The sequence below is a fragment of the Pseudophryne corroboree genome, chromosome 11 (genome assembly GCF_028390025.1).
Source record: "Pseudophryne corroboree isolate aPseCor3 chromosome 11, aPseCor3.hap2, whole genome shotgun sequence".
NCBI lineage: Eukaryota > Metazoa > Chordata > Amphibia > Anura > Myobatrachidae > Pseudophryne > Pseudophryne corroboree.
In genome coordinates, this window is record NC_086454.1 from 324,839,248 (window position 1) to 324,983,426 (window position 144,179).

General features: G+C 49.4%; 1 protein-coding gene across 6 annotated transcripts; it reads right to left on the reverse strand.

Moving 5' to 3' along the window:
- Positions 1 to 13,417: 13,417 nt before the first annotated feature.
- USP10 (ubiquitin specific peptidase 10) lies at positions 13,418 to 115,605 on the reverse strand. 6 transcript variants are annotated; one of them, XM_063945701.1, is made up of 15 exons: positions 115,471 to 115,605; positions 98,151 to 98,219; positions 74,082 to 74,142; positions 73,819 to 73,872; positions 70,356 to 71,357; positions 62,764 to 62,855; positions 61,363 to 61,472; positions 61,117 to 61,172; positions 60,531 to 60,655; positions 46,939 to 47,038; positions 39,549 to 39,738; positions 23,731 to 23,896; positions 15,508 to 15,652; positions 14,995 to 15,060; positions 13,418 to 14,871 (listed from the first exon to the last, which is right to left on the reverse strand). In XM_063945701.1, exons 1-15 carry the CDS (start codon positions 115,576 to 115,578, stop codon positions 14,684 to 14,686), a joined length of 2,532 nt encoding a protein of 843 aa, XP_063801771.1. In that variant the 5' UTR covers positions 115,579 to 115,605; the 3' UTR covers positions 13,418 to 14,683. The 6 variants fall into 6 exon arrangements, with proteins under 6 accessions (XP_063801771.1, XP_063801770.1, XP_063801773.1 ...); XM_063945700.1 differs by having other exon boundaries at positions 46,939 to 47,050; XM_063945703.1 differs by having other exon boundaries at positions 60,531 to 60,634; positions 115,471 to 115,604.
- Positions 115,606 to 144,179: the final 28,574 nt, after the last annotated feature.

Genomic DNA, 144,179 nt, shown 5'->3' on the forward strand with positions numbered 1-144,179 from the left:
GCACAGGGAACTTGAGACAGGGGAGCCCTATCTCATTGCTGTGCCTGCTGTGGGTTGGGGGCGTGGCCTAATCGCGGCCCGCGCGGCCACGCCCCCTTATGCAAATTCCGATTTTTATTTTTTTTATGGGATTTTGGCCCCTCAGCTAGGGCTAAATCCAGAGGACGTGGTCGCTCCCCCTACACACCCGCACAGGGAGAAGAAAGCAGGGAGACTGCTGCCTCCCTGCAACACCACAGACCTGCCAATATGCAGCAGCGTGTGCCGACTGTAGCACAATGCTGCCGCTGTTGCTGGCAGGACGGGGGGAGCTTCTGAGCTGGGACAGAGCTACTCCAGCCGGGGGGCCCCCTAAAACTGTGGGACCAACGGTACGTATCCCCTGGCCACCCCCCCCCCCTTAATCCGGCTCTGCTGCTGGAACCCCCCCAGTAATCCGTACCCCCTGATGCCCCCTCTCCCTCTGTCTCCACTATTCACCGCTGCTCTGCTAAGCAGAACAGCGAGTACAGGAGCTTTCCAACTGCCCCCCCCCACCGCCGGACACTGCGACCCGCGGGTGGGACAGCGGGACAGACCCCAAAAAATGGGACTGTCCCGCGAAAATCGGGACATTTGGGAGGTATGGGGGTGTGTGAGGGGTATGTCATACAGACAGACGGGCACCGGCTCACTGTGTGCTTGACCCCCCACATCGGCATACTCAGCAGGGTCTCTCTGGTGCGGAGGAGCGTCACTTTCTGACACACTCCACGCTTCTTAGCTGCAGTTTAGTGGGGCACCTGCCGCTGTGCAGGTTCCATACTGCCTCTGTTATCTCCAGCCCCGGCAACCCCACCGCTAGCTGCAGCGCTGCCACCCGCAGTGGAGTGCGCCCAGCTCATTCACACACTTTAGCTGGCGGGTAGCGCTGCAGAAATCCGAGCTGCTTGCAGGCTCTGACCCACTCCTCCCTCCAGCCGCAGCGTCTCCTGGGAGCTAACCAGTCACTCCCAGTCTCCCCTTACCACAGTGCCCGGAAGCCGTGAGGTCCGCGCCACGTGCATGCTATGACCCCCTCCTCCCTCCAGCCGCAGCATCTCCTGGGGGCTAACCAGTCATTTCCAGTCTCACCTTACCACAGTGCCCGGCAGCTGCGCGAGGTCTGCGGTGTGTGACTGAGGAGGGGGGGAGGGATGCGGACTGGCAGAGAAAGCAGGACTCCAGCCTGAGAGAGTCAGCCATGCCAAGTCTCCAGCAGCAGCAGATCCCAACAGGTTGGAATGGAACAGCAGCAGCCAGCAGCAGTGACTCCGGTAAGACATATCTGTCTGTCACCACTGTTTTGTCCCTAATACCAATCTCTCCCATGCCCTGTGTTCTGTCATGTCCCTGTCACCCCTGGCCTTGCCCTGCCACCCTTATTCTGGCCCTTTCACCCTTATCCTGGCCCTGTCACCCTTATGCTGGCCCTGTTACCCCTATCCTGGCCCTGTTACCCCTGTGCTTGCCCTGTCAACCCTATACTGGCCCCGTCACCCCTGTCCTGGTCCTGCCGCCCCTACCCTGGCCCTGTCACCCCTATCCTGTCCCTATCATTTCTGTCCTGGCCCTGTCACCCCTGTCCTAGCCCCGTCACCCCTGTCCTAGCCCCGTCACCCCTGTCCTAGCCCCGTCACCCCTGTCCTGGCACCGTCACCCCTGTCCTGGCCCCGTCAACCCTGTACTGACCCCGTCAACCCTGTACTGACCCTGTTACTGCATACCCTCCAACTACCTTTTATGGCATGTACAGTACCCGCAGCGCCTCCAGACCTCTCCCCAATGCACTACACCTCCGCACCTTCCCCTCCACCACATGCGGCACTCCACCCCTCCCCCACATGCTGTGCCTCCAGACCCCCTACACCACCCGTGGCTCCCACTCCTCCACCCCTTCACCACCCACAGCACCTCCAGGCCCCTTCCACCATTCACCCCCCTTATACGTCTCCCCCCACACCTGCCCCCCTCCATCTGCAGCATCTGCAGACACCCTCCTCCATCAGCGGTCCCCCCCTCACCCACCCCTCCCCCACCAATGGCACCCCCGCACCTGCCCCTCCACCACCTGCAGCACCTCCGGACCTCCTTTCCCATCCGCCGCAACACCCGTACCTGCCCCTACCCTACCCATGGTGCCTGCGGTCCCCTACCCAACCCCCGGCACACCCATCCCACAGCACCTCTGGAACCCTTCACCCATCCACAACATCCCCACACCTGCCCCTCTCCCACCCGTGGCACCCCTGCCCCTCCCCCACCTGCAGTGCCTCCGGACCCCTCCCCCATCTGCATCCCCCACTCCTCTGCCCCTCCCCCACGCGCAGCACCTCCCGAACCTTCCCCATCCGGGCCCCACCCCCACTTCTGCCTCCCCTCCACCCGCAGCATCTACAGACACCATCCGCAGTCCCCCCCGCACCCGCTACATTCTGTACATCGTGCCCTGCAGGTGCTGTTCACGCCGTCGCAAGGGGCTGCGCCTCCTTCACCATCGCACGCCCTTTCATTGTGCAATATTTAACCACTAACAAAGGAATGCAGGTAATACTCCATATAATACAAATATTAAACCCCAGAAAGGCATGCAAGGGTTAAGGGGGCGTAGCCCCTTGCGACGGTGTGAAGAGCGCCCGTAGGGCGCGATGAAGCACCTAGTATATATATATATATATACATACACACACACACACTTTTGCCAGAAAACGAGGTTTATTGCTGCCCAGGGCGCCCCCCCTGCGCCCTGCACCCTTACAGTGTCTGCCTGTGTGTGCTGTGTGGGAGCAATGGCGCACAGCTTTAGTGCTGTGTGTTACCTCAGTGAAGATCTGAAGTCTTCTGCCGCCTCTGAAGTCTTCTTACTTCTCCTACTCACCCGGCTTCTATCTTCCGGCTCTGCGAGGACGGCGGCGGCGCAGCTCTGGGACGGACGGCGAGACCTGCGTACCGATCCCTCTGGAGCTAATGGTGTCCAGTAGCCTAAGAAGCAGAGCCTTGAAACTCTCAGAAGTAGGTCTGCTTCGCTCTCCTCAGTCCCACGATGCAGGGAGTCTATTGCCAGCAGGCTCCCTGAAAATAAAAAACCTAACAAAATACTTTCTTTCAGGAAACTCAGGAGAGCTCCCTGTAATGCACCCAGTCTCCTCTGGGCACAGTAGTAAACTGAGGTCTGGAGGAGGGGCATAGAGGGAGGAGCCAGTGCACACTCATACCTAAAGTCTTTCTTGAAGTGTCCATGTCTCCTGCGGAGCCCGTCTATCCCCATGGTCCTTACGGAGTCCCCAGCATCCTCTAGGACGTAAGAGAAATCTCACTTTGCATGTAATGAGTCTATATATTAGTTTCACCTTTTACGTTGAATTACTGAAATAAATTAACTTTTGCACGATATTCTAATTTTTTGAGTTTCACCTGTAACCCTTGCACATGTAAATGCATGACAAATAGAAAGACTTAGTCTGTTTTCACACCGAAGATGTGTCTGCTGTAATAGAATAAATGGTGACTGTTCAATTCACAGATATTGTAGCATGTTTGAGACTACATGCAGGGAGCTGAAAAAAATAAGAATTTACTCACCGGTAATTCTATTTCTCATAGTCCGTAGTGGATGCTGAGAACTCCGTAAGGACCATGGGGAATAGACGGGCTCCGCAGGAGACTGGGCACTCTAAGAAAGATTTAGGACTACCTGGTGTGCACTGGCTCCTCCCCCTATGACCCTCCTCCAAGCCTCAGTTAGGACACTGTGCCCGGAAGAGCTGACACAATAAGGAAGGATTTTGAATCCCAGGTAAGACTCATACCAGCCACACCAATCACACCATATAACTCGTGATAGGAACCCCGGTTAACAGTATGATAACAATGGAGCCTCTGAACAGATGGCTCGCCATAACAACCCGATTTTTGTAACAATAACTATGTACAAGTATTGCAGACAATCCGCACTTGGGATGGGCGCCCAGCATCCACTACAGACTACGAGAAATAGAATTACCGGTGAGTAAATTCTTATTTTCTCTAACGTCCTAGTGGATGCTGGGAACTCCGTAAGGACCATGGGGATTATACCAAAGCTCCCAAACGGGCGGGAGAGTGCGGATGACTCTGCAGCACCGAATGAGAGAACTCCAGGTCCTCCTCAGCCAGGGTATCAAATTTATAGAATTTTGCAAACGTGTTTGCCCCTGACCAAGTAGCAGCTCGGCAAAGTTGTAAAGCCGAGACCCCTCGGGCAGCCGCCCAAGATGAGCCCACCTTCCTTGTGGAATGGGCTTTCACATTTTTAGGCTGCGGTAGTCCCACCGTAGAATGCGCCAGCTGAATAGTGCTACAAATCCAGCGCGCGATAGACTGCTTAGAAGCAGGTGCACCCAGCTTGTTGGGTGCATATAGAACAAACAGCGAGTCAGTTTTCCGGACTCCAGCCGTCCTGGAAACATAAATTTTCAGGGCCCTGACTACGTCCAGAAACTTGGAGTCCTCCAAGTCCCTAGTAGCCGCAGGCACCACAATAGGTTGGTTCAAGTGAAAAGCTGACACCACCTTCAGGAGAAACTGAGGAAGAGTCCTCAACTCTGCCCTATTCATATGGAAAATCAGATAGGGGCTTTTACAGGACAAAGCCGCCAATTCTGACACCCGTCTGGCTGAAGCCAGAGCCAACAACATAACCACTTTCCACGTGAGATATTTTAAATCCACAGTCTTAAGTGGCTCAAACCAATGTGATTTTAGAAATTCCAAGACCACATTGAGATCCCAAGATGCCACTGGGGGCACAAAAGGAGGCTGAATATGCAGGACTCCCTTGACAAAAGTCTGAACTTCAGGCAGAGAAGCCAGTTCTTTCTGGAAGAAAATCGACAGGGCCGAGATCTGGACCTTAATGGACCCCAATTTGAGGCCCAAAGTCACACCTGCTTGCAGGAAGTGTAAGAAACGACCCAGTTGAAATTCCTCCGTTGGGGCCTTCTTGGCCTCACACCAAGCAACATATTTCCGCCAAATGCGGTGATAATGCTTTGCGGTGACATCCTTCCTGGCTTTGATCAGGGTAGGGATGACTTCCTCCGGAATACCTTTTTCCTTCAGGATCCGGCGTTCAACCGCCATGCCGTCAAACGCAGCCGCGGTAAGTCTTGGAACAGACAGGGTCCCTGCTGCAGCAGGTCTTGTCTGAGCGGCAGAGGCCAAGGGTCCTCTGCAAGCATCTCTCGAAGTTCCGGGTACCAAGTCCTTCTTGGCCAATCCGGAGCCACGAGAATAGTTCTCACTCGCCTTCTTATTATTCTCAGTACCTTGGGTATGAAGGGCAGAGGAGGAAACGCATAAACCGACTGGTACACCCACAGTGTCACTAGAGCGTCCACAGCGATCGCCTGAGGGTCCCTTGACCTGGCGCAATACCTTTTTAGCTTTTTGTTTAGGCGGGACGCCATCATGTCCACCTGTGGTTTTTCCCAACGGTTGACCAGCATTCGGAAAACTTCTGGATGAAGTCCCCATTCTCCCGGGTGGAGGTTGTGCCTGCTGAGGAAGTCTGCTTCCCAGTTGTCCACTCCCGGAATGAATACTGCTGTCAGTGCTAACACATGATTCTCTGCCCATCTGAGAATCCTTGTGGCTTCTGCCATTGCCCTCCTGCTTCTTGTGCCGCCCTGTCTGTTTACAGGGGCGACCGCCGTGATGTTGTCTGACTGGATCAGCACCGGCCGGTTCTGAAGCAGGGGTCTTGCTTGACTTAGGGCATTGTAAATGGCCCTTAGCTCCAGAATATTTATGTGAAGTGAAATCTCCTGATTTGACCATAGTCCTTGGAAATTTCTTCCCTGTGTGACTGCCCCCCAGCCCCGAAGGCTGACGTCCGTGGTCACCAGGACCCAGTCCTGTATTCCGAATCTGCGGCCCTCTAGTAGATGAGCCGTCTGCAGCCACCACAGCGGCGACACCCTGGTTCTTGCCGATAGGGTTATCCGCTGTTTTATCTGGATATGGGACCCGGACCATTTGTCCAACAGGTCCCACTGGAAAGTCCTTGCGTGGAACCTTCCGAATGGAATTGCCTCGTATGAAGCTACCATCTTTCCCAGGACTCGTGTGCATTGATGTACCGACACCTGTCCCGGTTTTAGGATGTCTCTGACTAGAGATGACAACTCCTCGGCTTTTTCCACTGGAAGAAACACTCTTTTCTGGTCTGTGTCCAGAATCATTCCCAGGAACAGAAGACGTGTCGTTGGGACCAGCTGTGACTTTGGAATATTGAAAATCCAGCCGTGCTGTTGTAGCACCTCCCGAGCAAGTGCTACCCCTACTATCAACTGTTCCTTGGACCTCGCCTTTATCAGGAGATCGTCCAAGTACGGGATAATTGAAACTCCTTTCTTGCGAAGGAGTATCATAATTTCGGCCATTACCTTGGTAAAGACCCTCGGTGCCGTGGATAACCCAAACGGCAGCGTCTGGAACTGATAGTGACAGTCCTGTACCACAAATCTGAGGTACTCCTGGTGAGGAGGGTAAATGGGGACATGTAGGTACGCATCCTTGATGTCCAGGGAGACCATGTAGTCCCCCTCCTCCAGGCTCGCAATAACCGCCCTGAGCGATTCCATCTTGAACTTGAACCTTTTGATATAAGTGTTTAAGGATTTTAAATTTAAGATGGGTCTCACCGAACAGTCCGGTTTCGGTACCACAAACATTGTGGAATAGTAACCCTTTCCTTGCTGAAGGAAGGGTACCTTGACAATCACTTGCTGTGAATACAGTTTTTGAATAGCCACCAACACTGCCTCCCTGGCAGAGGGAGTTGCCGGTAAGGCAGATTTTAGGAAACGGCGGGGGGGGGGTGAGACGTCTCGAATTCCAGTCTGTACCCCTGAAGTACTACTTGAAGGACCCAGGGATCCACCTGTGAGAGAGCCCACTGTGTGCTGAAATTTTTGAGACGGGCCCCCACCGTACCCAGGTCCGCCTGAGCAGCCCCAGCGTCATGCTGTGGACTTACCGGACGCAGGGGAGGACTTCTGCTCTTGGGAACTAGCTGTGTGTTGCAGCTTTTTTCCTCTACCTTTGCCTCTCGGCAGAAAGGATGAGCCTCTAGCCCTCTTGCTTTTCTGGGGCCGAAAGGACTGTACCTGATAATACGGTGCTTTCTTTTGCTGTGGGGCAGCCTGTGGCAAAAAGGTCGATTTCCCAGCAGTAGCTGTGGACACGAGGTCCGAAAGACCATCCCCAAACAGTTCCACCCCCTTATAGGGCAAAACCTCCATGTGCCGCTTTGAGTCGGCATCGCCAGCCCATTGCCGAGTCCATAACCCCCTTCTGGCGGCAATGGACATAGCGCTTATTCTTGATGCCAGCCGGCAAATATCCCTCTGTGCATCACGCATGTATAAGACTGCATCTTTTATATGCTCAATCGTCAGCAAAATATTGTCCCTATCCATGGTATCGATATTATCTGACAGGGCATCTGACCACGCAGCAGCAGCACTGCACATCCAAGCTGATGCAATCGCTGGTCGTAATATAATGCCCATGTGTGTGTAAATAGCTTTTAGGGTAGCCTCCTGCTTTCTATCAGCAGGTTCCTTCAGGGTGGCCGTATCCGGAGACGGTAGTGCCACCTTCTTTGATAAGCGTGTTATCTACCCTAGGGGGTGTTTCCCAACGTGACCTATCCTCTAACGGGAAAGGGTACGCTGCCAATAATCGTTTTGAAATTATCAATTTCTTATCAGGGGAAGTCCACGCTTCCTCACACACCTCATTTAATTCCTCAGATGCAGGAAAAACTACTGGTAGTTTTTTCTCACCAAACATAATACCCTTTTTTGTGGTACCTGGGGTATTATCAGAAATGCGTAAAACATTTTTCATTGCCTCAATCATGTAACAGGTGGACCTATTGGAGGGTACACTTGTATCATCATCGTCGACACTGGAGTCGGTATCCGTGTCGACGTCTGTATCTGTCACCTGAGTTAGCGGGCGTTTTAAAGCCCCTGATGACATTTGAGACGCTGGAACAGGCACAAGCTGTGTAGCCGGCTGTCCTATGTCGTCAAACCTTTTGTGTAAGGAGTTGACACTTTCACGCAATTCCTTCCATAAGTCCAGCCACACAGGTGTCGACCCCGCAGGGGGTGACATCACATTCACAGGCATTTGCTCCGCCTCCACATCATTTTCCTCCTCATACATGTCGAGACAGCAGTACCGACACACAGCAGACACACAGGGAATGCTCTTACAGAGGACAGGACCCCACAAAGCCCTTTGGGGAGACAGAGGGAGAGTATGCCAGAACACACCAGAGCGCTATATATCACAGGGATATCACCTATAGAAGTGTGTTTTCCCTTTATAGCTGCATAAATATAGTTATACTGCGCCTAATTTGTGGCCCCCCCCCCTCTCTTTTTTACCCTTTTCTGTAGTGCAGGACTGCAGGGGAGAGCCAGGGAGCTTCCTTCCAGCGAAGCTGTGAGGGAAAAATGGCGCCAGTGTGCTGAGGGAGATGGCTCCGCCCCTTTTTCGGTGGGCTTTCTCCCGCTAATGTAAAAGTTTTGGCAGGGGTTAAAAAGCACCTATATAGCCCCTGGGGCTATATATGGTGCCAGTTTGCCAGCCAAGGTGTTAGTATTGCTGCTCAGGGCGCCCCCCCCCTGCGCCCTGCACCCATCAGTGAACGCAGTGTGTGGTGTGCATGAGGAGCAATGGCGCACAGCTTCTGGCTCTGTAAGGGGGACGGCGGCGCGGCTCCGGGAACGGACGACGAGGTCGGGTCCTGTGTTCGATCCCTCTGGAGCTAATGGTGTCCAGTAGCCTAAGAAGCCCAAGCTACCACCACTTAGGTAGGTTCGCTTCTTCTCCCCTTAGTCCCTCGCTGCAGTGAGCCTGTTGCCAGCAGGTCTCACTGAAAATAAAAAATCTAAACTATACTTTCTTTCTAGGAGCTCAGGAGAGCCCCTAGTGTGCATCCAGCTCGGCCGGGCACAAGAATCTAACTGAGGCTTGGAGGAGGGTCATAGGGGGAGGAGCCAGTGCACACCAGGTAGTCCTAAATCTTTCTTAGAGTGCCCAGTCTCCTGCGGAGCCCGTCTATTCCCCATGGTCCTTACGGAGTTCCCAGCATCCACTAGGACGTTAGAGAAATAGACTGTAGCTGAAGATTCTGGTAGAACTGCAAAGAGCAGACATCACGCTAGTGATTAGGAGCTGTGCTAATTACAGCAGGGGTAATGGTGAGGAACACTTGCTGCAGTATGGAGAGCTATGCATCCAAACAATCTTCAGTAGCAGATATCAGAGAACTCTGCATACAATGGAAAGTAATACAATAGAAGCAGGTAACTCAGGAATAGGACAGCTTCTGACACAAGACCAGGTGGACAACTAGCAAAGAACAGGTGCCTGTGAATGGTTTATATAGGGCTAACTGTACTGGCACTAGATACTGAGGTCATGTGAGAAGTAAGTCTCTGTGACTGGCTGCAACAGTATCAGCTGACCTCAGGGAAGATGGCTGCACCCATGCAGAAGCAAAATCACTCTGAAGTTTAAATAAACAGGAACATCCCGAGATGAGCGCTGGGTGAGTTAAGAGGGTCTGAGAACTCAGTGTGACAATTTTTCATTGTACAACAGTACATTATACAGTATAATGAAACATTATAAACATCCCAAGTCACGGACTTATATTAAAGTACTGCATTGCTGCCATTATGTGGTCAATCCACTATCAGGAGAAGGCTGCTCAGCTTTCAGTAAAAGACAACGGTCAGCAAAGGCCGAGATTGCAGAAAGCTGTGGGTATGAAGAGGCTTGATGCATGGGTTTATGTAACTTTACCAAGTTTGCTAAAAACAGTAACAGTCACATGATCTATAATACTCTCCGCTGAATCCATATACAGTACTAATAAATCCTGGGTAGTTCTTTAAAGTGCTATACCACCTCCACGTGTACTAAGTAGGAGTCTTCATTTCGGTCTGTGGAAGAGGGAGACTGCTTGAGTCCAGGGCGGCACGTTGTGGTTAGCCTAGAGAACATCAGAACAGAAATGCAGCCACCATTACGAAAACCAACAGTAACCACTCACAGCAAAGTCCTCATGGAGGCAGATTGTGCTGAACGGACACTTCATAGCTTTCACAAACTCTGCAATTCTCCTTTATTATGCTGATTGTGCCAAAGAATTACTCAATATTCCGTAAAAATTACAGTAAGTGGAATTAACATTTTATGACCGTGGAGAATCCCCGGCAACACTCATTATGGTAACTGCGCAGAAGGAAAGGAAAACTAATGCAGCACAGCACACACAATTCGGGAATGAGCCAGAGCAGGAGACACTTCAGAAACAGAAATAAAGTTTTTCTATGAACCACAATGAAGTAAAGTGCTCAGATGGCAACAGCTGATTGGTATTAGTCTTTCCTGGGACCATTGTGCGCCAATAATGAGTCTTATCCACTGCCCATCTCATCTCTACTTAACAACTGATCAATTGCACACACTTTCTGGGTCTAAACTCATATTGTGACAGAGAGGGATAGTGGTGTCGTCTGCGCAGATTACAGGGTGTGGCTACATGGAGTATTTAGCCAGAGGTCCCTAATCACCATCATGACTGATGCAGAAACTTAGCTATGTCGTCACATTTACAGCAACAAACTGGGATGTTTTTTTAAGTTTGGACTTTGTGTCTCTTCTTCCGTGAGCCCAGCGAAGCCCAGTATAAAAGGGACTTTCCTCTGGCTATTTGCTGGATCGGCATATGTACAAGAAAGGCTGCACGCTGTCCTAACAGTGCAGCAGTAACCACCCACACAGATAGCAGCACTTACACCACTGGCCTGCATGAACTGCTGCCCCCTCCTGGCATTCACTGGTAACACCACCATATGGAATCCACCAGAGTTCTATTAGAGAGAGAGAGAGAGAGAGAGAGAGAGAGAGAGAGAGAGAGTGTGTATATGTGTATATATATATATATATATATATATATACACACATACATACATACATACATATACACAAGGTCCGGCACTCCAATGTGACACATCTAGTAGTTTCAGCACAGGTGCAGCATGTCAAGGATACTTGGTGCCCCTGTATGTGTGTAAGTGAATATATGGCTAAATATACACACATAGAGGTGAGCGGAGTTCTCAGGTCTGTTGAAGAGGCCCCTGGCCCAGCTGCTGTGGAAGGTAAATGTCCATTATTATTTTCCATTGTTCTTTTTGAAGGGCTTGGAGCCATGCATCCTCGATGGTATCCGTTTGATAGACAGTGTCTAGTTTAGGGGTGGGCAACGTGCGGCCCGAGGGCCGGATGCGGCCGGCGAACCGATTCTACCTGGCCCCGCTGTCTCACACCAGTGTGCAATGACAAGCGGCCCGACTGGCTGAGCCGCTAGTCATTGCGCTACAAAGCTCCCAGACGCGGCGCCGCAGAGGAAATCCCGGTCACGTCACAGGGTCTGCTGACCGGGATTTCCACTGTGACGTCACGCGCTGGGTGGCATGGGGGGCGGGGCCATGGTGGCAGTGGGCAGCAGCCGCAGCGACTCGGTGCGGCACAGTGGGCAGCGGGAATCTGGCAGCAGGCAGCGGATCATCTGGGCAACGGATCTGCCACTGTGTAAAAAATGTAAAGGGATCTGTGGATAACTTTAAAAGACTGCTTTATTGGTTCGGGGGGGGGGGGGAGGAGAGGGAGGGAGATTAGGGACTGCTATACGGGTTTAGGGGAGGGGGGTGAAGAGGTGTTGGGACTGCTATATGGGTCGGGGGAGGGTAGAGACTGCTATATGGGTTCGGAGGGGGGAGGGGGGGGAGCTAGTAACTGTGCCCAGGGAGAGGCAGGAGCTGTGAATACCAGCATTACACAGGATGCGGTTTGTTTTCAGCACTGTTTTTTATTTATTTATTATGTGTTTTTTTAGACATTTTGTATTTGCCTGTAAAAAAACTACGTATGTAATGTATATTGTGGTGTATGTTTTATATATATATATATATATATATATATATATATATATATATATATATATATATATATATACACACACACATATACACTATGTTTTTATAGTTATATACATAACTATGGGCCTAATTCAGACCTGATCGCTAGCAGGCAATTTTTGCACTGCTGCGATCAGGTAGTCGCCGCCTACAGGGGGAGGGGGTAATCGCTGTGCAGGGGTGTGATCACATCTGCAGAGAGCTGCACAAACAGAAGTTTGTGCAGTTTCTGCACAGCTCAGGACTTACTCTTCCAGTACGATGATTGGGACCGGAGCTGACGTCAGAAACCCTCCCTCCAAATGCCTGGTTCCTCCTTCATTTTTGCGGACACTCCTCTAAAACGGCCAATTGCCACCCACAAACGTCCTCTTCCTGTCAATCACTGTGCGATCGCTTTGTTCGTACCATCCCGTCACTGCCCGACGCTGCAGACCGACGCGCCTGCACATTGCGGTGCATGCGCAGTTCAGACCCGATTTTACAAGATATTTTGTGTGTGGCCCTCGACTATTCACTGGAAGTGTTAAGCGGCCCCCCAGCTGAAATAATTGCCCACCCCTGGTCTAGTTAGACAGTCAATAGATAGACACCATATGTTAGACATTAGGTCGACAGGGTCAAAAGGTCGACATGAAAAAGGTAGACAGTACAAAAGGTCGACAGGTCGACATGGTCAAAAAGTCGACATAAAAAAAGATAGACTTTTTTTATGCAACATGTTTTTGGACTATTTCATACCTTCTCTATCCATGTCGGCATAGAGTTGGTTATAAACCTTGTGGCGAGCGCAGCGAGCCACCGTGCCCGAATCGTGGCGAGCGCATGCCTTTCTACAATTGGGGGTCCCAGAAGACAAAACTATCCACACAAACCACAAAAATACAATAAAACATGGTGTCTACCTTTTTCATGTGGACCTTTTGACCCGTCAACCTAATGTCTGTCTAACATATGGTGTATATCTATTGACTGTCTAACTAGACACTATCTTTCATACCGGAACCATCCTCGATTTGGACAATCCATTCTGTACCCAGGCCCCTATATTGGGCACTAGATGCAATATGTCACCATATCGAGTGCCGTCCAGAAGGTGTCCCAAACGTGTACGTGTGTGTGTGTGTGTATATGTGTGTGTATATATATGTGTGTGTGTGTGTGTGTGTGTGTGTGTATATATGTGTATATATATATATATATATATATACATACATATACACACACACAAATACATAGTGTAACTTTTTAAAAGCCTCCTGTAATCGCACACTAATCTGTTATGCCTATGAAGATTAAATGCAGGATCATAATAAAAATACAATGCACATAGAAGATACAGAGGGACATTTGTTTAAACCAACTTTGTGACTTTATTGATGGGCGACGACTTTATACTCCTAGATATCACTAAACTGTGTACAATTAGGAACTGAACATTATAGGAGAGCGAGACAGCAAAATTAAACGAAGCAGACTGTCCAGAATAGCAATCGTCAAGGTTAGATAGTGTTCTCTCGGTGCCCGTAACCTGGTGTACTTAGATACATCATTGTCAGGTGTACGGAGTTAGAAGTTACAATCACTCATCTATACAGACTAACCTTCCAAAGTTTGATTTTTCTTCCTCGTCTGTGAATCTGTTTTAAAGCCTTTCGGTTGCTGGAGAGGGCAAAACAATTGTCGCGCTTGTCCAGCAAGAAAGGAGTTAAAATCTAATACCTCGCAATCACTCTGAGGCACCCAGCAACATTGAAAAAGCCTTCGGTAATTTTTTTAGATTTTTTTTTTGCATTTTAAATATATTTTTTTTCCATTTTTTTTGTTATTTTTTTTTATTGGTTTACGCGTGAAACCAGACAAAATTTGCAGCCTGTTATTTATTGTTGATTCAGTGACCTGAAAAGCAGAGTGTGGCCGAGGTGCTAGGAATGGGGGTGATGGCTTACAGAAAGGGACTGAAGTATTTTTTTTTTTTTTATATACTGTAATTGTTTTCACATGTAAATATGTAATGCTGGTGCGTTGAGTCTTTGGCGAAGCGCGTGGGTGGCCTCAGAGGCGACGCAGCCACTTCTAGCCTAGACACTAAAAAAATAATAAAAATCTATTCTGAGTATTGATAAGAACCCTCCCTCGCCTGTTTCACCTTTACAAATCCCTCTGAAGGCTTATCCTAAAATCCCCTCGCTTCCAAAGAGCGGTGCTAACATTTCAGCAATACAATAAACACCTCGCTAGGATGATTATGCGGCTTAAATCGTTATCATCTCCGCGAGTCACATGGTATGCTTCAAATGTCTGCATCCAATAGAAGGGAACAGCATTCACTGCTGACATTGCCCCATTTACCCAGTGGCTCTCGTAGGGGCTGCAGCAAAGTTAAATTGTTTACACATTTCTTTCTAATGAAATCTAAAAAACAAAAACAAAAAAATCAAAAAGGGAAGAGAAAAAAAATTGTAGAGACAATGGGGAGGAAAGTGGAAGGATTCACTCGAAAAAGAGTAGGGATCAAAAGGAAGAAGGGGGGAGGGGGGGGGGGGAAGAAGGTGATTTGTGTCCTATGAAGCAGGAATCTTTTGCGCGCGAGCACACACAGCATGTAGCGCGGTTCACAGCAGATCTACGCGGCGGTAATACAAGAGGTATGCCGTGCGCTCTACAGTCTGTTTCACCACTTGATACTGATTTATCACTTTCACATTCTGGTCATCGATGCGTAACCAGCCATTAAGACCAATCTGGAAGACGTCTGTAGTGTAATGGCCGCCGGTGGCGCTGTTTCCATGGTGATAGACAACTGTGGGGAGATAGCAATAAATAAATTAGGAAAAACAAAAAAAACAAAAAACCACCAAGATGATGTGGTACGATAAGAAAACACAGAAACAGTGACTGGAGACGGGAAAACAGAAATATTTACCTGCAAAGAGTCGGTAGGTTCTTTGGGGCTTAAAAATCTTACTTTTCACCCCGGGAGAGAGCAAATCTGCAGAGGAAGAAAATACTGAGCGTTACACGACAATTATTCCGATGTTCGATAAGTAAACCAGAATCTTAACCTAAAGTACATCCACTGGTTGTATCGCAGAATCGCCAATCTACGGGCTGAAGCAATATTAACGAGTGCAGCCTATCAGTTCCCTGGTAACCAGTGATGTCGCCGACGCGTTTTGATCAGAGGCTGAACACTGCAACAGTGTCATGTGTTCGGTGACCATATAAAACCTTACCAAATGGTATAAACAATACCTGTTCAGTCTGTGCTATGAAAGTTCAGAGTCTCTACATTGAAAAGGGGATCGGCGATCCCTTTAAAGTCCCAGGTATGGTCAAACATAGGATGCCATGCTTGTATGTTTTACACCCAGCTCTGTAATAACCTTCTGTGCTCATCAATAGAGTGTGGATCTCTAATCTGGTTTCCTCCCCTTACCTTTACTGATCTCCAAATCCACCGGGTAATCCACATTTTTCACCAGCTTCTGGCAGCCGCCTGTCTTTTCAAACACAAAGCGCTTGAGGTGCAGCACGAGAACTGGGGGCAGCTCCTCCAGTGTCACCCTCCGGCTGATCTCCACCTGGAAGAGGGGAGAATATTATTCAGCAGTCCTTAGTGTGATCAGGACAGAACAATCCCAATTACGGATAACTAGCAGCACAGCCAAGTTCTGTGGAGACAGCACAACAAGCACAAGCCCTTCTCAGAGGAGGAAACACCGGAGACTGTGTTCTTCAAAGCCCTGTCTTTAATGAGGCAAGTGAGATGCAGGGAAGCTAGCCTGAAAACAAGTAGATTCCTAATGTTCTTATATACACCAGAAAACACCCCCCAAAATACTTGGCCCATTAACCTGTTCATATACATCCCTATAGTCGCGCAGGTGAAAACTGCTATGACTCTCTGGCCTTTATCCGGATAAAGGAACATTGCAGGGTCTCAGGAATGTTTAAGTGGTCATGCTATATTCTAAGCTGATATGTTGGTTTGGGTAAAGTAAATCTCACTGCACTGCAAAAGACCAGATCTGTTACTTTCTCCGATCAATTGTCTTAAGGTGGGTACACACTGGCCGATATATATCGGCCATTCAATAGAACGGCCGATACATCGCGGGTCCGTCGGCCAGTGTGTACGGACGATATGTCTGAACTCGTTCACAGACATATCGCGTCGGCCCTGAAGAACAGCTGCCGGCCAATATATCTACCGATATATTGGCGCATCGCTGAGTGTGTACGGGCGACCAGCCGGCCTGTACACATGCTGCGGCAGCCGGCGGTGATTGACACACGCCCGCCCAGTGCATGACGTCAGTCCCAGATGGATCGGGCAGTGTGTATGCACAGCACACTGCCTGATCCGTCCATAGATGTATCTGCAGATCAGTTGATCTGCAGATATCTATCTATTTAGAGGTAGACTCAACACTATCTTATCACGCAGATCAGCTAATACCTTGCAGAAGCTTCAACAGAAATAGCATGACAAAGCGGACTCTGCCTTAGCGAGTGAGCTTAGGCAGAAGAGGGCGTCTGGTCTTATAAATAAAAATTAAACTGCAAAGGACTGGGACAAATCACTTTCGATCCCGAGCAGATAGTCTTAGAATTCCAAACCTATTACAAGAATCTGTGCAACTTATCTAGCTCTTTTCCCCAACGGGATCCTCTCAGGAGGTACCTTCCCTATCTGACTTTTTTTCCAGCAATTTGCTCCCCCGTCTTAGTGACCAACAGTTGCTGGATGTGAATGCAGAGAGTACGGAAGAAGAGATCGTTGCTACTATGGGGGGACCCAAAACCTCTGTAGCCCCAGGCCCTGACGGATTTACGCCTCAATACTACAAGAAATTCGCTACTGTTCATGCTCCGTTCCTTGAAGTCTTTTTTAATGATCTGTTAGATGGCGCATATTTTGACCCTCTGACCTCTTTGGCCAACATATGATACCAAAACTGGGTCATGACCTAGACTCAGTTACTAATTATAGGCCCATCTCCCTATTAAATGTAGACATTAAAATCTATGCAAAACCCTTTGCAAATAGACTAGACCTCTTACTTCCCATGCTGGTCCATCCAGACCAAGTTGGTTTTATACCTGGACATCAAGCGTTTAATAATACACAACGAACAATTGATTTGATCCATGCAATTTATAAACAGAAATCGTCGGCCTTGGTAATGGGGTTGGACGATGAAAAGGCGTTCGACCGAATTTAATGACCTTTTGTGTTTCATACCCTTCAATCTGTAGGCCTACAGTGCATTCGGAAAGTATTCACAGCGCTTCACTTTTTCCACATTTTGTTATGTTAGTCTTATTCCAAAATGAAATACATTTTTCCCCTCAAAATTCTACACACAACAACAACGTGAAAAAAGTCTTCTTTTGCTAATTTATTAAAAATAAAAATATAAGAAATCACAGGTACATAAGTATTCACAGCCTTTGCTCAGTACTAAGTTGATGCACCTTTGGCAACAATTACAGCCTCAAGTCTTTTTGAATATGATGCCACAAGCTTGGCACACCTATCTTTGAGCAGTGTCGCCCATTCCTCTTTGCAGCACTGCTCAAGCACAATCAGGTTGGATGGGAAGCGTCGGAGCACAGCTATTTTCAGATCTCTGCAGAGATGCTCAATCGGATTCAAGTCTGGGCTCTGGCTGGGCCACTCAAGGACATTCACAGGGATGGCGGGCATTAGGTCGACATACATTGGGTTGACCACGTTTGGTCGACATGCATTAGGTCGACATGATCACTAGGTCGACATGGAAAAACAGCAACATGAGTTTTTCAAAATTCTTATTTTCATTTTTTGACCTTTTTCATACTTAACGCTCCATGTGGACTACAATTGGAAACGGTTGCCCGAAGAAAGCCCGGACACTAATTGGGGCCTCCAGTCACTTTACGAAGAACACGACACCAAAAAAAGTTTAAAAAAAACGCACGTCGACCTAATGACCATGTTGACCCAATGAACCACACCCCATTCACAGAGTTGTCCTGAAGCCACTCCTTTGTTATCGTGGCTGTGTGCTTAAGGTCGTTGTCCTGCTGAAAGATGAACAGTCGCCCTAGTCTGAGGTCAAGAGCGCTCTGGGAGCAGGTTTTCATCCAGGATGTCTCTGTACATTGCCGCATTCATCTTTCCCTCTATCCTGACTAGTCTCCCAGTTCCTGCCGCTAAAAGAACATCTCCACAGCATGATACTGCCACCACCATGCTTCACTGTAGGGATGGTATTGGCCTGGTGAGGAGTGGTGCCTGGTTTCCTACAAACATGACGCCTGGCATTCGCGCCAAAGAGTTCAATCTTTGTCTCATCAGACCAGAGAATTTGGTTTCTCATCATCTGAGAGTCCTTCAGGTGCATTTTGCAAACTCCAGTCGGGCTACCATGTGCTTCTAGCCTATCTTCACTTTAGTTTTGCCCTGGGGTCACTCAGATGCTTCATTTTGGGGTGTCCCACGCCCTAGATATCTACACCCCCCCCCCCCCCCCAAAAATGTTAGGGACTTGCCAGACTAATGAGGCCACCTGGACGCAGTGGGCAAGCCGTTACTTATGGCCATAACTATGCGAAGAACCTTGCTCAAAATGCAGAATTTTATTACAATGATTATTATTAATACATTGATCGTGTTTGAATTGTGCACCTGCAACCTTGTCTTTGCATGCAGTACTACTGAAAGGTCTCCGCAGGGTCACACCTCTCATTACCGGTGTTCACCCCAGGACCCCTTCCCTGTACACACTACATACAGGCCTGATTGGTGGATTGCTGCAGAGATGGTTGTCCTTCTAGAAGTTTCTCCTCTCTCCACAGAGGAATGCTGTAGCTCTGACAGAGACCATCGGGTTTTTGGTCACCTCCCTGGCTAGGGCTCTTCTCACCCGATCGCTCAGTTTAGACGGCCGGCCAGCTCTAGGAAGAGTCTTGGTGGTTCCGAACTTCTTCCATTTACGGATGATGGAGGCCACCGTGCTCATTGGACCTTCAAAGCAACAGATCTTTTTCTGTACCCTTCCCCAAATTTGTGCCTCAAGACAATCTTGTCTCGGAGATCTACAATTCCTTTGACTTCATGCTTGGTTTGTGCTCACACATGCACTGTCAAGTGTGGAACCTTCTATAGACAGGTGTGTGCCTTTCCAAATCATGTCCAATCAACTGAATTTACCACAGGTGGACTCCAATTAAGATGTAGGAACATCTAAAGGATGATCAGTGGAAATAGGAAGCACCTGAGCTCAATTTTGAGATTCATGGCCAAGGCTGTGAATACTTATGTACATGTGATTTCTTAGTTTTTTATTTTTAATAAATTTGAAAAAAATCTCAAAACATTTTTCACACTGTCATTATGCGGTATTGTGTGTAGAAGTTTGAGGACAAAAATTAATTTATTCCATTTTGAAATAAGGCTGCAACATAACAAAATGTGGAAAAAGTGAAGCGCTGTGAAAACTTTCTGGTTGCACTGTATATGGTCTCTTCCATCAGGGAGTCACCGCTCTTTATAGTACTCCCAGAGCTACTGTATTGGCCAACGGGGTTGTGTCTGCCCCATTCCCAATCACCAATGGGACCCGCCAAGGTTGTCCGCTATTCACTTATTTTCGCTCTGACAATAGAGCCTCTTGATGCGCAAACACGTGTCAACCCAGACATAAAAGGTATTAAGATCGGGTCCACTGAACACAAAAAAGCGGACGACGTCCTACTTACGACATCTGAGCAAACCCACTCCCTTCCACATCTCTTTCATGAGACAGAGGAATATGGTGCACTCTCTGGCTACAAAATGAATACACCAAAAATGGAGGTCCTTCACTTCTATATTCCACAAAATGTTAAGGAGACCCTAGAACGATCTTAATTTTCGATGGAATGAGCGCCAGTTAACATATTTAGGAATTTCCATTACCAAGAACTACCGGGCAGCTTTTTCAGGCTAACTACCCGGAACTATTAGCAATTCCAGAAAGATCTTGGGAGACTGTGGGAGCTATCATCCCATGGATCAGCCGTAATAATGCCGTTAAAATCACTCTGTTACCAAGATTTATTTCAAACACTGCCAATTCGGGTGCCCCTCTGCGTCTTTAAGCAACTTCAAAATATCACAACAAACTTAGTTTGGTCCAAAAAAAATGCCTAGAGTGAGTCGTGCAGTGATACAGAGACACTTCTAGTGGTGGTGTAGGGGTTCCAAATTTTAAAGCTTATGATCTCGCTGCTAGATTTTTTAATGACATCACGCATAATTTGTGTTTTCCCACGTTTGCGGATATATAGACCAAATGTTCTATTCCTCATCCTCTCCCCCCACCCCCCCAATATTTATAAATTCTGCATTTTCATTCTTCGTTAGCATCACAACTTGGTCTTAGACCTCTTAGCACTGTGGAAGGCCTAGCTATATGCATTACTGTTGTCCTCATCTCCAGAACATAAAGATTCTCATGAAAGGGCTTGGGAGACTGACCAGGGGGAAACCATAGATGACGACTGGACCAATATTCATTCTAACATTGCCTCAAGTTCTATTTGTGTTCGAATATTAGAAAATGCTTACAAATAACTTTATAGATGGTACTGTCCCTACTAAACTTAATAAAATGTACCCCGAGTTCTCTCCTCTGTGTTGGCGACACGACCGATGGAACATTCCTACATATCTGGTGGAATTGTTCGAAATGAATCCCCTCATGGAAGGAAATTGGGACCTTGGCTAGCTCCATTTTAGATATTCAAATCAGTTTCAACCCTAAACACTTTCTCCTCCTGATGTGTATTCCTGGGACATCCCTTCACCAGAATCAATTATTTACTCATAGTCCTGGCGGCTAGATGCGTCATGGCTTCGCATTGGAAGACAACGGAGGCAAACATACTGGGTGAAATTGTAGCTAAATTATGGCATATACACTCCATGGAATATATCACCTGCATACTGAGGGGCTCTTCTAAAAAATGTATTAAGGCATGGGAAACATAGGCCTCTCACTTCCAGTCCAGTCCCCCCGACACATTTAAATGATCACAGTTGGTTCAGTCATTTAACACTTAGAACCAGTTAGTAGTCCATTTAGCTGCTTTTTATGGACCTTCCTAGTCGGGTTATATCCCCCCCCCCCCATCCTCTTCTACTGTTCTTTCTTATTTCCTAATATACCTCTCATCCTCTACTTACAAGAAAACTAGATGAGACTTTGCAACTGTTTAATTCAATTGGTTTTCAGGGCTACGCACTGAGCATTTTCGACATTTAAATGTGCTGGTTTGCCTGTCTAGGTTATATTCTTGAAGATATTTTTGGACCCCTGCGTAGGTCATTTCTGTAAGTCCTCTCCTCTTATTAATAAAATATGTTTAAAAAAAAAGAAAGAAGAAAATCAAAATCGGTATTCCGGCTCATGAGAGCCAATTAAAAGGATTTGCCTTGCCCAACACGATCACAATCTTGTAATAGCGAGATTAGTAAAGAGAAACGTCACAGAATTATTCTCCGGTGGCGGTGAGGATACTCAGCAGATGTAGCGTTAACTACGACATACTTGGCTGCCGCATATTGCAGCGGGAATTAGGGTCTGTTAAGTAAAATGTATGAAGCAGTGATAAGAGTGGAGAAAGTGAGCCATTTATCATTTTATAGTATGCAAATTATAAATGTTACTCCAATGCTGATTGGTTGCCATGGGCAACTTCTCCACTGGCTCACTTCTCCACACTTATCACTGCTTTATACATTTACCCCTGTGTACCAACCAGCTCCTGACATTTTTCAAACACACACTGTAACATGTGTGTTTAGGAGCAGATTCGCTGGTACTCTAAGGCTTAGTACATAAACCCATTAATTATCAAAGTATTCTTAAGAGGCACGGTGGCCAGGTAGAGTCATATGGCGGCCACCCAAAATAAAGCAGGAGTCGAAGGCCAGAGAATGGTGCGTACACACGGTGAGATATTTTCTTACAATTTTGACTATATAGTCGAGAAAGTAAGAAAAGTTAGTGCAGATCGCAAGGTGAAAGTCACCTTGCGATCGTGATTCGATGCGCGGCATCGCAAGAATAGATAGACTGTGCAGGCAAGTCAATTTTGACTATCTCTGTAGAGGAGATAGTCAAAATTGACACTTAGCCAAAATCGCACATAGTCAGTATCGCAAGCACATACTGAGTGTGCTTGCGATGCAGACTATGTCCCGATCTAGCCCCTGACGCATAGTGAGAATCGGGCATAGCCCGAATCTCACTGTGTGTATGGGCCTTTACACAATAGATAAAATATTTGTAGTTACTGTTCTACAAACATGACTTCACGCTTTAACTTGGGTCAAGGAGCACAGGGGTCTATGGGGGACATTTACTAAGCAGTGATAACAGCGGAGAAGTGATCCAGTGGAAAAGTTGCCCCATCAAACCAATCAGCAGCTCTGTATAATTTTTATAGTATGCAAATTATAAATGTTACTTCAGTGCCGATTGGTTGCCATGGGCAACTTCTCTACTCTTATCACTGCTTAGTAAAATGTCCCCCTATAGCTCCTATAATACATGGAGCCCACACTCTGGTAATGAGATACGATGTTCAGAGGCACAAGGCTGTGCGCAGAAGGACATATGCTGACATCTATAGAACGACGCTGGTAAGTAGTAACCGGATGCACTGCCAGCCAGTAGCCCACATAACTGCAGCTGAAGCAGCTCGCTTATCTTTGTTATGAATACAGCAGCTACCGATCATTAGCAAGCTAGCGTAACGCCGACACATCATCCGAAACACGCTGGAACAGGACACAACGTTTGTTTACAGAAACAGGAACTTTCTGAGCATGAAAACTCCTTGGAACTGAAATTCCAGAAATTATTGTGTTCCTGTTGCTCATCCCCATATCAGCTTATAATATGACACATTCGCTGTGAAACAGGGCAGAACCGGATTTGTTTCTTGCTGGTGACAGGGAACACGGTGATGGATAATGTACATTACAATGCCTAATCTACAAAGTCCTTTAGCAAAAGAACCAGTACGTTAATTTACTAAGTGTCCCGGGGAAAAGGAGGCCTTGACCTGTGCTACTTGGAAAATTCCCCTTAGAAAGCGAAATGAGAGTGGGTTATGCTAGGCTTCGTCCCGTCTAGGGCTAATTATCATGCATGAATTTTATTTCCAGCCCAGACATCAAAATAAAAACCAGACGGAGCCACTAGAACATAAACTGAACACCCATTTCTCCTAAACCCTTAATTGAACAGTGGTCTTTCTGTGAATACCAAAAATGACAGGTTAGCAACCAAAACCTTACATGCTAAAATCACAAGTAGCTTGGCGTTGAAGGCGACTCCCACATCAGCAGCAACCTTCAAACAGCTGGGGAACAAACCTCGGTGAAAAGCTATGTGCCATTTAACCCATGCACTGCCTAAGTTTTGTAGCAGCGCACTTTAGAGCAATGCTGGTTAGCCAGGAATGGGTCCACCCCCCGCTACGTCTAACAAGAGCATGGGGAGTAAATACAGACAGGTTCCGATAGGACCTAACAGTGAGATGATGAAACAATTTGCTGAGAAGAGGTGCAGAGGCCTGCGCTGTAGATGTGAGGAGGGAAGGGAAGGGGAAGACAACAAACCTCTTGTTTGGTTTTGGTGGTGTATCCCTGTACAGACTCCCTGGCCACCAGAATCTCCAATGCGTCTTGGACAGTGCGGATCTTTTCAGACTGAATGTCCAGCTGCAAGGTGAAAAATGGCTGCAGTGTGGCGGACTCCTTCGAGCTCTGCTGGTACACGACGGACCTGCAAGAGAAAGAGGGCGGTTTCAGGCCGGTGGGAAGGAGGGGTCACTTTCACGATGGTGTAGCTGCGGGGTATTTAGTTCCAACCCTGAGGCTGTGCTGGAACATCTCACGTAGTCTTACATTCACTTGTGTTGCTGTAGAACTAGATTTTCAACATTTTGGTTATTGTTATAGGATGTAGTTATAGGCCCACCAGAAAATCTGGTAGGCGCACTTTAATACGGATGGTCCAAAAAAGAACAAGCGTACAACATTTCTTCATTTCAGCACTGTATGCAGTGATCAGGAGCCCTGACCGTCAGTATATCACTGGGAGTGGTGTGCAAGTATATAAGCAAGCTGTATGTAGCAGGGAGGCTTTATAGATGCAACTTCTAATGCGCTATTATAGGAGGACAAAATGCAGGATGCTGCCTGCACTTCTTACATGGTCTTTGGACTTGATTCAATTCAGAGCAAATTGAATAGCGCCGGGAAGGAGCTCCAGGAGCTATTCTATTGAGCGTGATGTAGTGAGGACAGGAGGCTTTCTTCTCACACCCCTCCTGAGGTGCAAGCAGAAATACAACAAAACTACAGGTGTGCTGCTGTTTTCTGCCCTTAGCGTGGCGGAAACAGCATCGCTAGGCACTCAAGTCGGAAAATGATGGTTCCTGCGACTATACACCATGCTGAAGGTGCGAGAACTGGCATTCTCCAACATAACAGCGCGCTGAATGGAGATCTTTTCCGGAGCTATTCAATTTGCGCTGATTTGAATAGAGCCCTTTGTTTGAACACAGATGAGTCTTTAGGCATAAGTTAATAACCTGCACCAAGATTTCGTTAGTGATATCCCAGTAGTTATGGCAAATTATCTACTGCACATAGAAACAAACTCTGTATAGGACAGATTACGCCCTAGAAATTAAGGCGGTACATGGTGCGTGCGTGTATGTGTGTGTCTCACGTGGCCTAGATATTTGGACATTGTCTGTAATATATATGGCATTGTATGCAGACTTCCAACGAGCTCAAACTTTGAGAAACTTTATAAAGGCACAATTGGTGGATGCATTAAACTCTCCAGGCGTGAGCCAGAAGTACAGGCAATTGCAGGGAAAATATAGGATTTTAATTACCTACCGGTAAATCCTTTTCTCATAGTCCATAAGGCATATTGGGGAATCTAGTACAATGGGGTGTAGATGGGGTCCAAAGGAGCCAGTGCACATTAAATTTCTTCAACTGTGTGTGCTGGCTCCTCCCCTCTATGCCCCCCCCCCCCCCTTAGGCAGTTATAGGTAAAAACGTGCGGAGGAGAAAGGACATATATGAGAGAAAGAAATATGATAACGAAGAGTAGTGAGATTTACATACCAGCACACCACTAACATATAACAACCAGCAACGGCTGGTAACAACAACAGCTGAACACGTAACCATATAACAAGAATCTGCAGAAAAGTCCATGCACTGAGGCGGACGCCCAATATCCCTTATGGACTACGAGAAAAGGATATACCGGTAGGTAATTAAAATCCTATTTTCTCTAGCATCCATAAGGGATATTGGGGAATCTAGTAAGATGGGGACGTCCCAAAGCTTCCAGAACGGGCGGGGACTTCTGCGGTGATGCATAAGTCTCTGCATGTTCCCGCCCAAAAACTGGGTATCCTCTTTGGTAAGGGTATCAAACTGGTAGAACTTCACAAAGGTGTTCTTCCCCGACCAGTTAGCAGCTCGGCATAGTTGCAAGGCCGAGACTCCTCGGGCAGCCGCCCAGGAAGAACCCACTGATCTTGTAGAGTGGGCCTTCAGAGACTTAGGAACAGGTAAGGCTGCCGACACATAGGCCTGTTGGATAGTAAGCCTAATCCAACGAGCAATGGACTGCTTTGAAGCAGGACAACCTTTTTTCTGTGCATCACAGAGCAGGAACAAAGAATCCATCTTTCTGATCCGAGCTGTTCTCTTGACATAGATTTTCAAGGCTCACACAGCATCCAATGCCACCAGAGGAGCAGAAAAGCCAGAACTGGACGGAATCACAATAGGCTGATTCAAGCGAAACGCAGAGACAACTTTCGGCAGGAACTGCTGCCTAGTGAGGAGCTCCGCTCTGTCCTTGTAAAAGACCAAGTAGAGACTATTACACGACAAGGCCCCCAGTTCTGAGACACTTCGAGCAGAAGCCAGGGCCAGTAACATCACAGTCTTCCACGCGAGGTACTGGTCTTCTACCGTCAAAGGTTCAAACCAGGAGGACTGTAGAAATTCCAACACTACATAAATCCCAGGGTGCCGTAGGCGGCACAAAATGAGGTTGTATGTGGGATACCCCTTGCAACTTTGAACTTCTGGCAACACTGCCAATTTCTTCTAGAAGAAAATGGAGAGGGCTGAAATCTGGACCTTAATGGAACCCAGACGTAAGCCCTTATCCACACCAGCCTGCAGGAAACGTAAGAAACGTCCCAAGTGAAATACGTGCGTTCCTCGCACCAAGAGACATATCTCCTCCAGATATGATGATAGTGTTTTGACGTCACAGGTTTCCTGGCCTGAACCATGGTAGCAATAACCTTCCTGGAAAGGCCCTTGTGAGCTAGGATGTTCCGCTCAACCTCCATGCCGTCAAACGAAGTTGCTGTAGCTCCATAGATGAACGGTCCTTGTTGAAAAAGATCGCTTCTTAGTGGTAGAGACCAAGAGTCTTCGACGGACATGTCCAGAAGATCCGCCTACCACAACCTCGGAGACAAATCCGGGGCAATCAGAATTGCCTGGACACTTTGATTCCTGATTCACTTTATCACCCTTGGGAGCAATGGATTCGGAGGAAACCGGTAGATCAGCGGGTAAGGCCAAGGCGACGCCAGTAAATCCACTGCCCTCGCCCGAGGGTCCGTGAGCAATACCAGGGAATTTTCTTGTTGAGACGAAAAGCCATCATGTCTATTTGTGGGCAACCACACTGGTCGATGATTTGCTGAAACACCAGATGGTGGAGCCCCCACTCCCCCGGGTGGAGATCGTGACGACTCAGGAAGTCCGTCTCCCAGTTGTCCACACCCAGAATGAAGATTGCAGACATTGCTCTTGCATTTCTTTCCGCCCAGAGGAGTATCTTAGACACCTCTCGCATGCAGGCTCTGCTTTTTGTCCCTGTCAATTGATATACACCGTCGTGGCGTTGTCCAACTGTACCTGGATCGCGTGATCCTTGAGCAGAGGAGAGGCATGAAGCAGGACATTTTAGATCTCCCGAAGTTCCAGAATGTTGATCGGAAGGAGGGCCTCCTGGGCTGACCACCTGCCCTGGAACTGCTCCCCATCCCCGTAGACTTGCAACAGTCGTGAGGAGGGTCCAATCATGAATCCCGAAACTCCGGCCTTCCAGGAGATTGGAGGACTGTAGCCACCACAGGAGGGAAATCCTGGCCTGAGGCAACAGTCGAATCATCCAGTGCATCTGTAGATGCGATGCGGACCACTTGCTCAGGAGATCCAACTGAAATGTTCTGGCATGGAACCTCCCATACTGGATCGCCTTGTATGAGGCAGCCCTATTTCCCAACAATCGTATGCAAAGATGGACGGACACTGGAGTAGGTCGGAGCACCGTGCGGACCATCTCCTGAAGTATTTTCACCTTGTTTTCTGGTAGAAACACCTTTTGGGCCACAGTATCCAGCAACAACCCCAGGAACAGGAGTCTCCAAGTTGGCTCCAGGTGGGACTTCTGTAAGTTGAGGTTCCACCCATGGTCTGACAGAAGATGGATAGCGTGGTCGATATTCAGCAACAAAAGCTCCTTGGATCGTGCTTTTATCAGAAGATCGTCCAGATAAGGGACAACATTGAGTCCCCGGACTCGGAGTTGGAACATCATCTCCGCAATCACCTTAGTGAATACCCTCGGGGCTGTGGACAGGCCGAAGGGCAGTGCCTGGAATTGGAAGTGATTGTCCAGAAGGGCAAACCGCAAGCACGCCAGACGAGGCGGCCAAATTGGAATATGAAGGTAAGCTTCCTTGATGTCCAAGGACACCATAAATTCCTGTTCTTCCAGGCCCGCAATCACTGCTCACAGGTATTCCATCTTGAACACCTTCAAATAAGGATTCAAGGATTTTATAGATTCAAGATGGGTCTGACCGAAGCGTCCGGTTTCGGCACCAAACAGATTTGGGTAAAACCCCTATTTGTACTGGAACAATGACGTGGGACTGGACCAACTTTCAGATGGCCTGTTGCAACGTAACTTGCATATCCTCCAAAGCTTGTAAGCTTGATTTGAAAAATCGTTGGGGAGGAGTACTGTCGAACTCCAGCTTGTAGCCCCGAGAAATGAGATCTCTGACCCAGGTATCCTGGCAGGAAGCCTCCCAGAAACGGCTGAAGTGACGCAGTCGAGCTCCCACCTCGAGATCCCCTCGGGGTGGGTGGGCACCGTCATGCTGAGGCCTTAGAGGACGCAGAACCGGTGGACTGTTCCTGAGAGCTGGTGCTTGCAGGTTTTTTGGACTTACCTCTGGCCTTAGATCGAAATCTGTGAGACCGAAAGGACTGTACAGACATCCCCCGATAGGAGAGTCTCGTCCGCGGGGCCCCAGAGGGGAGAAACGTTGATTTCCCAGCCGTAACTTTGGAAATCCAGGTATCCAATTCAACCCCAAAGAGCCACTCCTGAAAAAAAAAAAAAAAAAAGGGGGGGGGGGGGGGGGGGGGGGATTCCACGTCCGCTATCCACTGACACAACCACAAGGCCCTGCGTGCCATCACTGCCATGGCAGATGTCCGAACATTAATGTACCCCATCTCCTTGAGTGAATCACAGAGGACATGTGTAGTGTCCTGAATGTGTTTTAGGAGGGTTACCATAGTAACTAAGGGCGTGTCCCCAGAGAGGACCCCCTGAATTTGAGTGGCCCAGGAATGAATGGCATGGGTCATCTAGCAACCCACAATGACCGGCCTTTGTGATATACCGGCTGTTGTGTATATAGACTTTAGGGTAGTCTATCTTCCTATCCCCAGAATCCTTCATGGTAAAAGGAGCCCGGAGCAGGCAGCACCGCCTTTTTAGGTAGGCGAGAGACGGATACATCCACCCCAAGGAATTCTTTCAACATTTTTGACCTTCAGGAGCAAATGGGAAAGTGTGCAAAAACTTTCTGGACACTTGGAATTTTTTATCTGGATTTTTCCAGGCCTGTTTGAATAGGTCATCTAAATCTGTAGAGTCAGGGAAAGTGACATTAGGCTTGTTTTGTACATAGAAAAACAACTGCTGTGACGCAGCGTCCTCTAGAGGGAGCTTTAACACGTCCCGTATAGCCAGAATTAGGGGTTCAATACCCTGAGCAGAATCTGGATCCCCACTAACGGGATCCAGGTCATCCCCATCATCCTTTATATTATCTGTATCAGAGAGTAGAGCAGGTAACCCACGTTTCTGTGGACCTGCATGAGCTTGTTGTAGTAGCTGAGTCTTCCGCACATTACCTGTGAGCTGGGTTGACATATCTGACATCATAATTTTAAGAGACCCTAACCAGTGGGGGTCTGGACCCTCTCCCCCAGCCCCTTCACTGATTTGTGAAGACTGACTGCATTGTTCACATGAAACAGAATCAGATGATAATGGAAAGAATCTCGTGTGGCATACACTGCACACCTTGTGTTTACCCATGTTTTACAGTAAGCACAACATACACATAGACAGTGATATTGCAAGCCTGCCCTACTGTATGTGAGAGGAGAGAGAGAGAGAGAGAGAGGGGACACCAGCACACCTCTAGCTGTACAGCCCCAGTGAGGCTGTCAGCTCCCAATAATACAGTAAACACTAATTTTTGTCCAAAATAGGATCCAGATAGTGTACACAAGCGGCTCTTCCCCTTTGCTACACCCTGTACCAGATATCCAGCGTGGCCGAGGATCAGGAAACGCTGTGTGTGCTGTGGATGGCTGCAGTAAGCAGAGGAAGGCGCCAAAATGTCTCAGGTAGCGCTCCGCCCCCTCCAATGGCGCCGGAGTTACACTAATATATTATACTGGCTAAGTCTCCTTTTTAGCTGAAAACATCACAACCAGTGCTAGTCAAGCGTTTTTGTGCCAGTTCCACATGGGGGATCTTAGCAGGACACCCCCGGTTTATTCTCACCACTGATGTCACATTCAGGCAACTTTAGCGGTGTGACGTCCCTCAGGAAATTTTAAGTGCACTGGCTCCTATGGACCCCGTCTATACCCCATCGTTCTAGATTCCCCAATATCCCTTATGGATGCTAGAGAAATCACAAATTATAAAATCGCTACAACATCTATGAACGAAATCGGGAGAGCTTATATAACCGTCACATTTAGTATAGTAGCCATTCAAACATTTCCCTCTTCAGTGCAGAGCTCCTCACAGTGCCTGTGTCTGTATGCCATTATAAACAGCTGGATCTTGCGGTGTTGTGTTTGTACGATCACACCTGGCTCCCACACACGTGTGCCTCTGAGAAGTGACTAGCAGACGTCACCCATCCCTGCCACGGCCGGACACTGCAATCTGTTCTTGCCTACGTGGAAACGTTTGTGGTTGGCAATTTACAGCTTCATATTTTCCAGAGGCGATTACTGTACGGGTAAAATGCCCCCACACAATGGCACCTCTCTTTCCCAGCGGCACTTCATTTTGGAGGACTCAGTACACGGAACACCCTGGTAGGAAGGAAGGATGAGATCCATTCCAAACCAGTCTCTCTGGAGGCAGCTTATTCCGAGTCTATTCCTCTCAGTACAGATTAACTATTTGCAGCTCTGCAAGGGATCATTTATATCTACTGACGTGCTGGGCCGCAGAGAGATGAAGCAATACAATCAGCCTCCGATCACAGGAGAACACGCAAGGTGCAATAAGATGTGCTAAAATGTTCAATGTGCTACACTTATCGAAGAGGCTCTTACAAGACATGTCCCGCTCAGTGATGCCAAATCTTAAAAACCCAAAGTTACAATCAGTCTTACCAAAAGCCTAGCTGAGAGCACCTTATTAATGACAGATGGGAAACAGAGTGTCCATATAAACCACATGGCAGAGAGCAAGCAGTTGTGGTGTGGGAAGTGCGTTACAGCCTCACACCCCACCCATCTTACTCAGACAGCAGATGTTACAGAGGATCCTGCAAATTGTGCAGTCTGAGAATGTCCCGGTCTCTGCAGGATGAACCCAATCTCTTACAGTGTCCTCCAGAGCCAGTCAATTCACCACTGATGGCTATTATCCATTCCCGAGCAGGTCGTTTCATTACTGATACACCTATCATCCCTCCCAGAGCCTGCCATCTCATCACTGATACACCTATCATCCCTCCCAGAGCCTGCCATCTCATCACTGATACACATATCATCCCTCCCAGAGCCTGCCATCTCGTCACTGATACACCTATCATCCCCCCCAGAACTGCCATCTCATCACTGATACACCTATCATCCCTCCTAGAGCCTGTCATCACTGATACACCTATCATCCCTCCCAGAGCCCGTCATCTCATCACTGATACACCTATCATCCCTCCCAGAGCCTGTCATCACTGATACACCTATCATCCCTCCCAGAGCCTGTCATCTCATCACTGATACACCTATCATCCCTCCCAGAGCCTGTCATCTCATCACTGATACACCTATCCCTCCCAGAGCCTGCGATCTCATCACCAATACACCTATCATCCCTCCCAGAGCCTGTCATCACTGATACACCTATCATCCCTCTCAGAGCCTGCCATCTCATCACTGATACACCTATCATCCCTCCCAGAGCCTGCCATCTCATCACTGATACACCTATCATCCCTCCCAGAACTGCCATCTCATCAATGATACACCTATCATCCCTCCCAGAGCCTGTCATCTCATCACTGATACACCTAGCATCCCTCCCAGAGCCTGTCATCACTGATACACCTATCATCCCTCCCAGAGCCTGTCATCACTGATACACCTATCATCCCTCCCAGAGCCTGTCATCTCATCACTGATACACCTATCATCCCTCCCAGAGCCTGCCATCTCATCACTGATACACCTATCATCCCTCCCAGAGCCTGCCATCTCATCACTAATACACCTATCATCCCTCCCAGAGCCTGCGATCTCATCACTGATACACCTATCATCCCTCCCAGAGCCTGTCATCTCATCACTGATACACCTATCATCCCTCCCAGAGCCTGCCATCTCATCACCAATACACCTATCATCCCTCCCAGAGCCTGTCATCACATCACTGATACACCTATCATCCCTCCCAGAGCCTGCCATCTCATCACTGATACACCTATCATCCCTCCCAGAGCCTGCCATCTCATCACTAATACACCTATCATCCCTCCCAGAGCCTGCGATCTCATCACTGATACACCTATCATCCCTCCCAGAGCCTGTCATCTCATCACTGATACACCTATCATCCCTCCCAGAGCCTGCGATCTCATCACCAATACACCTATCATCCCTCCCAGAGCCTGTCATCACTGATACACCTATCATCCCTCTCAGAGCCTGCCATCTCATCACTAATACACCTATCATCCCTCCCAGAGCCTGTCATCTCATCACTGATACACCTAGCATCCCTCCCAGAGCCTGTCATCACTGATACACCTATCATCCCTCCCAGAGCCTGTCATCACTGATACACCTATCATCCCTCCCAGAGCCTGTCATCTCATCACTGATACACCTATCATCCCTCCCAGAGCCTGTCATCTCATCACTGATACACCTATCATCCCTCCCAGAGCCTGCCATCTCATCACTGATACACCTATCATCCCTCCCAGAGCCTGCCATCTCATCACTAATACACCTATCATCCCTCCCAGAGCCTGCGATCTCATCACTGATACACCTATCATCCCTCCCAGAGCCTGTCATCTCATCACTGATACACCTATCATCCCTCCCAGAGCCTGCCATCTCATCACTGATGCACCTATCATCCCTCCCATAGCCTGCGATCTCATCAATGATACACCTATCATCCCTCCCAGAGCCTGCCATCTCATCACTGATACACTTATCATCCCTCCCAGAACTGCCATCTCATCACTGATACACCTATCATCCCTCCCAGAGCCTGCCATCTCATCACTAATACACCTATCATCCCTCCCAGAGCCTGCGATCTCATCAATGATACACCTATCATCCCTCCCAGAGCCTGCCATCTCATCACTGATACACCTATCATCCCTCCCAGAGCCTGTCATCTCATCACTGATACACCCATCATCCCTCCCAGAACTGCCATCTCATCAATGATACACCTATCATCCCTCCCAGAGCCTGCCATCTCATCACTGATACACCTATCATCCCTCCCAGAGCCTGTCATCTCATCACTGATACACCCATCATCCCTCCCAGAGCCTGCCATCTCATCACTGATACACCTATCATCCCTCCCAGAGCCTGCCATCTCATCACTGATACACCTATCATCCCTCCCAGAGCCTGCCATCTCATCACTGATACACCTATCATCCCTCCCAGAACTGCCATCTCATCAATGATACACCTATCATCCCTCCCAGAGCCTGTCATCTCATCACTGATACACCTAGCATCCCTCCCAGAGCCTGTCATCACTGATACACCTATCATCCCTCCCAGAGCCTGTCATCACTGATACACCTATCATCCCTCCCAGAGCCTGTCATCTCATCACTGATACACCTATCATCCCTCCCAGAGCCTGCCATCTCATCACTGATACACCTATCATCCCTCCCAGAGCCTGCCATCTCATCACTGATACACCTATCATCCCTCCCAGAGCCTGCCATCTCATCACTAATACACCTATCATCCCTCCCAGAGCCTGCCATCTCATCACTGATACACCTATCATCCCTCCCAGAGCCTGTCATCTCATCACTGATACACCTATCATCCCTCCCAGAGCCTGCCATCTCATCACTGATATACCTATCATCCCTCCCATAGCCTGCGATCTCATCAATGATACACCTATCATCCCTCCCAGAGCCTGCGATCTCATCAATGATACACCTATCATCCCTCCCAGAGCCTGCCATCTCATCACTGATACACCTATCATCCCTCCCAGAACTGCCATCACATCACTGATACAACTATCATCCCTCCCAGAGCCTGTCATCTCATCACTGATACACCCATCATCCCTCCCAGAGCCTGCCATCTCATCACTGATACACCTATCATCCCTCCCAGAACTGCCATCTCATCAATGATACACCTATCATCCCTCCCAGAGCCTGTCATCTCATCACTGATACACCTATCATCCCTCCCAGAGCCTGCCATCTCATCACTGATACACCTATCATCCCTCCCAGAACTGCCATCTCATCACTGATACACCTATCATCCCTCCCAGAGCCTGTCATCTCATCACTGATACACCCATCATCCCTCCCAGAGCCTGCCATCTCATCACTGATACACCTATCATCCCTCCCAGAACTGCCATCTCATCAATGATACACCTATCATCCCTCCCAGAGCCTGTCATCTCATCACTGATACACCTATCATCCCTCCCAGAGCCTGCGATCTCATCAATGATACACCTATCATCCCTCCCAGAACCTGTCATCACCGATACACCTATCATCCCTCCCAGAGCCTGCCATCTCATCACTGATAGACCTATCATCCCTCCCAGAGCCTGCCATCTCATCACTGATACACCTATCATCCCTCCCAGAGCCTGCCATCACTGATACACCTATCATCCCTCCCAGAGCCTGCCATCTCATCACTGATAGACCTATCATCCCTCCCAGAGCCTGCGATCTCATCACTGATACACCTATCATCCCTCCCAGAACCTGTCATCACTGATACACCTATCATCCCTCCCAAAGATGTCATCTCATCACTGATACACCTATCATCCCTCCCAGAGCCTGTCATCTCATCACTGATACACCTATCATCCCTCCCAGAGCCTGTCATCTCATCACTGATACACCTATCATCCCTCCCAGAGCCTGTCATCACTGATACACCTATCAACCCTCCCAGAGCCTGTCATCTCGTCACTGATACACCTATCATCCCTCCCAGAGCCTGTCATCTCATCACTGATACACCTATCATCCCTCCCAGAGCCTGTCATCTCATCACTGATACACCTATCATCCCTCCCAGAGCCTGTCATCTCATCACTGATACACCTATCATCCCTCCCAGAGCCTGCCATCTCATCACTGATACACCTATCATCCCTCCCAGAGCCTGCCATCTCATCACTGATACACCTATCATCCCTCCCAGAGCCTGTCATCTCATCACTGATACACCTATCATCCCTCCCAGAGCCTGTCATCACTGACACACCTATCATCCCTCCCAGAGCCTGTCATCTAGTCACTGATACACCTATCATCCCTCCTAGAGCCTGTCATCACTGACACACCTATCTTCCCTCCCAGATCCCGTCATCACTGATACGCCTATCATCCCTACCAGAGGCTGTCATATCGTCACTGATACACCTATCGTCCCTCCCAGAACCGCGCCCCAACCATGCAGACTGGCATCTGTCGTTAGGAGGACCCAGTTGGGAGATCCAGAAGGGACGCCCCCTGCTCAATTGTTGGTCCTGTAGCCACCAGCTCAGTGACAGACGGACCTCCGGAGTCAAGGAGATCATCTGAGACCTGATCCGGTGAGGCAGGCCATCCCACTTGGAAAGGATTAACCTCTGTAGAGGGCGGGAATGAAATGGAGCGTATTCTACCACGTCGAAAGCCGACACCATGAAGCCTAGTACTTGCATTGCCGAGTGTATCGACACTCTTGGACGAGAGAGGAAGCATCTGATTCTGTCCTGAAGTTTCAGGACCTTCTCTGGAGACCAGAACAACCGTTGGTTGTGTGTGTCCAGTAACGCCCCCAGGTGCTCCATGCTCTGAGCAGGGACCAGCGAGGATTTCTTCCAGTTGATGAGCCACCCGTGGGCTTGTAGGAATTGGACCGTCAGTTCCAGATGACGGAGAAGAAACTCTGGGGAGTTCGCCAGGATCAACAAGTCGTCCAGATACGGCAGAATCCTGATACCCTGACGGCAGAGAAGGGCCGCCATGACCTAGGTGAAGATCTGAGAAGCCGTGATCAGTCCGAAAGGTAAGGCTTGGAATTGATAATGCAGGTTGCCAATAGCAAACCACAGATATTGCCGACGTGACATGGCAATAAGTATGTGTAGGTAAGCATCCTGTATGTTCAGGGATTCCATATAATGCTTGGGTTCCAAAGCCAGTACAATAGAGCACAGGGTTTCCATACAGAATTTGGATACCCTGACAAATTTATTCAAAGATTTGAGGTTGAGTATAGGCCGGGAGGATCCATTCGGCTTCGGAACCAAAAACAGCGTCTAATAGTATCCCCTGCCTCTCTGAGACAGAGGCCCCCGGCACAATCACTCCACTATCCAGGAGGGATTGTACAACCAAATGTAGAGTTTGTGCTTTTAACAAATCCGAAGGGATAACAGTCGAGCAAAACTGGCGAGGGGGAAGTCTCCTAAAGGACATTGCGTACCCGTGAGAGACCACTTCCTGCATCCAGACATCCAAAGCGGTCTTTAACCATACCTGGGCGAACTGCAGAAGTCTGCCTCCCACCCTGGGGGAGGCCCACCCCGTCATGCAGCAGGCTTGTCTGGTTTGGAAGCAGGCTGACGGGCTGCCCAAAAACGTTTAGGTTTGGTCTTAGAAGTGTGAGAAATGCAGTCTTGGCCGACGCCAAGTCAGTCACAATCTTGTTCAGATAATCCCCAAATAGTATATCTCCTTTAAAAGGGAGCACCTCCAAGGTCTTCTTAAGAGTCCAGGTCCACCGACCAGGACTGTAACCACAGAAATTGGCGAGCTAGGATAGACGTAGTAGATGCCTTAGCCGCCATAACGCCTGCAACCGAGGCTGCTTCCTGAATATAATGGGAGGCGTGGTAATAGATGACAGATATTGTCTGGCAGTGTCAGAAAAATTAAGAGGTAGGTCTTCCTCAATAGCTTGAACCCATGCTTCAATGCCTTTTGCAGCTCAAGAGGCTGCCATTGGGGGTCTATGTAAAGCACCTGTAAGAGAGTAAATAGACTTCAAGCAACCTTCTACACGTTTATCCGTCGGTTCCATCAAAGAGGTGATGGTGGTGACAGGCAGAGTAGATGACATCACAAGACGGGCTACGTGCGAGTCCACTGGTGGCGGGGTTTCCCACTTGTTACTCAACTCCGCAGAATTAGGATAACGAGCTAGCATCCTTTTAGACAGGGAAAATTTATTTCCTGGAGAAGACCAGGATTCTTGACGTATGTCAATTAAAATATCGGTGTGGTAAAAATTATTTAGTAACCTTCTGACGTTTGAACTTATCAGGTTTCTTAGACGTGTCAGGAGGGTCAATGTCATCATCAATCTGAAGAATCAGCTTGATAGCCTCCAAAAGGTCAGGGACATCAACCTGTGTGTAGTAGATTCATCAGAAGCAGCGGTATCAGCATCTGATGGATCAGTATATTCCCCATCCGAATCGGAAGAATCATCCGAAATATTAGTAGATTGTGAGGAAGAAATGGCCCGCTTAGAAGACCCTTTGGTCCCAGTAGGGCGAGGGTGAGGTTTTTGTTTAACCAAGGACTGATTTAATTGCTGTAACTGGGTTGACAGAGTATCCGCCCATGGTGGATTAACTACAGGGACAATATGTGGCTGTAATTGCACATGAGGTCCCACAAAGGGCATAAGCCATGTTACAAGCGTAGTCAGCATATTGGAAAATGCAGCCCAAGGTGGGTCTTGATTTATCACAGGTGCTGCCGGCTGACTGGGGGGGGGGGGCAGAACAACTACTACCTGAACCCTCAGCAGAAATCTTTTCCTCAGATAAATCCGTAACGTCAGCACTGCATGGTGCAGGAGCGTCTGCGGATTTCCCGCCCTGTGTAGCAGACATTATTGGGAATTTAGCCGTAGGGCGTAACAGTACAATATAGCCAATACAAACACAATACCTGACAAAAAACCCCTATGTTATGTGACCGCAAATTCACAGCACAACAGAGGACTGAAGCGGTATCAAGTGACTGAAACACACAGTGAAAAATACTAAACCGTATATCCTGTGGAACACTATATGAGACCCTGACGCACTTAAATCCCCAGGGTACAGAATATAGTGATAGCAATATGTGTGATACACAGAAAAGAAATAACACAGCAGCTACAGGCACACACAGTCACAGGTACAACGCAGAAATTATTACATATAGGGGGTCATTCCGACCCGACAGCTCGCTGCAGTTTCTCGCAGCGATCGGGACGGAACTGCGTATGCGCCAGCGTCGCAGTGCGCCGGCACATGGCATCTGTCGTTGCCTAGTGATCGCCTTTGAGGCAGAGGCGGTCGCTGGGCGGGAGGAGGGCTGGACGGCAGCGCAGCAGCTGCGCGACGTCACAAGCAGCTGCTGCGGGCCGGGGAGCGATGAGTAGCTCCCGGCCAGCACGCTAAAGCTGCGCTGGTCGGGACTACTCTTTTAAGTGCAAAAGCATCGCCGCTGTGCGATGCCTTTGCACTTCTGCAGGTGGCGGCGGCGGCACTGACATGTGGGGCGACCTAGCCCTGTGCTGGGCGTCCCCCCGCATGTCAGTGTGAATGATCATAGCTGTGCTAAATTTGGCACAGCTACGATCAACTCGGTATGACCCCCCCCATAAATCAATAAAACTGCACTGGACTAGAAATACTACATATAGCTATGTATGTATACAGATATAACAATGCACAGTAAACACTGGATGTATATCACAGAATACTTGTACTAAATATTCACATAGAGTGCACTTGTTCTTAAGTATTCTACATGTCGTTTAGACAGCGTTAGTTAAGTGTACTGTAAATGCACAGCGCTGATGACAGGCGGCTTTACAAAGCAGACATTGCCCAGCAGTCCCAGGATCAGCGCAGCTCTGTGAAATGGCGCCCAAACGCTGACAGGGAGTGAGGGACAGAGAGATGCAGCTCCAGGGTGGGAACACCTGCTGTAGATGGTGTCTGGAGCTGGGGGAGGGGCTACAGGTCAGCCTTATCCCCTCTGCTGGACTTCACCACCGGGTACTATGGAGCCTATGTTAAATGGATTTGAGTAAATCCGACAAGTGCCCACCTGTTAGTTGCCTGCACTGCAGGCACCAACTTACAAACTGAGCTCCAGTGCCTGGAGGCGGGCTATAGAGGCGGTGCAGTGCATCCTTGGAAAAGTCAACGCTTTAGCCTGTTGGTGCCTCAGCTCAAGATCCAACTCTAAACCCCGATGTTATTCCCTGCGGAATACTAGTGTACCCCGCTGCAGAAAGCAGCCAGTATTTACCCTGCACAGAAACAAAATAACCCATCCAGATCTAACTCTCTCTGCACATGTTACATCTGCCCCCTGCAGTGGACATGGTTTTGCCCATCTGCTAACAAATTTGCTGCTGCGATCAACTCTGAATTACCCCCTATGTACGTGTGTTGGCTGGATGGCGGCACGTGTGGTTATTTTATGGTATTCACCGATAAGCATATCTGTGACCACAGACCAAGAAGCACATAAAACAAGAGCTATGACCCATACCTCATGTGTCCTCCAAAGATGTCTGTAATCAAAGTCTGCACAAAGTCTGCTTGCCGTGTTACTGAGGACTTGTTCCGGGGTCCCACCTGCTCCCACTCCTCGTCACTTGCTTCTCCTCTGTCGTCATGGTCATTCATGTCCGCTTCGTCACTCGCCGGCTGCGTTTCGGGACCATTTGAAACAGAGATTTCTTTATAGAGAGGGAAAAAAAATGATAACATTAGATAACCCACATAGAACTTGCACAAAGAATAACTAATCCTGCGTAACGGTACTCCCGATACAAACGCCCTCTGTGTCTCGGATCCAAGCTCAAGAAAATGGGCCAATCTATGTATTCACTTCAGATATTGGGGCAGATGTATTAACCTGGAGAAGTCATAAGGAAGTGATAATAAGAATTTACTTACCGATAATTCTATTTCTCGTAGTCCGTAGTGGATGCTGGGGACACCGTCAGGACCATGGGGAATAGCGGCTCCGCAGGAGACAGGGCACAAAAGTAAAAGCTTTAGGATCAGGTGGTGTGCACTGGCTCCTCCCCCCATGACCCTCCTCCAAGCCTCAGTTAGGATACTGTGCCCGGACGAGCGTACACAATAAGGAAGGATTTTGAATCCCGGGTAAGACTCCTACCAGCCACACCAATCACACTGTACAACCTGTGATCTGAACCCAGTTAACAGCATGATAACAGCGGAGCCTCTGAAAAGATGGCTCACAACAATAATAACCCGATTTTTTGTAACAATAACTATGTACAAGTATTGCAGACAATCCGCACTTGGGATGGGCGCCCAGCATCCACTACGGACTACGAGAAATAGAATTATCGGTAAGTAAATTCTTATTTTCTCTGACGTCCTAAGTGGATGCTGGGGACTCCGTCAGGACCATGGGGATTATACCAAAGCTCCCAAACGGGCGGGAGAGTGCGGATGACTCTGCAGCACCGAGTGAGAGAACTCCAGGTCCTCCTCAGCCAGGGTGTGCCCCTGACCAAGTAGCAGCTCGGCAAAAGTTGTAAAGCCGAGACCCCTCGGGCAGCCGCCCAAGATGAGCCCACCTTCCTTGTGGAATGGGCATTTACATATTTTGGCTGTGGCAGGCCTGCCACAGAATGTGCAAGCTGAATTGTACTACACATCCAACTAGCAATCGTCTGCTTAGAAGCAAGAGCACCCAGTTTGTTGGGTGCCTACAGGATAACAGCAAGTCAGTTTTCCTGACTCCAGCCGTCCTGGAAACCTATATTTTCAGGGCCCTGACAACATCTAGCAACTTGGAGTCCTCCAAGTCCCTAGTAGCCGCAGGTACCACAATAAGCTGGTTCAGGTGAAACGCTGACACCACCTTAGGGAGAAACTGGGGACGAGTCCGCAGCTCTGCCCTGTCCGAATGGACAATCAGATATGGGCTTTTGTGAGACAAAGCCGCCAATTCTGACACTCGCCTGGCCGAGGCCAGGGCCAACATCATGGTCACTTTCCATGCGAGATATTTCAAATCCACAGATTTGAACGGTTTAAACCAATGTGATTTGAGGAATCCCAGAACTACGTTGAGATCCCACAGTGCCACTGGAGGCACAAAAGGGGGTTGTATATGCAGTACTCCCTTGACAAACTTCCGGACTTCAGGAACTGAAGCCAATTCTTTCTGGAAGAAAATCGACAGGGCCGAAATTTGAACCTTAATGGACCCCAATTTGAGGCCCATAGACACTCCTGTTTGCAGGAAATGCAGGAATCGACCGAGTTGAAATTTCTTCATGGGGCCTTCCTGGCCTCACACCACGCAACATATTTTCGCCACCTGTGGTGATAATGTTGTGCGGTCACCTCCTTCCTGGCTTTGACCAGGGTAGGAATGACCTCTTCCGGAATGCCTTTTTCCCTTAGGATCCGGCGTTCAACCGCCATGCCGTCAAACGCAGCCGCGGTAAGTCTTGGAACAGACATGGTACTTGCTGAAGCAAGTCCCTTCTTAGCGGCAGAGGCCATGAGTCCTCTGTGAGCATCTCTTGAAGTTCCGGGTACCAAGTCCTTCTTGGCCAATCCGGAGCCACGAGTATAGTTCTTACTCCTCTACGTCTTATAATTCTCAGTACCTTAGGTATGAGAAGCAGAGGAGGGAACACATACACCGACTGGTACACCCACGGTGTTACCAGAACGTCCACAGCTATTGCCTGAGGGTCTCTTGACCTGGCGCAATACCTGTCCAGTTTTTTTGTTCAGGCGGGACGCCATCATGTCCACCTTTGGTCTTTCCCAACGGTTCACAATCATGTGGAAGACTTCCCGATGAAGTCCCCACTCTCCCGGGTGGAGGTCGTGCCTGCTGAGGAAGTCTGCTTCCCAGTTGTCCACTCCCGGAATGAACACTGCTGACAGTGCTATCACATGATTTTCCGCCCAGCGAAAAATCTTTGCAGTTTTTTCCATTGCCCTCCTGCTTCTTGTGCCGCCCTGTTTACGTGGGCGACTGCCGTGATGTTGTCCCACTGGATCAATACCGGCTGACCTTGAAGCAGAGGTCTTGCTAAGCTTAGAGCATTATAAATTTCCCTTAGCTCCAGTATATTTATGTGGAGAAAAGTCTCCAGACTTGATCACACTCCCTGGAATTTTTTTTTTTTTTCTGTGTGACTGCTCCCCAGCCTCTCAGGCTGGCCTCCGTGGTCACCAACATCCAATCCTGAATGCCGAATCTGCGGCCCTCTAGAAGATGAGCACTCTGTAACCACCACAGGAGAGACACCCTTGTCCTTGGAGATAGGGTTATCCGCTGATGCATCTGAAGATGCGATCCGGACCATTTGTCCAGCAGATCCCACTGAAAAGTTCTTGCGTGGAATCTGCCGAATGGAATTGCTTCGTAATAAGCCACCATTTTTCCCAGGACTCCTGTGCAATGATGCACTGACACTTTTCCTGGTTTTAGGAGGTTCCTGACTAGCTCGGATAACTCCCTGGCTTTCTCCTCCGGGAGAAACACCTTTTTCTGGACTGTGTCCAGAATCATCCCTAGGAACAGCAGACGTGTCGTCGGAAACAACTGCGGTTTTGGAATATTTAGAATCCACCCGTGCTGTCGTAGAACTACTTGAGATAGTGCTACTCCGACCTCCAACTGTTCTCTGGACCTTGCTCTTATCAGGAGGTCGTCCATTTTCTTTGAAGAAGAATCATCATTTCGGCCATTACCTTGGTAAAGACCCGGGGTGCCGTGGACAATCCAAACGGCAGCGTCTGAAACTGATAGTGACAGTTCTGTACCACGAACCTGAGATACCCTTGGTGAGAAGGGCAAATTGGGACATGGAGGTAAGCATCCCTGATGTCCCGGGACACCATATAGTCCCCTTCTTCCTGGTTCGCTATCACTGCTCTTCTGAGTGACTCCATCTTGATTTGAACCTTTGTAAGTGTTCAAATATTTCAGATTTAGAATAGGTCTCACCGAGCCTTCTGGTTTCAGTACCACAATATAGTGTGGAATAATACCCCTTTCCTTGTTGTAGGAGGGGTACTTTGATTATCACCTGCTGGGAATACAGCTTGTGAATTGTTTCCAATACTGCCACCCTGTCGGAGGGAGACGTTGGTAAAGCAGACTTCAGGAACCTGCGAGGGGGAAACGTCTCGACTTTCCAATCTGTACCCCTGGGATACTACTTGTAGGATCCAGGGGTCCTGTACGGCCCCAGCGTCATGCTGAGAACTTGGCAGAAGCGGTGGAAGGCTTCTGTTCCTGGGAATGGGCTGCCTGCTGCAGTCTTCTTTCCTTTCCTTTATCCCTGGGCAGATATGACTCTTATGGGGACGAAAGGACGGAGGCTGAAAAGACGGTGTCTTTTTCTGCATAGATGTGACTTAGGGTAAAAACGGTGGATTTTCCAGCAGTTGCCGTGGCCACCAGGTCCGATGGACCGACCCCAAATAACTCCTCCCCTTTATACGGCAATACATCTTTGTGCCGTTTGGAATCTGCATCACCTGACCACTGTCGTGTCCATAAACATCTTTTGGCAGATATGGACATCGCACTTACTCTTGATGCCAGAGTGCAAATATCCCTCTGTGCATCTCGCATATATAGAAATGCATCCTTTAAATGCTCTATAGTCAATAAAATACTGTCCCTGTCAAGGGTATCAATATTTTTAGTCAGGGAATCCGACCAAGCCATCCCAGCTCTGCACATCCAGGCTGAGGCGATCGCTGGTCGCAGTATAACACCAGTATGTGTGTATATACTTCTTAGGATATTTTCCAGCCTCCTATCAGCTGGCTCCTTGAGGACGGCCCTATCTGGAGACGGTACCGCCACTTGTTTTGATAAGCGTGTGAGCGCCTTATCCACCCTAAGGGGTGTTTCCCAACGCGCCCTAATTTCTGGCGGGAAAGGGTATACCGCCAATAATTTTCTATCGGGGGAAACCCACGCATCATCACACACTTCATTTAATTTATCTGATTCAGGAAAAACTACAGGTAGTTTTTTCACACCCCACATAATACCCTTTTTTGTGGTACTTGTAGTATCAGAAATATGTAACACCTCCTTCATTGCCCTTAACAAGTAACGTGTGGCCCTAAAGGAAAATACGTTTGTTTCTTCACCGTCGACACTGAAATCAGTGTCCGTGTCTGTGTCTGTCGACCGACTGAGGTAAATGGGCGTTTTAAAGCCCCTGACGGTGTTTGAGACGCCTGGACAGGTACTTTTTGTTTGCCGGCCGCCTCTATTGACATTATCACGTAATTCCTTGAATAAGCCATCCATTCCGGTGTCGACTCCCTAGAGAGTGACATCACCATTACAGGCAATTGCTCCGCCTCCTCACCAACATCATCCTCATACATGTCGACACACACGTACCGACACAGCACACACACAGGGAATGCTCTGATAGAGGACAGGACCCCACTAGCCCTTTGGGGAGATAGAGGGAGAGTTTGCCAGCACACACCAAAAACGCTATAATTATACAGGGACAACCTTTATATAAGTGTTTTTCCCTTATAGCATTTTAATATATATATATAGTCATATCGCCAAATCAGTGCCCCCCCTCTCTGTTTTAACCCTGTTTCTGTAGTGCAGTGCAGGGGAGAGCATGGGAGCCTTCCCACCAGCATTTCTGTGAGGGAAAATGGCGCTGTGTGCTGAGGAGAATAGGCCCCGCCCCCTTTTCGGCGGGCTTCTTCTCCCGTTTTTCTGAGACCTGGCAGGGGTTAAATACATCCATATAGCCCCCAGAGGCTATATGTGATGTATTTTTAGCCAGAATAAGGTACTATCATTGCTGCCCAGGGCGCCCCCCCAGCGCCCTGCACCCTCAGTGACCGCTGCTATGAAGTGTGCTGACAACAATGGCGCACAGCTGCAGTGCTGTGCGCTACCTTATGAAGACTGAAAAGTCTTCTGCCGCCGGTTTCTGGACCTCTTCACTTTTCGGCATCTGCAAGGGGGTCGGCGGCGCGGCTCCGGGACGAACCCCAGGGTGAGACCTGTGTTCCGACTCCCTCTGGAGCTAATGGTGTCCAGTAGCCTAAGAAGCCAATCCATCCTGCACGCAGGTGAGTTCACTTCTCTCCCCTAAGTCCCTCGTAGCAGTGAGCCTGTTGCCAGCAGGACTCACTGAAAATAAGAAACCTAACAAAACTTTTACTCTAAGCAGCTCTTTAGGAGAGCCACCTAGATTGCACCCTTCTCGGCCGGGCACAAAAATCTAACTGGGGCTTGGAGGAGGGTCATGGGGGGAGGAGCCAGTGCACACCACCTGATCCTAAAGCTTTTACTTTTGTGCCCTGTCTCCTGCGGAGCCGCTATTCCCCATGGTCCTGACGGAGTCCCCAGCATCCACTTAGGACGTCAGAGAAAAACCAGTGATATGTGCAAGGTGATAAACGCACCAGCCAATCAGCTCCAATATGTAAATGAACCGTTAGGATCTGATTGGCTGGTGCCTTTATCACCTTGCACATATCACTGGTTTATCACTTCCTTATGCCTTCTCCAGGTTAATACATCTGCCCCACTGACTTTATGGTTATTATGTCGTCTTAACACAGTTTTGAGGAATGGCGTGGGCTGGTGTGCTGAGGAAGTCTGCTGCTATGTGGAGTGGGCACTCCTCTTCCTGGTCAGTAACCGGCGGGGATTATAGCTATAACGAGCCGGAAGGGGAAATGACAACCAGACCAGAATCCCACAATCACAGGGCAAGTTCCAGACGGCAAAAATAGAGCTTCCAAACACTTAGAACCAAGCCTTCTGTACTGCAGCGCTGCGCCCCCAGACACCATCACCAGCTCGCTGCAATCATGCGAGGACACCATAACGCATCTGAATGGCACTTTTGGAAAGGTGTTAAATAATTGGTCAGTGAGCCCCAAACGCAGGGCTACAGAACGCTCGCTTGAAGAAAGCAAAGGAGGAAATGGTTCTGGCACATATGTATCCGATTAGAGCCACAAAACACCAGGACCCCGCAGTGCACTCTGTTTATATCACCCCGCGTGATCTCACACACACCGTGTACTGCACACAGTTACTAACTGAATACACATTGTGTCAATCTTATTTATCAAAGTAACCTAGTGAGACAAAGGAAACATGTAGCATATACAGAGGACACCAGCGGGGATCCAGCCACAATTGAGAGCCTATTATATTTGGATGTCAATCAAGTATCAAAAGCTGCAGACCAGTATTGCGTTATATCGGTGTCGTAATTCCTGTAATTATTGACTACAGATGGGCGGCACAAAATGTTTTCACTAGCCGGGGAAATGAAAAGTTTTCCCAGATACCAAATAGGACCGTAAACACTCACAAAAGAAATACATTTGAGGCACCTTGCAGCACAGAAACCCGGAATGCCATCACACACGGCCCCAAACCTATGACTCCCCACAGATCGGTCACTCGTGGTACCAAGCACAGCAGCGGTACAGGCCCTGAGCTGCCCAACAACTAACGGGAAAATGATGAGAATCCAGACAGAAGACAGGGTCCAGCTTACATCATTTGTATCTGCAACATATTTCCTTTATGGAATATTATGGCCTCACTAGGTCACTTGGCTTTGTCGTTAAAGTGTAATTAGCTTTGCATCTTGTTGGCCACACCATGCGATGTAAAAACAGCAACTAGCCCAGGCAAAATACAAAGATCCAGCGCAATTAACACACAATCCTAGGCAACGTTAATGTAATCAGTAATAAGTTTCCTATAGCAAAGAGACGTTGGCATAGGCTGCATGTTAGTGATCAGGCATACATTTCTTCTAGACATTATATATGGCTCGGGGCTAGCTGATGGCTATTCAGTCACTGTGCTATGACAAGCATACAGGAAAGACAATATAAATCCGTACTGTCATTCTCTGGGTACAGAAGCTTCTTCAGAGATAACATTTCTTCATGCAGCCCGTTCAGTACAAAGCCAAGATATTCTTCCGCGTCCTCCTGGCGGCCCTGTAAGAAAAACTGCACAGCGTTACACATACATTATATAGTCACACAGTGTGTAATATAACATTGTGTTACACACACTATATATTGTTATACAGTGTATAATACACCTGCACTGCATTACACATACATTAGGGGGAGAGGATTCCTCTGGTTACCTCCAACAATCCAAAAAGATACTTGTCGGTTAACTGGCTCCAAGCAAACCCCCCCCCCAAAAAAAAAAAAAACAGCCCTAGTGTTTTGTGTGGGTGTGTACGTGTGGTAGGGTCTACATAGAGTGTAAGCTCACCTGTGGCAGGGACTGGTGTCACTGACTAAATATCTGCAAAGCACTGCTGAAAATGTGTGCGCTACATACAGTAAATAATAAGAATTTACTTACCGATAATTCTATTTCTCGGAGTCCGTAGTGGATGCTGGGGTTCCTGAAAGGACCATGGGGAATAGCGGCTCCGCAGGAGACAGGGCACAAAAGTAAAGCTTTCCGATCAGGTGGTGTGCACTGGCTCCTCCCCCTATGACCCTCCTCCAAGCCAGTTAGGTACTGTGCCCGGACGAGCGTACACAATAAGGGAGGATTTTTGAATCCCGGGCAAGACTCATACCAGCCACACCAATCACACCGTACAACTTGTGATCTAAACCCAGTTAACAGCATGATAACAGCGGAGCCTCTGAAAAGATGGCTCACAACAATAATAACCCGATTTTTGTAACTATGTACAAGTATTGCAGATAATCCGCACTTGGGATGGGCGCCCAGCATCCACTACGGACTCCGAGAAATAGAATTATCGGTAAGTAAATTCTTATTTTCTCTATCGTCCTAGTGGATGCTGGGGTTCCTGAAAGGACCATGGGGATTATACCAAAGCTCCCAAACGGGCGGGAGAGTGCGGATGACTCTGCAGCACCGAATGAGAGAACTCCAGGTCCTCCTTAGCCAGGGTATCAAATTTGTAGAATTTAGCAAACGTGTTTGCCCCTGACCAAGTAGCTGCTCGGCAAAGTTGTAAAGCCGAGACCCCTCGGGCAGCCGCCCAAGATGAGCCCACCTTCCTTGTGGAATGGGCATTTACATATTTTGGCTGTGGCAGGCCTGCCACAGAATGTGCAAGCTGAATTGTATTACACATCCAACTAGCAATAGTCTGCTTAGAAGCAAGAGCACCCAGTTTGTTGGGTGCATACAGGATAACAGCAAGTCAGTTTTCCTGACTCCAGCCGTCCTGGAACATATTTTCAGGGCCCTGACAACATCTAGCAACTTGGAGTCCTCCAAGTCCCTAGTAGGTGCAAGGCACCACAATAAGCTGGTTCAGGTGAAACACTGACACCACCTTAGGGAGAGAACTGGGGACGAGTCCGCAGCTCTGCCCTGTCCGAATGGACAAACAGATATGGGCTTTTTTGAGAAAAAACCACCAATTTGACACTCGCCTGGTCCAGGCCAGGGCCAAGAGCATGGTCACTTTTCATGTGAGATGCTTCAAATCCACAGATTTGACTGGTTATAAACCAATGTGATTTGAGGAATCCCAGAACTACGTTGAGATCCCACAGTGCCACTGGAGGCACAAAAGGGGGTTGTATATGCAATACTCCCTTGACAAACTTCTGGACTTCAGGAACTGAAGCCAATTCTTTCTGGAAGAAAATCGACAGGGCCGAAATTTGAACCTTAATGGACCCCAATTTGAGGCCCATAGACACTCCTGTTTGCAGGAAATGCAGGAAACGACCGAGTTGAAATTTCTTTGTGGGGCCTTCCTGGCCTCACACCACGCAACATATTTTCGCCACATGTGGTGATAATGTTGTGCGGTCACCTCCTTTCTGGCTTTGACCAGGGTAGGAATGACCTCTTCCGGAATGCCTTTTTCCCTTAGGATCCGGCTTTCCACCGCCATGCCGACAAACGCAGCTGCGGTAAGTCTTGGAACAGACATGGTACTTGCTGAAGCAAGTCCCTTCTTAGCGGCAGAGGCCATAAGACCTCTGTAAGCATCTTTTGAAGTTCCGGGTACCAAGTCCTTCTTGGCCAATCCGGAGCCATGAGTATAGTTCTTACTCCTCTACGTCTTATAATTCTCAGCACCTTAGGTATGAGAAGCAGAGGAGGGAACACATACACCGACTGGTACACCCACGGTGTTACCAGAACGTCCACAGCTATTGCCTGAGGGTCTCTTGACCTGGCGCAATACCTGTCCCGTTTTTTTGTTCAGACGGGACGCCATCATGTCCACCTTTGGTATTTCCCAACGGTTTACAATCATGTGGAAAAAACTTCCCGATGAAGTTTCCACTCTCCCGGGTGGAGGTCGTGCCTGCTGAGGAAGTCTGCTTCCCAGTTTCCATTCCCGGGATGAAACACTGCTGACAGTGCTATCACATGATTTTCCGCCCAGCGAAAAGTCCTTGCAGTTTTTGCCATTGCCCTCCTGCTTCTTGTGTCGCCCTGTCTGTTTACGTGGGCGACTGCCGTGATGTTTTTCCCACTGGATCAATACCGGCTGACCTTGAAGCAGAGGTCTTGCTAAGCTTAGAGCATTATAAATTTACCCTTAGCTCCAGTATATTTATGTGGAGAAAAGTCTCCAGACTTGATCACACTCCCTGGAAATTTTTTCCTTGTGTGACTGCTCCCCAGCCTCTCGGGCTGGGCTCCGTGGTCACCAGCATCCAATCCTGAATGCCGAATCTGCGGCCCTCTAAAAGATGAGCACTCTATAACCACCACAGGAGAGACACCCTTGTCCTTGGATATAGGGTTATCCGCTGATGCATCTGAAGATGCGATCCGGACCATTTGTCCAGCAGATCCCACTGAAAAGTTCTTGCGTGAAATCTGCCGAATGGAATTGCTTCGTAGGAAGCCACCATTTTTACCAGGACCCTTGTGCAATGATGCACTGTTTTTAGGAGGTTCCTGACTAGCTCGGATAACTCCCTGGCTTTCTCTTCCGGGAGAAACACCTTTTTCTGGACTGTGTCCAGAATCATCCCTAGGCACAGCAGACGTGTCGTCGGGATCAGCTGCGATTTTGGAATATTTAGAATCCACCCGTGCTGTTGTAGCAGTATCCGAGATAGTGCTACTCCGACCTCCAACTGTTCCCTGGACTATGCCCTTATCAGGAGATCGTCCAAGTAAGGGATAATTAAGACGCCTTTTCTTCGAAGAAGAATCATCATTTCGGCCATTACCTTGGTAAAGACCCGGGGTGCCGTGGACAATCCAAACGGCAGCGTCTGAAACTGATAGTGACAGTTCTGCACCACGAACCTGAGGTACCCTTAGTGAGAAGGGCAAATTTGGGACATAGAGGTAAGCATCCCTGATGTCCCGGGACACTATATAGTCCCCTTCTTCCTGGTTCGTTATCACTGCTCTGAGTGACTCCATCTTGATTTGAACCTTTGTAAGTGTTCAAAAATTTTTTTAGAATAAGTCTCACCTAGCCTTCTGGCTTCAGTACCACAATATAGTGTGGAATAATACCCCTTTTCTTGTAGTAGGAGGGGTAATTTAATTATCACCTGCTGGGAATACAGCTTGTGAATTTTTTCCCATACTGCCTCCTTGTCGGAGGGAGACCTTGGTAAAGCAGACTTCAGGAGCCTGCGAAGGGGAAACGTCTCGACATTCCAATCTGTACCCCTGGGATACTACTTGTAGGATCCAGGGGTCCTGTACGGTCTCAGCGCCATGCTGAGAACTTGTCAGAAGCGGTGGAACGCTTCTGTTCCTGGGAATGGGCTGCCTGCTGCAGTCTTCTTCCCTTTCCTCTATCCCTGGGCAGATATGATCTTATAGGGACGAAAGGACTGAGGCTGAAAAGACGGTGTCTTTTTCTGCAGAGATGTGACTTAGGGTAAAAACGGCGGATTTTCCAGCAGTTGCCGTGGCCACCAGGTCCGATGGACCGACCCCAAATAACTCCTCTTCCTTTATACGGCAATACACCTTTGTGCCGTTTGGAATCTGCATCACCTGACCACTGTCGTGTCCATAAACATCTTCTGGCAGATATGGACATCGCACTTACTCTTGATGCCAGAGTGCAAATATCCCTCTGTGCATCTCGCATATATAGAAATGCATCCTTTAAATGCTCTATAGTCAATAAAATACTGTCCCTGTCAAGGGTATCAATATTTTTAGTCAGGGAATCCGACCAAGCCATCCCAGCTCTGCACATCCAGGCTGAGGCGATCGCTGGTCGCAGTATAACACCAGTATGTGTGTATATACTTTTTATGATATTTTCCAGCCTCCTGTCAGCTGGTCCTTGAGGACGGCCCTATCTATAGACGGTACCGCCACTTGTTTTGATAAGCGTGTGAGCGCCTTATCCACCCTAAGGGGTGTTTCCCAACGCGCCCTAACTTCTGGCGGGAAAGGGTATACCGCCCATAATTTTCTATCGGGGGGAACCCACGCATCATCACACACTTTATTTAATTTATCTGATTCAGGAAAAACTACGGTAGTTTTTTCACATCCCACATAATACCCTCTTTTGTGGTACTTGTAGTATCAGAAATATGTAACACCTCCTTCATTGCCTTTAACGTGTGGCCCTAATAAGGAATACGTTTGTTTATTCACCGTCGACACTGGATTCAGTGTCCCTGTCTGTGTCTGTGTCGACCGACTAAAGTAAACGGGCGTTTTAAAACCCCTGACGGTGTTTTTGAGACGTCTGGACCGGTACTAATTGTTTGTCGGCCGTCTCATGTCGTCAACCGACCTTGCAGCGTGTTGACATTATCACGTAATTCCCTAAATAAGCCATCCATTCCGGTGTCGACTCCCTAGAGAGTGACATCACCATTACAGGCAATTGCTCCGCCTCCTCACCAACATCGTCCTCATACATGTCGACACACACGTACCGACACACAGCACACACACAGGGAATGCTCTGATAGAGGACAGGACCCACTAGCCCTTTGGAGAGACAGAGGGAGAGTTTACCAGCACACACCAAAAACGCTATAATTATATAGGGACAACCTTATATAAGTGTTTTCCCTTATAGCATCTTTTTTATATATTTCTAACGCCAAATTAGTGCCCCCCCTCTCTGTTTTAACCCTGTTTCTGTAGTGCAGTGCAGGGGAGAGCCTGGGAGCCTTCCCTCCAGCCTTTCTGTGAGGGAAAATGGCGCTGTGTGCTGAGGAGATAGGCCCCGCCCCTTGTTCGGCGGCCTCGTCTCCCGCTCTTAACGGATTCTGGCAGGGGTTAAATATCTCCATATAGCCTCCGGAGGCTATATGTGAGGTATTTTTAGCCAAAATAGGTATTCATTTGCCTCCCAGGGCGCCCCCCTCCCAGCGCCCTGCACCCTCAGTGACTGCCGTGTGAAGTGTGCTGAGAGGAAAATGGCGCACAGCTGCAGTGCTGTGCGCTACCTTTAGAAGACTGAGGAGTCTTCTGCCGCCGATTCTGGACCTCTTCTTACTTCAGCATCTGCAAGGGGGCCGGCGGCAAGGCTCCGGTGACCATCCAGGCTGTACCTGTGATCGTCCCTCTGGAGCTGATGTCCAGTAGCCAAGAAGCCAATCCATCCTGCACGCAGGTGAGTTCACTTCTTCTCCCCTAAGTCCCTCGTTGCAGTGATCCTGTTGCCAGCAGGACTCACTGTAAAATAAAAAACCTAAGCTAAACTTTTCTAAGCAGCTCTTTAGGAGAGCCACCTAGATTGCACCCTTCTCGGCCGGGCACAAAAATCTAACTGGCTTGGAGGAGGGTCATAGGGGGAGGAGCCAGTGCACACCACCTGATCGGAAAGCTTTACTTTTGTGCCCTGTCTCCTGCGGAGCCGCTATTCCCCATGGTCCTTTCAGGAACCCCAGCATCCACTAGGACGATAGAGAAAACTGGAAATAGTGACGCAGTGGGCCGATGCAATTGCAAGTGCCCCCTGCTGGGCGCCTATAGAAATGAGCGTCTATTGGGGCTATTTAATTGTTGCTCTGATCAGATGAAAATTAGTGTTTAAGGCACTTGATAGCCGCAAAGCGGCTAAACCTGTCTAAAGAGCTTGAATGTGCGTTCAAAGTCCAGGTTTGTGCCCTCAAACTACACACTTTATAGAATAGCTCAGACAGATGCCCATTGCTACAGATGCCCAGCAGGGGATACGTGCAACAATTGAATAGGGCCTGGTATGCACTGTTACCTGTGTTACACATACAATATATATGTCCATAGATATTTAATAATAAGAATTTACTTACCGATAATTCTATTTCTCGTAGTCCGTAGTGGATGCTGGGAACTCCGTAAGGACCATGGGGAATAGCGGCTCCGCAGGAGACTGGGCACATCTAAAGAAAGCTTTAGGATCACCTGGTGTGCACTGGCTCCTCCCCCTATGACCCTCCTCCAAGCCTCAGTTAGGATACTGTGCCCGGACGAGCGTACACAATAAGGAAGGATTTTGAATCCCGGGTAAGACTCATACCAGCCACACCAATCACACTGTACAACTTGTGATTTGAACCCAGTTAACAGCATGATAATAGAGGAGCCTCTAGAAAAGATGGCTCACTACAACAATAACCCGAATTTTTTGGTAACAATAATTATGTACCAGTATTGCAGACAATCCGCACTTGGGATGGGCGCCCAGCATCCACTACGGACTACGAGAAATAGAATTATCGGTAAGTAAATTCTTATTTTCTCTGACGTCCTAGTGGATGCTGGGAACTCCGTAAGGACCATGGGGATTATACCAAAGCTCCCAAACGGGCGGGAGAGTGCGGATGACTCTGCAGCACCGAATGAGAGAACTCCAGGTCCTCCTCAGCCAAGATATCAAATTTGTAGAATTTTACAAACGTATTTGCTCCTGACCAAGTAACTGCTCGGCAAAGTTGTAAAGCCGAGACCCCTCGGGCAGCTGCCCAAGATGAGCCCACCTTCCTTGTGGAGTGGGCATTTTAAGATTTTTGGCTGTGGCAGGCCTGCCACAGAATGTGCAAGCTGAATTGTACTACAAATCCAACGAGCAATCGTCTGCTTAGAAGCAGGAGCACCCAGTTTGTTGGGTGCATACAGGATAAACAGCGAGTCAGATTTTCTGACTCCAGTCGTCCTGGAAACATGTATTTTCAGGGTCCTGACCACGTCAAGCAACTTGGAATCCTCCAAGTCCTTAGTAGCCGCAGGTACCACAATAGGTTGGTCCATGTGAAATGCAGAAACCACCTTAGGTAGAAAATTTGAGGACGAGTCCTCAATTCTGCCCTTTCAGAATGAAATATTAAGTAAGGGCTTTTATATGATAAAGCCGCCAATTCTGACACCCGCCTGGCTGAAACCAGGGCTAACTCGTCACTTCCATGTGAGATATTTTAAGTCCACAGTGGTGAGTGGTTCAAACCAATGTGACTTTAGGAAACTCAACACAACATTGAGATCCCCAAGGTGCCACTGGAGGCACAAAAGGAGACTGTATATGCAGTACCCCTTTTACAAATGTCTGAACTTCAGGCACTGAAGCCAGTTCTTTTTGGAAGAAAATCGACAGGGCCGAAATTTGAACCTTAATGGACCCTAATTTTAGGCCCATAGACAGTCCTGTTTGCAGGAAATGGAGGAAACGACCCAGTTGAAATTCCTCTGTAGGGGCCTTCTTGGCCTCACCCCACGCAACATATTTTCGCCAAATGCGGTGATAATGTTTTTCGGTTACGTCTTTCCTGGCCTTGACCAGGGTAGGGATCTTCAGGATCCGGCGTTCAACCGCCATGCCGTCAAACGCAGCCGCGGTAAGTCTTGGAACAGACAAGGCCCTTGCTGGAGCAGGTCCTTTCTTAGAGGTAGAGGCCACGGTTCGTCCGTGAGCATCTCTTGAAGTTCCGGATACCAAGTCCTTCTTGGCCAATCCGGAACCACGAGTATAGTTCTTACTCCTCTCCTTCTTATGATTCTCAGTACTTTTGGTATGAGGGGCAGAGGAGGGAACACATACACTGACTGGTACACCCACGGTGTTACCAGAGCGTCCACTGCTATTGCCTGAGGGTCCCTTGACCTGGCGCAATATCTGTCTAGTTTTTTGTTTAGACGGGACGCCATTATGTCCACCTTTTGTTTTTCCCAACGGTTTACAATCAGGTGGAAGACTTCTGGGTGAAGTCCCCACTCTCCCGGGTGAAGGTCGTGTCTGCTGAGGAAGTCTGCTTCCCAGTTGTCCACTCCCGGAATGAACACTGCTGACAGTGCTATCACATGATTTTCCGCCCAGCGAAAATCCTTGCAGCTTCTGCCATTGCCCTCCTGCTTCTCGTGCCGCCCTGTCTGTTTACGTGGGCGACTGACGTGATGTTGTCCGATTGGATCAATACCGCCTGACCCTGAAGCAGGGGTTTCGCTTGACTTAGGGCATTGTAAATGGCCCTTAGTTCCAGAATGTTTATATGAAGAGATGTCTCCAGGCTTGACCATAAGCCCTGGAAATTCCTTCCCTGTGTGACTGCTCCCCAGCCTCGCAGGCTGGCATCCGTGGCCACCAGGACCCAGTCCCGAATGCCGAATCTGCGGCCCTCTAGAAGATGAGCACTCTGCAACCACCACAGGAGGGATACCCTTGTCCCTGGTGACAGGGTTATCCGCTGAAGCATCTGAAGATGCGACCCGGACCATTTGTCCAGAAGGTTTCACTGTGCGTGGAATCTGCCGAATGGGATTGCTTCGTAGGAAGCCACCATTTTTACCCAGAACCCTTGTGCATTGATGCACTGAGACTTGGTTCGGTTTTAGGAGGTTCCTGACTAGCTCGGATAACTCCCTGGCTTTCTCCTCCGGGAGAAGCACCTTCTTTCTGGACTATGTCCAGAATCATCCCTAGGAACAGAAGACAAGTCGTCGGAACCAGCTGCGATTTTGGAATATTGAAAATCCAATCGTGCTGCCGCAACACTACCTGATATAGTGCTACACCGATCTCCAACTGTTCCCTGGATCTTACCCTTATCAGGGAATCGTCCAAGTAAAGGATAACTAAAATTCCCTTCCTTCGAAGGAATATCATCATTTCGGTCATTACTTCAGTAAAGACCCGGGGTGCCGTGGACCATCCCTACGGCAGCGTCCGAACTGATACAGTTCTGTACCATAACCTGAAATACCCTTGGTGAGAAGGGTAAATTTTGACGTGAAGGTAAGCCTCCTTGATGTCCCGAGACATCATGTAGTCCCCTTCTTCCAGGTTTGCAATCACTGCTCTGAGTGACTCAATTTTTAATTTGAACCTCTGTATGCAAGTGTTCAAAGATTTTAGATTTTAAAATCGGTCTCACCGAGCCGTCTGGCTTCGGTACCACAATAGTGTGGAATAATACCCCGTTCCCTGTTGCAGGAGGGGTACCTTGATTATCACCTGCTGGGGATACAAAGCTTGTGAATGGCTTCCAAAACTTCCTCCCTGTCAGCGGGAGACGTCGGTAAAACAGACTTTTGGAAACGGCGAGGGGAATACGTCTCGAATTCCAATTTGTACCCCTGAAATATTATCTGAAGGATCCAGGGGTCTACTTGCGAGTGAGCCCACTGCGCACTGAAATTCATTGAGAACGGGACCCCACCGTGCCTGAACTTGTAAAGCCCTAGCGTCATACTGAGGGCTTGGCAGCGGCGGAAAAGGGTTTCTGTTCCTTGGAACTGGCTGATCTCTGCAGCCATTTTCCTCTCCCTCTGTCACGAGCAGAAAAGAGAAACCCTTTTGTCCGCTTGCCAACCAGGACTGCGCCTGATAATACGGCGTCTTATTTTGAGAGGCGACCTGGGGTACATCCCCTCTTTTAAGGCAATACTTCCAAATGCCGTTTGGAATCCGCATCACCTAACCACTTTACTGGAATAATTGGACAACGCACTTATACTTGATGCCAGTCGGCAAATATTCCGCTGTGCATCCTGCATATATAGAAATGCATCTTTTAATTGCTCTATAGGCAATAATATACTGTCCTTATCTAGGATATCATATTTCCAGTCAGGGAATCCGACCACGCCAACCCAGCACTGCACATCCAGGCTGAGGCGATTGCTGGTCGCAGTATAACACCAGTATGTGTGTAAATACATTTTAGGATACGCTCCTGCTTTCTATCAGCAGGATCCTTAAGGGCGGCCATCTCAGGAGAGGGTAGAGCCCTTGTTTTTACAAGCGTGTGAGCGCTTTATCCACCCTAGGGGGTGTTTCCCAACGCACCCTAACCTCTGGCGGGAAAAGGTATACTGCCAATAACTTTTGAGAAAATATCAATTGTTATCGGGGGGAAACCCACGCATCATCACACACCTCATTTTATTTCTCAGATTCAGGAAAACTACAGGAAGTTTTTCCTCACCAAACATAATACAGGTTGAGTATCCCATATCCACATATTCCGAAATACGGAATATTCCGAAATACGGACTTTTTTGAGTGAGACTGAGATAGTGAAATCTTTGTTTTCTGTGTCTCAATGTACTCAAATTTTGTTTAATACACAAAGTTATTAAAAATATTGTATTAAATAAACTTCAGGCTGTGTGTATAAGGTGTATATGAAACATAAATGAATTATGTGAATGTACACACACTTTGTTTAATACACAAAGTTATCAAAAATATTGGCTAAAATTACCTTCAGGCTGTCTGTATAAGGTGTATATGAAACATAAATGCATTCTGTGCTTAGACTTAGGTCCCATCGCCATGATATCTCATTATTATATGCAATTATTCCAAAATACGGAAAAATCCGATATCCAAAATACCTCTGGTCCCAAGCGTTTTGGATAAGGGATACTCAACCTGTACCCCTTTTTTTATTTTGGTGGTATTCATATTATCAGAAAAGTGTAAACTTTTTCCATTGCCTCAATCATGCAATGTGTGGCCCTATTGGAAATCACGGTTGTCTCTTCACCGTCGACACAGGAGTCAGTACCCCTGTCGGCGTCTGTATCTGAGGTAACGGGCGCTTTAGGGCCCCTGTATGAGACGTCTGGACATGCACAAGCTGAGTAGCCGGCTGTCTCATGTCAACCACTGTCTTTTATACAAAGCTGACACTGTCACGCAATTTCAACAGTACATCCACTCAGGTTTCGACCCCCTAGGGGGTGACAACACTATTTCAGACACTCTACTCCGTCTCCTCATCATTTTTCTCCTCATACATGTCGACACCAACGTACCGACACACAGCACACACACAGGGAATGCTCTGATAGAGGACAGGACCCCACTAGCCCTTTGGGGAGACAGAGGGAGAGTTTGCCAGCACACACCAGAGCGCTATATATATATACAGGGATAACCTTATATAAGTGTTTTTCCCTTTATAGCTGCTGTATTGTTATATACTGCGCCTAATTTGTGCCCCCCTCTCTTTTTTAACCCCTTTCTGTAGTGTAGTGACTGCAGGGGAGAGCCAGGGAGCTTCCCTCCAACTGAGCTGTGAGGGAAAATGGCGCCAGTGTGCTGAGGAGATAGGCTCCGCCCCTTTCTCGGCGTCCTTATCCTTTTTCTGTATGTTTTGGCAGGGGTTAAATGCATCCATATAGCCCAGGAGTTATATGTGATGCATTTATTTTAGCCATATAAGGTTTTTTTATCGATTTATTGCGTCTCAGGGCGCTGCCCCCCCCAGCGCCCTGCACCCTCAGTGACCGGAGTGTGAAGTGTGCTGAGAGCAATGGCGCACAGCTGCGGTGCTGTGCGCTACCTTATCTGAAGACAGGATCGTCTTCTGCCGCCGATTTTTCCGGACCTCTTCGCTCTTCTGGCTCTGTAAGGGGGACGGCGGCGCGGCTCCGGTGACCCATCCAGGCTGAACCTGTGATCGTCCCTCTGGAGCTAATGTCCAGTAGCCTAAGAAGCCCAATCCACTCTGCACGCAGGTGAGTTCGCTTCTTCTCCCCTTAGTCCCTCGATGCAGTGAGCCTGTTGCCAGCAGGTCTCACTGAAAATAATAAACCTAAACTAAAACTTTCACAAACAGCTCAGGAGAGCCCCTAGTGTGCACCCTTCTCGTCGGGCACAGAAATCTAACTGAGGCTTGGAGGAGGGTCATAGGGGGAGGAGCCAGTGCACACCAGGTGATCCTAAAGCTTTCTTTAGATGTGCCCAGTCTCCTGCGGAGCCGCTATTCCCCATGGTCCTTACGGAGTTCCCAGCATCCACTAGGACGTCAGAGAAATATAGTATAACTGTGCTGACACTCAAGATAGTCATACACAGTACTATACAATACATGTGATATTTTATAGAGCCGCACAGTTTTACACAGTCATATGGTATCTGGTAGAGCTGTACAGAATACAGTCATGTGGTATTTAGTATAGTCACACAATAGATACAGTTGTGCAGTGATTATGAACACTCAGTACTGTCTAGTACCAACAGAGGTATGACCCTAGTTTCCCGTAACACACCCTAACACAGGGGTCTTCAACCTGTGGCCCTCCAGCTGCTGTGGAACTACACATCCCTGTCATGACCTTCCAGTTTTGCTATTGGCAGGGTATGCTGGGATGTGTAGTTCCACAGCAGCTGCAGGGCCATAGGTTGAAGACTCTATGCTTTAAGAGAACCATATTTGGCACAGATTTATCAAGTCTTGATGCAGTGATAAAGTACCAACCAATCAGCTTCTGTCATTTTTCAAACACAGCCTGTGAAACGGCAGCTCGGAGCTGATTGGTTGGTACCTATCACTGTGCAATTGATCACTCTCCAAGTCTTGATAAATCTGGGCCTTATGGTGCCCATACACTTGTGCGATGCCCCGCGACGCAACATCGCGGGGCATCGCACCGGAACTGCCAAAGTGATTACCATGCGATAGATCGCATGGTAATCACGTGATGGGCACGTCACCGCCGAGTGGGAGCGGCCTCCATCCGCTCCCGGCGGGTGCCCGTCGCAGCATATATATAGCATGTGTTTTTAAAAACACATGCAATCGCACGGTGATTTGAAAAATATTAAGTGCAGTACATACTATCTTGCGACGTGAGATTCGACCGGCGTGCCCGCGTATCGCGTCGAAAGGTACCTAAAATGTGCATACAATCCTTCCATTTCTCTCACAGATGCGGTCGAAATCGAAGGTTAGCACCGCTTATCTCACAAGTGTATGGGCACCATTAGTGTGGTAAGATCTCACCCATGACCAGATGCCCGAGACCAGGACAGCCATGACTTAGGTAATGGTTACTCGCTGGCAGAGCCTCAGTCGCAGGGACTTGCTGACAAGAGAACACAGGGCCCCGCAGAGGCAGTACAATGACTGGTTACGGACAGAACGTCCCATGGCAGATCGCTATTACTCTATTTCCATTATACTGTGGTAACACATCCATTGGCTGATATTACAATACACCTCAGAACAAAAGAGCGGCATCTCCAGTAATGGGAGTATAAAACCAATCCCTCCCTCACGCGATCAGGAGATGAAGCCTCTGCTAGCGTATTACCTTCTCGGATAGAGTCGACTTGGACACGGTCAGCAAACGGTAGATGTACGTAGGTTCAAAAGCTGCCCCAGGCCGGATGTCTCGGACGATCTTATCTCCGGGGACTGCCAAGGAATCGCAGGACACTGAGGTTAGTGACAGAAAGGGACTCATTACTATTCTCATGGGTGTCATTCTGCAGCCACATTCGTCCTGTCCGCTCACCTACATGCGTTCCTGCCCTGTATATATATATATGTGGCACTTCCCGACCGGCCAGAGATGATGACTACTCCCCAAATGTTACTAACCAATGCATCAGCTCAAGGCTCGTGTGAGTACATTAAGCACTAATTTCCATTCTTCTCTTTGCATCTTATAACATTGCTTTGTAATAACGATGAAGGATCACACCTCCGTAGTGCTGTATGGCGGACACACGCTAAATAAGCCATCAGCACAGATGTAATGCACAGTGGAATTAGACTGAGCAGCGCTAATAAGAGCCAAGTATCAGAGTGTCTGCCACACGCTGCCATGAAATTCCCTATGGGGAAGGTACAACTTACAGCACATAACAATATAACGCAGCAGCGCGCGCACATACCCTGCTTCGCTTTCGGGAGAACCGGCATGTTTGTGAACTCATTCATCAGTCGTACACTGAAAATAAACACAAATACCATATTATGGTTTCAGCGTTTTTGTACCCTCTTTGGAGCGAATTACATGTATGTATTGATCTCTGGAAACTGATGGACACCAGCAGCCAGCATGCCCTACTCATCCCAATATGGTAACCAGGACAATGACAGACACAGGAGAGGGTACACAGCGTGGCCATCGTACTTACAAGCTGTCAATCATTGGAGTTGATGTACATGGTCTCTGCAGCTTTGTGTACATTGGAATGCACTTCATAAGGTGATACATAGGAGGACACGCCACCAGAGCTTGTAGGGTCTGCAGGACAGGTTAAGGAGAACGCTCTGACCACAAAATCTACCAGGAGGATCTCCCACCCACTTATAAACTACAGCGGGAGGGGATGTCCCGGCTGATTATTAACACACAGAGGGAGGGGATCTCCTGGCCGCTTATAAACCACAGCGGGAGATCTCCCAGCCACGGGAGATCTCCCAGCCACTTATAAGCCACAGCGGGAGATCTCCCAGCCACTTATAAGCCACAGCGGGAGGGGATCTCCTGGTCACTTAACTCGCAGTGGGACAGGATCGCCCAGCCGCTTATTAACCACAGCGGGAGGGGATCTCCCTGCCGCTTATTAACCACAGCGGGAGGGGATCTCCCTGCCGCTTATTAACCACAGCGGGAGGGGATCCCCCGGCCGCTTATTAACCACAGCGGGAGGGGATCTCCCGGCCGCTTATTAACCACAGCGGGAGGGGATCTCCCGGCCGCTTATTAACCACAGCGGGAGGGGATCTCCCGGCCGCTTATTAACCACAGCGGGAGGGGATCTCCCGGCCGCTTATTAACCACAGCGGGAGGGGATCTCCCGGCCGCTTATTAACCACAGCGGGAGGGGATCTCCCGGGCGCTTATTAACCACAGCGGGAGGGGATCTCCCGGGCGCTTATTAACCACAGCGGGAGGGGATCTCCCGGGCGCTTATTAACCACATCGGGAGGGGATCTCCCAGCCACATATTAACCACAGCGGGAGGGGATCTCCCGGCCGCTTATTAACCACAGCGAGATGGGATCTCCCGGCCGCTTATTAACCACAGCGGGAGGGGGATCTCCCGGGCGCTTATTAACCACAGCGGGAGGGGGATCTCCCGGCCGCTTAAAAGCCATATCAGTAGGAACAGACTGACATTCCAAGACAAAGCAAACGCACCTTCAAAATTACTGCCACATTTTGGAGAGTATCTTCCATTGAAGTTAATGAATGTACATCGTCTGTAATCCTGAGGACTACAAGGTATAACTGATGATCTCCCAAGTTCTGGAACAGTCAGCCCACCCCTGGAGCAGACGTATGGTGGCCATAATATTATCACCTTCTCTCCCCGCATTAAAGAAAAGCTCCAATTATGTCTTCATCTAAGCTATTACACAAGTCAGTGTTACATAATCAGCCCAACTGCCCTGTTGGAAACACTGGAAGTACATTAGTGGCATCTCTACACGTGACCTGTTTATCACTGGAAAAGATCCTGTACTCCTGTATAAGATTAACAGTCCCAGCAAACGCCTGTCAACAACTGGACAGCCAGCACTAAGGATACAGCATTGATGTAGCACCAGTTTCCTTTGTTGACGAGTCCTCGTGGCTGTAATGAGACTGGCTTATGGACAAGCTTCACGCCCTCCAGTAGCTCTGTGAATGATATGAAAAACATTACCTTAGCCCACATATTATACTAGTAACACTATAGCTATAACAGCAAGTAAATGACATAGTACAGATTCCCCACACATCATACCCGACTCTCAGGAACCACTAGCCCAGATCCCATAACGCGCTACATCATGGCACAGTATAATCAGACCGCACAGGCATACGGTCAGGACCTTTTATTCTTGTTGACGTCATTATTAGCGTGACTAGATTGCTATACCAGGGTCTAGGAAGACGTAATGCACCTGAGGTGTAATAATCTGGCTGTGGACTTCAGTTATACACACGGGAAGGCTGTGACAAGATACTGGGATCAATATCGCTCCTCCCAGATCTTTTCCCCAATCCCTGCTACAGCTCACACACAAACAGGACAACACAAGAGCCCCCTCATATGGGTGAAGCTGGTCCCAGTGGAGTGTAACCACGATGCCCACATGCGAAGAGCCTCAGACGGGCAAACCTGTCCTTTGGTTCCCTGAAGATATTGAAACCTCCCAATAAAACATTTTATTGGCTTTTTAACACCCTTACGCAACTTTCACTAAACCCACAGCATCCGTGTGTTATCTCTGATCACGTATTTCTCTCATCCTGCAGATGTGTTTCCAATTTAATAAAGCCATGTAATAACCAAGGGCACCATTAATACGCAATGGGCTGGTTATATGGAATTCATGACTGACAACACACAGAAAGACCATAGAGATTAAACAACACTTTTAGTAAAAGTGCTAGAAGGGAGCAAAAGCCATTTAATTCAAGCAATGAACACATTTTTAGAGCTCAAATAACCTGCAGATCATCATGAAGACATCATGGTTCAATTGCATAATAAGTTATGGCATTGTATAAAACTACACTGCACACAATGAGTGCTAAGCGCCATCTAGTGGCCCATGTTTGTTTCATCAAAATAAAGGGTGCAAGATAAATGTTATTAATATTTGATTATACAGCCCCCTCATATTACACAATGTAGATGCTGTTTGGGGATATGAAAGCCCAGCACCGTGTCTCTATTCACCGCTGTCTTCGTATATAGATGAATCTACACGTCAGAGCCTCCTGAAAACCCTAGATACTGTAGGACGGTGAAGTTACTGGCAGAGCACAATATAATCAGTCAAAAGGCACAAGAATAAGAGAGCGTCATGGTGGAGGAAGGCTGCAAGTAACAAAGCGCTAACAATTCACAAGAAGTACTTACATGCACCTTAGCTATTACTATTAACGCCACATGATTCTGCAGCATAGTAATACAGGCCTAGGCTATACTGCAAAACTCAGCGGTCCTTCAGAGCTGCAAAGTCGAGCAGTAGGCAGCTCAGGAGCTAGATGCGCAGAACCCCCCCCCCCCTCCCAAGGAGGAATGACCTGGAGCTAAACAGGCAGAACTGTGCAATCAGCCCTCTGCATGATCTGCCGCAGATCTCAGCATTAGTCTGGATGATTGCATTTATACTTGCTGGACCCATCACATCTTACCGAAGAACCTATAGCCGCCTGGATACAAGCGCATAGAGCACATACTGAACCATGTGAAAGCATTACTACAGACACCTCGCACTGCACCATCTATGCATATACTGCAACATAACAAGGAATCCTAGACAGCGCTACACCGAGGCATGTGCGCCCCAATAACCCCTAGTGCACACACAGCAATGGGGATACAGGAGACACAAAACTGCGGCCACGGCAGGGTGACATAAGGTTTAGTAGTTTCCCACTTGTGGACACAGACTGCATAAGATTGGTGCCACCTTGTGGCGAGCATGAAATGTGTCCATACTATGACCGACTATACTTTTCAGGGACATTTGTATTAGTGGGATACGGTCACTAGGTCGACATGGAAAAAGGTTGACATGAGTTTTTCATTTTTTTTTTTAAACTATTGCATACTTTACAGCCCACGTGGGACTACGATTAGGAATAGTAACCTGTGCCGAGCGGAGCGAAGAACCTTGCCCGAAGCATGGCGCGCGAAGTGAGCTATGCGAGGGGACACGGTGCACTAATTGTGGTTCCCCGTCACTTTAAGAAGAAAACGACACTCAAAAAAGTTTAAAAAAAACGCATGTTGACCTTTTTCCATGTCAACCTAATGACCCATACCCGTATTAGCTGCCCTGTATGAGAGGCTCTGTCCTGATTAGCATTAGGTCAGAGACCTGCCACTGAGGGAGACGGGAGGATGGTTAGTAAGTTTAGGCACCATGTGACTGTCACATGACAGCAATGAGAATGCTTCCTATGAAAGTACAGATGTGCCCTCTGACATCCCTGCTGCAGTCACTCTAAACAGCTCTTCAAGCCGCACCATGCCGTGACTGTGTAGAGCCAAGCCTTTTTTTCCACAGAAATGAGTCTTAGATGTAAACTAATGCAATAGGACGCACGACCAGATGCTGATTAAAATATGCAGCATGACTATACTCCTGCGGAGCCGCTGTTCCCCATGGTCCTTTCGGGAACCCCAGCATCCACTACGGACTCCGAGAAATAGATTTATCGGTAAGTAAAATCTTATTTTCCCTATAGATTGTAAGCTTGCGAGCAGGGCCTTCCTACCTGTCTGTCTGTCTGTCTGTCTTTGCCCAGTTTTGTTCTATAATTGTTGTTCTAATTGTAAAGCGCAACGGAATATGCTGCGCTATATAAGAAACTGCTAATAATAATAATAATAATAATTGCGGCTGTACCTGCATTCGAAATGCCACGTTACAGTGATTTCCCGGAAAACACTAGCATTGCACTCTGTATGCAAATAAAGTTGCAGTCACACACAGAACATAGGCATGCTGCCCAAACCTCAGAGAGGCCATGGCCGAAGGAGGCCCTAGCAGCCTCAGAGAGGCCATGGCCCAAGGAGGCCCTAGCAGCCTCAGAGAGGCCATGGCCCAAGGAGGCCCTAGCAGCCTCAGAGAGGCCATGGCCCAAGGAAGCCCTAGCAGCTTCAGAGAGGCCATGGCCCAAGGAGGCCCTAGCAGCTTCAGAGAGGCCATGGCCCAAGGAGGCCCTAGCAGCTTCAGAGAGGCCATGGCCCAAGGAGGCCCTAGCAGCTTCAGAGAGGCCATGGCCCAAGGAGGCCCTAGCAGCTTCAGTGAGGCCATGGCCCAAGGAGGCCCTAGCAGCCTCAGAGAGGCCATGGCCCAAGGAGGCCCTAGCAGCCTCGGAGAGGCCATGGCCCAAGGAGGCCCTAGTAGCCTCAGAGGCCATGGCCCAAGGAGGCCCTAGCAGCCTCAGAGAGGCCATGAAGGAGAAGCCAGTGGAGACAACCCGGAGATATCCAGAGTACACTGAACTCACTGTCTCCGTAGCTTTGGCAGGGCCATAAAACACATTTTCTGGTGGATGGCGCAGAGAAGCTGCCCCGACTCAGTATACAGGATCATTACTGTGAACTCTCAGTTAGGCCTAGGGACCATTGGAATTGTACATAGGACCATTACAACAATGCTCATTGGAACATTACAACAATTCTTATCCGCGAGTATAGGCAACGCTATTATAAATACTAATAATTGGGAAGTGTGTTATTATATTACTGTTAATGGTCAAAAAATGCATCACAACTATCAACATATTATGTATTGACCTATGAGTGTGTTAGAGAAGACTGGGAACAATGTTAGTGAGTCACTGTTTGTTACATACGTGCACTTTCCATGCAGATAGATGTTCATCAATACATTGATAAATTAAAAGACCCACAAACGAAGCAGTCACATACAGTGGGACAGGACATGGGTGATGGGCCAGGGCCTAATAAGCAGACATTCATGCTATTAGGAACAGCTAGCTTACTGGAAAATACTAGTGGAAGAAAACACACAAGCGCTGTAAGAACTTTCCTTACACTCATCAGTAACCAAGTTTAGGATTTAACTACCAGATATGAGGCACAAGCTGCCGTGAGGGCCAACCTTAGTGTGAAGTCATCAGTCTCTGATGTAACTCCAGTGATCGCAAAAACGTGCCATTTTTACCCGATTATGAAGACCTGGGACTCCAGTTTCTAAAGTGGGTGATTCCTCGGGGACGTGCTCCTCATCAGCCAATCCCTAAGGGGGATTTGCATGTAAACAGGAGGTGGAGCCTCTCCTGTGCAGTGAGTGAAGTGGATTCGGGTGGTGGCTGGTCTAAGTTGCTCAACAGGGGGGTTGCCACAGCATGTGGGGGGTTCTGGCGATGTGGCAGAGAGCAGGGACCGTCATCCGTGATCGAGCAGTTAAAGCTGGGCTTGCTGAGAGGGGATTCCCGCGGTGCCGTCTGAGGCGGTGGCAGTGCTGCTGCGCTTGCTTTGAGGGGCTCCCAAGAGAACCCCTCAAAGCAAGCGCGGCAGCGCTGCCACCGCCTCAGACGGCACCGCGGGAAGCCACTCTCAGCAAGCCCAGCTTTACCTGCTCGATCACGGACGCCGGTCTGGCGTCTCCAGTGGGTGGGGGGCTGGCTTTGCGGTGGCTGCGTGCCTGTGTCCGCTGCGGGTGATTAGATGCCGGCGGTATAGCTGCGGGCGTGATGCGTGTTAGACTGGCCTTGCGGAGGGGGCAGGGGTTCCAGCGGTGCAGACATACGGTGGTGGGACTGAGCCAAGGTGGCCGCGCCTGCTGTGAGGGGTTCCCTGACGTCTTTGAGGGGAGGTGGGCTTGGGCAGTGGCCATGATGTAGTGGCTGTGTTTTCTTCTTTAGGTTACTGCGGGTGACTAGATTGGCTGTGCGCGCCGCTAGTTTCCTGCTGGGGGAGTGGGGGCCTGCTTGGGATTCTGGCTATAGCCTTTGAACGCCGCTGTGGGGTCCCACGGGGGAGATGGGGGGAGCTGTATCTGCTTTGAACGCAGCTGGGGGGGGGGGGGGAAATCATGGTGTGTGGCTTGATTGTTTGCAGACTGTTCTGAATATGCTGCAGGGTGTTACAGCCTAGAGTGGGGCGGTTTACTGTGGTGGCTGCTTAGTGCTACATGTGTTAACCTGGCTTTGGTCAGGCGCTGGTTAACACGTGGTGTGGGCTGCCTGCAAACACTAAATGTTGCAGGGAAGGGGCGGGGATCTGAGATGCTGGGCATGTGTAATTGGATAAGAGAAGTGTCAGTCTCTGCTCAGCCACTGGGGTGTGATCAATGTTAATTATGTGCCGCACAGTCTGTATGTGAGACTACTACTGTAGCCTGGCAGCATAAACTGTTCAATGAGACAGTCACTGCGCTCAGCCTGTGGGATTGCAATCTGTGGGCTTCCTAGCTAGCGGCAGGATTGTTTTAAAAGGACAATTGATCAAGTTTATTATATGCTAATGAAAGGTTAATATAATTATTATACTACTGAGGCCACCATCTGCTGACCGCCTTGAGTCAGAACATGTTATTTTTTTATCATTTAATTTGAGGATTTTTTTTTTTTTTTTAAATATAAATCTCAGGTGGACACTTTGCTTAGTGGGTTATACTATACGGCAGAGGTTCCCAAACGCGGTCCTCAAGGCACCCCAACGGTCCAGGTTTTAAATGTATCCATGCTTGGCCACAGGTGACTTAATTAGCACCTCAGTCAATTTGATTTAACCATCTGTGCAGAGCCATGGATATACCTAAATCCTGGACTGTTGAGGTGCCTTGAGGACCACGTTTGGGAACCTCTGCTATACGGTCTCTGATTTGGCATCATAGCATATGACACACTGCAGTAGGGACACAATGCCCTGTTCCAGGACTTTCCTCTTAATTTAGGACTGCCCTCACGTGTGCTGAAATACTTGTTATCAATTAACCTGTTCAAAACAGATGAGGGCAATCCTAAATTGAGAGAATTCCTGGAACAGGACATTGTGTCCCTCTCGGAGAGGGTTAAATCACGTCTATGTTTTTATATTTAAATCATTAATAAGAACCTTCATACCGATGGAACTCAGAAAAGGACAGGTAGGACCCCAATTTCCAGGGACCCACTTTTTTTTTTTCCCCAGCTCAGCGCGATCACTGATCTGACTGTAGACAAAATCTGATGAAGCCAGAGAACTGATTATTACAGTGGCGGTCATACAGCAAGTTACGCACCGTGCATTCAGTTTGCAGAGCAATTTACATGGCAAAAGAAAAGATTACTAACAGGTTGCTACTGTACATGCAGAGATCACGCAGCAACAAGTAACACATACGGAGCTATTACACTGAAATGATCCCTACTTAGCAAAGCGAGTTCTAATAATGATTTGGACAACAGGTATTACAGAGTATGCGATAGCCATTAATTGAAGAAGAAAAAAGTTCGTTTTTTTAATATATTTCGTTAATAGTTGTGGGGAGGTTTTTTTGTTTTGTATATTAACAGCAGGCAGCGATGTGGAAATCCAAATCAATTAAAGAGCACTGTACTGAAGGACAGGGCCGTCAGCTGCTACTTTCAGATATCTTGTCCTGCTACTTTCAGATATTTTGTCCACCGCGATCAGCAGACCTCACCCCATGTGACTTTCGGTTGTGTTTTTGTTTTGTTTTTTAAACCAGGTGCATCAGAAAGGGTATCACACAGTACACGGTCAGATCCGAAAGACAGCATTAGATATCATGCTGGCTATTCCACCTGGTGGGTAGAGTTCTACTATAAGGAATGCTGTTTTTTTATATTAGAAACTGTTGTTGGCCACAATGGAGGACACACTGAGCAATTGTAGTGCTCTTCAAGTGATTTGTATTGCAAAAGCCCCTTCTGGTGAAAAGATTTGTAACAATTTTCTTTCAATAAATGGCTCGCACATCCTCCAAGGCACCCGTTCCCCAAATGTGTCTTCTTAATGAACCTTAGGACTTGCTCCAAAGCGCTCTAAGAAGCGAGATCTTCACTGTAACACTACGGGGCAGATGTATTAAGCCTGGAGAAGTGATAAAGCAGTGATAAGTACAAGGTGATAATGCACCAGCAGCCAATCAGCTCCAAATTGCCAATTTACATATCGGAGCTGATTGGCTGGTGCGTTATCACCTTGCACTAATCACTGCTTTATCACTTCTGCAGGCTTAATACATCTGCCCCCTGTGTGTGTATATAATACCGACTGTTCAGTGTAAAGGATCACCTTTAACAAAAGCAATGGTTTATAAAAAGTAACATCTGCACAGGTTACTTAAATTGTCATTTGAAAAAAAATCCTATCCCTATATCACTAAACACAAAGCCAAAAACTGACTGGAGGTGGTATTTAATAACTGGGTGTAAATGTAAACCAACCGCTATGTCTAGCATTTCCAAACTTTTGTTTATGGGGGTCCTTACACCCTGTGTGTGGCACTGATGTGCCGGACCTTCTATGTCATAGCCATGTACCCTCCTCCCAAAGACAAACATGCCAGAAAATCTAAATGAGCTTTAACTGGAAGAAGCCGTCCCCTCTGCCAGGACACGGGCACATAAATGCACAAACTGGACAGACCCTGTATATGGTTTACAGTACTGAACTCTGGCCTGAACACAAAATACCTGCAATCTTTATTGCTACGGGGTCCTCTGACACAGGAACCGGACCCTCTCTCACTTCCACCTGTTTCTCAGGGGCCTGGGGGGGTGTAGCTGGGGGGGCAGACTTAGCCTCAACGTAAGCCACCGGCATGGCTGGGGAGGGCTTGGAAGTGTGAAAGAGACTAGCCCAGGACTTAGCTGGCGGGTTTACAGAGGGCGAGACCGGGCTCACGGTCTGAGGCTGTGATGTATCCTCTGGCTTCGCTTGATCTGAGGTGGCAGCGGCCTCAGGGTGCAAATCCACCCCGTTAGAGGACGGCCCTTCCTCTGGGGTTTCAAGTGTCTGTCCATTGGTTACGCCAAGGATTTCAGTAGTATCAGAGTCAGCCAGTGGCTGCTCCACAGCTGTCCTTTCCGGGCTCTCCCGCCCAGTGTCTGAGAGGATGCAAGGTGAGCGGGTAACACTGCATTCCTCAGGCTGACCAGCAGTCCTGGTAGCATCTAGTGCATTAGATACAGAAGCATCATCAGTTTCACTGTTGAAGTCCACAGAATGATCTGGGCTGTTACAAGTCCTAGGAGAGGCGGACGCTGCTGGATCATCTGCTAGCTCAGGCTCATCTGTGCTTATACTGTCCAGTCCTGCCACATTGGCGTGCCCATTTACCAGGGCCTCTATGGGGGCGATGCCATCGCCGCCGCCTTCTAAGTAACTGTAATACCCAGGTGGTCGTTTTTTCTTTTTTTTACGCTCTCTCTGTCCTATGCCGGATGTACTGTCACTGTCTGCGTTTCCGCTGCCATCTGGGAGGGCAGACTCCGAATACTGGCCGTCATTGGCATTGCAGTCGTCCTCGTTGAGTATGCAGTCAGGAGTCTTCTGTGTTGGAGTGCAGGCAAGGATGAACTCCGGAGCCTGAGGGTTCAGGTTGCTGGAAATACTGTAGTCGGAGCTGTTCAGCAGGACTGCGTCCGTGTCGATCACTTCACTGACGCCAAACTCAATTCTCTGATATTCATCACCTGAAAAATACAAATGTTAAAAAAATGCTTAAATATGTCTCTGTGTGTAGGCGGCTAACTTGGGATATAAAATAGCAATTGTCCTATATTCAGATTTTGACCAAGAAACGCAAAATTGTAACATTTACTGTAAAGAGGGTTGCATTTAAAATGTATACATCTGCATACTACGCGCCCATATGTCTATAATACTAATCTAGTACATTGTTAATTGTTTACTTATAATGTCCTCACAGTGATTGCAACTCTTACGCAGCAGCATAAAAACATTACAACAGCTGCCTGTAACCACTGTGCATGATAACTCATTTGACAGGTCTGCAGACCGCATGCAGCTCTCATCACTAATGGTAACTCAACTGACGGGGCTGCAGTCCCCGCATGCAGCTCTCATCCCTAATGGTAACTCATTTGATGGGTCTGCAGACCGCATGCAGCTCTCATCCCTAACGGTAACTCAACTGACGGGGCTGCAGTCCGCATGCAGCTCTCATCCCTAATGGTAACTCAATTGATGGGTCTGCAGACCGCATGCAGCTCTCATCCCTAATGGTAACTCATTTCACAGGTCTGCAGACAGCATGCAACTGTCTTCCCTAATGGTAGCTCAATTGACGGGGCTGCAGACCGCATGCAGCTGTCTTCCTTAATTAACATAACATATTACAGAAGAATCCAGCACATATCGCATGAGGGAACTAAACAATGTAGAGCTCAGTAGCCAGTTTAATGAATCTCTGCGCCAGGGAAGATGCGTCCCTTATAGGCTCTCTTACATTACGTGGTAACAGTCATACTGTAAGCACATTGAACACCTGAGAAAACAACGTTTTCTTTGAGGAACTGTTTGTGTTTAGTCTTAAAACATTTCCTGCCTGCCATTTCTTTGTCTCTATTGTTACGTTTTATTTTTGTTCTGTAATGTTTAAGTCCACAACTGGGATGGTTCATTCTGGAATGGTTTCTCTTTATTTTAATTCTGTGTAGGCAACACGGTGCTGTTAGCAGATTTGTGCATTACTGTATTTATTTTTCTGCTCTAAAAAAATAAAAAAACATTTCTTAAAACAATCTACAGTTCATTTCTAGGAGCGGTTTCTGCTTTTTCCACCCAGCGTTTGTTAGTTTGGACCACTCTCTACAGGGTCCATGTCCCAATTAATTTGATACTTACGTAAATGGAGACTAACCCATCCCCTGGCGCACCCAGACAATGATGGGGGCCTGTGGGACTCCCCAATGCAATATACTGTAGGAACATTACGCAGCAGGAAGCCACCAGCTGAGCCATGTGATTAGAATAACGGATCATTACTGGGACCAACGCTGGAGGTTGCGGACAACTGAATACGTGTGGAAAACCCTGGACTCTTATTGTGTCATAAGAGGGATTATTTGGGAAGTGACCATGATCTCTTCAATGTTAGATCACAGAGCGATGCGCCTGCCCCCTTCACTGCCAGGGACCAATCACAGGGGCAGACGTATTAAGCCTGGAGAAGAGACGAAGAAGTGATAAAGCGGTGATAAGTGGAAGGTGATAACGCACCAGCCAATCAGCTCCAAACTGTCATTTTTCAAATCCGTAATGATTGGCTGATGCGTTATCACCTTGCACTTATCACTGCTTTATCCCTTCTCCAGGTTAATACATATGCCTAACAGTGCAGAACACTTGTGGTGTTTACAAGAAATGTTAATAAACTGGCATTTATCAGAATAATGGTGCAAAGCGAAGAGCAATTCTGCCTATATAGGCCAATCAGATGTTTTACTTTCCCATAATACATTAGGCAAATGGTAGAATCCTATAGCAACACCACCTTTTCCCATTACACTACTACAAATGATCATAAAAAATGTCCTTATCACTAAGTAACAGTGGGGTACAACAACGCTTCCTGCATCCCCTCCTTGTGGACCATTAGGCAAAAAAAAAAAAAAAAACACATACATGACGGATTCCGTAATGTGGCCTTAAATCGTTTGACGCGCAGTGTAGGGATTTTACAGAGCGAGGACTGACTCACAGATATGGGAAATGGCAGCAGTGAACTGAACACTAAATAAAAAAAAAAGGTGAAAAGGTAAAAGCAAAAACCCAAGTCTGGTATAGGTACAGATATCTCCACCCAAGAAGCATTTTTCCTATTTGGTGCATGTGGACATAGAGAGAGCGCTGCCAGAAGTGTGACACTGCAGGGGTTGCGGCACAGCAAGGGACAAGCCTCTCGGCGCCGGACGCCATAAGTACGATCTGTCTGCTTGTTCCTCCCGCAGCTCACAAGCATCCCGATACGGTGACCGCCTTCTTTTTTAATTGGCCTTGGTGCGTGTGTGCACGGGGCTGTTACACCGAGTTCCGTCATTCCCCATCTAAACTAATCAGTTCTCTGTACAGCTCTGCAGCACATGTCGGCGCTATATAAAGGATAAGAACAACAACAATGATAATAGTTACCTTGGCGTTGGTCATGCCATGACAGGCTCACCGTGGTGAATAGGAGCCGGGACACTGTGGGTGGCAGGAGCGGGCAAGATAAGTACATACTTTATATTTTACACTTTACAGCCCCTCCCACCAGCCCTCCCCAGAATAGGATAAATAGGATAAATGCTTTTCCGGTGGAGATACTCTTTAAATAGGTAATATAGGTAAAGTATTTCTCAAACTTGGTATGTGGAGAAAATACCCAAAGACAGAAAGGGACAATGAACACTCACCATCCTGAAGATCACTTGAAGACTGAGGCCCACAGAAACCGCTTTCATTAAAAGGTGGCAGCTGCGGAGAAAGAGAATATGGTCTTACATCAAGATTTGCAACAAAAAAAATAATAAGATTTTACTTACCGATAAATCTATTTCTCGTAGTCCGTAGTGGATGCTGGGGACTCCGTCAGGACCATGGGGAATAGCGGCTCCGCAGGAGACAGGGCACAAAAGTAAAAGCTTTAGGATCAGGTGGTGTGCACTGGCTCCTCCCCCTATGACCCTCCTCCAAGCCTCAGTTAGGATACTGTGCCCGGACGAGCGTACACAATAAGGAAGGATTTTGAATCCCGGGTAAGACTCATACCAGCCACACCAATCACACCGTACAACCTGTGATCTGAACCCAGTTAACAGCATGATAACAGCGGAGCCTCTGAAAAGATGGCTCACAACAATAATAACCCGATTTTTGTACCAATAACTATGTACAAGTATTGCAGACAATCCGCACTTGGGATGGGCGCCCAGCATCCACTACGGACTACGAGAAATAGATTTATCGGTAAGTAAAATCTTATTTTCTCTAACGTCCTAGTGGATGCTGGGGACTCCGTCAGGACCATGGGGATTATACCAAAGCTCCCAAACGGGCGGGAGAGTGCGGATGACTCTGCAGCACCGAATGAGAGAACTCCAGGTCCTCTTTAGCCAGGGTATCAAATTTGTAGAATTTTACAAACGTGTTCTCCCCCCGACCACGTAGCTGCTCGGCAGAGTTGTAATGCCGAGACCCCTCGGGCAGCCGCCCAGGATGAGCCCACCTTCCTTGTGGAATGGGCATTTACATATTTTGGCTGTGGCAGGCCTGCCACAGAATGTGCAAGCTGAATTGTACTACACATCCAACTAGCAATCGTCTGCTTAGAAGCAAGAGCACCCAGTTTGTCGGGTGCATACAGGATAACAGCAAGTCAGTTTTCCTGACTCCAGCCGTCCTGGAAACCGATATTTTCAGGGCCCTGACAACAAATAGCAACTTGGAGTCCTCCAAGTCCCTAGTAGCCGCAGGTACCACAATAAGCTGGTTCAGGTGAAACGCTGACACCACCTTAGGGAGAAACTGGGGACGAGTCCGCAGCTCTGCCCTGTCCGAATGGACAATCAGATATGGGCTTTTGTGAGACAAAGCCGCCAATTCTGACACTCGCCTGGCCGAGGCCAGGGCCAACATCATGGTCACTTTCCATGTGAGATATTTCAAATCCACAGATTTGAGCGGTTTAAACCAATGTGATTTGAGGAATCCCAGCACTACGTTGAGATCCCACAGTGCCACTGGAGGCACAAAAGGGGGCTGCATATGCAGTACTCCCTTGACAAACTTCTGGACTTCAGGAACTGAAGTTCTTTCTGGAAGAAAATCGACAGGGCCGAAATTTGAACCTTAATGGACCCCAATCTGAGGCCCATAGACACTCCTGTTTGCAGGAAATGCAGGAATCGACCGAGTTGAAATTTCTTCGTGGAGCCTTCCTGGCCTCACACCACGCAACATATTTTCGCCACATGTGGTGATAATGTTGTGCGGTCACGTCCTTCCTGGCTTTGACCAGGGTAGGAATGACCTCTTCCGGAATGCCTTTTTCCCTTAGGATCCGGCGTTCAACCGCCATGCCGTCAAACGCAGCCGCGGTAAGTCTTGGAACAGACATTGTACGTGCTGAAGCAAGTCCCTTCTTAGCGGCAGAGGTCATGAGTCCTCTGTGAGTATCTCTTGAAGTTCCGGGTACCAAGTCCTTCTTGGCCAAACCGGAGCCACGAGTATAGTTCTTACTCCTCTACGTCTTATAATTCTCAATATCTTGGGTATGAGAAGCAGAGGAGGAAACACATACACCGACTGGTACGCCCACGGTGTTACCAGAACGTCCACAGCTATTGCCTGAAATTCTCTTGACCTGGCGCAATACCTGTCCAGTTTTTTGTTCAGGCGGGACGCCATCATGTACACCTTTGGTCTTTCCCAACGGTTCACAATCATGTGGAAAACTTCCCGATGAAGTCCCCACTCTCCCGGGTGGAGGTCGTGCCTGCTGAGGAAGTCTGCTTCCCAGTTGTCCACTCCCGGAATGAACACTGCTGACAGTGCTATCACATGATTTTCCGCCCAGCGAAAAATCCTTGCAGTTTTTGCCATTGCCCTCCTGCTTCTTGTGCCGCCCTGTCTGTTTACGTGGGCGACTGCCGTGATGTTGTCCCACTGGATCAATACCGGCTGACCTTGAAGCAGAGGTCTTGCTAAGCTTAGAGCATTATAAATTGCCCTTAGCTCCAGTATATTTATGTGGAGAAAAGTCTCCAGACTTGATCACACTCCCTGGAAATTTTTTCCCTGTGTGACTGCTCCCCAGCCTCTCAGGCTGGCCTCCGTGGTCACCAGCATCCAATCCTGAATGCCGAATCTGCGGCCCTCTAGAAGATGAGCACTCTGTAACCACCACAGGAGAGACACCCTTGTCCTTGGAGATAGGGTTATCCGCTGATGCATCTGAAGATGCGATCCGGACCATTTGTCCAGCAGATCCCACTGAAAAGTTCTTGCGTGGAATCTGCCGAATGGAATCGCTTCGTAAGAAGCCACCATTTTTCCCAGGACCCTTGTGCAATGATGCACTGACATTTTTCCTGGTTTTAGGAGGTTCCTGACTAGCTCGGATAACTCCCTGGCTTTCTCCTCCGGGAGAAACACCTTTTTCTGGACTGTGTCCAGAATCATCCCTAGGAACAGCAGACGTGTCGTCGGAAACAACTGCGGTTTTGGAATATTTAGAATCCACCCGTGCTGTCGTAGAACTACTTGAGATAGTGCTACTCCGACCTCCAACTGTTCTCTGGACCTTGCTCTTATCAGGAGGTCGTCCATTTTCTTTGAAGAAGAATCATCATTTCGGGCATTACCTTGGTAAAGACGCGGAGTGCCGTGGACAATCCAAACGGCAGCGTCTGAAACTGATAGTGACAGTTCTGTACCACGAACCTGAGATACCCTTGGTGAGAAGGGCAAATTGGGACATGGAGGTAAGCATCCCTGATGTCCCGGGACACCATATAGTCCCCTTCTTCCTGGTTCGCTATCACTGCTCTGAGTGACTCCATCTTGATTTGAACCTTTGTAAGTGTTCAAATATTTCAGATTTAGAATAGGTCTCACCGAGCCTTCTGGTTTCAGTACCACAATATAGTGTGGAATAATACCCCTTTCCTTGTTGTAGGAGGGGTACTTTGATTATCACCTGCTGGGAATACAGCTTGTGAATTGTTTCCAATACTGCCTCCCTGTCGGAGGGAGACGTTGGTAAAGCAGACTTCAGGAACCTGCGAGGGGAAACGTCTCGACTTTCCAATTTTTACCCCTGGGATACTACTTGTAGGATCCAGGGGTCCTGTACGGCTCCAGCGTCATGCTGAGAACTTGGCAGAAGCGGTTTTGTTCCTGGGAATGGGCTGCCTGCTGCAGTCTTCTTCCCTTTCCTCTATCCCTGGGCAGATATGCTTATGGGGACGAAAGGACTGAGGCTGAAAAGACGGTGTCTTTTTCTGCATAGATGTGACTTAGGGTAAAAACGGTGGATTTCCCAGCAGTTGCCGTGGCCACCAGGTCCGATGGACCGACCCCAAATAACTCCTCCCCTTTATACGGCAATACATCTTTGTGCCGTTTGGAATCTGCATCACCTGACCACCGTCGTGTCCATAAACATCTTTTGGCAGATATGGACATCGCACTTACTCTTGATGCCAGAGTGCAAATATCCCTCTGTGCATCTCGCATATATAGAAATGCATTCTTTAAATGCTCTATAGTAAATAAAATACTGTCCCTGTCAAGGGTATCAATATTTTCAGTCAGGGAATCCGACCAAGCCACCCCCGCGCTGCACATCCAGGCTGAGGCGATCGCTGGTCGCAGTATAACACCAGTATGTGTGTATATACTTTTTAGGATATTTTCCAGCCTCCTATCAGCTGGCTCCTTGAGGGCGGCCGTATCTGGAGACGGTACCGCCACTTGTTTTGATAAGCGCGTGAGCGCCTTATCCACCCTAAGGGGTGTTTCCCAACGCGCCCTAACTTCTGGCGGGAAAGGGTATACCGCCAATAATTTTCTATCGGGGGAACCCTGCGCCTCATCACACACTTCATTTAATTTATCTGATTCAGGAAAAACTATAGGTAGTTTTTCCACACCCCACATAATACCCTTTTTTGTGGTACTTGTAGTATCAGAAATATGTAACACCTCCTTCATTGCCCTTACAAGTAACGTGTGGCCCTAAAGGAAAATACGTTTGTTTCTTCACCGTCGACACTGGAGTCAGTGTCTGTGTCGACCGACTGAGGTAAAATGGGCATTATAACGTCCCTGACGGTGTTTTAGACGCCTGGACAGATACTAATATGTTTGCCGGCCGTCTCATGTCGTCAACCGACTTGCAGCGTGTTGATATTATTACGTAATTCCTTAAATAAGCCATCTATTCCGGTGTCGACTCCCTAGAGAGTGACATCACCATTACAGGCAATTTGCTCCGCCTCCCAACATCGTCCTCATACATGTCGACACACACGTACCGACACACAGCACACACACAGGGAATGCTCTGATAGAGGACAGGACCCCACTAGCCCTTTGGGGAGACAGAGGCAGAGTTTGCCAGCACACACCAAAAACGCTATAATTATACAGGGACAACCTTTATGTAAGTGTTTTTCCCTTATAGCATTTTAATATATATATACATATCGCCAAATAAGTGCCCCCCCTCTCTGTTTTAACCCTGTTTCTGTAGTGCAGTGCAGGGGAGAGCCTGGGAGCCTTCCCACCCGCATTTCTGTGAGGGAAAATGGCGCTGTGTGCTGAGGAGAATAGGCCCCGCCCCCTTTTCGGCGGGCTTCTTCTCCCGTTTTTCTGAGACCTGGCAGGGGTTAAATACATCCATATAGCCCCCAGGGGCTATATGTGATGTATTTTTAGCCAGAATAAGGTGCCATCATTGCTGCCCAGGGCGCCCCCCCCAGCGCCCTACACCCTCAGTGACCGCTGCTATGAAGTGTGCTGACAACAATGGCGCACAGCTGCAGTGCTGTGCGCTACCTTATGAAGACTGAAGAGTCTTCTGCCGCCGTTTCTGGACCTTCACTTTCCGGCATCTGCAAGGGGGGTCGGCGGCGCGGCTCCGGGACGAACCCCAGTGTGAGACCTGTGTTCCGACTCCCTCTGGAGCTAATGGTGTCCAGTAGCCTAAGAAGCCAATCCATCCTGCACGCAGGTGAGTTCACTTCTCTCCCCTAAGTCCCTCGTAGCAGTGAGCCTGTTGCCAGCAGGACTCACTGAAAATAAAAAACCTAACAAACTTTTACTCTAAGCAGCTCTTTAGGAGAGCCACCTAGATTGCACCCTTCTCGGCCGGGCACAAAAATCTAACTAAGGCTTGGAGGAGGGTCATAGGGGGAGGAGCCAGTGCACACCACCTGATCCTAAAGCTTTTACTTTTGTGCCCAGTCTCCTGCGGAGCCGCTATTCCCCATGGTCCTGACGGAGTCCCCAGCATCCACTAGGACGTTAGAGAAAATAAGATTTTAAACCTACCGGTAAATCTTTTTCTCCTAGTCCGTAGAGGATGCTGGGACTCCGTAAGGACCATGGGGATAGACTGGCTCCGCAGGAGACATGGGCACTTTAAGAAAGACTGACTCTGGGTGTGCACTGGCTCCTCCCTCTATGCCCCTCCTCCAGACCTCAGTTAGAGAAACTGTGCCCAGAGGAGACGGACAGTACAAGGAAAGGATTTTGGAATCCAAGGGCAAGATTCATACCAGCCACACCAATCACACCGTATTACTTGTGATATACTATCTAGTTAACAGTATGAAGAACAACATATCATCAGCACAAAACCGATGAAACTATAACATAACCCTTATGTAAGCAATAACTATATACAAGTCTTGCAGAAGTAGTCCGCACTTGGGACGGGCGCCCAGCATCCTCTACGGACTACGAGAAAAAGATTAACCGATAGGTTTAAAATCTTATTTTCTCTAACGTCCTAGAGGATGCTGGGACTCCGTAAGGACCATGGGGATTATACCAAAGCTCCCAAACGGGCGGGAGAGTGCGGATCATTCTGCAGCACCGATTGAGCAAACAGGAGGCCCTCCTCAGCCAGGGTATCAAACTTATAGAACTTTGCAAAGGTGTATGACCCCGACCAAGTAGCAGCTCAGCACAGCTGTAGTGCCAAGACCCCTTGGGCAGCCGCCCAAGACGAGCCCACCTTCCTAGTGGAATGGGCCTTAACCGATTTCGGCAACGGCAATCCTGCCGTAGAATGCGCCTGCTGAATCGTGTTACAGATCCAGCGAGCAATAGTCTGCTTTGAAGCAGGGCCGCCAACCTTGTTGGCTGCATACAGGACAAACAGTGATTCTGTTTTTCTGATCCTAGCCGTTCTGGCCACGGAAATTTTCAAAGCCCTGACCACATCAAGGGACTCGGAATCCTCCAAGTCACGTGTAGCCACAGGCACCACAATAGGTTGGTTCATATGAAAGGATGAGACCACCCTAGGTAGGAATTGAGGACGTGTCCGCAACTCCGCTCTATACATATGGAAAACCAGATAGGGGCTTTTATGTGATAAAGCCGCCAATTCCGAAACTCGCCTAGCCGAAGCCAAGGCTAACAACATGACCACCTTCCAAGTGAGATATTTCAACTCCACTGTTTTAAGTGGTTCAAACCAATGTGACTTAACACCACGTTAAGGTCCCAAGGCGCCACCGGAGGTACAAAAGGAGGCTGAATATGCAGTACTCCCTTCACAAAAGTCTGTACTTCAGGTAAAGAGGCCAATTCCTTTTGAAAGAAAATGGATAAGCCTGAAATCTGAACCTTAATGGAGCCTAATTTTAGGCCCAAATTCACTCCAGTTTGTAGGAAGTGAAGAAAACGGCCTAGATGGAACATATTTTCGCCATATTCGGTGATAATGTTTAGACGTCACGTCCTTCCTAGCCTTTATTAGCGTAGGAATGACCTCATCGGGAATACCTTTTTCCGCTAGGATCCGGCGTTCAACCGCCATGCCGTCAAACGCAGCCGCGGTAAGTCTTGGAACAGACAGGGACCTTGTTGTAACAGGTCCTGCCTTAGAGGAAGAGGCCACGGATCTTCTGTGAGCATTTCTTGCAGATCCGATACCAGGTCCTTCGTGGCCAATCTAGAACAATGAGAATTGTTCTCACTCCTCTTTTTCTTATTATCCTCAACACCTTGGGTATGAGAGGAAGATGAGGAAACACATAGACCGACTGGAACACCCACGGTGTCACTAGGGCGTCCACAGCTACCGCCTGAGAGTCTCTTGACCTGGCGCAATACCTTTGTAGCTTTTTGTTGAGACGGGATGCCATCATGTCTATTTGGGGCAGTGCCCACCGACTTGCAATCTGCGCGAAGACTTCCTGATGAAGTCCCCACTCTCCCGGATGCAGATCGTGTCTGCTGAGGAAGTCTGCTTCCCAGTTGTCCACTCCCGAAATGAACACTGCTGACAGAGCGCTTACATGATTCTCCGCCCAGCGAAGAACTCTGGTGGCTTCCGCCATTGCCACTCTGCTTCTTGTGCCGCCTTGGCGGTTTACATGAGCTACTGCGGTGATGTCTGACTGGATCAGAACTGGTCGATTGCGAAGTAAGATCTCCGCTTGACGTAGGGCGTTGTATATGGCCCTTAGTTCCAGGATGTTGATGTGAAGACAAGTCTCTTGACTTGACCAAAGTCCTTGGAAATTTCTTCCCTGTGTGACTGATCCCCAAACTCGGAGGCTCGCATCCGTGGTCACCAGGATCCAGTCCTGAATGTCGAACCTGCGGCCCTCTAGAAGGTGAGCACTGTTTAGCCACCACAGGAGAGATACTCTGGCCCTGGGGGACAGGGTGATCCGCTGATGCAATTGCAGATGCGACCCGGACCATTTGTTCAATAGGTCCCATTGGAAGGTCCTTGCATGGAATCTGCCGTATGGAATGGCTTCGTATGTTGCCACCATCTTTCCCAGAACTTGAGTGCAATGATGTACGGACACTTGTTTTGGTTTCAACAAGTTCATGACTAGAGTCATGAGTTCCTGCGCTTTTTCCGTCGGAAGAAAAACCCTTTTCTGGTCTGTGTCCAGAATCATGCCCAAGAAGGGCAGACGAGTTGTAGGATTCAGCTGCGACTTTGGAATATTGAGAATCCAGCCGTGTCGCTGTAACACCTTCAGTGAAAGTGATACGCTGTTCAGCAACTTCTCCCGTGATCTCGCTTTTATGAGGAGATCGTCCAAGTACGGGATAATCGTGACACCCTGCTTGCGCAGGAGCACCATCATATCCTCCATTACCTTGGTGAAAAATCTCGGAGCCGTGGAAAGCCCAAACGGTAACGTCTGAAATTGGTAATGACAATCCTGTACCGCAAATCTCAGGTACGCCTGATGAGGAGGATATAAGGGGACATGCAGGTATGCATCCTTTATGTCCAGAAATACCAAAAAATCTCCCGCTTCTAGGCTGGCGAAGACCGCCCTGAGCGATTCCATCTTGAACCGGTTTAAGTAAAGGTTCAGGGATTTTAAATTTAAAATGGGTCTGACCGAACCGTCCGGTTTCGGAACCACAAACAGAGTTGAGTAGTACCCCTGCCGTCTTTGAAGCAGGGGAACCTCTACCACCAATTGTTGAAGACACAATTTGTGAATCGCATGTAACACTATCTCCCTTTCCAGGGGTTGTTTCGGTAGGGCCGATTTGAAAAACCAGCGAGGAGGCACTTCTTCGAATTCCAGCTTGTAACCTTGGGAAACTATTTCTATTGCCCATGGATCCACCTGTGAGTGGACCCAGACGTGGCTGAACAGTCGAAGACGTGCCCCCACAGGAGCAGACTCCCTCAGGGGAGCCCCAGCATCATGCGGTGGATTTTGCAGAGGCCAGGGAGGACTTCTGTTCCTGGGAACTAGCTGTGTTATGCAGCTTTTTCCCTCTGCCCTTACCTCTGGCAAGAAAGGACGATCCACGTGCTCTCTTGCTTTTATTGGAACGAAAGGACTGCATTTGATAATGAGGCGCTTTCTTAGATTGTGAGGGAATATATGGCAAAAAATTTGATTTACCTGCCGTAGCCGTGGAGACGAAGTCCGAGAGTCCCTCTCCAAACAATTCCTCACCCTTGTAAGGCAACTCCTCCATATGTCTCTTGGAGTCGGCATCACCAGTCCACTGTCAGGTCCATAAGACACGCCTAGCAGAAAATAAGATTTTACTTACCGATAAATCTATTTCTCGGAGTCCGTAGTGGATGCTGGGGTTCCTGAAAGGACCATGGGGAATAGCGGCTCCGCAGGAGACAGGGCACAAAAAGTAAAGCTTTTCCGATCAGGTGGTGTGCACTGGCTCCTCCCCCTATGACCCTCCTCCAGACTCCAGTTAGGTACTGTGCCCGGACGAGCGTACACAATAAGGGAGGATTTTGAATCCCGGGTAAGACTCATACCAGCCACACCAATCACACCGTACAACTTGTGATCTAAACCCAGTTAACAGTATGATAACAGCGGAGCCTCTGAAAGATGGCTTCCTTTAACAATAACCCGAATTAGTTAACAATAACTATGTACAACTTATGCAGATAATCCGCACTTGGGATGGGCGCCCAGCATCCACTACGGACTCCGAGAAATAGATTTATCGGTAAGTAAAATCTTATTTTCTCTATCGTCCTAGTGGATGCTGGGGTTCCTGAAAGGACCATGGGGATTATACCAAAGCTCCCAAACGGGCGGGAGAGTGCGGATGACTCTGCAGCACCGAATGAGAGAACTCCAGGTCCTCCTTAGCCAGAGTATCAAATTTGTAAAATTTTACAAACGTGTTCTCCCCTGACCACGTAGCTGCTCGGCAAAGTTGTAATGCCGAGACCCCTCGGGCAGCCGCCCAAGATGAGCCCACCTTCCTTGTGGAGTGGGCCTTTACAGATTTAGGCTGTGGCAAGCCTGCCACAGAATGTGCAAGTTGGATTGTGCTACAGATCCAACGAGCAATCGTCTGCTTAGACGCAGGAGCACCCATCTTGTTGGGTGCATACAATATAAACAACGAGTCAGATTTTCTGACTCCAGCTGTCCTTGCAATATATATTTTTAATGCTCTGACAACGTCCAGTAACTTGGAGTCCTCCAAGTCACTTGTAGCCGCAGGCACTACAATAGGCTGGTTCAGATGAAATGCTGACACCACCTTAGGGAGAAAATGCGGACGAGTTCGCAGTTCTGCCCTGTCCGAATGGAAAATCAGATATGGGCTTTTGTAAGATAAAGCTGCCAATTTTGACACTCTCCTGGCAGAAGCCAGGGCTAGAAGCATGGTCACTTTCCATGTGAGATATTTCAAATCCACCTTTTTTAGTGGTTCAAACCAATGAGATTTTAGGAAGTCCAAAACCACATTTAGATCCCACGGTGCCACTGGAGGCACCACAGGAGGCTGTATATGCAGCACTCCCTTAACAAAAGTCTGGACTTCAGGGACTGAAGCCAATTCTTTTTGAAAGAAAATCGACAGGGCCGAAATTTGAACCTTAATAGATCCCAATTTGAGACCCATTGACAATCCTGATTGCAGGAAATGTAGGAATCGACCCAGTTGAAATTCCTCCGTCGGAGCACTCCGATCTTCGCACCACGCAACATATTTTCGCCAAATTCGGTGATAATGTTGCACGGTTACTTCCTTCCTTGCTTTAATCAAAGTAGGAATGACTTCTTCCGGCATGCCTCTTTCCTTTAGGATCCGGCGTTCAACCGCCATGCCGTCAAACGCAGCCGCGGTAAGTCTTGAAACAGACAGGGACCCTGCTGAAGCAAGTCCCTCCTTAGAGGTAGAGGCCACGGATCTTCCGTGATCATCTCTTGAAGTTCCGGGTACCAAGTCCTCCTTGGCCAATCCGGAACCACTAGTATCGTTCTTACGCCTCTTTGCCGTATAATTCTCAATACTTTTGGTATGAGAGGCAGAGGAGGAAACACATACACCGACTGGTACACCCAAGGCGTTACCAGCGCGTCCACAGCTATTGCCTGCGGATCTCTTGACCTGGCGCAATACCTGTCCAGTTTTTTGTTGAGGCGAGACGCCATCATGTCCACCATTGGTCTTTCCCAACGGGTTACCAGCATGTGGAAGACTTCTGGATGAAGTCCCCACTCTCCCGGGTGAAGATCGTGTCTGCTGAGGAAGTCTGCTTCCCAGTTGTCCACTCCCGGGATGAACACTGCTGACAGTGCTATCACATGATTCTCTGCCCAGCGAAGAATCCTTGCAGCTTCTGCCATTGCCCTCCTGCTTCTTGTGCCGCCCTGTCTGTTCACATGGGCGACTGCCGTGATGTTGTCCGACTGGATCAATACCGGTTTTCCCTGAAGCAGAGGTTCTGCCTGGTTTAGAGCATTGTATATTGCTCTTAGTTCCAGAATGTTTATGTGAAGAGACGTTTCCAGGCTCGTCCATACTCCCTGGAAGTTTCTTCCTTGTGTGACTGCTCCCCAGCCTCTCAGGCTGGCGTCCGTGGTCACCAGGATCCAATCCTGTATGCCGAATCTGCGGCCCTCCAATAGATGAGCACTCTGCAACCACCACAGAAGAGACACCCTTGTCCTTGGAGACAGGGTTATCCGTAGGTGCATCTGAAGATGCGACCCTGACCATTTGTCCAACAGATCCCTTTGGAAAATTCTTGCGTGGAATCTGCCGAATGGAATCGCTTCGTAAGAAGCCACCATTTTTCCCAGGACTCTTGTGCATTGATGTACAGACACCTTTCCTGGTTTTAGGAGGTTCCTGACAAGCTCGGATAACTCCTTTGCTTTTTCCTCCGGGAGAAAAACCTTTTTCTGAACCGTGTCCAGAATCATCCCTAGGAACAGCAGACGAGTTGTCGGCATTAACTGGGATTTTGGAATATTCAGAATCCACCCGTGCTGTTTTAGCACTTCTTGAGACAGTGCTAATCCCATCTCTAGCTGTTCTCTGGACCTCGCCCTTATTAGGAGATCGTCCAAGTATGGGATAATTAATACGCCTTTTCTTCGAAGAAGAATCATCATCTCGGCCATTACCTTTGTAAAGATCCGAGGTGCCGTGGACAATCCGAACGGCAGCGTCTGAAACTGATAGTGACAGTTTTGTACAACGAACCTGAGGTACCCCTGGTGTGAGGGGTAAATTGGAACGTGGAGATACGCATCCTTGATGTCCAAGGATACCATAAAGTTCCCCTCTTCCAGGTTCGCTATCACTGCTCTGAGTGACTCCATTTTGAACTTGAACTTCTTTATGTACAGGTTCAAGGACTTCAGATTTAGAATAGGCCTTACCGAGCCATCCGGCTTCGGTACCACAAAAATAGTGGAATAATACCCCTTCCCTTGTTGCAGAAGAGGTACCTTGACTATCACCTGCTGAGAGTACAGCTTGTGAATGGCTTCCAACACCGTCTCCCTTTCGGAGGGGGACGTTGGTAAAGCAGACCTCAGGAAACGGCGAGGTGGATCTGTCTCTAATTCCAACCTGTATCCCTGAGATATTATCTGCAGGATCCAGGGATCTACTTGCGAGTGAGCCCACTGCGCGCTGTAATTTTTGAGACGACCGCCCACCGTCCCCGAGTCCGCTTGAGAAGCCCCAGCGTCATGCTGAGGCTTTTGTAGAAGCCGGGGAGGGCTTCTGATCCTGGGAAGGAGCTGCGTGTTGCTGTCTCTTCCCTCGACCTTTGCCTCGTGGCAAATATGAATAGCCCTTTGCTCTCTTATTTTTAAAGGAACGAAAGGGCTGCGGTTGAAAAGTCGGTGCCTTTTTCTGTTGGGGAGTGACTTGAGGTAGAAAGGTGGATTTCCCGGCTGTAGCCGTGGCCACCAAATCTGATAGACCGACTCCAAATAACTCCTCCCCCTTATACGGCAAAACTTCCATATGCCGTTTTGAATCCGCATCGCCTGTCCACTGTCGCGTCCATAAAGCTCTTCTGGCCGAAATGGACATAGCACTTACCCGTGATGCCAGTGTGCATATATCCCTCTGTGCATCACGCATATAAAGAAATGCATCCTTTATTTGTTCTAACGACAGTAGAATATTGTCCCTGTCCAGGGTATCAATATTTTCAATCAGGGATTCTGACCAAACTACCCCCGCACTGCCCATCCAGGCAGTTGCTACAGCTGGTCGTAGTATAACACCTGCATGTGTGTATATACTTTTTTGGATATTTTCCATCCTCCTATCTGATGGATCTTTAAGTGCGGCCGTCTCAGGAGAGGGTAACGCCACTTGTTTAGATAAGCGTGTTAGCGCCTTGTCCACCCTAGGAGGTGTTTCCCAGCGCTCCCTAACCTCTGGCGGGAAAGGGTATAATGCCAATAATTTCTTTGAAATTATCAGCTTTTTATCAGGGGCAACCCACGCTTCATTACACACGTCATTTAGTTCTTCTGATTCAGGAAAAAATAAGAATTTACTTACCGATAATTCTATTTCTCGGAGTCCGTAGTGGATGCTGGGGTTCCTGAAAGGACCATGGGGAATAGCGGCTCCGCAGGAGACAGGGCACAAAAAAGTAAAGCTTTACTAGGTCAGGTGGTGTGCACTGGCTCCTCCCCCCATGACCCTCCTCCAGACTCCAGTTAGGTACTGTGCCCGGACGAGCATACACAATAAGGGAGGCATTTTGAATCCCGGGTAAGACTCATACCAGCCACACCAATCACACCGTACAACTTGTGATCTAAACCCAGTTAACAGTATGACAACAGAAAGGGCCTCTTAAAGATGGCTCCTTAACAATAACCCGAATTAGTTAACAATAACTATGTACAAGTATTGCAGATAATCCGCACTTGGGATGGGCGCCCAGCATCCACTACGGACTCCGAGAAATAGAATTATCGGTAAGTAAATTCTTATTTTCTCTATCGTCCTAAGTGGATGCTGGGGTTCCTGAAAGGACCATGGGGATTATACCAAAGCTCCCAAACGGGCGGGAGAGTGCGGATGACTCTGCAGCACCGAATGAGAGAACTCCAGGTCCTCCTTTGCCAGGGTATCAAATTTGTAAAATTTTACAAACGTGTTCTCCCCCGACCACGTAGCTGCTCGGCAGAGTTGTAATGCCGAGACCCCTCGGGCAGCCGCCCAAGATGAGCCCACCTTCCTTGTGGAGTGGGCTTTTACAGTTTTAGGCTGTGGCAGGCCTGCCACAGAATGTGCAAGTTGAATTGTGTTACAAATCCAACGAGCAATCGACTGCTTAGAAGCAGGTGCGCCCAACTTGTTGGGTGCATACAATATAAACAGCGAGTCAGATTTTCTGACTCCAGCCGTCCTTGCAATGTATATTTTTAAGGCTCTGACAACGTCCAACAACTTGGAGTCCTCCAAGTCGCTAGTGGCCGCAGGCACCACAATAGGTTGGTTCAGATGAAATGCTGATACCACTTTAGGGAGAAAATGCGGACGAGTCCGCAGTTCTGCCCTATCCGAATGGAAGATTAGATAAGGACTTTTATAAGATAAAGCCGCCAATTCAGATACTCTCCTGGCAGAGGCCAGGGCTAGTAACATAGTCACTTTCAATGTGAGATATTTCAAATCCACCTTTTTCAATGGTTCAAACCAATGGGATTTGAGGAAATCTAAAACTACATTTAGATCCCACGGTGCCACCGGAGGCACCACAGGAGGCTGTATATGCAGTACTCCCTTGACAAAAGTCTGGACCTCAGGGACAGAGGCCAATTCTTTTTGGAAGAATATTGACAGGGCCGAAATTTGAACCTTAATGGATCCCAATTTGAGACCCATAGATAATCCTGATTGCAGGAAATGTAGGAAACGACCCAGTTGGAATTCCTCCGTCGGAACCCTCCGATCCTCGCACCACGCTACATATTTTCGCCAAATGCGGTGATAATGTTTCACGGTGACTTCCTTCCGTGCCTTAATCAAGGTAGGAATGACTTCTTCTGGAATGCCTTTCCCTTTTAGGATCTGGCGTTCAACCGCCATGCCGTCAAACGCAGCCGCGGTAAGTCTTGAAAAAGACAGGGACCCTGCTGTAGCAGGTCCCTTCTCAGAGGTAGAGGCCACGGTTCGTCCGTGAGCATCTCTTGAAGTTCCGGATACCAAGTCCTTCTCGGCCAATCCGGAACCACTAGTATTGTTCTTACTCTTCTTTGCCGTATGATCTTCAATACCTTTGGTATGAGCGGCAGAGGAGGAAACACATACACTGACTGGTACACCCAAGGAGTTACCAGTGCGTCCACAGCTATTGCCTGTGGATCTCTTGACCTGGCGCAATATTTGTCCAGTTTCTTGTTGAGGCGAGACGCCATCATGTCTACAATTGGTCTTTCCCAACGGTCTATTAACATGTTGAAGACTTCTGGATGTAGACCCCACTCTCCCGGATGAAGATCGTGTCTGCTGAGGAAGTCTGCTTCCCAGTTGTCCACGCCCGGGATGAACACTGCTGACAGTGCTATCACGTGATTCTCCGCCCAGCGAAGAATCTTGGCAGCTTCTGCCATTGCACTCCTGCTTCTTGTGCCGCCCTGCCTGTTTACATGGGCGACCGCCGTGATGTTGTCCGACTGAATCAACACCGGCTTTCCTTGCAGGAGAAGTTCCGCCTGGCTTAGAGCATTGTAGATTGCTCTTAGTTCCAGAATGTTTATGTGAAGAGACTTTTCCAGACTCGTCCATACTCCCTGGAAGTTTCTTCCTTGTGTGACTGCTCCCCAGCCTCTCAGGCTGGCGTCCGTGGTCACCAGGATCCAATCCTGAATGCCGAATCTGCGGCCTTCTAATAGGTGAGCCTTCTGCAACCACCACAGAAGTGACACCCTTGTCTTTGGTGACAGGGTTATTCGCAGGTGCATCTGCAGATGCGACCCTGACCATTTGTCCAACAGATCCCTTTGGAATATTCTTGCATGGAATCTGCCGAATGGAATTGCTTCGTAAGAAGCCACCATTTTTCCCAGGACTCTTGTGCATTGATGTACTGACACTTTTCCTGGTTTTAGGAGGTTCCTGACCAGATCGGATAACTCCTTGGCTTTTTCCTCTGGAAGGAAAACCTTTTTCTGAACCGTGTCCAGAATCATTCCTAGGAACAGCAGACGAGTTGTCGGGATTAAATGGGATTTTGGAATATTCAGAATCCACCCGTGTTGTCTTAGCACCTCTTGAGATAGTGCTAAAGCTGTCTCCAGCTGTTCTCTGGACCTTGCCCTTATTAGGAGATCGTCCAAGTATGGGATAACTAATACGCCTTTTCTTCGAAGAAGAATCATCATCTCGGCCATTACCTTGGTAAAGACCCGAGGCGCCGTGGACAATCCGAACGGCAGCGTCTGAAACTGATAGTGACAGTTTTGAACAATGAACCTGAGGTACCCCTGGTGTGCGGGGTAAATCGGAACGTGTAGATACGCATCCTTGATGTCCAAGGATACCATAAAGTCCCCTTCTTCCAGGTTCGCTATCACTGCTCTGAGTGACTCCATCTTGAACTTGAACTTTTTTATGTAGAGGTTCAAGGACTTCAGATTTAGAATAGGCCTTACCGAGCCATCCGGCTTCGGTACCACAAATAGAGTGGAATAATACCCCTTTCCTTGTTGTAATAGGGGTACTTTGACTATCACCTGCTGAGCGTACAGCTTGTGAATGGCTTCCAACACCCTCTCCCTTTCGGAAGAGACGGTTGGTAAGGCAGACTTCAGGAAACGATGAGGAGGATCCGTCTCTAATTCCAACCAGTACCCTTGAGATATTATCTGCAGGATCCAGGGGTCTACCTGCGAGTGAGCCCACTGCGCGCTGTAATTTTTGAGACGGCCCCCCACTGTCCCCGAGTCCGCTTGAGAGGCCCCAGCGTCATGCTGAGGTTTTTGCAGGAGCCGGGGAGGGCTTCTGTTCCTGGGAAGGAGCTGCCTGTTGGTGTCTCTTCCCTCTTCCTCTGCCTCGTGGCAGGTACGACAAGCCCTTTGCTCTCTTATTTTTGTAGGAGCGAAAAGGCTGCGGTTGAAAGGTCGGTGCCTTTCTCTGTTGGGGAGTGACTTGAGGTAAAAAAGACCAAGTCTGATAGACCAACTCCAAATAACTCCTCCCCTTTATACGGCAAAACCTCCATGTGACGTTTTGAATCCGCATCGCCTGTCCACTGTCGTGTCCATAAGGCTCTTCTGGCTGAAATGGACATAGCACTCACCCGAGATGCCAGTGTGCAAATATCCCTCTGTGCATCACGCATATAGATAAATGCATCCTTTATTTGTTCTAACGACAGTAAAACATTGTCCCTATCTAGGGTATCAATATTTTCAATCAGGGATTCTGACCAAACTACTCCAGCACTGCACATCCAGGCAGTTGCTATAGCTGGTCGTAGTATAACACCTGCATGTGTGTATATATTCTTTTGAATAACTTCCATCTTTCTATCTGATGGATCCTTAAGTGCGGCCGTCTCAGGAGAGGGTAACGCCACTTGTTTGGATAAGCGTGTGAGCGCCTTGTCCACCTTAGGGGGTGTTTCCCAGCGCGCCCTAACCTCTGGCGGGAAAGGGTATAATGCCAATAACTTTTTTGAAATTATCAACTTTTTATCAGGAGCAACCCACGCTTCATCACACACGTCATTTAATTCTTCTGATTCAGGAAAAACTGTTTGTAGTTTTTTCACACCATACATAATACCCTGTTTTACGGTATCTGTAGTATCAGCTAAATGTAACGTCTCCTTCATTGCCAAAATCATATAACGTGTGGCCCTACTGGAAAATACGTTTGAATTTCTACCGTCGTCACTGGAATCAGTGCCCGTGTCTGGGTCTGTGTCGACCGACTGAGGCAAAGGGCGTTTTACAGCCCCTGACGGTGTTTGAGGCGCCTGGACAGGCATTAATTGATTGTCCGGCCGCCTCATGTCCTCAACTGACTGTTTAAGGGAAGATAAACCATCACGTAATTCCACAAATAAAGGCATCCATTCTGGTGTCGACCCCCTGGGGGGTGACATCTGCATATTTGGCAATTGCTCCGCCTCCACACCAATATCGTCCTCATACATGTCGACACCACGTACCGACACACACCGCAAACTCACAGGGAATGCTCTAATGAAGACAGGACCCACTAGCCCTTTTGGGGAGACAGAGGGAGAGTCTGCCAGCACACACCACAAAGCGCTATATATACAAGGGATATCCTTATATTAAGTGCTCCCTTATAGCTGCTTTAATATATATATATATATAGCCATTAATGTGCCCCCCCTCTCTGTTTTACCCTGTTTCTGTAGTGCAGTGCAGGGGAGAGACCTGGGAGCCGTTCTGACCAGCGGAGCTGTGACAGAAAATGGCGCCGTGTGCTGAGGAGATAGGCCCCGCCCCTTTTTCGGCGGGTTCTTCTCCCGCTATTTTTCCAGTCAGGCAGGGGTTAAATATCTCCATATAGCCCCTATGGGCTATATGTGAGGTATTTTTAGCCTTGTATAAGGTTTATATTTGCCTCTCAGAGCGCCCCCCCCCAGCGCTCTGCACCCTCAGTGACTGCCCAGTGAAGTGTGCTGAGAGGAAAATGGCGCACAGCTGCAGTGCTGTGCGCTACCTTATGAAGACTGAGGAGTCTTCAGCCGCCGGTTTCCGGACCTCTTCACGCTTCAGCATCTGCAAGGGGGTCGGCGGCGCGGCTCCGGGACCGGACTCCACGGCTGGGCCTGTGTTCGATCCCTCTGGAGCTAATGGTGTCCAGTAGCCAAGCAGCAAATCCACTCTGCATGCAGGTGAGTTTACTACTTTCCCCCTAAGTCCCACGTTGCAGTGATCCTGTTGCCAGCAGGACTCACTGTAAAGAAAAAAACCTAAACTAAACTTTCTCTAAGCAGCTCTTTAGGAGAGCCACCTAGATTGCACCCTTCTCGTTCGGGCACAAAATCTAACTGGAGTCTGGAGGAGGGTCATGGGGGGAGGAGCCAGTGCACACCACCTGACCTAGTAAAGCTTTACTTTTTTGTGCCCTGTCTCCTGCGGAGCCGCTATTCCCCATGGTCCTTTCAGGAACCCCAGCATCCACTTAGGACGATAGAGAAACTATAGGTAGTTTTTTCATACCCCACATAATACCCTGTTTAGTGGTACCTGTAGTATCAGCTAAATGTAACGCCTCCTTCATTGCCAAAATCATATAACGTGTGGCCCTACTGGAAAATACGGTTGATTCGTCACCGTCACCACTGGAGTCATCGCCTGTGTCTGGGTCTGTGTCGACCGACTGAGGCAAAGGGCGTTTCACAGCCCCTGACGGTGTTTGAGTCGCCTGGACAGGCACTAATTGATTGTCCGGCCGTCTCATGTCGTCAAACGACTGCTTTAGCGTGTTGACACTATCCCGTAGTTCCATAAATAAAGGCATCCATTCTGGTGTCGACCCCCTAGGAGGTGACATCCCCATATTTGGCAATTGCTCCGCCTCCACACCAATATCGTCCTCATACATGTCGACACACACGTACCGACACACAGCAGACACACAGGGAATGCTCCTAATGAAGACAGGACCCACTAGCCCTTTGGGGAGACAGAGGGAGAGTTTGCCAGCACACACCAAAAGCGCTATATATATATCAGGGATAGCCTTATAATAAGTGCTCCCCTATAGCTGCTTTGTTATATAAAAATATCGCCATAAATTTGCCCCCCCTCTCTGTTTTACCCTGTTTCTGTAGTGCAGTGCAGGGGAGAGACCTGGGAGCCGTCCTGACCAGCGGAGCTGTGAGAGGAAATGGCGCCGTGTGCTGAGGAGATAGGCCCCGCCCCTTTTCCGGCGGGCTCGTCTCCCGCTATTTTGAGAAATCAGGCAGGGGTTAAATATCTCCATATAGCCTCTAGGGCTATATGTGAGGTATTTTTAGCCTTTTTAGGTACTCATTTTGCCTCCCAGGGCGCCCCCCTCCCAGCGCCCTGCACCCTCAGTGACTGCCGTGTGAAGTGTGCTGAGAGGAAAATGGCGCACAGCTGCAGTGCTGTGCGCTACCTTTAGAAGACTGCAGGAGTCTTCAGCCGCCGATTCTGGACCTCTTCTGTCTTCAGCATCTGCAAGGGGGCCGGCGGCGCGGCTCCGGTGACCATCCAGGCTGTACCTGTGATCGTCCCTCTGGAGCTTGATGTCCAGTAGCCAAGAAGCCAATCCATCCTGCACGCAGGTGAGTTGACTCCTTCTCCCCTCAGTCCCTCGCTGCAGTGATCCTGTTGCCAGCAGGAATCACTGTAACATAAAAAACCTAGCTAAACTTTCTCTAAGCAGCTCTTTAGGAGAGCCACCTAGATTGCACCCTTCTCGGCCGGGCACAAAAATCTAACTGGAGTCTGGAGGAGGGTCATAGGGGGAGGAGCCAGTGCACACCACCTGATCGGAAAAGCTTTACTTTTTGTGCCCTGTCTCCTGCGGAGCCGCTATTCCCCATGGTCCTTTCAGGAACCCCAGCATCCACTAGGACGATAGAGAAATAGACATAGCGTTTATCCTGGGACCCAGTAAACTAATGTCTCTTTGAGCATCCCTCATATACAAGACCGCATCTTTTATATGCCCTAGGGTCAATAAAATGGTATCCTTATCAAGAGTCTCAATATCCGTTGATAAGGAATCTGTCCATGCTGCTACAGCACTACAAACCCAGGCCGACGCAATAGCCGGTCTGAGTAACGTACCAGAATGTGTGTAAATGGACTTCAGGGTAACCTCCTGCTTGCGGTCAGCAGGATCCTTGAGGGTAGCCGTATCTTGGGATGGAAGCGCTATCTTATTTGATAAGCGCATCAAGGCCTTGTCCACACTAGGGGAGGATTCCCACTATATCCTGTCCTGCGACGGGAAAGGATACGCTGTTAGGATCCTTTTGGGAATCTGCAGTTTTTTGTCTGGAGTTTCCCACGCTTTTTCACATACTTCGTTCAGCTCATGTGAGGAGGGAAAGGTGACCTCTGGTTTCTTTCCTTTATACATGTGTACCTTCGTGTCAGGGACAGGGGGTTCCTCAGTGACATGCAACACATCTTTTATTGCGATAATCATATATCGAATACCTTTAGCCACCTTTGGCAGTAATTTTGTATCATTGTAATCGACACTGGAGTCTGAATCCGTGTCGGTATCTGTGTCAACTATTTGGGATAGTGGGCGCTTCTGAGACCCCGAAGGTCCCGGCGACATAGGGACAGGCATGGGTTGACTCCCTGACTGTGCCCCAGCTTCGGCTTTGTCTAGCCTTTTGTGCAATAAATTAACATTTGCACTTAAAACATTCCACATATCCATCCAGTCCGGCGTCGGCACCGCCGACGGAGACCTAACATTCATAAACTCCCCCTCCTCCTTAGGTGAGCCCTCAACCTCAGACATGTCGACACACACGTATCGACACCACACATACACAGGGAAGCTCTTTCCTGAAGACAGGTTCCCCACCAGGCCCTTTGGAGAGACAGAGAGAGAGTATGCCAGCACACACCCCAGCGCTATATGACCCAGGAATAACACAGTAAATTAATGTTTACCCAGCAGCGCTGTTTTATGTATCTGCGCCAATTATGTGCCCCCCCTCTACTTTAAAACCCTCTGTCACCGTGTTTTAAGCAGGGGAGAGTCCAGGGAGCTTCCTCTCAGCGGTGCTGTGGAGAAAAATGGCGCTGGTGAGTGCTGAGGGAGAAGCCCCGCCCCCTCGGCGGCAGCCTTCTGTCCCGCTCAATTTTTTCAATACATGGTGGGGGCTCTTTGTATACATGTACAGTGCCCAGCTGTACATGTATATATACATCTGTGCCATAAGAGAGGTTTATATTGCTGCCCAGGGCGCCCGATAATGCGCCCTGCACCCTTACAGTGACCTGAGTGTGTGAGGTGAAGGGGAGCAATGGCGCACAGCTGCAGTGCTGTGCGTTACCTCAGTGAAGATTCAAGTGTCTTCTGCCGCCTCAGATGGGTCTTTTCCTCACATACTCACCCGGCTTCTTTCTTCCGGCTCTGTGAGGAGGACGGCGGCGCGGCTCTGGGACGGACGGCGAGGGTGAGACCTGCGTACCGATCCCTCTGGAGCTAATGGTGTCCAGAAGCCTAAGAAACAGAGCCCTGAACTCAGAGAAGTGGGTCTGTTTCTCTCTCCTCAGTCCCTCGATGCAGGGAGTCTGTTGCCAGGAGGCTCCCTGAAAATAAAACACCTAACAAAAATGCTTTCTTACAGGAAACTCAGGAGAGCTCCTGAAATGCACCCAGTCTCCACTGGGCACAGTATCAAACCGAGGTCTGGAGGAGGGACATAGAGGGAGGAGCCAGAGCACACCAGTATCCAAATTCTTTCTTAAAGTGCCCTGTCTCCTGCGGAGCCCATCTATTCCCCATGGTCCTTACGGAGTACCCAGCATCCACTAGGACGTTAGAGAAAAATATATCACACAGGATGGACTAGATGAGATCAACCTGCCAGGTACAAACTTTCCTAACAATAGGCCTGATTCAGCAGCCGTCCCAACTTCGATGATGTCGCAACTAAGCGATTATCGGCAGACTGCACGTCTGTTGCGCACGCGCCAAGTTACCTTGCTTGCAGAGTCATTTACAAGAAGAGGCTGTTTGGAGTAGGTAAGCGGGTGTGGCGGGTGTCTGTGCGCGACTGCGATCTCGTACGCAAAAGCATGGTGCCAGCGGCTATTCTGCGCAGCCATGGAGGCACCCGGTTGCAATGGAGTACTGTATCGCAGGTGCGAATCATCGCGGTAGCGGATGCACTTTACGGCAGCCCGAATTCGCACTGAAGTGCTCGCTGCCCTATAGGGATCCGAGCACTTCAATGCCAATACAGCCCGAAATTAGCATGCGAGGGGTGCAGGATCAGGTGCCGTTGCAGGCGTTTAAACGCTGCGGCGATGGCACATCGCACCCTTCGTGGGTAACGGAATCGACTCCATAATGGGAATAATGCAGCGGACTGGCTTGCTGGCCCTTATGTAGTAAGTATTTTACCTTAAATACACTTAGAGATAGCGCTGATGACATGTAGTAGAGGCGGGTGAGCTGTGCTGACCCGCAACATATTAAGGGTGAAAAATATTTTTAAAGTTGCTCTCACAAAGCGTGCACTAGCAATAAAGATCTGACAGCAGCTGCATGTAGTGTAACAGATAGCACTATGTAAGAAGCTGGGTGTATGCAGTCCTCCCCGCAGGCTCCCTCCACTAATGTAACAAGGGCACAGCACCCATCATTCTTCTCCCACTGTATCGGGTCTGTGTTTTTTGTTATTGACGCACCCATTGATTGGTTACAGGTCAAACTAACTCACAGAAACACATAGGAGAAACACGTAGGAGAATAAAGAGGTCGTGCTCAGACCATATTTGATATTTTTTCCATCTAGGACTAGCTACGAGACCAGCTCAGCTTCATATGCTCCAAGCCCACTCTCCGGAGAGAGATGCAGAGTCCGATTCACAGTTGTACGCAGACCCCAATTTATGTCGGTTTCAGGGGAGTGTTTCAGCCTGTAATTGCCCTTTAGCCGCACAGTATGACCGCAGGAAGGCAAGACTCCAGAGCCACGGTTACTGCGTCTTACTTCCTGCGGCCATGCTGTGCGGCCCAAAGGTCTACTCGAACTTCAATAACCAACTGATCTGCGAGCAACGCTGTATCCGTGTACACAGCCGCAGGTGCTCATGAAGACGCAGGTGAGCATCTCAATACAAATCCAGGCGGCCGTGGCGTTTGCATATTTTCACAGTCTCTGTGTACACATTCGCAGGTGCTGCGGCATTAGCGTCTCTCTCTGGATCAGACCTATAAATACATATATACACGCTATCCCCCTAAAGACAGACACATCCTCCAAGTGGACGGAACAGCACTGTTCTTACCTCTACTGTGCAGCGAGCACTGACAAAGAACTGCTTGAATTCATCATCGCTGAACTCCCCAAAAATGTACTGAAAAGAGAAAACAGGGACAAGATGAGCGAGGTCACAGACCGCGGGAGACAATACCATAAAGGTCAAGTAACTGGCTGGGAGACTGCGCCCAATGCACTGTGCTGAAAGCATTAGGCATCAGTCAGACGCCAGGGGTAATATGATAAAGGGGCGGCAAAGTCTTTGTAACACCAGTCACCTCAAGTATTATCTGCCATGACGTTCTATTCTGGTCACTATCGCAATACTTCAGTGGGTATCTCTAAAGATGATCATTTAAACCAGGCTTGTCCAACCTGCGGCCCGCGGGCCGCATGCGGCCCAGGTCGGCTAGTAATGCGGCCCAGTGCAATTTTTTATTTTTTAAGAAATTCTAAAGTTTCAAGTTACACTGCCAGCGCTTGCGGCCGGAATGCGGCCGGGGCACGTCACAACGGTGACGCCAGCGCGCTTCACCCGCCCCATCCATTTTTTTTTTTTTGCAGAGTACGGACACCACATGTGAAGATGAGCCGGCCCCAGCAGGCTGTCGGCACATCCTGATTGGATTGCTGCTGCTGGGACCAGCACCAGCTCACGCCCTCTCCGCTGTCAGTCACAGTGTAGCCCTCCTCCGCTGCATAGCGGAACACATGACTGAGCAGCACCAGAGTAGAGGAGCCCAGCGGAGAAATTGGTTCTACAAGAACTCGTAAGTAAGCCGGGGGGGGGAAGGGGTTTCTGAAGTCCGTGGCCACGCCAGTGTACAGTGTCCGGGGGGGGGGGGGGGGGAATCGGGATCTGAAGTCCGTGGCCGCACCGCTGTACAGTGTCCCGGGGGGGGGAGAGAGGAGGTCTGAACCGCTGTACAGTGTCGGGGGAAGGGAGGGTCTGGTCTGAAGTCCAGCGCCACGCCGCAATACAGTGTCCGGGGGGTTTCTTGGGAGCTGGGATGGACTTGATGTCCAGCGCTGCAGCAGTAAAATGAGGCCGGCGGTGTCTAAACTCCACAGTACAGATTGGTTCGGGGGGAGGGGGGTAACGAGGATGAAGTCAGGTGCCACTGCAGTACAATGTGTCCGGGAGGGGGGGGGGGTTTGGGGTCCGCTGTCAGTCACAGTGTAGCCCTCCTTTACTGCATAGTGGCACATGTGACAGCAGCACGGAGCTCAGCCCAGCGGGATAAATTTGTGGGCACTTGAAGAAGCACAGTGTGGAGGGGGGGGGGGGGGAGAGGAGAGGAGGAGGAGAGGAAGAGGACTACAGTGTGCGTGTGGGGGGGGATGCATTGGTGGCTGAGAAACAATGTCAAACATCTCACTAACTTCATTTCCAAGTAAGTTTAATATGTTAACTATGTTTTCTATGGTTTTTTTGGATGATCAGGTATCGTTACTGTTATTTTATTTTATGTGCGGCCCAAACCAAATTTTCATCTTCTAATGTGGCCCAGGGAAGGAGAAAGGTTGGACACCCCTGATTTAAACCGAAACGGTGAGTGTATAAAGCCAGAGAAGGCCCAATGATGGGATTACACTAGAGATGAGCAGGATCGGTTTTACTCTGATTTACTCGGGTCACACGGATTTTTCTTATTGGCTATCCATGAGCCAATAAGATGAAGTTTTGAGACCCGAGTAAAACCGAACCCGCTCATCTCTAGATTACACATGGCCGTATGGTAGCCGATAGAAACATCTGGAAGTGCCCTGGCATTGTAAATAAATTCTCAGAACCAGGGGCAACTGAAACTGCACACGTTTCCGAGTTCACTGCTCCAAACCAGCGCATGCTTCTGCGCAGGAACAACTTTGTTCTATACAATGCGGCGTAATCCGGAGATGGTTCCACACCCCGGTGGATCATCCAGAGAAAAGTGCAGCCCCAGCATGTGGAATTCTTTGTATATTGCTGAAATAGCATGAATGTGACAAATGACTAATCCACAGGCCCAGCGCCAGCAAATCCTATTACAACAGGCAGACCTTTCTGGGCCCGTACGCTGCCTGACAAACGCACACAACATACACCAGGGGCCTGAACAAAGGACAAACCAGCAGCCTCACAGTTCTGCAGCTCTCAACGCTGGGGGCTGATTGGAACAGCAACAGCAGGAAAGTTTTGTGGAGGGGTTTTTTTTTTTTTTTGGGGGGGGGGGTATTGCAAGTGGTGTATTATTATTTTTTCTTCCTATTGAACTTGAAGAGCTGTCCGACAGCCATATGAACCCAATTGTGGCTCTAAGGAGGAGATTTAATCAGACACAGGGTTTACGTCACTGCTAATTAACACGCTGCCCTATTCAATTAGCTGTGGGGGGGGAATAGCATTTTAATATTCGTGGAATCACAGCGATTCCAGCACTTTGCATGTTAGCACTTACGGACCTATGGTTAACCGTGCAGGAAAAATGCTGATTAATTAAATAGCTTGGGGTGTGATACAGAACTATTCCCTGCACCTGAATACCCCCCTCATATGTAGAGGGAAAGTAGGAATACAACTACTGCACTGCTACTGGCTGCAACTGACCTGATCACAGGATAATGCACCAGTCTGCGCTCCCTCTTACCGCTGAAGTTACAAAGGACTTCAACCAGAAACTAGACTATTTTGCACCAAAGCCGCTACAGTATGAATCTTAACACTAACATCCTAACACTATTACCCTAAACCTTACCATTAATCCTAACCCCTAACACCAATACCCTCACCCTTAATACTAACCTCTAAAACACTAATACCCTCACAATTAAGCCTATTACCCTAACATTAACACCCCACCCTCACACCTAACCACTAAAACTAATACCATAAACCTAACCCCTAACACCCCAACCCTCACCCATAATCCTAACCTAATACTCTTAACACCTTTACCCAAACCCTAATAGGGCAGACTTGATGTGCCAATTTGTTCTTATCGGCTGTCAGTCTATGTAAACCCAAAACTAAGTACAAAGGGTCTTTAAAAAGAAAATGAAGAAAGAAAAATCATCTGTAACCCAATTTATGTAGCACATCAGACATTAGTGCTACCTCCCGAATGTGCCAATTTGGGATTATTTGACGTTGCCAGCTGGAAATGAGATAACGGGTAGATTAGCAAAGCCAGGCCAATACAGTATGGCATGTCATCTGTAGCGTAATCCACACATGCAGTATGGCAATACAGACGTGGCAATGCAACTACCCTCAAATGGCACCAAACTGTCCTGTTAGGTACACCACAGGCTTTGTGTAACAAGATGCTTGGCGCGGCTTAGACGCAATTTAGTACTGAACCCTTAAAACGGTAGTTTGAGCACCCAAACCTGTACTTTAAATGGGTTTAGCCGCTTTGCACAGTTAAACCCAGTACTAATGGGCACGCATACAGGACATGCAACGGGGGAACCCAATTGAAGAACCCCAGTGGATGCCCACAAAACATTTGAGCTGGCACCTAGGAGTCCAAATGGGAGTTAAAACTCCCAAAGCAGGAATTTAGATGCGTTTAGCCATTTTCGGCAGCTAAAGCAGGTCTTTTTGGGCACATGGGCGCCCAAACAATTAAATAGTGACAATTGTTTGGGCATCTAAACTGCTCACTTCACCTAGTGGTGAAGCGAGTGATGTAACTAGATTGTGCCTGGCATGCAGTACCGGTGCTATCGCTATGGGGCATACACACGGAGAGATGTGTGCTTCATTTCTAAGAAGATTGCTTAGAAATTAAGGGCAGTATTGAATTGAAGTCGGAACTGTCTAGTGCAGCCTTTTTCAACTGGTGTGCCACGGCACACTAGCCACTTGCTAGGTGTGCCGCCACCTGTCAAAGGTGCTCGCCGCACAGACCCAACGCTGCCTGCCACCAGCCTTGCCACTGGCCACCAGAGACCCGCCTGCAGCCAGATACGTAAGCCTGCTCGTACAGCGCTGCTCTTCCGTTCTGCAACATCCGACCCGTGACCTATGAGTCACAATGAGTCATGGGCCGGATGTCACGGAACGGAAGTACAGCGCTGGCCGAGCAGGCTTACATATCTGGCTACCGGCTGCTGCGGGACTGTCTGGCACCGGTGCATGTCGCATTCCCGCTCTACCGTCCACCCACTCACATACTGCTGCTCTGTGCTGCCTGTTGCGGTCCCAGCGCGTCTCCCTGAGAGATTTCACGTTTATTTAAGCGTGTGAAATTATGGGGGCTGGAGGCAGGTGTGCGGCATTACTATTGGGGGGGGGGGGGCAGGCGCGCGGCATTACTATTGGGGGGGGGGGGGCAGGCGCGCGGCATTACTATTGGGGGGGGGGGGGCAGGCGCGCGGCATTACTATGGGGAGGGGGCAGGCGCGCGGCATTACTATGGGGAGGGGGCAGGCGCGCGGCATTACTATGGGGAGGGGGCAGGCGCGCGGCATTACTATGGGGAGGGGGCAGGCGCGCGGCATTACTATGGGGAGGGGGCAGGCGCGCGGCATTACTATGGGGAGGGGGCAGGCGCGCGGCATTACTATGGGGAGGGGGCAGGCGCGCGGCATTACTATGGGGAGGGGGCAGGCGCGCGGCATTACTATGGGGAGGGGGCAGGCGCGCGGCATTACTATGGGGAGGGGGCAGGCGCGCGGCATTACTATGGGGAGGGGGCAGGCGCGCGGCATTACTATGGGGAGGGGGCAGGCGCGCGGCATTACTATGGGGAGGGGGCAGGCGCGCGGCATTACTATGGGGAGGGGGCAGGCGCGCGGCATTACTATGGGGAGGGGGCAGGCGCGCGGCATTACTATGGGGAGGGGGCAGGCGCGCGGCATTACTATGGGGAGGGGGCAGGCGCGCGGCATTACTATGGGGAGGGGGCAGGCGCGCGGCATTACTATGGGGAGGGGGCAGGCGCGCGGCATTACTATGGGGAGGGGGCAGGCGCGCGGCATTACTATGGGGAGGGGGCAGGCGCGCGGCATTACTATGGGGAGGGGGCAGGCGCGCGGCATTACTATGGGGAGGGGGCAGGCGCGCGGCATTACTATGGGGAGGGGGCAGGCGCGCGGCATTACTATGGGGAGGGGGCAGGCGCGCGGCATTACTATGGGGAGGGGGCAGGCGCGCGGCATTACTATGGGGAGGGGGCAGGCGCGCGGCATTACTATGGGGAGGGGGCAGGCGCGCGGCATTACTATGGGGAGGGGGCAGGCGCGCGGCATTACTATGGGGAGGGGGCAGGCGCGCGGCATTACTATGGGGAGGGGGCAGGCGCGCGGCATTACTATGGGGAGGGGGCAGGCGCGCGGCATTACTATGGGGAGGGGGCAGGCGCGCGGCATTACTATGGGGAGGGGGCAGGCGCGCGGCATTACTATGGGGAGGGGGCAGGCGCGCGGCATTACTATGGGGAGGGGGCAGGCGCGCGGCATTACTATGGGGAGGGGGCAGGCGCGCGGCATTACTATGGGGAGGGGGCAGGCGCGCGGCATTACTATGGGGAGGGGGCAGGCGCGCGGCATTACTATGGGGAGGGGGCAGGCGCGCGGCATTACTATGGGGAGGGGGCAGGCGCGCGGCATTACTATGGGGAGGGGGCAGGCGCGCGGCATTACTATGGGGAGGGGGCAGGCGCGCGGCATTACTATGGGGAGGGGGCAGGCGCGCGGCATTACTATGGGGAGGGGGCAGGCGCGCGGCATTACTATGGGGAGGGGGCAGGCGCGCGGCATTACTATGGGGAGGGGGCAGGCGCGCGGCATTACTATGGGGAGGGGGCAGGCGCGCGGCATTACTATGGGGAGGGGGCAGGCGCGCGGCATTACTATGGGGAGGGGGCAGGCGCGCGGCATTACTATGGGGAGGGGGCAGGCGCGCGGCATTACTATGGGGAGGGGGCAGGCGCGCGGCATTACTATGGGGAGGGGGCAGGCGCGCGGCATTACTATGGGGAGGGGGCAGGCGCGCGGCATTACTATGGGGAGGGGGCAGGCGCGCGGCATTACTATGGGGAGGGGGCAGGCGCGCGGCATTACTATGGGGAGGGGGCAGGCGCGCGGCATTACTATGGGGAGGGGGCAGGCGCGCGGCATTACTATGGGGAGGGGGCAGGCGCGCGGCATTACTATGGGGAGGGGGCAGGCGCGCGGCATTACTATGGGGAGGGGGCAGGCGCGCGGCATTACTATGGGGAGGGGGCAGGCGCGCGGCATTACTATGGGGAGGGGGCAGGCGCGCGGCATTACTATGGGGAGGGGGCAGGCGCGCGGCATTACTATGGGGAGGGGGCAGGCGCGCGGCATTACTATGGGGAGGGGGCAGGCGCGCGGCATTACTATGGGGAGGGGGCAGGCGCGCGGCATTACTATGGGGAGGGGGCAGGCGCGCGGCATTACTATGGGGAGGGGGCAGGCGCGCGGCATTACTATGGGGAGGGGGCAGGCGCGCGGCATTACTATGGGGAGGGGGCAGGCGCGCGGCATTACTATGGGGAGGGGGCAGGCGCGCGGCATTACTATGGGGAGGGGGCAGGCGCGCGGCATTACTATGGGGAGGGGGCAGGCGCGCGGCATTACTATGGGGAGGGGGCAGGCGCGCGGCATTACTATGGGGAGGGGGCAGGCGCGCGGCATTACTATGGGGAGGGGGCAGGCGCGCGGCATTACTATGGGGAGGGGGCAGGCGCGCGGCATTACTATGGGGAGGGGGCAGGCGCGCGGCATTACTATGGGGAGGGGGCAGGCGCGCGGCATTACTATGGGGAGGGGGCAGGCGCGCGGCATTACTATGGGGAGGGGGCAGGCGCGCGGCATTACTATGGGGAGGGGGCAGGCGCGCGGCATTACTATGGGGAGGGGGCAGGCGCGCGGCATTACTATGGGGAGGGGGCAGGCGCGCGGCATTACTATGGGGAGGGGGCAGGCGCGCGGCATTACTATGGGGAGGGGGCAGGCGCGCGGCATTACTATGGGGAGGGGGCAGGCGCGCGGCATTACTATGGGGAGGGGGCAGGCGCGCGGCATTACTATGGGGAGGGGGCAGGCGCGCGGCATTACTATGGGGAGGGGGCAGGCGCGCGGCATTACTATGGGGAGGGGGCAGGCGCGCGGCATTACTATGGGGAGGGGGCAGGCGCGCGGCATTACTATGGGGAGGGGGCAGGCGCGCGGCATTACTATGGGGAGGGGGCAGGCGCGCGGCATTACTATGGGGAGGGGGCAGGCGCGCGGCATTACTATGGGGAGGGGGCAGGCGCGCGGCATTACTATGGGGAGGGGGCAGGCGCGCGGCATTACTATGGGGAGGGGGCAGGCGCGCGGCATTACTATGGGGAGGGGGCAGGCGCGCGGCATTACTATGGGGAGGGGGCAGGCGCGCGGCATTACTATGGGGAGGGGGCAGGCGCGCGGCATTACTATGGGGAGGGGGCAGGCGCGCGGCATTACTATGGGGAGGGGGCAGGCGCGCGGCATTACTATGGGGAGGGGGCAGGCGCGCGGCATTACTATGGGGAGGGGGCAGGCGCGCGGCATTACTATGGGGAGGGGGCAGGCGCGCGGCATTACTATGGGGAGGGGGCAGGCGCGCGACATTACTATGGGGAGGGGGCAGGCGTGCGACATTACTATGGGGAGGGGGCAGGCGTGCGACATTACTATGGGGAGGGGGCAGGCGTGCGACATTACTATGGGGAGGGGGCAGGCGTGCGACATTACTATGGGGAGGGGGCAGGCGTGCGACATTACTATGGGGAGGGGGCAGGCGTGCGACATTACTATGGGGAGGGGGCAGGCGTGCGACATTACTATGGGGAGGGGGCAGGCGTGCGACATTACTATGGGGAGGGGGCAGGCGTGCGACATTACTATGGGGAGGGGGCAGGCGTGCGACATTACTATGGGGAGGGGGCAGGCGTGCGACATTACTATGGGGAGGGGGCAGGCGTGCGACATTACTATGGGGGGGCAGGCGTGCGGCATTACTATGGGGGGCAGGCGTGCGGCATTACTATGGGGGGGCAGGCGTGCGGCATTACTATGGGGGGGCAGGCGTGCGGCATTACTATGGGGGGCAGGCGTGCGGCATTACTATGGGGGGCAGGCGTGCGGCATTACTATGGGGGGGCAGGTGTGCGGCATTACTATGGGGGGCAGGTGTGTGGCATTACTGGGGGGGCAGGTGTGCGGCATTACTATGGGGGGGCAGGTGTGTGGCATTACTGGGGGGGCAGGTTAGTGGAATTACTAAGGGGGTGGCAGGTGTGTGGCATTGCGGGGGGGGGGGGGGGTAGGTGTGTGGCATTATTATGGGGGGAGCTGGTGTGTGGAAATAAAGTGGGGGCATGTGTGTATAATAACACTGGGTGGAGGGGCAGGGGTACGGAATTACAACCACCCATCCTCGCACAAGAGGTATCACCAAGCACAGGTTTTTAAATGATCTTCTTATGCAAGTTAAACCTGTTTATTTCTACTCGTTTTAAGAGAAATAACAAATATTTATCAACGTATTAAATATATGTCGACATTTGTTATTATATGTATTATATTTGATTTAAAAAACTGATGGCGTGCCTTGGCAATTTTAGAATCTTGTGTAGTGTGTTACCAGTTTAAAAAGGTTGAAAATCACAGGTCTAGTCGGAAAGACGGCAGTTTCCGATTTTTTAGGTTGAATCGTGATTCAACCTATTCAGTGGGGCTGCAGTTTCTCCCACTTGTTAGAGAACACATGGAACGGTGAATTAGCTGCGGATCCACATGTTTTGTCGGATTTGCGGCCAAATTCGACAGGTTTTACTCCCGTTTTCGACAATGTCAATCCGACTTTTTTTTTAAAAAAAAGTCAGATTGACATTGTCGAAAACGGGCAAAACCAGTCGGATTTGCCCGCAAACTGAGTACTGCATTGTCGGATCCTCTGCGTCTGAGAGGTTCCGACATGCATTGAATAGACCCCTAAGCACACGACTCTCCGTGTGTACCCCTCTTTACAGTTCCCATCAGATATGACTATACAGAAACAGTGACCACATGGGGTGACCACCTATTAATGTCCCTGTGTACAGAACATACATCCCCAGAGACCGTACACAAGGGAGAAAGCTGAAGAACTGGTCTCCTTTGCAGCAATGTCCTTCTGGGCTTCATCATACATATGGGGCAGATGTATTAACCTGGAGAAGGCATAAGGAAGTGATAAACCAGTGATAAATGCAAGGTGATAAACGCACCTGCCAATCAGCTTCAATATGTAAATTAACAGGAGCTGATTGGCTGGTGCGTTTATCACCTTGCACTTATCACTGGTTTATCACTTCCTTATGCCTTCTCCAGGTTAATACATCTTCCCATGTGCTGGACACTGCCACAGAGAAGACAGAAGGGGAAGGGACTCATATTAGGACTTGCTATTATGCAGAACTCACAAAGCAGGGTAACCTTATTATGGCTGTAATAGCCACACATACAAACACCAGCACACATGAAATATAGTGTTCACTCTAGGGGGTATATGCAATTAGCGGCGAATCGCGGCAAATTATCGCCGTTTTTTAATTCGACAGGTGAATTCCGGCAGGTGGCTTCCGGAATTCACCATATTCAATGAAAAACGGATTCGACAGTCCCGCGGGCGAAAAACGGCCGATTTGCTGGATTTTGCAGCGATTTAAAAAAACGGGGAAAAACCCGGAAAAAAAATGGCATGGGGTCCCCCCTCCAAAGCATAACCAGCCTCGGGCTCTTCGAGCTGGTCCTGGTTCTAAAAATGCGGGGGGGAAATTGACAGGGGATCCCCCGTATTTTTAAAACCAGCACCGGGCTCTGCGCCTGGTGCAAAAAATACGGGGGACAAAAAGAGTAGGGGTCCCCCGTATTTTTTACACCAGCATCGGGCTCCACTAGCTGGACATATAATGCCACAGCCGGGGGTCACTTTTATACAGTGCCCTGCGGCCGTGGCATTAAATATCCAATTAGTCACCCCTGGCCGGGGTACCCTGGGGGAGTGGGGACCCCTTCAATCAAGGGTTCCCCCCCCCCCCCAGCCACCCAAGGGCCAGGGGTGAAGCCCGAGGCTGTCCCCCCCCCATCCAAGGGCTGCGGATGGGAGGCTGATAGCCTTGAGTAAAATGACAGAATATTGTTTTTTCCAATAGTACTACAAGTCCCAGCAAGCCTCCCCCGCAAGCTGGTACTTGGAGAACCACAAGTACCAGCATGCGGGAGAAAAATGGGCCCGCTGGTACCTGTAGTACTACTGGGAAAAAAATACCCAAATAAAAACAGGAGACACACCGTGACAAGTACAACTTTATTACACACTGCCGACACATACATACTTACCTATGTTGACACGCCGACTGCCACAGTCTCCGACGATCCGAGGGTACCTGTGAAAAAAATTATACTCACCTGCCAGTGTCCAGAGATAAATCCACGTCCAGAGATAATCCTCGTACTTGGCGAAAAAAAAAAACACGAACACCCGTACCACCGGACTGAAAGGGGTCCCATGTTGGTCGGGTGTTCGTGTTTTTTTTTTGTGCCAAGTACGAGGATTTATCTCTGGACACTGGCAGGTGAGTATAATTTTTTTCACAGGTACCCTCGGATCGTCGGAGACTGTGGCAGTCGGCGTGTCAACATAGGTAAGTATGTGTGTGTCGGCAGTGTGTAATAAAGTTGTACTTGTCACGGTGTGTGTCTCCTGTTTTTATTTGGGTATTTTTTCCCCAGTAGTACTACAGGTACCAGCGGGCCCGTTTTTCTCCCGCATGCTGGTACTTGTGGTTCTCCAAGTACCAGCTTGCGGGGGAGGCTTGCTGGGACTTGTAGTACTACTGGAAAAAACAATATTCTTTCAATTTTGACAAGGCTATCAGCCCCCCATCCGCAGCCCTTGGATGGGGGGGGGGACAGCCTCGGGCTTCACCACTGGCCCTTGGGTGGCTGGGGGGGGACCCCTTGATTGAAGGGGTCCCCACTCCCCCAGGGTACCCCGGCCAGGGGTGACTAGTTGGATATTTAATGCCACGGCCGCAAGGCACTGTATAAAAGTGACCCCCGGCTGTGGCATTATCTGTCCAGCTAGTGGAGCCCGATGCTGGTGTATAAAATACGGGGGACCCCTACTCTTTTTGTCCCCCGTATTTTTTGCACCAGCACCAGGCGCAGAGCCCGGTGCTGGTTTAAAAAATACGGGGGATCCCCTGTCAATTCCCCCCCCCCCCCCCCCCCCCGCATTTTTAGAACCAGGACCAGCTCGAAGAGCCCGAGGCTGGTTATGCTTTGGAGGGGGGACCCCACGCCATTTTTTTTCTGAATTTTACCATTCCATCTAAAAAAAAATAAAAAAATATATATTATTTTAAAAAATATATAAATAATACTTGTGCCTCCAAAAAAGACAAACCAAGTACCTAATCCCTTCTAATATAAATAGATATGCTATTATCAATAAAAAAAAAACACAAAAAAAAACATGTTTTAAATTTTTTTTATTAGTTTCACCCACCAAAGTGTGGCGGATTGAAAATGTCGAATTTACTGTCTAAAAGCACTGTTGTCGAATTTCCAAACTTCAATTGAATATACTTTGGTCGAATTACAGCACTTGTATCATTGCAGAAAAGTCGAATTTGACAAAAGTCGAATTTCAAAAAGTCGAATTTTGAAAGTCCGTCTTTTGGACGGAAAGTACTGAATTGCATTGACGAATTTTTTTTTTTGGGCGAAAAAGTCCCGAAATTCGACAATTTCGGGAATTCGACCGCAATTGCATATACCCATAGGAGTGAAAAGGGGCAGGGCGCCGGACTCCGGGGGCACATGTGCACGCGCGTAGCGAAGCCGCGCGTGCGTCCGAAATGGGGGCGCGACCACGCAAATTAGGGGGCGTGGCCACACCTACGTCATTTTAGGGGGCGGTGCGGCCCACAGACGCTACTATAGAGAGCGTCTGTGGCCGGCGACGTCACTGTTGGGGGCGTGCCCAGCACCTCCGTCGGTGCTGGGCTTCCCCCAGCCCTCTCCCAATGCGTGAATGGATGCCGCGCGCATGCGCACGGCATCTATACACGCCGGGGGGGCAGGGCGCCGCAAAAGGGGCAGGGCGGGTTTTGCCTGCTAAAAAACGGGCAGGGCGCGGCACCCTGCTAAAACAGCCTAGAGTGAACACTAAAATACATGCTCTCTGCAAAGTCACTACCTGTCAGCATGTATTCAAGAAAAAGTCTTGTTTTTCTCCATAATAGTATAAACCTTATACCAACAATACAGCAATGTGTAATGGATTACGGAAGGTAAATGAATGGGAGGACCCCCCAGGATTCATCATGAGTCACCGTGACTTGCAGCCCTAGCGAGATACTACAGTACAACACTTATTCTTGTACCGAGAGTGATTACTGTACAACTGCGTAAATAATCGTAGCCTCCACAGGAACCGCAACAGCACAGATCCTGAGGGTAACTCAGGATAAACTTCTAAATAATACAAAATATATCTCTATACTATTACACATGCATTATGTATACTGGAGCTACATAGACCGCAAGTTGGAGCTTGTTGAACCACAAGTGCCACCATGCCTGTCAGAAATAGATGTAAACAGACACAGACATCTCCTTTTACCTCCCCCCAGCTACACACACACTGGGGTCGATTCAATTCACCAACAGTTGAATAGCGCTGGGAGTTATCTCCCGATGCTATTCAATACAGCGACAAATGACCCTGAATTGTCGGGAATTCTTCTCTCACCCCTGGGGGATGAGAAAAAAAAATCCAACAAAAGTGCTGCTGGCGCGAGGCTGATTCTGTCGGGAATCAGCATCGCGGCGGGGAGTTAAGTCGGAGAATGCCCGTTCTTCCGACAATTCAACCTGTTAAGAATGGGCCTTCGCCAACTTAACTTGAGCTGAATTGAATAGCGACGGGATCTAACTCCCGGCGCTATTCAACTGTCGGTGATTTGAATCGACCCCACTGAGTCTGACATGCACCCCTCCCCTCCACACATGTAGAGGCCCACTCACACCATTAAAAGCGGGCGGTATACCTCTATTTTGGAGGCCACATTGGTCACAAAGTTAAACCAAGAGTCAAAACCACCAGGTTTCCACCAAGCCTAAAAATCAATATGGCTAGCTATAAATGAATTACAGATGGGCAATCTGATACACCTCGTGGTTCAAGCTGGTGGCCCTCTAACCTTCACAAGAGCTAGCCTTAATCTAATACAGAGGTTCTCAAATGTAGTCCTCAACGCACCCCAATGGTCCAGGTTTTAAGTATATGCATACTTGGCCACAGGTGGCTTAATTAGTGTCCCAATCAATGGGGTCGATTCTATTCGGCAACTAATGAATAGCGCCGGGAATTAGCTCCCGACGCTATTCAATTCAGCAACTAATTACCTGCAATTGTCGGGAATTCTTCTCTCATCCCCGGGGGATGAGAAGAGAAACCCGACAAAAGTGCTGCCTCGCGGCCGTCGCGAGGCTGATTCTGTCGGGAATCAGCCTCGCGCCGGGGAGTTAAGTCGGAGAATGCCCGTTCTCCCGACAATTCAACCTGTTTTGTCGGCGAGAACGGGCCATCGCCGACGTAACTAGTTGCTGAATTGAATAGCGTCGGGAGCTAATTCCCGGCGCTATTCATTAGTTGCCGAATAGAATCGACCCCAATTTGATTTAGCCATCTGTGCTGAGCCATGAATATACTTAAAACCTGGACCGTTGGGGTGCTTTGAGTACCGCGTTTGAGAAGCTCCGCACTAAACTATAACAATGCATTAAGGGGTCTATTCATGGAACAGTGAAAAGAGCGGAGAAGTGAGCCTGTGGAGAAGTTGCCCATGGCAACCAATCAGCTGCACCATACAATTGTATAGTATGTCAATTATAAATATTACTTCAGCGCTGATTAGTTGCCATGGGCAACTTCTCCACACTTTTCACTGCTTCATGAATAGATCCCTTAATCTATGGGTCTTCAACCTGCAGCCTTCAGCTGCTGTGGAACTACACATCCCAGAATCCCCTGCCTCAGTTTTAGCATACCTTAATAGCAAAACTGTGGCAGGGCATGCTGGGATGTGTAGTTCCACAGCAGCTGTAGGGCCACAGGTTGAAGACCCATACCTTAATCCTTTATCTGTAGCAACGTATCAGCAGGTATACAAACAAATCTCAGCACAAAGCTGGAAGGAGCTGGGGTCGCAGTACCACCTCCTGCCCTTTACGGACAGGACTTTATATAGCTACACTTACATTCCCATTTGGGCATTATAAAGGGTCAGTGGTTCTCAACTCCAGTTCTCAGGAACCGCCAGCAGTTTATGTTTTCTGAATATCTTTAACCATGCCCAGATGATATCATCTATATTGCAGAGTCAGGTAATACCCCACCTGTGTGTACAGATAGAAATCCTGAAAACATGACCTGTCGGGGGAATCCTGAAAACATGACCTGTCGGGGGAACTTGAGGACTGGAGTTGAGAGCCGCTGTATTAAACAATTACTGTAACACACTGGCATTACCTGTTACAACTTGCGAACATAACAGATGATAAACTACAGTTATTCAGCAGTTCCGACGCTGAATTAAAGATCAACGAGTAAAAGTGCAATATTCACGTCGGCAAAAGCTGGAATACGGCTCATCAGCACAATAAAACGAGTTCTGCAGTTTGCCTGGGAGGGAACTTTAGCCCCTTATCAAGATTAAATTGCTGCAAGCTTAACCCAGAATAAAAAAAAAAATAAAGCGAAAAATATACACATCAAGCAACAATTATATTATATTATTAATACAGCGGACAGCAAATCCTAGGTCAGAGACTACTGCCTCCTTGCTAACATTAGACACATTTCTATTGGCCAATGTTTCTACCCGATTTCATATGATCCAATTTGCAGCCACTGTTTTGAAACCTAAGTTACAGCAGGTATTGAGCAATAGTTTTCCAGGTTAAAGGATTATGAGGTGCCAAGTACGAGATACAGTAACCGAGATCTCAGTGTGTCTGGCTGGTACGCAGCAAGAGCTCGCATTCTGCAGCGTTAATATGAACTGGGGAACTGCCAGCATTCACCTGTAAAGATATTTACTGTTGTGCCTTAGGACATCATCACAGGGAAAAGTATAATATACTTTGAGAGATAAGTCAAATACAGTATGTGTCACAAACAGGCACAGGACACAAACAACTTCCAAAGGTCCGGCACAGATGGGAATTTTTAAATGAGAAATAACGGTATCAGCGCGTTTTACACTTTCCATACAGCCACAATTTATACATAGAGGAACGACGGAACTTACTGTCCGGTGGTCAAAAATACGCCAAAGCTTCACCACGAAACGATTACCATGTAATAACCATGGATGGGGACACATTACACCGATGTTTAACACTCCGCACTCTCAGAGCATTTGCCCTGCAATGTGATTTTATATACATGATGTCATTAGTACCTTCATGACATCCGGCATTACCCACAGTGCCCCGCAGGCACAGGATGCCCGCATTACCCCCAGTGCCCCGCAGGCACAGCACTACCCCCCGGTTTCACACACAGGGGACGCTCAGCCCCAGATATAGAACCGGCATCAACTTGGTCTAGGACACTATGCCCGGCATAACCGCGGACACTATACCTGGTCCCAGACACTAGATGGAAACTACACCAGTTATCACCCCATTCACACAAAGTCAGATGCCCAGAGCCGCTCCCGACAGAGGCTGAGCCCGGACACTAGGCCCACTATCACCATGATCACAGAGACTAGGCATGGCATCACCTCACTCGTGCCAGATGGCCGGAGTCACCTCAGCCACGGACGGCCAAATCACCCCAGTCATGGACACTAGGCACGCTATCACTCTAGTCACAAACAGTATGCCAGCACTGCCCTGGTCATACATTGGCAGTCGCCCCCAAGTTATGTGCTGGACACTATGCACAGCATCAACACGGACAGAACACCCGGTATTGCCCAGGCCACACACACACCGCCCGGAATTACAGGAGGCCTGGCATTACCCCCGTGTTTCACACATAAAAGGCCCGGCATCACCACAGCCACTTTATCTAGTTTTGGATATGAGAACTGGCATTACCTCAAATCCAAACATTAGATCAGCCATCACCCTGGTCATGGACACTAAACCTGTTATCATCTCAGTCACATATTGTCAGACGCCTGGAATCACTGCAGATGTGATATTGCCCCGATCAAACACTAGGCACGCCATTGTCTCACTCATATGGTGGATGCCTGGAGTCACTTCATCCACACTGCCGCAGTCATGGACATTAGGCACACCATCACTCTAGTCACCAACAGTGTGCTTAGCATCACCCTAGTCATGGGCCACAGACACAGCGCCCCGGTATCCCTCCCCCGGGGCCACAGACACAGCGCCCCGGTATCCCTCCCCCGGGGCCACGGACACAGCGCCCCGGTATCCCTCCCCCGGGGCACGGACACAGCGCCCCGGTATCCCTCCCCCGGGGCCACGGACACAGCGCCCCGGTATCCCTCCCCCGAGGCCACAGCACCCCGGTATCCCTTCCCCGAGGCCACAGCGCCCCGGTATCCCTCCCCCGAGGCCACAGACACAGCGCCTCGGTATCCCTCCCCCGAGGCCACAGCGCCCCGATATCCCTTCCCCGGGGCCACGGACACAGCGCCCCGGTATCCCTCCCCCGGGGCCACGGACACAGCGCCCGGTATCCCTCCCCCGGGGCCACGGACACAGCACCCCGGTATCCCTCCCCCGGGGCCACGGACACAGCACCCCAGTGTCCCGTAATAAATTGCACGGTGATAAAGTATCAGCTAATCAGCTCCTGTCATGTCATACACTGGGTTTGAAAAGTGACAGTTATGAGCTGATTGGTTGACAGTTAGGAGCCGTGCAATTTATCACTTTTCAAGGCTTAGTACATCTATGGGTGCTGGCCCTATGGGTGGGGCTTTGATAATGATGGGCCCTGTGGGTGGGAGGGAAGGATGAGCTGTGAGAAGGATGGGGGGCTGTGGGTGGGGGAGGGGATGTAGGGCTGTGGCCCTGAGTATAATCCCCCGGAGGTCAGACTGCATCTGCCCTGTCCCCCCGCGTCCTGTGAGGGCGCTGCAGCCATATAGGACGGGACGGCTGCGGGCTGGGACCCACGTGTGAGCCGGAGCCCCGGGCCCCAATGAGGCTGCAGAAATGAGGCCGGGCCTAGTGCAGCCGTCCTCCCGCCCCTCAGCCTGACACTGGCGAAGGCTGTACCGGCGCCCACACTGACCCCGAGCAGCACACAGCCACTTCCTTACCTGCGCGCTCGGGGAGGCCATGGCGGAGACTTTCAATGAGTGAGGCCGCTCATGCTGCTTCCCCCGCCGCCGCCATCTTCTCTCACCCCGCTCCAGTGCACTGCGCATGCGCGACCGCTCACTCCCGCCCGCCTCCTCACACGTGACTGCTGGGAGGCGGGGGGGGGCGCTGGAGGTGGGGCATGCGCTGAGGGAAGGGGGCGGGACAGTGTGATAGAGGGGGATAGAAAAATAGAGAGAGAGGCGGCTACGTAGTTCGCTATAGGCAGAGAGACAGCTACCTACAGGTAGAGAGAGAGAGACAGGTAGCTACAGGCAGACAGCCAGAGAGAGACAGCTAGCTACATGCAGAGAGAGACAGCTAGCTACAGGCTGACTGGCAGAGAGAGACAGCTAGCTAGCTAGCTACAGTCAGACTGACAGAGAGAGACAGCTAGCTACAGGCAGAGAGTGACAGCTAGCTGCAGGCAGACCGGCAGAGAGACAGCTAGCTACAGGCAGACTGGCAGAGAGAGACAGCTAGCTACATGCAGAGAGAGACAGCTAGCTGCAGGCAGACTGTCAGAGAGACAGCTAGCTACAGGCAGACTGGCAGAGAGAGACAGCTAGCTACAGGCAGATTGGCAGAGAGAGACACAGGCAGAGAGAGACAGCTAGCTACAGGAAGACAGGCAGAGTGACAATTAGCTACAGGCAGACTGGCAGAGACAGCAAGCTACAGGCAGAGAGAGAGAGACACAGCTACAGGAAGATATTGACCACTAACTACAGAGAGTGAACGCTAACTACAGGCAGAGAGAGACAGCTACAGGTAGAGAGTGATCACTAACTACAGGCAGAGAGTGACAGCTAGCTGCAGGCAGACCGGCAGAGAGACAGCTAGCTACAGGCAGACTGGCAGAGAGAGACAGCTAGCTACATGCAGAGAGAGACAGCTAGCTACAGGCATAGAGTGACAGCTAGCTGCAGGCAGACTGTCAGAGACAGCTAGCTACAGGCAGACTGGCAGAGAGAGACAGCTAGCTACAGGCAGACTGGCAGAGAGGGACAGTTAGCTACAGGCAGAGAGAGACAGCTAGCTACAGGAAGACAGGCAGAGAGTGACAATTAGCTACAGGCAGACTGGCAGAGACAGCAAGCTACAGGCAGAGAGAGAGAGAGACACACACAGCTACAGGAAGATATTGACCACTAACTACAGAGAGTGAACGCTAACTACAGGCAGAGAGAGACAGCTACAGGTAGAGAGTGATCACTAACTACAGGCAGAGAGAGAGAGACAGCTACAGGCAGAGAGTGACCGCTAACTACAGGCAGAGAGTGGCAGCTAGCTACAGGCAGAGAGTGACAGGCAGACTGACAGAGACAGCTACAGGCAGAGAGTGACCGCTAACAATAGGCATAGAGAAACAGCTACAGGCAGAGAGTGACCAGTAACTATAGGCAGAGAGAGACCGCTACAGGCAGAGAGTGACTGCTAGCTACAGGCAGAGAGACAGCTAGCTACAGACAGAGGGTAACAACTAGCTACAGGCAGACTGACAGAGAGAGACAGCTAGCTACAGGCAGAGAGTGACCGCTAACTATAGGCAGTCTGGCAGAGAGAGACAGCTAGCTACAGGCAGAGAGTAACAGCTATAGGCAGACTGACAGAGAGACAGCTAGCGACAGGCAGAGAGTAACAGCTAGCTACAGGAAAACAGGCATAGAGTGATAGCTAGCTACAGGCAGAGAGTGACCGCTAGCTGCAGACAGGCAGAGAGAGACAGCTACCTACAGGAAGACAGAGAGAGACAGCTATAGGCATAGAGAGCAAGCTACAGGCAGGCAGCGAGAGAGACAGCGAGCTATAGGCAGAGAGTGACAACTAGCTACAGGCAGAGAGAGACAGCTATAGGCAGAGAGTGAAAACTAGCTACACGCAGGCAGAGACAGCTATAGGCATATAGATCAAGCTACAGGCAGAGAGCGACAACTAGCTACAGGCAGAATAGCAGAGAGTGACAGCTAGCTATAGGCAGAGAGTGACAGCTAGCTATAGGCAGAGAGTGACAGCCAGCTATAGGCAGAGAGAGACAGCTAGTTATAGGCAGAGTAGCAGAGAGAGCTACATACAGAGAGAGACAACTAGCTACTGACAGATAGAGCTACAGACAGCTGCTACAGGCAGAGAGAGAGAGAGAGAGACAGGGAGAGAGAAAGAGAGCCGACTAGATATAGGCAGGAGGGCTTCAGGCAGCAGACACAGATGAAGCTAAAGTGACAGCTACAGGCAGAGAGAGGAAGACAGCTAACTATGGCCCTCATTCCGAGTTGTTCGCTCGCAAGCTGCTTTTAGCAGCTTTGCACATGCTAAGCCGCTGCCTACTGGGAGTGAATCTTAGCATAGTAAAATTGCGATCGAAAGATTAGCAGAATTGCGAATAGACACTTCTTAGCAGTTTCTGAGTAGCTCCAGACTTACTCGGCAACTGCAATCAGTTCAGTCAGTTTCGTTCCTGGTTTGACGTCACAAACACTCCCAGCGTTCGCCTAGACACTCCCCCGTTTCTTCAGACACTCCCGCGTTTTTCCCAGAAACGGCAGCGTTTTTTCACACACACCCATAAAACGGCCAGTTTCCGCCCAGAAACACCCACTTCCTGTCAATCACATTACGATCACCAGAACGAAGAAAAAACCTCGTAATGCCGTGAGTAAAATACCTAAATGCATAGCAAATTTACTTGGCGCAGTCGCACTGCGGACATTGCGCATGCGCATTAGCGACTAATCGCTCCGTTGCGGAAAAAAAATAACGAGCGATCAACTCGGAATGACCCCCTATAGGCAGATGGAGAGAGAGTCAGACAGAGACCGACCACTACAGGCAGGGAGAGAGACAGATACAGCCAGAGCATAGAGACAGACAGGTCATATAGACAGACATAGCTTAGTTGGAAAGAGAGATACAACCAGTGTGACACCACACTTATTTTCGTACAATCACCGGTAAGCACACAGCAGTGCAGGCAAAGATAGCGGCCTCTGCATTGATATAAGGTTTGCACTATCTGATGGAGTAGTTGTATCAGTAGGGATCTTTGCTGGGAGCGTGCCCCTAGTGTTAAGGGCCCCATACACTAGAGCTATAATGCCCGATTTCAGCCCAATTCGGGCATTCGGCCCAATATATAGGCTGAAATGGGGCATTTTAGAGGTGTTCCCGAACCAATCCGATCTGATGTGCGTTCCCGTGAGCATTGGATCAGATCCTCCAGATTGAATGTGCTGCACATTCAATCTGGTCCAACCTGGGGGCATGGCTTGGGATCGCCAAGATATATTGTATGCAAATGGGCAGGATACGATGTATCTTGGCCGATCCTGCTGCCCGGGAGGCTGCCGGGGTGATCACCTGCAATCACCTCCGACATGAGATCGCTGTAGTGTATGGGGCCCTTTACATCGTCTTGCAAATAGATTTTGTTTTTCAGGATGAGGTGATGGTGGCAAGTAGCAGGGGCTTCCTGCTCAGGAGACTAGAGATTGCTTTTCACCTGCCAGTACTGTGGAAAACTTTTTAGATGTACTAAAGGGATGCAGTTATAATGCCAGCTGTCGGGTTCCCGGCGTTCAGGAACCTGACTCTGAAATCCTGGCAGCCAACTTATTACCAGCAGTTGGAATGCTGACACCGGGCCTGAAGCGTGGCGAGGGGACTCACTGTTGGTATACCGGCAGACGAGATGCCGCTGTCAGTATACTGACAGCCGCCATCCCATCAGCCGGCTTATCATCCCCATTCCGTACTAAATCTTCACACACACTAGTGACATAGGGGCAGATTTATTAAGCCTGCTGAAGTGATAAAGTGGAAGGTGATAACGCACAGGGGCTGGCTGGCAACTGTTAGCCTGGGGGGCAAGTCTAGAGCACTGGTCTATAAGTAATGGCGCCATCTTAAATGGAGTTTTTTTTTGTTTAAAAAATATTTATTAATTTAAAAAAAATTAGGCCTGTTGTAAATTATCCCAAAGATACTTTATTATAAATTTGTCAGTGTGGCTGCGGCTTCTGCAGTGCTGTGTAGTGCAGGGGTGGCCAACCAGTCATTGGCAAAGAGCCAGAAAAGATCTGTAGTCAAGGGTAAGAGCCATATCATGCGCGCAAGCAAAAATGGGGGCGTTGCATAGTTGTCACAAAGCCACACCCCATTTTTATGTGCACACCTCTTGGTTTGATGTCTGTAGGAGTATGACCTTGTGTCATAACCCCATTTTTAGTCATGTTGTACAGTGCCACATACATATAATACCCCAGTACAGTGCCACATACATATAAAAACACCAAAAAAATGGGTGCCTCCACAGTGCCAAATACATATATGCCTCCACAGTATCAGATACATATATGTCCCCATAGTGCCAGATATGCCCCCACTGCCAGATACACATCTCCACAGTGCCAGATATGCCCCCACTGCTAGCTACACGTCTCCCCAGTGCCAGATATGCCCCCACTGCCAAATATGCCCCCACTGCCAGATACACATCCCCCCAGTGCCAGATACACATGTCCCCCCAGTGCCAGATATGCCCCCACTGCCAGATACACATCCCCCCAGTGCCAGATACACATGTCCTCCCAGTGCCAGATATGCCCCCACTGCCAGCTACACGTCTCCCCAGTGCCAAATATGCCCCCACTGCCAGATACACGTCCTCCCAGTGCCAGATATGCCCCCACTGCCAGCTACACATCTCCCCAGTGCCAGATATGCTCCAAGTGCCAGATACACATCCCCCCAGTGCCAGATATGCCCCCAGTGGCAGAAACACATCCCCCCAGTGCCAGATATGCCCCCAGTGGCAGAAACACATGTCCCCCCAGTGCCAGATATGCCCCCAGTGCCAGATACACATCCCCCCAGTGCCAGATATGCCCCCACTGTCAGCTACACGTCTTCCCAGTGCCAGATATGCTCCCAGTGCAAGATACACATCCCCCCAGTGCCAGATATGCCCCCAGTGGCAGAAACACATGTCCCCCCAGTGCCAGATATGCCCCCAGTGGCAGAAACACATGTCCCCCCAGTGCCAGATATGCCCCCAGTGCCAGATACACATCCCCCCAGTGCCAGATATGCCCCCACTGTCAGCTACACGTCTTCCCAGTGCCAGATATGCTCCCAGTGCAAGATACACATCCCCCCAGTGCCAGATATGCCCCCAGTGGCAGAAACACATGTCCCCCCAGTGCCAGATATGCCCCCAGTGCCAGATACACGTCGCCCCAGTGCCAGAATCACATGTCCCCTCAGTGCCAGATATAAGTCGCCCCAGTGCCAGATATGCCCCCAGTGTAAGATACACATGTCCCCACACTGCGCCCCCCCCCCCCCAAGTGCTGCTCACCGCCGCGCTGCTGCTCTGCTCAGTCTGCTGCTTGTGAGGGGAGGAGAGCGCAGCGTGCGCCTCTCCTGCCCCTCAGTCTCCACTCTCCGGCGGCGTTGATTCTCTCTAATTAGGCGCTGGTCCGTGAGCCAACCAGAGTTCGCGGACTGGCAGCTAAGACTCCTGATTGGCTGCCGGTCCGCGAGCTCTGATTGGCTCACAGGCCGGCGCCAGGCACTGCAGACTAGGGCAGCGGGAGGCGCCGCGGGAGCTTATGAGCCGCATGCGGAGATAGAAAGAGCCGCATGCGGCTCGAGAGCAGCGGGTTGGCCACCATTGGTGTAGTTGAAGGTGGGAGGGAAGTTTTCAATACAGAGCTGCTGGAGCGTCAGAGGACAGCTTCAGAACAGTGGGAACGACCGCTGGACGGCGACGGTCAGGCAGGTGGCTGCATGAGCATCCCGGGCCCTCCACTCTCCGTCAGAGAGGCTGGGCCCGGGACAACTATGCCCCCAGCACCCCCCTGATGGCAGCCCTGGCCTGCATGAAGCAGGTCACTTAACAGGGGGTCTGCGCTAGGCAGCCCTGAAAAAGCTTTTTAGAAGACTTCAAGGGTTGCAGCACTTCATATGTCAGTGTGACATACTGTGCTGCGGCTCCATCACCTCCCCAGCGGCGTTGCATACTCCCGCTGGCTCTGTTCCCAGGTACTTGCGGCGGAGATGCTCCGGTTTCTAGGCATACCACCACAGACGCTCTCCTGGATCGCGTGGCTGCTACTAAGGGAGGAGGTAAGAGAGTCCCCCAGGCGGCACCCACCATTAAATCGCATTCTGGTCATGGTTTAAAGAGACGATCCGCGACGCTGGCATGGACCCTGTGACAGAGCAGGGACCCCACTATATCCACCAGGGCATGGGAGCTCAGGTCGGATAGTAAAATATCCACTTTAATATGGCTCCATAGTACCTGGTGGTGAGGACCACCATAGGGGAAAAGGCGCTTGACCTGTAGCCCCTCCCCCAGCTACGGTCACCATCTACTGCTGGTGTTCTTACCCTGAAGCTGCCTCACACTCTCCTTCACTCCCTGACTGAGACGCTGGGCGCCATCTTTTCACAGTAGCTGCGACAGGTCTCCGGGACTGCAGGGCAAGGTCTCCTCTGCAAATCCGCCTGATTCATCAGCGCTGTGATTTTACAGAAACTTAAGTATTCTACATGTCATGTCAATTTCTGCAGCGAGGTACACTTTGTTCCACAGGGAATACATCGGGGTGTAGAGATGGATCTTGATCCAGAGGCACCAACAGGCTAAAGCTTTAGACTGTCCCAGGATGTATTGTGGGGTCTCCTCTATAACCCCGCCTCCAGGCACTGTGAGCTCAGTTTTAGAGTTGGTGTCTACATGAAGCAGGTCACTTAACGGGACCCACCATTAAATTGCATTCCAGTCGCGGTTTAAATAGACGAACCGCGACGCCTGCACGGACACTGTGACAGAGCAGGGACCCCACTATATCCACCAGGGCATGGGAGCACAGGTCGGATAGTAAAATATCCACTTTAATAAGGCTCCATAGTACCCGGTGGTGAGGACCAGCATAGGGGAAAAGGCGCTTGACCTGTAGGCCCTCCCTCAGCTCCGGGCGCTATCTACTGCTGGTGTTCGCACCCTGGAGTTGCTTTGCACTCTCCCTCACTCCCTGACTGAGACGCTGGGTGCCATCTTCTCACAGTAGCTGCGACAGGTCTCCGGGACTGCAGGGCAAGGTCTTCTCTGCAAATCCGCCTGATTCATCAGTGCTGTGATTTTACAGAAACTTAAGTATTCTACATATCATTTTAAGACAGTGTTAGTTAGGAACAAGTGTACCTCTACCAGAATATATTGTACGTGTATTCTGATATATACATCCGGTATATATATATATATATATATATATATATATATATATATTTACTAGTCCAGTGCAGTTTTATCGTCTGACTAAAATAATTATCTGCATTGTCACTGTGACTGTGCGTGCCTGTATCTGCCGTGTGGATTTCACTTTCAGTGTATCCCAGCTGTATCTATCACTGTATTCTGTACCCTAGGACTAGGTGCGTCAGGGTCTTATATATAGTGCTGCACAGTATTTACCGTTAAGTGTATTCTACTGTGTACGCAGTCACATAGTACCGAATTTAGACGCTGGTGTTGTGTACTGTGTACGCTGTCACATACTAGATGATTTATTCACAGGTATTGTACTCTGTCTGGCTGTATCGTACTCATACGCTCTGTGGTTACATTCACTAAAATGCCTAACACAAAGGACGGGAAATCCATGGACGTTCCTGTATCATGCAGCGCAGGCACCAGGGATTTGCCTGAGGGGGAAGCTTTGAATTATGGTCTGTGTAATATGTGCCATACATCTCCCAGTCAGTCCGCAGCTCCTGTAACCAATCAGAAGCCACCTTGGGCGGCGTTCTCTACTATGCTTAATACGCTTGTGACTGTTAGGGTCTCCTGCTCTGTGCTGCCACGTCATGGCAACCGGGAGACAAGTGCTAGCGGAGTAACCTGAGCGTAGCTGATACTCCGGTTCGGGTCTTTTGCTGTGCAGTGGTTACAGGCTCTGTGCACGGCAGGGGATCCGGTGCTGGTTTTTGTGCTCACAGTCTGTGAGGTCTGAGTGGGGCGTGGACAGCACCTGCTATATAAACCCTCTTCTCAGGTTAGGCAGATGCTGCTGAATCTTTGTTGGTTAGTCAGTTCCTGAAAGCTAGCTAGTACTGTGTAAACTTTGTATTTGTTTGTTGCTTACTGCAAATAGGCCTTGGGATTTGGTATTACACTCTGCCAATCCAGACCTAGCAGTAAGACTGGAGTCAGTCGTTTAACCTGCTGGGGTTCTTTTGCTACTCTGTGAACCTAGCAAGTTTGCGGCTGTATTCTCAGACTTGCCTGCCAAAATCCTTTCTCTATCGTCCTAAGTGGATGCTGGGGTTCCTGAAAGGACCATGGGGAATAGCGGCTCCGCAGGAGACAGGGCACAAAAAAGTAAAGCTTTTACCAGATCAGGTGGTGTGCACTGGCTCCTCCCCCTATGACCCTCCTCCAGACTCCAGTTAGATTTTGTGCCCGAACGAGAAGGGTGCAATCTAGGTGGCTCTCCTAAAGAGCTGCTTAGAGAAAGTTTAGCTTAGGTTTTTTACTTTACAGTGAGTCCTGCTGGCAACAGGATCACTGCAACGAGGGACTTAGGGGAGAAGTAGTGAACTCACCTGCGTGCAGAGTGGATTTGCTGCTTGGCTACTGGACACTAGCTCCAGAGGGACGATCACAGGTACAGCCTGGATGGTCACCGGAGCCGCGCCGCCGGCCCCCTTGCAGACGCTGAAGAGAGAAGAGGTCCAAAATCGGCGGCTGAAGACTCCTGAGTCTTCATAAAGGTAGCGCACAGCACTGCAGCTGTGCGCCATTTTCCTCTCAGCACACTTCACACAACAGTCACTGAGGGTGCAGAGCGCTGGGGGGGGCGCTCTGAGAGGCAAATAAAAACCTTATTAGAGGCAAAAAATACCTCACATATAGCCCACAGAGGCTATATGGAGATATTTAACCCCTGCCTAACTTCAAAAATAGCGGGAGACGAGCCCGCCGAAAAAGGGGCGGGGCCTATCTCCTCAGCACACAGCGCCATTTTCTCTCACAGAAAAGCTGGAGAGAAGGCTCCCAGGCTCTCCCCTGCACTGCACTACAGAAACAGGGTTAAAACAGAGAGGGGGGGCACTGATTTTGGCGATATTGTATATATATAAAAGATGCTATAAGGGAGAAACACTTATATAAGGTTGTCCCTATATAATTATAGCGTTTTTGGTGTGTGCTGGCAGACTCTCCCTCTGTCTCCCCAAAGGGCTAGTGGGTCCTGTCCTCTATCAGAGCATTCCCGGTGTGTGTGCTGTGTGTCGGTACGTGTGTGTCGACATGTATGAGGACGATGTTGGTGAGGAGGCGGAGAAATTGCCTGTAATGGTGATGTCACTCTCTAGGGAGTCGACACCGGAATGGATGGCTTATTTAGAGAATTACGTGAGAATGTCAACACGCTGCAAGGTCGGTTGACGACATGAGACGGCCGACAATCTATTAGGACCGGTCCAGGCGTCTCAGAAACACCGTCAGGGGTTTTTAAAAAAACGCCCATTTACCTCAGTCGGTCGACACAGACACAGACACGGACACTGAATACAGTGTCGACGGTGAATAAACAAACGTATTTCTCATTAGGGCCACACGTTAAGGGCAATGAAGGAGGTGTTACGTGTTTCTGATACTACAAGTACCACAAGAAAGGGTATTATGTGGGAGTGAAAAAACTACCTGTAGTTTTTCCTGAATCAGATAAAATAAAATGAAGTGTGTGATGATGCGTAGGGTTACCCCGATAGCAAATATTGGCGTTATACCCTTTCCCGCCAGAAATTAGGGTACGTTGGGAAACACCCCTTAGGGTGATAAGGCGCTCACACGCTTATCAAGTGGCGTTACCGTCTCCAGATACGGCCGCCCTCAAGGAGCCAGCTGATAGGAAGCTGGAAAAATATCCTAAAAAGTATATACACACATACGGTGGTTATACTGCGACCAGCGATCGCCATCAGCCTGGAGATGCAGTGCTGGGTTGGCTTGGTCGGATTCCCTGACTGAAAATATTTTATTCATGTACAGCATTTAATAGGATGCATTCTATATATATGTATGTGAGATGCACAGAGGGATATTTGCTCTCTGGCATCAAGATAAGTGCGTTGTCCATATCTCCCAGAAGATGTCAGGGACACGACAGTGGTCAGGTGATACAGATCCCATACGGCAGATGGAAGTATTGCTGTATAAAGGGAAGGAGTTATTTGGGGGTCGGTCCATCGGACCTGGGGACCACAGCAACAGCTGGGAAATCCAACCTTTTTTACCCCAAGTTACATCTCAGCTAAAAAAGACACCGTCTTTTCAGCCTCAATCTTTCCTTTCCCATGAGGGCATGCAGGCAAAAGGCCAGTCATATCTGCCCAGACATAGAGGTAAGGGAAGTAGACTGCAGCAGGCAGCCCTTTCCCAGGAAAAGAAGCCCTCCACCGCGTCTGCCAAGTCCTCAGCATGACGCTGGGGCCGTGCAAGCGGACTCAAGGTGGGGGGGTAGTCTCAAGAGTCTCAGGGCGCAGTGGGATCACTCGCAAGTTGACCCCTAGATCGTACGAGTATTATCCCAGGGGTAAAGATTGGAGAGTCGAGACATCTTCTCCTCGCAGGTTCCTGAAGTCTGCTTTACCAACGGCTCCCTCCGACAGGGAGGCAGCATTGGAAACAATTCACAAGCTGTATATCCAGCAGGTGATAATCAAAGTACCCCTCCTACGACAAGGAAAAGGGTATTATTTTTCCACACTATATTGTGGTACTGAAGCCAGACGGCTTGGTGACACATAGTCTAAATCTAAAATGTTTTGAACACTTACATAAAAGGTTCAAATCGAGATAAAGTCACTCAGAGCAGTGATAGCGAACCGGAAAAAAGGGGACTATATGGTGTCCCTGGACATCAAGGATTACCTCCATGTCCAAATTTTGTCCTTCTCATCAAGGGTACCTCTGGTTCGTGGTACAGAACTGTCAATATCAGTTTCAGACGATGCCGTTTGAATTATCCACGGCACCCCGGGCCTTTTTACCAAGGTAATGGCCGAAAAGATGTTTCTTCAAAGAAAAAAGGCATCTAAATTATCCCTTACTTGCACGACCTAAAAAGGGCAAGTTCCAGAGAACAGTTGGAGGTCGGAAGAGCACTATCTAAAGTAGTTCTTCGACGGCACGACTGGATTCTAAATATTCCAAGAATCGCAGCTGTTTTCCGACGATACGTCTGCTGTTCCTAGGGATGATTCTGGACACGGTTCAGAAAAAGGTTTTTCTTCCCGAGGAAAAAGCCAAGGAGTTATCCGACCTGTCAGGAACCTCCTAAAACCAGGAAAGGTGTCTGTACATCAATGCACAAGAGTCCTGGGAAAAATGGTGGCTTTTTACGAAGCAATTCCATTCGGCAGATTCCATGCAAGAATTTTCCAAAGGGATCTGTTGGACAAATGGTCAGGGTCGCATCCTCAGATGCACCTGCGAATAACCCTGTCGCCAAGGACAAGGGTATATCTTCTGTGGTGGTTGCAAAAGGCTCATCTATTGGAGGGCCGCAGATTCGGCATACAGGATTTGATCCTGGTGACCACGGACGCCAGCCTGAGAGGTTGGGGAGCAGTCACACAAGGAAGAAACTTCCAGGGGGTATGGACGAACCTGGAAAAGTCTCTTCACATAAACATTCTGGTACTAAGAGCAATCTAAAATGCTCTAAGCCAGGCGGAACCACTCCTGCAAGGAAAACCGGTGTTGATTCAGTCGGACAACATCACGGCGGTCGCCCATGTAAACAGACAGGGCGGCACAAGAAGCAGGAGTGCAATGGCAGAAGCTACCAAGATTCTTCGCTGGGCGGAGAATCACGTAATAGCACTGTCAGCAGTGTTCTTCCCGGGCGTGGACAACTGGGAAGCAGACTTCCTCAGCAGACACGATATTCACCCGGGAGAGGGGGGTCTTCATCCAGAAGTCTTCCACATGCTAGTAAACTGTTGGGAAAGACCAATGGTAGACATGATGGCGTCTCGCCTCAACAAGAAACTGGACAAGTATTGCGCCAGGTCAAGAGATCCACAGGCAATAGCTGTGGACGCACTGGTAACACCTTGGGTGTACAAATCAGTATATGTGTTTCCTCCTCTGCCTCTCATACCAAAGGTATTGAAGATTATACGGTGAGGAGGAGTAAGAACAATACTAGTGGCTCCGGATTGGCCAAGAAGGACTTGGTACCCGGAACTTCAAGAGTTGGTCACGGACGACCCGTGCCCTCTACTTCTGAGAAGGGACCTGCTACAACAGGGTCCCTGTCTCTTTCAAGACTTACCGCGGCTGCGTTTGACGGCATGGCGGTTGAACGCCAGATCCTAAAAGGGAAAGGCATTCCAGAAGAAGTCATTCCTACCTTGTTTAAGGCAAGGAAGGAAGTCACCGCGAAACATTATCACCGCATTTGGCGAAAATATGTCGCGTGGTGCGAGGATCGGAGTGTTCCGACGGAGGAATTTCAACTGGGTCGTTTCCTACATTTCCTAAAATCAGGATTGTCTATGGGTCTCAAATTGAGATCTATTAAGGTTCAAATTTCGGCCCTGTCAATATTCTTCCAAAAAGAATTGGCCTCAGTTCCTGAGGTACAGACTTTTGTTAAAGGAGTACTGCATATACAGCCTCCTGTGGTGCCTCCGGTGGCACCGTGGGATCTAAATGTAGTTTTAGATTTCCTCAAATCCCATTGGTTTGAACCATTGAAAAAGGTGGATTTTAAATATCTCACATGGAAAGTGACTATGTTACTGGCCCTGGCTTCCGCCAGGAGAGTATCTGAATTGGCGGCTTTATCTTATAAAAGCCCTTATCTAATCTTCCATTCGGATAGGGCAGAACTGAGGACTCGTCCGCATTTTCTCCCTAAGGTGGTATCAGCGTTTCACCTGAACCAACCTATTGTGGTGCCTGCGGCCACTGGCGACTTGGAGGACTCCAAGTTGTTGGACGTTGTCAGAGCCTTAAAAATATACATTTCAAGGACGGCTGAAGTCAGAAAATCTGACTCGCTGTTGATACTATATGCACCCAACAAGTTGGGTGCCCCTGCTTCTAAGCAGACGATTGCTCGTTGGATTTGTAACACAATTCAACTTGCTCATTCTGTGGCAGGCCTGCCACAGCCTAAATCTGTTAAGGCCCATTCCACAAGGAAGGTGGGCTCATCTTGGGCGGCTGCCCGAGGGGTCTCGGCATTACAATTCTGCCGAGCAGCTACGTGGTCGGGGGAAAACACGTTTGTAAAATTCTACAAATTTGATACCCTGGCAAAAGAGGACTTGGAATTCTCTCATTCGGTGCTGCAGAGTCATCCGCACTCTCCCGCCCGTTTGGGAGCTTTGGTATAATCCCCATGGTCCTTTCAGGAACCCCAGCATCCACTTAGGACGATAGAGAAAATAAGAATTTACTTACCGATAATTCTATTTCTCGGAGTCCGTAGTGGATGCTGGGCGCCCATCCCAAGTGCGGATTATCTGCAATACTGTACATAGTTATTGTTAACAAATTCGGGTTATATTGTTAAGGAGCCATCTTTAAGAGGCTCTTTCTGTTATCATACTGTTAACTGGGTTTAGATCACAAGTTGTACGGTGTGATTGGTGTGGCTGGTATGAGTCTTACCCGGGATTCAAATTGCCTCCCTTATTGTGTACGCTCGTCCGGGCACAGTACCTAACTGGAGTCTGGAGGAGGGTCATAGGGGGAGGAGCCAGTGCACACCACCTGATCTGGTAAAAGCTTTACTTTTTTGTGCCCTGTCTCCTGCGGAGCCGCTATTCCCCATGGTCCTTTCAGGAACCCCAGCATCCACTACGGACTCCGAGAAATAGAATTATCGGTAAGTAAATTCTTATTTTCTCACTGTGCAAGGTGTTCAGGTGTCAGTTTAGTGGCAGTAAGCTGAACCAGTGCACTGCAAGTGAGGACTAGGATTGTGGAGACTCTCCTTGTGTCTATTATTCCATCTCTGACCAAGGAGTCTACTGCCACACCCGTTGGTAACCCTTTAGGGTTTTGCTGTTGCCCTTAGCAACAGCATTTCGGGTTCTCTACGTATTAAATCACAACATCTCGCTTCTTTCCATCTGAGCATTCCTAATACTAGGGAGACACCCAGTTTCTTAGCCTTTGGGCTTCTCTGTTCACTTTGTGTTTATTTTGTTACCCTATCACCTTCTGTGTATGTAATGTCATATTCCCCAGTCTGTCTGTGAGTTCATTTGTTTTGCATCCCTCTCCGTTCAGACACCAGTACATTCCTGCTGGCACTGGTGTGCATAACATATTCAGCAGCCCAATACTCCTGTTGAAATTTTGTGGGAATATGGAGCATACCCCTCAAAATACTTTGCAACAGGTGGTCGATCAGGTGCAGGTCCTGACTCGACAATTTAATGATTTGTCCATTAAAATGCACACCTCGCAGGCTGCTGGCGGAGCTCCCGCAGCAGCAGTACCTTCAGGGGTTAAGGAGCCGAAAGTAAATCTCCCGGATCGTTTTTCTGGAGATCGCTCGCAGTTCTTTTGTTTCAAGGAGAGCTGCAAGCTATATTTCCAGCTTAGGCCTCAGTCTTCTGGGTCGGAGATTCAGCGGGTGGGCATAGTGATTTCCTTGCTACAAGGAGACCCACAGGTCTGGGCATATGGGTTGCAGCCTGACTGTCCGTCGCTTAAAAGTGTTGATGCATTTTTTACGGCACTGGGCATGTTGTATGATGACCCTGACAAGACGGCCTCAGCCGAGGCTCAGATTTCGATCCTTAAGCAAGGGCGAAGGCCAGTTGAGGTTTATTGTACGGAGTTTCGGAGGTTGGCCCATGATACCCAGTGGAATGACCCAGCCCTGAGACACCAGTACCGAAGAGGTCTTTCTAACCAGTTAAAAGACCAACTGGTACAATATCCCTTGCCTGATAGCTTGGATCAGCTCATGCAGTTATCCATTCGGGTGGATAGACGGCTGAGAGAGCGCAGGCTTGAAAGGGAGACCGAGGTTTCCTTCTTTCCCAAGGGAACCTCAGACTCTGAGGAATTTTCCGAGGAGCCTATGCAGATTGGGGCTACTTGCCTCTCCTCGCGTGAGAAGACGCGGAGGAGACAGCAGGGGTTATGTTTGTACTGTGGGAATAAAGGTCATGTGGTAGTATCATGCCCAGAAAAGCCGGAAAACTTCAGGGCCTGAGGGTGATGGGAAATATCCTATCATGCCAGAAGTCAGAATTTCCCAAGAAGACTTTTATCATTCCGGTGACCTTGAAGATCCTCGGTCAAACTGTCAAGACTGAGGCCTTTGTGGACAGTGGGGCCGACGGGGTTTTTATGGACCGCCAATTCGCCCTGAAACACTCTGTTCCCTTAGTACCCTTGGCATCGGAAATTGAGATTTGTGGGTTAAACGGGGAACCATTATCCCAGGGTAAAATTACCTCTTGCACTAGCCAGATTTCTTTGTTTATTGGAGCCACACACTCTGAAAAATTGTCCTTTTATGTGACTGTCTGTACTTTTGCCCCATTGGTGTTGGGGTTACCCTGGTTAAGGGCCCACAATCCTCAATTTGACTGGGTCTCTGGGGAGATTCTTAGTTGGGGTACTGATTGTTTCAGGAATTGCTTGAGCCTTCCAGTCAGGCTTTCGCAGCTAACTTTGCCAGGATTGCCAGGATGTTATGCAGATTTTGTGGACGTGTTCTCCAAAAGAGTTGCAGAGGTACTACCTCCCCATCGCCCCTATGACTGTGTCATTAATTTGTTGCCGAATGCTAAGCTTCCCAAGAGCAGGTTGTACTCCCTGTCACGTCCTGAGACTCAGGCTATGTCAGAGTACATTCAGGAGAACTTGGCTAAGGGATTTATCAGACCTTCACAGTCTCCAGTTGGGTCGGGGTTCTTCTTCGTGGGTAAAAAGGACGGTTCGTTGCGACCCTGCATCGACTTCAGGGAATTGAACCGTATCACGATTAAAAACTCATACCCACTGCCTCTCATTTCGGTCTTGTTTGACCAGCTTCGTACTGCCACCATTTTTTCTAAGATTGACCTACGCGGTGCGTACAATCTAATCCGAATAAGAGAGGGGGATGAATGGAAGACTGCCTTTAATACCCACTCAGGGCATTATGAATATTTGGTGATGCCTTTTGGGCTCTGTAATGCCCCGGCAGTCTTCCAGGACTTCATGAACGATGTGCTCAGGGAATATTTGGATAGATTCTTAGTTGTATACTTAGATGACATCCTAATCTTCTCCCATTCCCTGGAGGAACATCGGAAACATGTACGCTTAGTCCTCCAGAAACTCAGAGACCACCGGCTTGGGGCGAAGCTGGAGAAGTGCGAATTTGAAGTTCAGCAAATCGCATTTCTAGGATATATTATCTCCCCAGAAGGTTTCCAAATGGAGGGTTCCAAGGTACAGGCAGTCCTGGATTGGGTGCAGCCCACTAGTTTGAAGGCGCTTCAGCGTTTTCTGGGCTTTGCAAATTTTTATAGACGATTTATCGCTGGATTTTCATCTATAGTGGCGCCCTTGGTGGCACTCACTAAGAAAGGGGCGGATGTTGCTCACTGGTCTTGTGAGGCCAAAGCGGCTTTTGCCCGTCTCAAAAGGGCATTTGTCTCGGCCAAGGTGCTGCGACACCCAGATCCAGAGCGTCCTTTTGTAGTGGAGGTGGATGCCTCTGAGATGGGTATTGGGGCAGTGCTCTCTCAGATGGGGGTGTCTGATAATCGCCTTCATCCCTGTGCTTACTTTTCCCGTAAATTTTCGCCTGCCGAGATGAATTATGACGTGGGTAACCGGGAATTGTTGGCTATTAAGGATGCACTCGAGGAGTGGAGACACTGGCTTGAGGGGGCTAAGTTTGTGGTCTCAATTCTCACCGACCATAAGAATTTGGCATATTTAGAGTCAGCTAAGCGCCTCAATGCCAGGCAGGCACGATGGGCTTTGTTTTTTGCTCGCTTTAATTTTTTGATAACATATCGCCCTGGGTCAAAAAACATCAAGGCTGATGCGCTCTCGCGGAGTTTTGCTCCAATCCAGGAGACCACCGAGGAGCCATTGCCCATTGTGTCCCCATCATGTATTAAAGTGGGCATTACCCAGGACCTCTTGTCATTAGTCCTTAGAGCACAGGAGCAGGCTCCTCCAGAACTTCCGGTAGGTCTTTTGTTTGTGCCTCCTAGGTTAAGACAGCGAGTGTTCCTGGAATTCCATGCCAAGAAGTCGGCAGGTCACCCGGGTATTGCCAGAACTCGGGAGTTGCTATCTAGGGCGGTGTGGTGGCCCTCGGTGGCTAGGGATGTGGATCAGTGGGTTCGGGCATGTGACATCTGTGCCCGAAATAAGACTCCTAGAGGGGTTCCTGTTGGCCCATTACATCCACTCTCTATTCCATCTAAGCCATGGACCCACATTTCAATGGATTTTGTGGTGGACTTGCCCAAATCCTCGGGGATGACAGCTATCTGGGTTGTCGTTGACAGGTTTTCGAAGATGGCGCACTTCGTTCCATTGGTTGGGCTGCCATCGGCCAGACGCCTGTCTGAATTATTTATGCTGCATGTTGTGCGCCTCCACGGGTTGCCACTTGATGTGGTCTCTGACCGCGGATCCCAGTTTGTGGCCAAATTCTGGAGGGCATTTTGTTCCGATCTCCAGATTTCTGTCAGCTTGTCGTCAGGCTACCATCCGCAGTCTAATGGGCAGACTGAAAGGGTGAACCAGTCCTTGGAGCAGTTCCTCAGGTGTTATGTCTCCAAGTGTCAGACTGACTGGGTTGCTCATCTGTCCATGGCGGAGTTTGCCTATAACAACGCGGCTCACTCTGCTACAGGGATCTCTCCCTTCCTTTGTGTGTATGGGCATCATCCTAAGGCCAATTCTTTTGACCCCCTGGACTCCACGCCTGGTGGTTCCTCTGTGGTTTCGGTCCTTAGAGGTATTTGGAGGAAAGTGAAGAAAGCCCTTGTGTCTGTGTCATTAGTGACCAAAAGGGTTTTTGATAAGCGGAAAAGACCCTGCAGCTTCAAATTAGGAGATTTCTTCTGGTTGTCTACCAAGAATTTGAAGTTGAGACAGCCATCTCATAAGTTAGGCCCCCGGTTCATCGGTCCTTATAAGATCACTAGGGTTATCAATCCGGTGGCATTTCAGTTAGATCTACCCCGTTCTTTGGGTATCAATAAAACATTTCATTGTTCCCTTTTAAAACGGGCGATTAGTAATCCTTCTTCCAGTGGAAGACCTTCCCCTCTTCTGATACGTGGCCAGAGGGAGTTTGTTGTTGAAAGGATTCTTGACTCCAAGATGGTTCGGGGTCGGCTGTCATTTTTGGTGCACTGGAAGGGGTATGGCCCGGAGGAGCGGTCGTGGGTGCGCAGTTGTGATCTTCATGCCCCCAGACTGTTACGCTCTTTCTTCTCGCAGTTCCCCGATAAACCCGGTGGTAGGGGTTCTTTGACCCCTCGTCAGAGGGGGGGTACTGTTAGGGTCTCCTGCTCTGTGCTGCCACGTCGTCATGGCAACCGGGAGACAAGTGCTAGCGGAGTAACCTGAGCGTAGCTGATACTCCGGTTCGAGTCTTTTGCTGTGCAGTGGTTACAGGCTCTGTGCACGGCAGGGGATCCGGTGCTGGTTTTTGTGCTCACAGTCTGTGAGGTCTGAGTGGGGCGTGGACAGCACCTGCTATATAAACCCTCTTCTCAGGTTAGGCAGATGCTGCTGAATCTTTGTTGGTTAGTCAGTTCCTGAAAGCTAGCTAGTACTGTGTAAACTTTGTATTTGTTTGTTGCTTACTGCAAATAGGCCTTGGGATTTGGTATTACACTCTGCCAATCCAGACCTAGCAGTAAGACTGGAGTCAGTCGTTTAACCTGCTGGGGTTCTTTTGCTACTCTGTGAACCTAGCAAGTTTGCGGCTCTATTCTCAGACTTGCATGCCAAAATCCTTTCTCACTGTGCAAGGTGTTCAGGTGTCAGTTTAGTGGCAGTAAGCTGAACCAGTGCACTGTAAGTGAGGACTAGAATTGTGGAGACTCTCCTTGTGTCTATTATTCCATCTCTGACCAAGGAGTTTACTGCCACACCCGTTGGTAACCCTTTAGGGTTTTGCTGTTGCCCTTAGCAACAGCATTTCGGGTTCTCTACGTATTAAATCACAACATCTCGCTTCTTTCCATCTGAGCATTCCTAATACTAGGGAGACACCCAGTTTCTTAGCCTTTGGGCTTCTCTGTTCACTTTGTGTTTATTTTGTTACCCTATCACCTTCTGTGTATGTAATGTCATATTCCCCAGTCTGTGAGTTCATTTGTTTTGCATCCCTCTCTGTTCAGACACCAGTACATTCCTGCTGGCACTGGTGTGCATAACAGTGACATGCCTTACGCCCCCTATGGGACCTCCTGTGCCATTGCAGCCGCATATTGTCCCTGTGGTAAATCCGCCCTCGGCGGATACTCTGTTTACCCAGATACAATAATTTAATCAATCGTTGGTTAGACATAAATTTACCCTATGTCCCTATGTGGTCAAGGGGTCACCTAAGCAGGCCGCTTCCTCCTCACAATCCACTAATATCTCAAATGATACCCGCTGTATATTCACATAAACGTGCTCTTGCACAGATCATGCAGGATGATACCGATTCTGATACTGCAGACGGTGATGGGGATGTGTTGCGAGGGGCTGCATCACTTGCAAAAGGGATGCAGTTGATGATAGAGGCTATTAGGGATGTGTTGAATATTGCTGATACAACACCCGAGCAGGTTGAGGAGGCTTACTTCACTGAAAATAAGAAAGCCTCGTTAACCTTCCCTGCGTCAAAGGAATTAAATGCTATATTTGAAAAGGCTTGGGAAAACCCGGATAAAAAATTCCAGATACCCAAGAGGGTTCTGGTAGCGTTTCCTTTCCCGGTAGAGGATAGGAAAAAATGGGAAAACCCGCCTATTGTTGACGCGTCAGTATCCAGACTCTCAAAAAAGGTGGTTTTACCTGTTCCAGGATCTACCACCTAGAAAGAGCCGGCTGATCGTAATATTGATAATACGCTCAAATCCATGTACACGGCTTCTGGGGCAATACTACGTCCCACTATTGCCAGTGCTTGGATTGCCAAAGCTATAGTAAAGTGGTCAGGCACGTTACTTGAGGACTTGGATACTATGGTGAAATGTGATGTTGAATTGTTTTTACGTAACATTCAGGATTCCGCAAGATTTCTGGTAGAATCCATGAAAGACCTGGGTTCCATGGCTGCGGGAATTTCCTCCATGTCAGTATCAGCTCGTCGAGGACTGTGGTTGCGCCAGTGGTCTGCCGACGTGGAATCCAGAAGAAGTGTGAGACCCTACCCTACACAGGTCAGGCTCTCTTTGGGGAAGCGTTAGATGCGTGGCTCTCCATGGCTACGGCTGGAAAGTCACCCTTTCTTCCCTCAGCTACACCTGCTCTGAAGAAACCCTTTTCTTCAGTTACATCATAGTCCTTTCGGTCTACCAAGCCCAGAAAGGCCAAGCCGTCCAACACCTTCTTTCGGGGAGTTCAAGAAACCTGCGGCTGCAGGTTCCCAGGAACAGAAACCTGCTTCAGGTACACTAAAGTCCTCCACATGACGGTGGAGTGCACGCCCCGGAGGTGGGGCCGGTGGGTGCGAGACTCAGACATTTCAGTCATGTCTGGGTGTCCTCCGGCCTGGACCCCTGGGTGCAAGATATTGTGTCCCAGAGGTACAGACTGGAATTTCAAAATCTTCCTCCTCACCGATTTTTCAAATCAGGCTTGCCAGCTCTGCTGGCAGACAGGACTGTCCTGCAAGAATAATAATAATAATAATAATAATAATAATTTTATTTATATAGCGCGCTTTCTCCAACAGGACTCAAGGCGCTTTACAGATATCAAAAACAATGCACATGATACAGAGGATTTGAGTAATACAACAATAGATAAGCCACACATACATAAAAGAAAACCTTAAGCACACAGAAAGCATAATGCAGGATTGGTGTAGGCATTTTGGGTAATAACTTCCAAGGGTTGTGTATTCCACCCTCACAAGGTACCAGGTGCGGCAGCCATCTTGGGCGCTCAGCGTAGGATTACCCAGGGTGGAATAGTCCACCCCTAGAAGAGATGACACAAAATGGGGGTGATTTCAGAGTCCTACAGTTCAGAGTAGGGTTCCATCAAAACCATCAGGCCTATGTATTTTTCATCCCATCCACAAGTGTACCATATGGGGCAGCCATGTTGGGCGCACTTTGAAGGTTACACTGTGGGAGGTGAGCCATACAAGGGCCAAGTTCATATATGGGAAAACTGATGCTTATGTAGTAGTATGATGTACCCTGCATGTAGGGCACAATGGAAAGGTGTGCAATCAGTGGAGTTAACATTACAGGAAAAACACATGGTGGGGTTGAAGCGAGCAATGGAAAGAAAAAAAAAACTACACAATAGCAGGCAACTAGTGGCAGAAGTAGGATTGGGATAACATTATTTTGATCAGATCTTAGTACGGGTGGGTAGGAGAATGTGGGGGGCATACTCAGAAGCAATGGGGATGTCCCTGCTGAGCCTGGTCCTGCTGGAGGCACAGGTCATTGTGCCAGTACCACGTCATATGCAAAACAAAGGTTACTATTCGAACCTTTTCGTGGTACCAAAACCGGATGGTTCGGTCAGGCCCATTCTGAACTTAAAATCGCCAAACCCCTTTCTGAGGGAGTTCAAGTTCAAAATGGAGTCTCTAAGGCAATGATATCAGGTCTGGAGGAGGGGAAATTCCTAGTATCCCTGGATATCAAGGATGCGTACCTCCACATTCCGATTTGGCTGCCGCATCAAGTTTATCTTCGATTCGCACTGTTGGACTGTCACTTTCAGTTCCAGGCCCTCCCATTCGTCCTCTCCACAGCACCGAGGGTATTCACCAAGGTGATGGCGGATATGATGATTCTCCTCCGCAGACAGGGGGTGAACATAATTCCGTATCTGGACGATCTGCTGATAAAGGCATCGTCCAAGGAGAAGCTGTTACGGTCCATAGCACTCACGACCCAGGCTCTCAGGGAACATGGTTGGATTACTGAATCTTCCAAAATCACATTTGGAACCAACCAGGAGGTTGTCCTTTTTGGGAATGATCCTCGACACGGAGGTGCAGAGGGTGTTTCTCCCAGAGGAAAAGGCGTTGGTGATTCAAACGATGGTCCGGGATGTCCTGAAGCCAGCCCGGGTGTCAGTTCATCAGTGCATTCGCCTTCTGGGGAAGATGGTGGCCTCTTACGAGGCTCTACAATATGGGAGGTTTCACACTCGGTCCTTCCAACTGGATCTCCTGGACAAGTGGTCAGGATCCCATCTACACATGCACTAGAGAATTCATCTGTCGCCAAAGGCCAGGATTTCACTCCTCTGGTGGCTGCAATTACCTCACCTTCTGGAGGGCCGCAGGTTCGGGATTCAGGACTGGATCCTTCTAACCACGGATGCAGGTCTCCGGGGCTGGGGTGCAGTCACTCAAGGGGTAACCTTCCATGGAAGGTGGTCAAGTCTGGAAGCCGGCCTGCCAATAAACATTCTGGAACTAAGAGCCGTCTACAACGGTATTCTCCAAGCGGCCCATCTTCTGAGAAATTGGGCCATTCAAGTGCAGTCGGACAATGTGACAACAGTGGCTTACATAAACGGACAGGGCGGAACGAAGAGCAGAGCTGCAATGGCAGAGGTAACAAGAATCACGCTCTGGGCAGAAAAGCACGCGTTGGCGCTGTCAGCAATCCTCATTCCGGGAGTAGACAACTGGGAAGCGGACTTCCTCAGCAGACACGATCTCCAGTCAGGGGAGTGGGGTCTCCATCCAGAAGTGTTCAAGGAGGTAACAGATCTTTGGGGCGTACCCCAAATCAACATGATGGCCTCTCGTCTCAACAAGAAGCTTCGGCGGTATTGTTCCAGGTCGAGGCACCTGCAAGCAGTGGCGGTGGACGCCCTAGTGACTCCGTGGGTGTTCCAGTCGGTGTACGTGTTCCCTCCACTTCCACTCATCCCAAGAGTTCTAAAGCTCATAAGGAGAACAAGGGTTCAAGTGATCCTCATTGCTCCAGACTGGCCAAGAAGGGCTTGGTACGCGGATCTTCTGGATCTACTGCAAGAAGAGCCGAGGCCTCTTCCTCTTCGGGAGGACCTGCTGCAGCAGGAGCCATTCACCTATCAAGACTTACCGCAGCTACGTTTGACGGCATGGAGGTTGAACACCTGATACTAGCTCGGAAGGGCATTCCGAACAAGGTTATTCCTACCCTGATACAGGCTAGGAAAGGAGTAACGTCTAAACATTACCATCGAATTTGGAAAAAATATGTGTCACACTCACGGCGCTGCGGCTGCCACGCTTACCGCTCCGGGTGCGCTGGGTCTCCCGGCGGTCGTCGCCCCCGGTGGGCTCCGGGTCGTCGTGTCTAGCTGGCGCTGCCTCCGGCGGGTTCCCGGGGTGTGGGCGCCGCCATTGCGCCCGGCATCCACGAGAGCGTGGTGAGCGGGTGACGTCATCGGCCCCTTCCGCCAATCGGGAGAGGGTAAGAAGTTCAAAGGCAGACGCCGTATAGAGCCCCGGCGCCTGAGTATCATCTTTACCAATGATCACCAGTGCTAGCAGCGTTCATCGTGTTCTCAAGCTGAACGTCTCCTGTGTTCCAGCGTTCCAGAGTATCTTCCAGTGGGACATTCCCTGTGCTACCAGCGTTACAGTGTATCACTCAGTGGAACTTTCCCTGTGCTACCAGCGTTACAGTGTATCACTCAGTGGAACCTTCCCTGTGCTACCAGCGTTACAGTGTATCACTCAGTGGAACCTTCCCTGTGCTACCAGCGTTACAGTGTATCACTCAGTGGGACATTCTCTGCGTTACCAGCGTTATAGTGTATCTCTCAGAGGGACACCTCCTGTGCTCCCAGTATTACAGGGTATCCCTAAGTGGAACGCCTCCCAAACTTCCAGAGTTACACTGAATCTCAAATCCTCATTTATTTCTTCAGCATCACTCACAAGTTCTTCATTCTTCTGTGTGCTTCAACATTGTACTCAAATCTTCATTCATCTCTTCAGCATCGCTCACAAGTTCTTCATTCTTCTGTGTGCTTCAACATCGTTCTCAAATCTTCATTCATTTCTTCAGCATCGCTCACAAGTTCTACATTCTTCTGTGTGCTTCAACATCGTACTCAAATCTTCTCTCATCTCTTCAGCATCGCTCACAAGTTCTTCATTCCTCTGTGTGCCTCAACATCGTTCTCAAATCTCCATTCATTTCTTCAACATCGCTCACAAGTTCTTCATTCTTCTGTGTACTTCAGCATCGCCCCCAAGCCTTGGCCACAACTAATTCTTTAGCATTACACATCGGTTACAACGGCTAAGTTCTGCATGAGAAAAACCTACATCCGGCCATCCCTGCTCCGGCCCAGCTGTGGTTCCTCTTCCCGATCATCGGAAGAACCCCCGAGTTCTCAACACTCCCAACCCAGGTCAGTGACAGTATACTCAGGCCACATGGACCCGGGGGATCGGAACCCAGAGTCAAGTGCCATCCAAAACTTGGCTTCCCGAGTTCAGAGTCAGGAGGCGGCACAGAGCCAGGTAATGCAGTATCTCCAGGAATTATCCGGCCGGCTGGATCAAATTCAGGCCTCCCTGGCTTCAGTAGTTCCGGCTCCTGCTCCAGTACCCGCTCCAGTAGTCATCTCCAGTAATGTTCAATCCTCGTCTGGAACCAGGTCACGCCTTCAGCTTCCCACTCCCTCTCGCTATAATGGGAATCCAAAGAATTGCCGTGGTTTTCTCAACCAATGCGAGGTGCATTTTGAACTTCTCTCACACAATTTCCCCTTGGATCGGTCCAAAGTGGCATACATTATTTCCTTGCTTGAAGGTTCAGCGTTGGATTGGGTGTCTCCGTTGTGGGAACGATCTGACCCATTGGTTTCCAGTTACACTAATTTCATTGTGTCATTCCGAAGGATTTTTGATGAGCCCGGCAGAGCGACCGCCGCTTCCTCGGACCTGCTCCGAGTTCGTCAAGGCTCCCGTTCTGTGGGACAGTATGTGGTTCACTTCCAGACCATTGCCTCAGAACTACGCTGGAATAATGATGCTCTCAGGACCAGCTCTCTGACCATCTGAAGGACGAGCTGGTCACTAGGGATCTGCCGGATCCTTTAGAAGAGTTGATCTCACTCTGTGTCAAGGTGGATCTTCGCATGCAGGAACGAGGTGGCGAACGTAGTCGGTCGGATCGATCCAGATTCCGGCTCCTCCCGCCTAAGCAAACAGTTACCCCGAGTCCGGACGAACCCATGCAAATCAACCGATCCCGGCTGTCCCCGGAGGAACGACAGCGCCGTCGTGAGGGTAAACTCTGCCTCTACTGTGGAGCCGCGGATCACTTTATCAAGTTCTGCAAGTCCCGTCCGGGAAACGGACAGGCCTAGCTTGTTCCGGAGGAGTCAAGTTAGGGGTTATATCTAAATCTTCTCCGGCAGTGGATTGTTTACTCTCCGTGTCTCTGTTTTCTGAGTCTATAGCCAAACCTGTTAAGGCCCTGCTGGACTCTGGGGCTGCAGGGAATTTTGTTTCTCTTTCTTGTGCTCAGAGTCTGGGTTTACAGTTACAGTCTGTCAAACGACCTATTACGTTGACTGCCATCAATGGTACCAAAATATCTAATGGTCTTATTACAAGTCGCACAGAGCCAATCAAGCTGCAGGTCGGAGCTCTGCATCAAGAACATTTGGAGTTTCTAGTAATTCCTGAGATGCCTCACGATCTTGTTCTTGGTCTACCTTGGCTTAAAATTCACAACCCTCACGTCGACTGGAAGTCGTCATAAATATTGTACTGGAGTTCGTTTTGTCACTCTAGTTGTCTTACTCCTGTTTACCCGCCCCGTGCATCTTCCAAGTCGGATGAGGAGCTCATACCGGAGGCCTATCGGGAGTTCACAGATGTGTTCTCGGAACAGGCGGCCGATCAGTTACCACCCCATAAACCCTGGGACTGTCCCATTGAGCTTATCCCAGGGAAAATGCCACCCCGGGGACGCACATATCCCTTGTCATTACCCGAGACCCAAGCTATGTCGAACTATATCAAATCTAATCTACTGAAAGGATTCATTCGCCCCTCTACCTCCCCGGCTGGAGCAGGTTTCTTTTTCGTGAAGAAGAAGAAGGACGGGGGGTTAAGACCATGTATTGATTATCGTGGCTTAAATGATATCACCGTTAAGAACAAATACCCTTTGCCGCTAATCACAGAGCTATTTGATAGGGTTCGTGGAGCCCACGTCTTCACTAAACTCGACTTAAGAGGAGCCTATAATTTGATACGTATCCAACAGGGGGACGAATGTAAGATGGCCTTCAATACCAGGGACGGGCATTACGAATATCTGGTAATGCCATTTGGCCTCAGCAATGCCCCTGCCGTTTTTCATGGATTTGTAAATGAAATCTTCCGAGATATGTTATACCAAAGCGTAGTGGTGTACTTGGATGACATTCTGATATTTTCTAAGAATCTTGCAGAGCACAGAGTACAGGTCAAAGAAGTACTTCTTCGCTTACGTAGGAATCGTCTCTACGGCAAGATTTCCAAATGTATCTTTGAGGTCCCTTCAATTCCGTTCCTCGGTTATGTCATCTCGGGTACGGAGCTTCACATGGATCCGGAAAAACTCACTGTCATTCGGGACTGGACTCAGCCTCTCTCCTTGAAAGCGGTACAAAGATTCCTGGGCTTTGCAAATTACTACCGGAAATTCATTAAGGGATTTTCTACCATCGTTGCACCCATTACTGCCCTAACCAAAAAGAGGTCTGACCCAAGTCTCTGGTCTTCCGAAGCTGTAGTAGCGTTTGCCCGGTTGAAATCAGCCTTTATGTCTGCTCCGGTACTCCAACAACCGAATTTCTCAAAACCATTCTTCTTGGAAGTCGATGCCTCCTCAGTAGGCATCGGTGCCGTCCTTTCACAGTACTCTTCTGATGGGAAGTTACATCCATGTGGTTTCTATTCTCGTTAAGTTCTCTCCTGCTGAACGAAACTACACCATTGGAGATCAGGAACTTTTAGCAATAAAATCTGCCCTAGAAGAATGGAGGTACTTATTGGAAGGTGCTAAACACCTAATTACTATTTACACCGATCACTAGAACTTGTTGTATATCAAGACGGCCCAGTGCTTGAATCCCCGTCAAGCTAGATGGGCGCTCTTCTTCACTCGGTTCTCGTTCGTTATTAAGTACCGGGCTGGACTCTTAACGCTAAGGCTGATGCTCTGTCTCGTTCTTTAACGGCCTCGGTTGAGGAGAATTCCTTTGAAAAGAGTTTAATTCTCAGTCCAGTCTCTATTTTAGCAGCTCCCACGTCTCTGGGTCCTCCTCCTGGGAGAATGTCTGTACCAGTTGAATTTCGACCAAAGTTACTGCAGTGGGCTCATATCTCCAAGTTTTCCGGTCATCCTGGAGTTCAAAAAATGTGTGAATTTCTACGAAGGTCATATTGGTGGGACACCATGAAGAAGGATATACAAGATTATGTCAATTCATGTCCTCAATGTGCTCAGCACAAAACTCTTCGTCTGGCTTCTGCGGGGTTGCTTCGTCCACTGTCCATTCCTAAGAAACCCTGGACCCATATTTCTATGGACTTTATTACTGAATTACCCCTCTCCAAGGGTTACAATACCATCTGGGTGATTATTGACCGCTTTTCAAAAATGGCACATTTTGTTCCGTTGACCGGTTTACCAACGGCTCCCAAGTTGGCTTTACTATTTATTCGTGAACACTTCCGCCTGCACGGGTTACCTCGGGAGATAGTCTCTGATCGAGGGGTACAGTTCACTGCAAGATTTTGGAGGGCCCTCTGCTCAGCCTTACAAATAAAACTCAAGTTCTCATCTGCTTACCATCCACAAACCAATGGGCAAACTGAACGTGTCAATCAAGATTTAGAGACTTTTCTCCGCGTTTATCTCTCTCCTTCACAGGATGATTGGGTGGAACTGTTACCCTGGGCCGAGTTTGCCCATAATCATCTGTACCACTCTTCCACTGGTGAGTCCCCATTCTTCATTAATTATGGATTCTATCCACGAGTCCCAGAATTACCAATTTTTCCTTCGGTGGATGTTCCTGCTGCAGCTTCCACTCTCCGGCACTTCAGTCAAATCTGGAGTAGGGTTCATGCTAATCTCAAGAAAATCTCTGGCCGCTACAAATTCTTTGCGGATAGAAAATGGCGAGCAGCTCCTCAATACAAAGTTGGTGACATGGTATGGCTCTCTACCCGCAATCTTCATTTAAGAGTCCCTGCTATGAAGTTTGCTCCGAGGTTCATCGGTCCTTACCCCGTTTTGCAAGTCCTGAACCCTGTTGTCTGCAAATTGGGATTGCCTTCCCACTTTCGGGTACCAAATTCTTTCCATGTTTCTCTCCTTCGTCCCCTCATTTTAAATCGGTTTAATTCAGAGTCTCCTAGCCCAACCTCGGTAGAGACTGAAGCTGGAACAGAATTTTAAA

What these genes read in the sequence shown, in the direction of transcription:
- USP10 (XM_063945700.1), bottom strand. Translation starts at nt 115,578, where the DNA reads ATGCGCAGTGCACTGGAGCGGGGTGAGAGAAGATGGCGGCGGCGGGGG. An exon ending in TTCAAGTGATCTTCAGGATG is followed by an intron (nt 73,873 to 74,081) that starts GTGAGTGTTCAT and finishes TGCCACCCACAG; the next exon opens with TGTCCCGGCTCCTATTCACC. An exon ending in CGTAGCAATAAAGATTGCAG is followed by an intron (nt 62,856 to 70,355) that starts GTATTTTGTGTT and finishes TATCATTCACAG; the next exon opens with AGCTACTGGAGGGCGTGAAG.